The sequence below is a fragment of the Tursiops truncatus genome, chromosome 16 (assembly GCF_011762595.2).
Source record: "Tursiops truncatus isolate mTurTru1 chromosome 16, mTurTru1.mat.Y, whole genome shotgun sequence".
NCBI classification, from domain to species: domain Eukaryota; kingdom Metazoa; phylum Chordata; class Mammalia; order Artiodactyla; family Delphinidae; genus Tursiops; species Tursiops truncatus.
The window spans coordinates 47,286,835-47,401,861 of record NC_047049.1 but is presented as its reverse complement, the minus strand read 5'-3'; the positions used below and the strand labels follow the sequence as shown (position 1 = coordinate 47,401,861).

Sequence of the window (115,027 nt, the reverse complement as noted above, 5' to 3'; positions counted from 1 at the left end):
TCTCCCTGACCTGGGAACATTGGCCTGTCCCCAGGAAGCCATGGAGGCCCATCTGCTCTCATTCCCTAGGTGGGTTCATCCAGGCTCCTGGCTTTCTTTTTTTTTTTTTTTGCGGTACGCGGGCCTCTCACTGCTGTGGCCTCTCCCGTTGCAGAGCACAAGCTCTGGATGCGCAGGCTCAGCGGCCATGGCTCACGGGCCCAGCCACTCCGTGGCATGTGGGATCTTCCCGGACCGGGGCACGAACCCGTATCCCCTGCATCGGCAGGCGGACTCTCAACCACTGTGCCACCAGGCAAGCCCTCCTGGCTTTCAATACCACCAAATGTTTCAATGTCCAATGCTCCCAAATGGGAATCTCTAGTCTGGACTTCCCCCTGCTCTCCAGATTTGTTTATCCAGCCATTACTTTGTGTTTACTGGACATCCAATCAGCGTGTTCAAAAGCAGGCTCCTGATTTGCCTCCTCACCTCTTCTTCCTTAATCTTCCCCTTTCAGTAAATGGCAACTCCCTCGTTTCATTTCGTTGCATCCCAGAATTCATTTCGTTGCATACCTCAGAATGTGACTTTATTTGGAAATAGGGGCATTGAAGATGTTCTCAGTTAAGATGAGCTCATAGTGGAGTACGGAGGGTCCCTAATCCAATATGACCGTGTCTTTACAAAAAGAGGAAATTTGGACACAGAGACACTCAAACACAGGAAGAATGCCATGTGAGGTTGAAGGCAGAGATCTGGGTGATGCTTCTACAAGCCAAGAAGGGCCAAAGATTGCTGGAAACCACCAGAAGTTACTAGAAAGGCATGGACAGATTCTCCCTCGCAGCCCTCAAAAGGAACCAAACCTGCTGGCCCTTTGATTTTGAACTTCCAGCCTCCAGAACTGTGAGACAATACATCTCCGTTGCTTAAGCCACCCAGTTTGTAATACTTTGTTATGGGAGCCCTAGCAGACTAATACAGGAGGTGAGATTGAAGGGAGGGAGACCCGTCCATGTGAGCTACTGGGTCAGCAGGTGTTCAGTAGTTGGAGACAGACCACAATTCAAACTTGTTATGATGAAATAGGGAATTTATAGACTCATGTCATGGGGCTGTCCAAAGGAAGTTCTTTGACTGTAGGCTGGATTCAGGGGTTAAAACAATGACATCAGAGCTCTCCTTTCCTTGCCCCCTGGTCTCTATCACTCTCTCTCATCCCTTGATTCTGCTGGTCTCTTCATGGCTTTGCACTCTACATGTGATAGTAAGAGGCCCCACAGCTCCTGTCTTACCTTGGTCCTTGTGAGCCCAAGGAGAAAGGGCATAGCTTTCTCGCCATGCCCAGTAAGAACTCCAGGGAGGATTCTGATAGTTCAGCCCTTAACTGATGACTGTGGCCGAGTGGCTGGAACACTTTCTGTATCCAGGCCTGGATCCCTTGACCACACCTAGATCAAGATGGTGGGGTCAGCCCCACTTGAATCACATGGATGTGCAGGGTTATCATACCAGGGCACAGAGGTAGTCCCCAAAGAAAGTAATGCCAGGCAAGCAACAAAAGCAGAAGTGGACTTAGAGAGGATAAATGGATTAGAAAGATACTTGGGTGTCAAGCGGACAGGATGACTTGGGTGTGGGAGAGAGAAAGAAGATTCCCAGGTTCCAGACTTGGGAAAGTAGGTATATGTCTGGTCCATTTAGTGAGATCGAGAGGGTTTTAATTTTTTTGGTTTATCTTTGGACATGCTGTGTTTGGGGCCCTCTTGGGTGTGCAGATGGATGGCCAGATGCTTGAGTCTGGAGCTCTTGAGAGCTTTGGCCAAGGCCTGACCAAGTCATGCTGAGGGGTGGGGCTGGGTTATGGCTAGACTGGGGTGTGAGCTGATCTGGAGCTGGATGTGGGCCAAAGGAATTCCAGTTTCCCAGAGCTGAATCTGCTGATAGGACACTGAGGTCAGCAAACCAGGTGGGGTCCTGGGATACGGGGTGGGGTAGTGCTCAGCAGGATGCCCCGGTAGACAGGGTGGAGTAAGCCGGCACAGGAACTATTTTCCCAGAGATGCCACCAGGTAAGTTGCCCTTCATCTGTGACCTGTGGCCTCAGTTCTTCTGAGAATCAAGGACTGTTTCAATCAAGGTCAAGCTTCTCGGCTAGAAGTTGGGAGTTGCTGTGACTTACTGCTTTGTAGGGACACAATGATGCCTGAGAAAATCCTGAAAAGACCTGGAAGTTCTTCAGAGAAGAAATCTGTGATTCCTACACCCTGTTGAGAGATGGTCTGGTGATGGAGGAGTGAGCACAGCTGTCATCTCTGTCTTAAAGCGTGTCATGCTCACTTGGACCGACATCTTTAGTGACAAGGCCCTTGGCCTGACCTGGTCTGGTGGTGGGGCTTCTCCCCAGAGTACCTCTTCAAGGCTCTGATACATCTCACAACGGCTGCAAATATACAGACAGACAAGACTGGGGCTTCTGGGTCCTGAGAAGACACTGGGAAAGGATTTGCAGAGCATATTCAGATGCCTCCTTAACCGACAGCAGCCAGGCACTTCCTACCTCGGGCAGCTGGGAAGGCATCTGCAGGGGGAACTTGCCAATGAACCATCGAGCAGGAGGGTGCTTGTGAATGGGGCTGTGTAATCATGGCCCTTGAGGTTTCTAGTTGTTTAAATGTCACCCTTTATTTGAAACTGATTCTTGTCAGACTTTGAAAAGAGTTTGTCGGTGCAATTGGGTACCAGCACGAAGCTCTCTCAAAATACATTTCCTTTCATTCATGAAGCTGTTAATGGGCATTCGATTAGTCATTCAGTCACTGCCAAGGGAACCATACTGAAAATGGGGCATGCATTCAGAACAAAGAACTTCCACTCCCTGAGATAACCATATCTCCCTTAAAGATAGTGCGCTTTGTGATGGCCAGCAGCCTGTTGCCACCTTGTAAATGTCATTTGCAGCCCCTTCTGGGTTTGATAACTTTAAGGTGTGGGGGTGGATCTACAAAGGATTTCTTAAAGAGAGACACCTCCTTTTCCTACCTTTACTTTTACAGACCCACGTACCTGGAGCTCGTGGGAGACCTGTGCCGTACCTGGGCAGGTGTGAGCACCAGCCTTTTCCCCAGACCCCTGGGCACTGTCAGGGTGTGCTGTCAGTTGACAGTGGGGCCTCAGTCACATCCTGGCGGAGGGAATACTGAGGTTCTCATTGGTATATTTAACTATTCACAGGAAACGGCGAGCACCACATTCTGTCCAGTGTATAGCTTTAAAATAGTTAAAGATAACATGACTTATATAAGAGGGTGGGTGTTTCAGCATCTGTGAGATCTGGGATCTATGGCTATTGGTAGGGCAGAGGGGCTTGGAGCCTGAGCTCTGGGGAGGGGTATATGCAGCTGATGCCCTTCATCCTTATTCATTGGCGCCTTCCCTGCCGATGGCATGACTGAGCCACCTCCAGACAGGCAGGTATGAAAACAACTACGCAGTGCCATGACAAGGGTAATTATAGAGTCCGGGTGTGGAGAAGGAGCCAGACGTTCTCCGTGAGGGCATTTGGGGTAACGCGTCTGCAGGTTCACGGGGCCGGCAGGGTGGGAAAAGGCTCACTTTGCTGTGAGCAATGGTGGGAGGTAGCAGATCCAGTGCATTTGGGGATGGGGCTGCTGAGGGTAAGCCTGGACGGAGAGGTGAGATCCGGTGGAGGAGGCCTCGCATCCCAGGCTAAGCAGTTTGACTATATCATGCTGGTGAGGGAAGACACTAACAGGCCTTAGCAGAGGGTTCCACGGTTAAGTTTGAGGTTAGGAAAGCTGCCTTTGACTGCAGTGAGAAGAAGCGGTTAGGGTAGTGAGAACTAATGTTTTCAGCTGATTCCTGGTTTAGCTATTCTCTGCAGGCTGGCCTCACAGAGAGGCTGGTCTCTTGCAGAGCTCCAAGGAAGCTGGCTCCAGCTGAATCCTGAAGACGACCAATCTTGGTAGATCACAGGCGTGTCATAGGCTGGAACCCCAAACCCTGGCCATGCCAGAGTGGGGCTACGGCTCCCCAACTCTGAATGCTGAGCTGGAAGAGCAGGGCAGATGACCAGAGTTCTGCCAAACCACACTGTGATCAAATCCCAAGTCCTGATCCAATCAGGAGAGGGGCTGCTGCTTCTCTAATCATAAAAGCCCAAGGCCTGGGGTCCCTCTGCTGGAGTCTGACACTAGTCCAGCTAGATCCCCATGCAAGGCCTGGGAACGGGTCCGTGCGCTGTTCCGGAGCTTACCTCTGTGGATTTCCCCATTGAACCCTGCTGCTGCAGGCAGCGTGTGGGCCTCCAGGTAGGAGGCCCTTGTTTGCTCAAGGAGTTTGTGGCCCTGAGGCCATTTCCTCAGCCTTTTGGTTCAGCTTGCCGGAGGGAGGCTGCTCTCATTCACAAGCACAGAGTCCTGACGAATGCGGGGACTTGGAGGGTGATGGGGGTGTGCAGGGCACCTTGATGATGGGGCATGTACTGCTGTGCCCACCCACCTCCTCCTCGGCCTCCCCTCCGCTGTCCAAGTCTCTTTCCCACAGCGCGTTACCCAGGTTTGCCCCCCAGCCTAGAAATTATGAGGGCTCTGTGTCTAGTTCTGAGCCCCACAGGGTGTCGTTTGTTGTCCAGAAGGGGTGACTGGACCTCATAGAAGCCTTGTCATCTCATGGTAGCCGTCTTCTCACTGTTCAGTGGATTCCGTGTCACCTGCTCATTGAGAAAGGGCTGGAAAGTTGTTAACTCTGAGTCTCATTTCCATATTAGTGAAACAAGGGGTGGAGGTTGGACTAGAATATATTCAGGATTCTGTGGTCTTTTAGGAGAGTCCATGATTTCTTTATCTTTGTAGGAAAGAGAGTAATTCTGTAGCCCTCCCATCTTTCCATAGAATGAAGCAGAGGTGCAGCCACTGTGGAGAAGAGTGTGGAGGCTCCTTAAAAAACTGAAAATAGAGTTAACATATGATCCAGCAATCCCACTCCTGGGCATATATCTGGAAAAGATGAAAACTCTAATTCAAAAAGATACATGCACCTTAATGTTCATAGCAGCACTGTTTACAATAGCCAAGACATGGAAGCAACCAAAGTGTCCATTGACAGATGAATGGGTAAAGAAGATGTGGTACATATATACAATGGAATACTACTCAGCCATAAAAAGAATGAAATAATGCCATTTGCAGCAACATGGATGGACCTATCATACTAAGTGAAGTAAGCCAGACAAATATCATATGACATTGCTTATATGTGTAATCCAAAATATAGTACAGGGCTTCCCTGGTGGCGCAGTGGTTGAGAGTCCGCCTGCCGATGCAGGGGACACGGGTTCGTGCCCCGGTCCAGGAAGATCCCACATGCCGCGGAGCGGCTGGGCCCGTGAGCCATGGCCGCTGAGCCTGCGCGTCCGGAGCCTGTGCTCCGCAACGGGAGAGGCCACAACAGTGAGAGGCCCGTGTACCGCAAATAAATAAATAAATAAAATTAAATTAAATTTAAAAAAAATATATATATAGTACAAATGAACTTATTTACAAAACAGAAATAGACTCACAGGCATAGAAAACAAACTTACGTTTACCGAAGGGGAAGTGAGGGAGAGATAAATTAGGAGTTTTGGATTAACAGATACACACTAATATATATAAAATAGATAAATGACAAAGACCTACTCTATAGCACAGGGAACTATATTCAGTATCTTGTTTTTGTTTTTGTTTTTCGGTATGTGGGCCTCTCACTGTTGTGGCCTCTCCCATTGCAGAGCACAGGCTCCGGACGCGCAGGCTCAGCGGCCATGGCTCACGGGCCCAGCCGCTCCGCGGCATGTGGGATCCTCCCGGACCGGGGCACGAACCTGTGTCCCCTGCATCGGTAGGCGGACTCTCAACCACTGCGCCACCAGGGAAGCCCTCAGTATCTTGTAATAACCTATAATGGAAAAGAATCTGAAAAAGAATATATATATAAATATATATATAATATATATAAATTTTTATATATATATATATATATATATATAAAATCTTACTTTGCTATATACCTGAGACTAACACAACATTGTACATCAACTATACTTCAATTAAAAAAAAAAAAGAGAGAATGAAGCAGAGGCCCTTACTGGCAGAGCCAGTATCAGGACCCGTGAGTAGAATTCCCACTCCATGGCGGGTGTTGCCTGACTTGTTAAATTCATACCTCATTTTCATGAGGGCTGTGCTGATTTTTCTGGCCTGGCCTACTCAGGCCAGAGCTTGATTCTATGACTGGGTTAGTTAATTTAGTCATTTTGTAAACCTTAGCCGCGTCAGAGCTGTGCAATTGGCTATTAAAAGCCAGACAATAGCCTCATCCGTCTGAATTATAACTGTGCACCGACAAGACACGTGGTGCGAGATAATGCGCCATAAATGTCCAAAACGCTGAGAAAAAATGTGGGACGAGCGGGGTCAGAGGCCCACGTCACACTGTCGCCAGCTTGCCATGTGGCTCCAAAACTCGGGCCTGTGTCCAGCGCTGAGTTCCCGACACTCCGCTGACTCAGGATGTCAGCCTTTGAGCCTTGCCAGGCAGCTTCTCCACAAGGCCCTGATTCTCCTCCTTCCTCCCACCTCGCCTGAACTGGCCTGCAGCTCAGCGCTAGGGAATGTCAAAATATCTGAGCCTGTGGAGGGTGACAAATCCAAAGCCTGTGAGGGGGACTTCTTTTGGGAAAGTGTATCCTGCAATTAATGACATCACAATTCTCTAGTCTCCCAGCTTGGCATTGTCAAAGCCATCCTCGTAGCCTCTACCTCTACAGGCTGTGGCATCACAACCTACGAACTAGGTGAAGCCCCACATAGGAAAAACCCTTCCCGTGACTCTGCCAACCTCCTTTTTGGATCTTTTTCCCTCTCAAAGCCAAGCTCTTCTGAGAATATTCTACACTCATGGCCACCGCTTTCTCACCTTCTCTTTGCTTCTCAGTTGTGGGTGTCTTGATACCCACTGCTGCTGAAACTGCTGTCCATAAATTCACAGCAATGGGATGGCGCACTCATCACCATATGGCTTGGGTCCACACCCCACCTGAACTTTGTAGCACTTTGTTTTGACATTGTGTCCCAGAATTTCCCTCTTCTGTTGGCTTCCGTGACATGAACTCCAGCCTCGTTCTCTCAACACTGGCACCTCCTTCTCAGCTCCTCTCTCCCTCACATGCCGGGCTTTTCCTAGTTCTGCTTTGGTGCTTGTGTCCCACCTGACACACTTCCCATGAGCAATTGCATTCTGTTCCTGTGGCTTCAGCTGCCACTTGCAAGTTGACAGTTCCCAAGTGGACATCTCCTTCAGACTTTATCTACTCGCCACTGGACATTGTCTCCTGGGTGTTCCACACGCACCTGAAGTGCAAGTGCAAAGCAAAATGGGGGCCCTTCTCTTGGATTCCCACTGGATTTTCCATCACAGTTACTCCCATCAGCAACCACCTGATAGCCTAATTCACAGCATCTGATTCATCCCTGTCCCTTTGGACTGTTGCATTGGTATCTCTGCTCATTGGTATCTCTGCTTCCAGTCTTGCTCTCTTGTGGTCCCTTCTCTACTCCGGTCATAGATTTGACCTTGACGGGTCTATTTGGCAGGTCTATTTTGGCAGTTCCTACCATCTACAAGGTACAGTCCCACTGCTTTTACATGGCCCTTGGGCCATTCATGGTCCACCACTAGCTGGCCCTCCCATCCTCTGTTCTAAATCCATCTGCATCCCCCATCCTGTTGCAGTCACCAGACTCCTTATTTTCTGTTCCTCAAACATGCCATACTTTGCCCAGATTGATGCCTATTGGATTCCTGTGCACTTTCCAAGTTCACCTTCTCTGAAAACTTTTTCTGGCTCCCTTGTCTCCTTGTCTGCATGCCCAGAGCACTTTGTAATGTCTCTCTTGGACACTTAGGGAGTCTTAGAACTGGAAAAAAGAAAGGGTGTCTCTCCGTTTCCTCATGTCTGTAGCCCCTCAAGCAAAGGAATTGGGCCTTTATCTTCTGAGCTGCCAGCACAGCACCTGGCCTTGAGTAAGTGCCCCGTGAAAAGACAGTATGCTGGTGTCCACCAAGAAGAAAAGACAAATCAACTTGGAAGCTTAGAGGTGAGCTGGGCTTCAGGGAGGAGACCAGGAAGAGTTGGGTCGGCAACCTCTCCTCTCTGCAGCGCAGCTAATAGAGGCTACAACATCTCTAGCAACAGTGCATGCAGAGTGATTCTCCATATGGAACATTTAAACTTTGGGGTCTGAGGGAATGTAGGCTGTCCATTTTTTGTATTTGAGAAAGCAGGGCAGTATAATATAAATTAAGAGAGAGACCAAGGCAGAGTACTGTCCTCTGTAAATTCTTTGGGCCTGATGGAGGCAAGCTTTCTATCTTGGGCTCAGTACTTTATTACCTAGTCATACTTCCTCCTCTTTTCCCCAGGCAGAACTATTGACACAGGAAACTACATTTGTATATATTAACACAGAAACCAATGAACAAATGCTGTGTCCCTGTGCAAATAGGCAAACTTCCTTATGCAGACAGGGATCAGCGACATTTGGCTCAGAAACTTCTGATCCAAATATTTTTAGAAATATTTAACAGACGCAGGTCCAGATGATGTGCCGGCTGCCGCACCCTCCTCTGGCGCCAGCCCCGTGCCTGGACACCCCTGCTTTCCTCAGTCTCCCTGCTGTGCTCCAAGCATGTCTGTGGTCCCTGTCCTTAGCTTCCTGGAAGCTAACATGTTCTTTAGGGAGTGTGTGTCAGACCCGTGCACTCTCACTTAACAATGAGAGGGGATGGGTTATGCGTGAGTCGTCGATGAATGAGGGTCATTCAGTCAACATCATCAGCCACCTAGGCACGTGCCAGGCTCTGGGGCCACGGAAGGCGGGGCTACAGATGTGCATGAGGCAGCCTGGAGGAGCTCAGCGCTTATAAGGGAGACCTGTATTTGATGGTAAGATTATGTACGAAAAGGCCTTTCTCTGTGCTGTGTCATGTAGTGAAATATAGGGAACAAGCAAATGTCCTACAATCAGAGAAAGCTAAATAACGTGCTATGACAGGCTCCTGGGCTGCTAGTTTAATAGTATCGGGATTGCTCGTGATCTGCCAAATACTGTGACATCGGGATGTTGCACCAGAGTGTGTGCTCCACTATTTGTAAGTGCGCTTACCCAATCGTGGAAAAACAATAAGCCAATATCCCTGGAAGGAAATACACCACTGATTATGGGAGTATAGGGATTGTTTTTTGTTCTTTTTCTATTTTTCACATTTCCCAAGTTTTCTGTAATAAGCAGACATGGCATTTATAATCAGAAAAGGCTATTTTAAAAATCTCTTCAGGCCTAGGTGGAAAAGACTGTCCACGGAGGTCCTTAGGGGTCCCCTGGGTTCTGCTCTCCTGTCAGGGAAACCTGGTTCTAAGAATTCCTGTAGAAGAGCTCCCTAAAAGCAAAATGAAGGGGAAGCAGAATGTGCACATTTCTAAGCTTCTGATACATCTTGCAAAACCACTTTCCAGCAAGGCTGTGCTGACTGACCTCCTCCTCCAAAATCGTGTGAGAGGTGCAAAGGGTTGGAGCAGACACCTCGGTCCTGAGGGGATGGGTGTTCTGACTGGTGACATTTAGTGGCAAGGCTACTTCTCTCCCACAGGACACTTGCTGATCTAGTCACCAGGGCTCCTGCTCAAATCCCATCTTATCTCCAAACACCCAGGCCTAGTTCAGAGATCAGAAATACATGCATTTTGACAGAAGACCTCCAAGTACTGTCTTCCAGAGCAAATAAGTCCTACCATTGCTATGGGCTTTCCTGTGTCTCGGTCGGGAATGTTGGAGTCTGTCTGAACAGGCTGTTATCTCCAGAGTGATGATGTGACGTTTGTAGGAGGCTGGCTCTGTTGGCTGTCTGTCACTAGGACAGTGCTAAGAACTGAGGATGCAGGAAGCAAAGGGGTGCAGCAAAGAGAGCCCAGAGTGGGGAACTGAGTGGCCTGGTGACCCTGGGCAGGTGACTGCCCCTTCCTGGGCCGCAGGTTCCTCACCTATGACATGTATTCTGAGGTCCTTCCTGCCTGAACGTCCAGCCATTTTGCATGCTCTGGTACAAAGAGATGCTGTGTGAATTCTCAGGGTACCCCCAGTGCCCAGATAAACTCCTCTGTGGGTTTGCTTGGTGTCATTCAAGTGTTCCAAGTTTTCATTGGCTTTAGACTTCACATCATAGATTGTTTGAGCTCACAGTATTAGGGTTGGGATCTGACTACGTCAAGGCTCTCAAATTACAGATGAGGTAACTGGGACCCAGAAGGATGGAGAGACTTGTGTGAAGTCCCAGGGCATTTGCAGGCCCGCTGAGAGGATGCCTGAGGCCCTCTCATCTGTGTGTGGAGCTCCTCACATCACCCTGCTTCCCCTCAACGTTGTATCTGAGCACTCCTCCTTGGGAGGAGCAGAGCCAGCTGGGACTAGAGCCCTGGGTTCCAAGTGTGATTTCCTTACACACGCGATGACCAGGATGCTGTCCCTATGAGGCCGAGGCATGCGCAGCGGGGCAAAGTGCTTCCTAACACCAAGCACCTGTGCGGAGGTTGTGCAATCAAAAGCCACAGAGGAGAAACCCCAGGACTTTGTCAGAAAGGAGAGAAGGGGACTCTCCCCTCCCAGTCCCTGCCAGACTCTTAGCAGAAGGTGGAGGGTGGGAAGAGGGGGAGGGGCACGGATGGTCTGCCCCAGCCTTCCCGTGTCGGTCGTGAGCCTGGGCACTGAGGCCTTTGGCCCTGCCACCACGAAGCTCCCAGGATGTCATGGTACAGGGGCGTGGGGCTAAGAGTGGGCTTTTGGCGGTGGATTTCTCTCCATCATTTCTAGCAAGTTGAGCTGCCTGAGTTAGAAGGCAGCTCCCCCAGCCTTGCTGTCTGTTCTTGAGAATGTGAATTCCACCTTGAATCACACAATGGGCCATGGGATGCATCTTGGTGTGTTACACAAATTTCTCAAACAAATTACCGAAGCCCATTCAAGAAAAAATAGACAACTGAATAGCTCTATTACTGTTAATGACATTAAAATTTAAAAACTTCTCACAAAGAAGCTCCCAGGTCTGAATGACTTCACTGGTGAATTCAATCAAATATTTAAGGAAGTAATAACATCAATCCTACAGTTCATTTTTGTATATGGTATGAGGTAGATTCCAACTTTAGTCTTTTTGCATGTGGATATCGAGTTTCCCAGCACCATTTGTTGAAGAGATTGTTCTTTCCCTTTTGAATGGACTTGGCAGCCTTATCAAAAATTAGTTCATCATAGATATATAGGCATATTTCTGGATTCTCAATTCTATTGTCTTGGTCTATATGTCTTTCTTTATGCTAGTACCACACTCTTTGGGTTACTGTAGCTTTGTAGTGAGTTTTGAAATCAGGAAGTATGACTCAGACACATATTCTTTTATTCCTGCCCATATCATGTGCTGGTGACCTGCTAGCCTCCAGGGCCCCCCTTGAACTTCTGGTCCTGAGCCTAGGATAGGCACAAGCCTAGGAGGCCTGCTTCTTCTTTCTTCCCTCAGACTCCTCTCTGGGGTGTGTGTGTGGGTGGGTGGGAGAGGGGGGAGAATATATTATGAAACTTGGATACTTTTGAAAGTGAAAGGGGATTTGTATCCATTTTACAGGGCTTATATGACAAATTACCACAAACTTTGTGGCTTGAAACAATAGATATTTATTCTCTCATAGTTCTGGAGGCCAGACGTCTGGAAACAAAGTATTGGCAGAACTGTGTTTTCTCAGAAGGCTCTTGGGGAGGCTCCTTCCTTTACTTCTCTAGCTTCTGGTGGCTGCAGGCATTCTTGGCTTGTGGCCGCATGACTCCAATCTCTGCTGCCGTCTTCCTATGGTCTTCTCATCTGTGTGTCTTCTCTTCTGTCTCGTATAAGGGCACTTATCATTGGATTTAGGGCTCAGTGGATAATCCAGGATGATCTCATCTTGAGATCCTTAATTACGTCTCCAAAGACCCTTTTTTTTCCAAACAAACTTATGGTTACCAAAGGAGAGAGCAGAAGGGGGTGGGTAATAAATTGGGAATTTGGGATTAACAGATACACACTACTATATATAAAATAAACAACAAGGACCTACTGTATAGCACAGGGAACTATATTCAATATCTTGTAATAACATATAATGGAAAAGAATCTGAAAAAAATATATATGAAAAACTGAATCACTTTGCTCTATACCTAAAACATTGTAAATCAACTATACTTCAATAAAAAACAAAAAACAAAAACTCTTTTTCCAAATAAGTTCACATTTGCAGGTTACAGGGCTTAGGATGTGAGCACATTTTTTTGGGGGGGGGGGGGTGTTGCATAATTCAACCCACTCTAGGATTTTACTAATAATTATCCCAGGACAAAAGATATAATACCAGGACTCTCCCCAGCAAAGTAGGGCATATGGTCACCTGGACTGAAGACCCTGGAGTTTACCTTATATGAAGGGACTGCTCTTTTCTTCCATAGCATAGGGCAGAAGCACCCTCCCTCTCACGCCACCCTACCATGCTTCCGTGTGCTAGGCCAGAGTCTGGCCCAATGAGGCCTTCCAAACCTGAGGATTCCTCTTACAGAGGTGGCATCACAGAGGTGGCATCTCAATCTCTGTCTCTCCATATCACTGAGAGGCAGGGGTGAAAGGAGCTCTGATCCCTTTTACGCCTCCATCTAAAGCTTCCCGTGCTCCTATAATAGACACACCAGGTGTCAGAGAATCCATGTGGTTCCTGACCTGTGCCAGATGTGTTCCCTTGTCTTTCCCTAGAAGTCAGGGACGGATCCAGCCCTCCTCATGTTTGCTTCTCCTCTCAGAACTCAAGGGAGGGGTGAGAGTGGGGGAGGGCTGGGAGATAAATCCATCTGGAGGCAGAGCAGGGGACACAGGTTTCAGAGGGAGAGCAGAGAGAGGTTCTAGGTTTGGTCTTCTGCAGAAGGAGACAAGGGAGGCCGAGAGGGTAGATGGCCCGGGAGGTCTGGGAGGACGGGGAGAAACGAGAGGGGTGGGGTGCAATCTGGGCACCTGGGGGTAGGGGCTGAAAAAAGGGACCTAGGCAATTCCAGAGGCACATTTCTCTTTGTCACCTAGATGCTGGTTGTGTGGTCCCTTACATGGCATGGCAGGGACCTCTGGTACAGTTTTACCTCTATGATGTCCTGCTTTAAGAAAAAGATTCCTTCTTACCAACATTCTGTGATTCTGTGGGGGTAATAATAGAGGAACTCCCCCTCTCAACCACAGGTGGTCAGATGACACATGCTGGACAATTAGAGCGTCTCATAACATTAGACGTGTCACAGGGTCAGCATGTGTCACAGCAGGGCCAACCAGAGCCCGCTTTTGAGGAACTGAGGATGGATGTTGGGGAAGGAGTACTCTGTCTATGTGTACTGTGCGGGCTGTGTGAGCGGGCGCTTCTGTACAACCTTCTGCTGTCTCACGGAGAGCATGTGTCTGAAGCCGAAGCCAAGTGGAGGCCTGAAGAGCCTAGAGGTGACTAGGGAGTGTCGAGGACCCTATTTGAACTCCTGGGCCCAGCCACACCTCAAAGTCCTGGTCGTGGGCTTTGAGGGCGGCAAGCCCATAAGATTGCTTTGAGTAGTGTGTCTTTTGATGGCCACAGAATCTTTTTTTTTTTTTTTGTGGTACGCGGGCCTCTCACTGTTGTGGCCTCTCCCATTGCGGAGCACAGGCTCCGGACGCACAGGCTCAGCGGCCATGGCTCACGGGCCCAGCCGCTCCGCGGCATGCGGGATCCTCCCGGACCAGGGCACGAACCCATGTCCCCTGCATCGGCAGGCGGACTCTCAACCACTGCGCCACCAGGGAAACCCGCCACAGAATCTTTGACAGGGCTCCCCTGGAGAGGTAGGGTGGACCCCAGGTGGTTGGCTAAGCCAGAGGCCTGTGGGCAAGAACTGGGTACCAAGGAGCACCATCAGTGGGGCTGTGGGGTGTGGTGGAGCAGAGAGCAGAAGTGGCCTCTGAGGAACTGGAGGAGGAGATGCTTATTACCGCATGATCTCATTTCATACTCACTCAGCCTTAGAGGTGGACACTGTTCCTATCCCAGTGAGAAGACCAAGGCTGCAGAAGGTGAAGGCCAAGCCACCCTGTAAGCAAGCAGCAGGACTGGAATCCAAGCTCACTCCTCCCCGAGTCAATTTTCCTGATAACGAGGCAGTGATCGCCGTGCCCTCACAGCCTCCTCCACCCAGCTGCCTCCTGAATTATCCTGCTGCACAGACCTCATTACCACCAGAGCAGGGAGCATGGCTCCAGCCTCAATGCACACCTCGGCTGCTAACGAGCATCCTAATTTGATTGGCTCCAAATGAACGTGATGCAAAATTACAAGATGCCAGAAGACACTGCCATAAATCGAATGAGTTGGCTTCAATTTATTATGTTTTGAATTCAATTAGATTTCTCCTCCAATCTGCTCTGAATATTAATCCAGCTTCTGGCTAGAGAGTGATACCTGGAAGGGGCTGTTATCGTCAAATTCCAGCCTCAGCCATTCAGCTTGGGCTCGGGCGGGCGACAGCACTGTACGAACACCTCAGCCTGGGCGTGGGAAAGTCAAGGAAGTTCAAGGCCATCTGCCAAGCGTCCCGCCAGCGAGTCTGCATATTTCCTGTTGGGGAAGGGATTTAAAGCAATGCACCCGATTAAAATGGTTTTCAATTATTTTTAGTGCATAAACACTTCAAAAGGCTACATAGAAGGGAGTGTTGGAGTCATGGACTTTGTCATGTGACAGGCAGCAAGGGACATGGTGACCTGAGGTCTGGGCTCAGCCTGGCCACAAACTCTCTATGTGACCAGGGTAAATCTCCAACCTCTCCCAGCCTTGGTTTCCCCATTTGCCAATTGAGGGAGTTGGACTCCAAGAACGATTTCGATAGCCTTAGATTCCGTGCCACACACCCACCCACCCTGTCCCCCTCCCGCTGTCATTCTCTGGCCCATTTGCCCGGGGAAACTGACCTCTTCAGTCTGCCTCAGTGGCTCCCACATCTTGGTCCTAGTGCTGCCCCTTGGCTCATAGGGAAGCTGGGCAATGATTATTTACTTTCCTGGGGAAGGAGCAGCCACTAGGGAGGGATGGGGTCCCTGTCACTTCAGGTGGTTAAGACGGTCTGGAAAGCCTGGGACTGATAACAAAGGGATGCCGATGACCTCAGGGACCTTCCCAAACTTGGACACCTAGCGGCTGTGACCTCTAAGTCAATAGAAAATTCGGGTATGAAGAAGCCAGGCTTGGATTCTGGGCAACTGGAGATGGGGATCTAGGCCAAGAGTCAGAGCACCAAGTCGGGCCTCAGGAAAGCAAAGGTGAATGGGATCCCGGCCAGCTGCTCTCAGGTGGCTTCCATTCATCTCCCAGGGCCAGAGCTGGCAGGAGCAGAGAGATGAGCGTGGTGCGGTCAGTGTTCTGGACAGAAGCCGGAGACAGATGAGCCATATGTCTGCAAAACAGATAAATGCGGGAGGGGCAGGTCTTCTTGTGAGAACTTGCTGTCTCCTGTAGAAAGGGGGTGGACAAGAGGTCCATCCATTCATTCCTTCATCTATTTGTTATTACTTTTTTTTTTTGGCTGCATCAGGTCTTTGTAGCTGTATACAGGCTTTCTCTAGTTGCGTTGAGTGGGGGCTACTCTTTGTTGTGGTGCGTGGGCTTCTCATTGCGGTGGCTTCTCTTGTTGAGGAGCATGACTCTAGTTGTGTGGGCTTCAGTAGTTGTGGCTCGTGGGCCTAGTTGCTCCGTGGCATGTGGGATCTTCCTGGACCACGGCTCGAAGCCATGTCCCCTGCATTAGCAGGTGGATTCTTAACCACTGTGCCACCAGGGAAGCCCGGTTTGTTTTTAAAGCCTTGGGACATCTATCTTTTATAGAAACTTGTGACATAGCAGGTCAAACTCCTAGAGGTTCAGCCCAGCAGATAAGAAACAAGGTAGTTTGCTTCTTAAAAAGCATAAGTTAAATGCTAATAAAGATGATTTCAAATCATCTTCATTGTATTTGACCCTAAAATTTCATCCCAAATGGAGTCACAATACGAGCTTAGGCCGTTCATCCAAATATCAATATTTAATGATCTTTCACTATCATGGTATATCTTGTCATCGACGTAATGCATACAAACAGGAACAAGTCAAATAGGACAGAAGAGTTTATGATGAAAGGAAACAGTTGCCAAGGGGCTTCTCTGGTGGCGCAGTGGTTGAGAATCTGCCTGCCAATGCAGGGGACACGGGTTCGAGCCCTCGTCTGGGAAGATCCCACATGCCATGGAGCAACTGGGCCCGTGAGCCACAACTACTGAGCCTGCACATCTGGAGCCTGTGCTCCGCAACAAGAGAGGCCGCGATAGTGAGAGGCCCGCGCACCGTGATGAAGAGTGGCCCCGCTCGCCGCAACTAGAGAAAGCCCTCGCACAGAACGAAGACCCAACACAGCCAAAAATAAATAAATAAATAATAATAATAATAAAAGAAAACAGTTGCCAACCTCACATCTCCCCAGTTCTGGTCTCAGTCTCCAGAAGCAAACTTCTTTTAAACATTTCCATTTTTAGTCCTTCTGGTGGATCCCTCCATAACTCTAAAGAGCATGCGTGTGTGGTCTTATTTCTTGATCCATTATCTGTAGAAAATGTATTGAGCCCTACAGTGGAAAAAAGAAATTGCTTCATAGCTATGCCTCTCCTTCCTCCCTTCATTTCCCCAAGTTTAATGGTTTCCCATAAGTTTTTTTAGTTCTTCTGTTATTTACTTTTATAACTACACTGTGTAATTATACCTTGGTCCCGCAGTTCATTAACCTCAGTCAGGGTAATGGACCGTGGCTGCCAGTTTTGGTCTGTTCCCATACTCCCCACCCCTCTTTCTTTTGGGAGGGTATCTTCCTTTCTCTCCTGGGGCTAGGCTGGAGCGTGCTCCTGGCCGTCCAGTCAGTGCACTCCATCTCTTTAGCCATGGCAACTGCCTCAATACTGGGCATGTTCCCTAACCCAGGCCATTAAGCATCTTCCCCCGGCCTTTTACTACTAAGACGTCTTTCTTTTTCTCTGGGACTACCTCTAGCAGGTAAATGGAACATTTACTCTCGTAGGGTCCTTCTGGGCCACGATGTGGAGAGATCCTGCCTGAGAAACACAACCCAGAGGCCAACAGTTGTGAGAGGGGGAGCTAACGAGAGAGAGAGAGAGACTGAGTTCTGATGATGGGGAAGACTGCTGGATCCATCTCACCTGAAGCCTAGTTTGCCTCTTGACCTTCACGGCTACATGAGCCTAAACATTTCATCATTAGCTCTAACCCAGTGTATTAGCTTTCTGACTAATACAGGGCTAATCACAGCATACTGAACACCCCATCGCATATAAGATGAGTATTAGCAACTATATTTCCTGTATTATTTGCCTACCACTGCTGTAACAAATTACCACAAATTTAGTGGCTTAAAATTTCACAAGTTCTACAGTTCTAGAGGTCAGAAGTCTGAAATGGGTCTCACTGGGCTAAAGTGTTCACAGGGCTGTGTTCCTCCTTCTGGAGGCTCTAGTGGAGAATCTGTTTTCTTGCCTTCTCCAGCTTCTTATGACTGCCTGCCTTGCTTGGCTTGGTACCTCTCCATCCGTCTCCATCACTAGCAATGGTGGGTCCAGTCCTTCTCACATGACGTCACTCTGACCTCCTCTGCTGCCTCCATCTTCCCCATTTAAAGATTGCTGGGATTCCACTGGATAATCCGGGATGCTCTTCTTCTACCTGAATTTCCCTTTGCCACTGTGATGTTCTTTCTGACACTGCTTCTGACACCCAACATGTGGTATCTTTTCCAACACCAATCAGTCCTCCAGTTCTCCAAGATCAACACCAAATCTCTGATTCTGTGACACAACTCAGTGCCCTACGATTCAATTCAATTCTGACACTAACTACCCAAAGTAAGCACCGACCCCACAGTTTTAAGTGTTCCGTCCCTCAGGCTGACCTCAGTTCAGTTGCCAGTCACAAATACTGCGTCTCCAGGTTACCCACACTTGTGTCCCGATGCTACAAATTTGAAGTTGTTTGAAGTTACCAACTATAATTTTGGATTTCCGTGCTTCTCCTTTCAGCCCCATCAGTTTTTTCTTCACCTATTTTGAGGCTCTGTTGTTCGGTGTGTACACATATAGTATTGTTATGTCTTCCTCCTGAATTGATCCTTTTATCATTTTATAACGTCCCTCTTTGTTTCTAGTAATTTTCCTTTTTCTGAAGTTCCCTTTATCAGATATTGATATCTATACACACCTAATTTTTATTTTTTTCCTTTTTTTAAAAAATTATTTATTCATTTATTTATTTATTGGCTGCATCAGGTCTTAGTTGTGGTGTAGGGGCTTCTCTCTAGTTGTGGTGAGTGGGCTCAGCAGTTGCAGTGCATGGGCTTAGTTGCCCCGTGGAATGTGGGATCTTAATTCCCTGACCAGGAATCGAACCAGTGTCCCCTGCATTGCAAGATGGATTCTTAATCACTAGACCACCAGGGAAGTCCCCCCTAATTTTTTTTTTTTAAAGAAGATGTTGGGGGTAGGAGTTTATTAATTAATTAATTAATTTTTTTGCTGTGTTGGGTCTTCGTTTCTGTGCGAGGGCTTTCTCTAGTTGTGGCAAGCGGGGGCCACTCTTCATCACGGTGTGCGGGCCTCTCACTATTGCGGCCTCTCTTGTTGCAGAGCACAGGCTCCAGACGCACAGGCTCAGTAGTTGTGGCTCACGGGCCTAGTTGTTCCTCAGCATGTGGGATCCTCCCAGACGAGGGCTCGAACCCGTGTCCCCTGCATTAGCAGGCAGATTCTCAACCACTGTGCCACCAGGGAAGCCCCCCCCCCAATTTTTAAATTCATGTTTGTATTGTTTTTTCCCATCATTTTATGTTCTATCTACCTTTGTCATTGAATTTGAAGTGAGATTTTTGTAAATAGCATATAGTTAGGTCTTTTTTTTTTTCATTTAACATGCATTTTGCTAATTTCTGTCATGCTTGGTGCATTTAGACCATTTAATTTAAGGCAATTATTGAGATGTTAGGGATTAAATCTGCCGTTTTATTATTTGTTTTATGTTTGTTTTCTGTGGTTCTTATGTTTCTCTTTTCTTGCCTTCTTATGGGTTACTTGAACAATTTTTAGGATTCTATATTGATTTGTTTATTTGGGTTCTTGCTTTCTTATGGGTTACTTGAACAATTTTTAGGATTCTATATTGATTTGTTTATTAGGTTTAAGAGTGTATCTCTTTGTATAGTGGTTTCTCTGGATATTACAATACGTATATGTCTTATCAAATTCTACTAGTATCAATATTTTACCATTCTGAATGAAGCGTTGAAACGTTACCTGTTTGCAGCCTCTGTCATGCCTGCTAAGTGTGTGAAGAGAACCCCTCCCACCTCCTCTGGAATCCTCACATACACTTGGCACTGCAGAAATGTGTTGGACTCCTTCATTCACTCATGGCCCTCCCTTCTCTTTGCTTCTGCCCTATGGGCTTTATTCATTTTAAATTTACAAGATTAAATTTCAGGCTATCTTCAGAAGAATAGGAGGTGAAGGAATAAAAGAATGAAAAGCTCAAAGGGCTCTTTAAGAGGCAAGCAGTGGGAGGATCCTGGACTTTGGTTCTGGGCAGATCCGGTGCCTCGTGAGTTGGCACTGCTCACTCACTCATCGCGTGGGTAAGTGCGTGATCACACCAAGCTCCAGTGTTGTCTCGGCAGCTCACACTGTTGCTGGGAGGATGAGTGAGAGGGAGTGTGTGAAGAGTCTGATTCGGTGCCTGGCACAGAGAGATGCCCTGTTCCTGGCTCACTATCCTTACACCTGCACCATGGTCAAAAGCTGAGTGCTGGGAAGATGCAGCACATCCCTGTGGGGTGACCACAGGCCTCTTTCACTGGTGATTCCTGAAACCGTCTGACTAAACCACCTTTGGTGCCAAGGAATGTCCCAGGAAAGGAGGTGTGTGGCCCTTGGAGGGGACTGCTTCCTGATGGCTGAGCCGAGTAAGGGAGGGGGTCGGGGCCATTTTAAGAAAGTCACTGCCGGACTTCCCTGGTGGCGCAGCAGTTAAGAATCCGCCTGCCAATGCAGGGGACATGGGTTTGATCCCTGGTCTGAGAAGATCCCGCATGCTGCGGAGCAACCAAGCCCATGCACCACAACTACTGAGCCTGCGCTCTAGAGCCCACTAACCACAATTACTGAAGCCTGTGCGCCTAGAGCCCATGCTCCACAACAAGAGAAGCCACCACAATGAGAAGCCCGCGCACCGCAACAAAGAGTAGCCCCCGTTCGCCGAAACTAGAGAAAGCCCGCGTGCAGCAATGAAGACCCAATGCAGCCAAAAATAAATAAATAAATTAATTAATTAAAAAAAAAAGTCACTGCCCACTCCACTCTATCCCTTGGGGACTCCACCCACCCCATTTCAAACAGTAAAACCACCACATCCACCCTCATTACATGCAGTTTATATGCAACTACTATAAAACAACAAGTTCCCTAGTCGACATAATGTTACATATTGTAGGCCTGGGATTAAAATACCTACATATTTCGTCAAAAGATGTTTTTCGTAGCATTTGAGAAGTTTGGAGCTCCTAATGGTTTCTCATGTCGCAAACATTTTTACAGGCCCTGGAAAAACTCAGAGGACCTGCATTCTGGGCTTGCAACAGATGAAACAGCCCTGCCAGTGTTCTCAGGAGGATGGTGGGGACCAGGCTTGCTGGGGGAGGGTCAGCCGATGCCCACCACACAGGAGGCAGGGCATCATGCCACAAGGATCGGTTTGTTGAGCACACCAACATCAGGACTGAGCCACAAGCCCACGGCGAGTGGCCAGTGAGCAGGGCACAGCAGGCTACAGCATCTGGGGTATCAGCGGGGTGAAATCCTGGCTTTGTTGCCTTCTGGCTGTGTGACCTTGGTCGTGTTACTTGCCCATCCTGATCCTCAAATGCTCTAAGGTCTTTTTACCTTTAGAACCTTTAGGACCAGAACAGCCAAGAGGCTCTTGTTTGTTGGTTGCTGCCCCTTATTGAACTCCTTTTCTCAAATATGGGCGATTGGGTTGGCTTAAAATGGGACATTTCTGGGCACTCTCCTCACCCTGACTTGGAGGCTGTGAGGAAACCCACCGTGCGGAAGGAATGGGGGGAAAATTGAGGCTGGAACTGTGTTTTATTGGCAAAGGGAAGGGGAGATCAGGTGCTTGAGTTACAGAGAATGAGGATCACACACCTTTTCTTAGATTGAAGGCATTCCTGAGCTCTTTGTCTGCCTTGTTGCAACTCCTAAATTGCTAAAGCCTTATGCCTCCAGGTTGGCCTGATGTGTGGTCTCCATGCTAGCGGGGGTGAGTGAGCCTGAAATGTTCCTCGGCTGAATGGAAAAGCGAGTCCACCTGGGACCTGCCCAGCATCTCACTGTGGGGACTGACAAGCGTGGGCATCGTCAGTGAGCACTTCTTGAGACCCAGCAGGGCAGCAGGGGAGGCAAGGGAGCTTCTGCCTGCTTGGTACTGGGCTGGCCCAGTCGGGACTTGGGAGGGCCATGCCCAAGAGGGCTGCACCCTGGCCGGGAACATGCCCAGCCTGCCAGCACTCGGCCCAGGGGAGAGGCCAGGCTGGCACAGAAGGGCAAGATCATGGGGCAGTCATGGCCTGGAGGCCCTTCCTAGCAGGTGAGTCCAAGCCGGGGGTTATTTCTCTCCTGAAAGTGAGGTCCAAATATGGGTTTACGATTGTTATTGCTGTTTTATTACTGCTAGTGTTGGAAATACACATTGAACAATGTTGTGAGCATTGGAGATTAAACATGAATGAGGCAAATTCCTCTCTTATGAGGCTCACATTCCAGAGAGGGGGACAGATACCCTTCCCCCTAATAAACAGACGATGGCTACAAAATGTAGTAATTTCCCTGAAGAGAAAAACCAAGGGACAGAGAGAAAATAATGGTGATGGTGTGGGTTAGACTTTAGGAAGGGAAATGAGGAGTGGTCCCCACACAGGAGTGAGGGGGAGGAAGCTGAGGCTCAGAGAAGTAAAGTTACTTACCCCAAGGTCACTTCCTGGTAATGGCAGGGCTAGTGGGCTGTCCCTCTCCACTTTGTCCTGCTCATCATATCAACCTGTTGGGACCAGGGTCTGAGCTGGGGCAGAAACAATGGCACTGCGGGTGTGTGGCCCCAGTGGAGAAGGTTAAGGGGGCCCATGCAGGCCAGAGCCTGAGACTTCTGTGCTCAGCCTTCAAAGGAATAACTCAGAATCCTGCATCCTGTCTCTCTCCCAACTCTCCAGGCTTTTCCTGGCTCTACTCTGGTAGGCTCAGGAGTTAAGACCTACGCTTCACAAAATAATGACTGAGAAGTGAGATTTTAAAGGAGAACTTGGAGAACACCACCCTTATTTTATAAAGGAGAAACACGTCCAGAGATGGTGGGTGATTTGCCTAAGGTAACACAGCTGACCTGGAGTCGTCTCCCAAGAGGTCCCTCAGTGCTCTTTCCCCTTGTGTAGTTATATTCCCTTCTAGGAAACTTACAAGGACCCAAAGGAATGCATCACTAATGGTGTGATTTTGTGGAAGGTGGGAGTGAGCTATAGGAGGCATGGACACAGCCTACTAATGGCATAATATGAAATTAGCACACACTTGGCACATGGTAAGCCCTCCATGAGTGGTTGCTCTCTTCCTCTTCCGTCACTTGGTTAAGATGTGATGTCTGAGTTCTGGGTCTTGCACATTGTTGGCACTCTACCAAAGTTTGCTGATTGACTGCATGAATGCTGAGGTGTGGGGATGTCTTCCTACTTTCTCATCCTCAAAGGACACTCTTTATATGCTCAGGGTGGGGGAGGTGTAGGGGGAGTCAACTTTCACCTATTCATGCTGATTATATGCTCCTGCACACGTGCGCACACACACACACACACACACACACACACACACACACACACACACCCCGGACTTCTCAAGCTTTTGGAGCCAGCAAGGAACATAGCCAGGCCTAAGATAATAGTTGTTGGCCTCTTTTTTCTTGTGCTTTAACAGAAAAAAACTATCCTCCAAGCCCACAGCTGTGGAGGTCTTCCTGAGCAGTGCCCAGTCTTTAATCACGTTCTGGAGGACAGGATGATCCGTGGCTCAGGAATCTGCTTGGTCGATAACTCAATTCTTCCACCGGGCCACATTTATAAGCAGTGATAGCGCACCCCACGGAAACCCAGAATCCAATTAGGGCTAAGGGCTGCATCATTTCTCATCCCTCACTCTGCCTTCCACAGCCCCTGACCATCCATCTTCCTTGGCTGAAGGCGCCCTGTGGTCTGCAGGGCAAACTTCTGACCCTCCCACTGGCCGCTCATCAGGCTACTCTCCTGATGCTCACAGCAGCCACAGGTATTGGAGTCAAATCTTGAGGGGACAGGCTTATTTTGGTCTCTGGGACTGGGGCACACAGGACAATTCTGAGCTTTCAGTGAGTGGAGGCGTTTCATTACCTCTATCCATTCTAGTCTTGGAGGTCCTGGGTATTTTCAAAGAGAAGATTCCACAGAGAGGTCCTGTTCTGAATTGCACGTGGTGCACGGCAACCTTCAGCAGAAGAAGACAGAGGCCACTCAGCACAGAGGAGGACATTCTGCCCCCTTGGTTAGGGAAATCTGAACTAGGGGTTAGAAAAAGAGTTAGGGTCAACATTCAGAACAACTTTCCTGAAATAAAGGAAGACTTGAGTGTACTGACTGAAAGGGAAATTGATACAGAGTGGTCAACACTGAGACAGATCCTAATAAATGAATATTTGACTTTAAAGAAAAAAAATTCTAAGGGTGTCCAGTGAAAAATCATCCCTTTAAAAGCCAAGTTTAAAAAATCCCCAAAACAAACAAATGAAAAATGACATAAAAATTCAAACCAAGAGAAGGACTTCCAGAATGGCAAAATAAGACCTCTGAAAATATGCTCCTCCATTAAAGCAATGAGGATGCTGGCAAAAGTTGTTGAAATCAACTTCTTCAGAGCTCTTGGGAAAAACCAAAGGTTTTCAACAATCTGAGTGTCATTTATTGAAGTGAAATGGCTGAATCATGATAAGAATAGCAAATTTTATGGTGTTTTAACTTGCCTTATTCCCATCCTCCTCTCAAGCTCCACTGTAGAGTTGAAAACCAAAGGCCTCACACCCCTGGTAGCTGTGGAAACCAGCAGCCTGGCAGCCCCGGAAGAGGACAGAATGGTTTGGAACTTTCCAAAAAACCCCATCCCCAAAGAATTGTCAGTATTTGATCTGACAGCTCCCTGGAAAATATCCCTTCTTAGGGATTACTTTTATTTGACATGGCTCAGAGCTTACTCTGTGCAAACAGCCCTATTCTGAGGACGTTTGTCAAAAACAATCAGCGGCCTGGGGTGGCAGTACCAGCTGGGGATAACAAGAAACTGATCAAAACGCTTAAAAGGAAAAACTGGGGAATGAGGTATTCATAGGGGCTTGGAAAAGCTGTGGCATATTCCTGGAATTCTAGAAGGCCGCATGCATGTGCTGTGTTGTACGCATGCCCAAGACCTGCGTAGGGTTTAACCTCCAACTGACCTTGAGGCACAGAGAAAGCAGGAAGTAAAGACGGAGGCAGAGTTGTAAGTGCAAGACTTGTATACTGAAAACCATAAAACACCATTAAAAGAAATTAAAGAAGACATAAATAAATAGAAAGGCTGCCTATGTTCATGGATTTGGATGGGTTAATATTGTTAAGACGGCAATACTTCCCAGCTGGTCTACAGATTCAATGCAATCCCAATAAAAATCTCACCTGCCTTTTTCTCAGAAATTTGCAAGCTAATGCTAAAATTCATATGGGAATGCAAGGGACCCAGAATAGCCAATATAATGTTGAAAAAGGAAAACAATGTTGCACACCTGCTTTTGCTAATTTCAAAATTTACTACAAAGCTATAATAATCAAGACAGTGTGGTACTGGAAATGGAATAGAATGAGGATCCAGAAACAAAACCCTCACATATATGGTTAATTGATTTTTGCCAAGACAATTCAATGGGGAAACAAAGTCTTCAATAAATAATGCTGGGACAACTGGATGTCCATATGCAAAAGAATTAAATTGGACCATTACCTCACACTATATACAAAAATTAACTCAAAATGGATCAAAATTCTAAATGTAAGAGCTATTAGAAGAAATTATAGGAGTAAATTTTCATGGCCTTGAACTTGGCAAAGGATTCTTACATATGACACCCAATGCAAGAGCAAGAAAACAAAAGCTAAGTAGACTGGATATCATCGAAATTAAAAACTTTTGCTTTTCAAAGGACCTTATCAAGAAAGTCAAAAGATAATCCACAGAATAGGAGACAATATTTGCAAATCATAAATATGATAAGGGACTTGCATATAGAATATATAAACAATTTTACAACTCAACAGGAAATGACAAATAACCTAATGAAAACATGGGCAGAGGATTTGAATAAACATTTATCTAAAGAAGATATACACATGGCCAAAAAGCACATGAAAAAATGTTCAACATCATTAGTCAGTAGGTAAATGCAAATCAAAACCACAATAAGATACCACCATACACTCGCTAGGATGGCTTTAATAAAAGAGATAATAATAAGTGTCTATGATGAAGTGGAGAAACTGGAAAACTTATACATTGTTGGTGGGAATATAAAATGGTTCAGTCATTTTGGAAAATCGTTTGGCAGTTCCTCAAAAAGTGAAATGAAGAATTACCATATGACCAAGTAATTCCACTCCTAGGTATATATTCAAGAATTTGAAAATATATGCCCTCACAAAATCTCTTATCGGTATATTCATGACAGTATTACCCATAATAGCCAGAAAGTAGAAACAATCCAAATGTCCATCAACTGATGAAGGGATAAACAAATGTGGTATTGCATTCTGGTAGTGGGAGAGAGAATTAACCAGGGAAACATGGCTAATTCACTAAACTCACTAAAAGGAAGAAAGGACATGGGCTGACAATTCATAGGAAAACAAGTACAAAGGGCTTTTTACATGCAAAAAGCATCACGTGTTCAAAACCACTTGCTGTAGGAAGACAAATTAAAATGTCAATTTATTACTTTACTCACCAGATTAGCAATGATCAAATTTTGAAAATTTACTGTATTAGTGCGAGGGTTAGGAAACTGGTACTTTGCTTCTTTATTGATGAGAATGTCAGTTTGGGAGCAATTTGGCAAAATTTATCTCAGTTACCATTCCACATGCCCTTTGATCCATGCACTATATTTTAGGAGTCTATCCTATGACTGTACTGTATGAAGTCATACGAGGACGGTTATTGCAGCATATTTTCAATAACAAACAACCCCAAACATCCTAAATGTCCATTGAGCAGTGACTTGCATTTATCATATTACCCAACAACTGCATTCCTGGAAATTTATTAGAGAAATTAAAATTTAAGTCCACACACAAACTGCATTCAAATGTTCATAGCAGCTTTATTTATAATATTTCTATTGATGACTAATTCACGTACAATGAAATGGACAAATCATAAGTTTTACAATTCATTATGTTTGGCAAATGCATGCACTCCTATAATCCACTCTTTATAAGATTTAGAACATTGCTAACATCCCAGAAAGTTCCTTTGTTCCCCTTCCAGTTAATCTCTGCTACATCACAGCATCCCCAAATCCCAGGGCAATTAGTAGTCTGATTTCTTTCATCGTATATTAGTTTTCAACCATAATTCAAAAAGAATTATGTGCTAAAATGTTCATTGCAGCTCTATTTACAATAACCAGGACATGGAAGCAACCTAAGTGCCCATCAACAGATGAACAGATAAAGAAGATGTGGCACCTAGATACACTGGAATATTACTCAGCCATAAAAAGAAACGAAATTGAGTTATTTGCGGTGAGGTGGATGGACCTAGAGTCTGTCATACAAAATGAAGTAAGTCAGAAAGAGAAAAACAAATACCGTATGCTAACACATACATATGGAATCTAAAAAAAAAAAAAGGTTCTGAAGAACATAGGAGCAGGACAGGAATAAAGATGCAGATGTAGAGAATGGACTTGAGGACCTGGGGAGGGGGAAGGGGAAGCTGGGATGAAGTGAGAGAGTGGCATGGACTAATATATACTACCAAATGTAAAATAGCTAGCTAGTGGGAAGTAGCCGCATAGCATAGGGAGATCCGCTCAGTGCTTTGTGACCACCTAGAGGGGTGGGATAGGGAGAGTGGGAGGCAGACGCAAGAGGGAGGAGAAATGGGGATATATGTATACGTATAGCTGATTCACTTTGTTGTACAGCAGAATCTAACACACCATGGTAAAGCAATTATGCTTCAATAAAGATGTTAAAAAAAAGTATATTAGTTTTCATATACATGGAATCACACACCGTATATTCCTTTATGTCTGGCTTCTTTTGGTCAGGAACATGTTTCTGAGATTCTTCTGTGTTGTAATGTACATCAGTAGTTCATTTCCTTTTTATTGCCTGTTAGTGTTCCATTGTACGGATACACCACAATTTGTTTATTTATTCCTCTGTGGATAGATGTTTGGATTGTTTCTCATTTTCTTCTTTTATGAATAAGGCTTCTGTGAACATTGTCTCTAAGTCTTTTTGTTAGAGATGAGTGTTCACTCCTTTTGGATAGAAACCTAAAAATGGAATTGCTGGATCATACAATAGGGAATATATTTGAATTTATAAGAAACAACCAACTATTTGCAAAAGTCTTTGCATCGTTTACTTTCTCACTGGCAAAATAGATGAGCCTATTTGAAATTTTTGATGATTATGCAGTTTTTATGTGAGTATTGGCTATATTCCTTTGTGAAGTGTTTTCTCAAGACTTTTGCCCATTTTTAAATTGGGCTTTTTATTATTGAATTGTAGAAATTCTTTTTCTCCAGCTTTATCAAGATATAATTGACCTATAACATTGTGTAAGTTGGAAGTATACAATTATGTGTTGTAAAATGCTTATCATCATAGCATTAGTTAACACCTGTATCACATCACATAATTACCGTTTGTTTTGTTTTGAGAACATTTAAGATCTACTCTCTTATCAGCTTTCAAGTATATAATACAGCATTAAAACCACAATCACTCTGCTGTACATTAGATCTCCAGAGCTCATTCATCTTATAACTGGAAGTTTGTACTCTTTGACTAAGAGTTGTACGAATTCTTAACTATTCTGGCATCAAGTGCCTTGTTTGGTATGTTTTGTGAATACTTTCTCCCAGTCTAACTGGGAGATGGATCATTTTTTTTAAAAAATTATTTATTTTATTTATTTATTTTTGGCTGTGTTGGGTCTTCGTTGCTGTGCGCGGGCTTTCTCTAGTTGCCGTGAGCGGGGGCTACTCTTCGTTGCGGTGCGCAGGCTTCTCCTTGTGGTGGCTTCTCTTGCTGCGGAGCACGGGCTCTAGGCGCGCTGGCTTCAGTAGTTGTGGCTTGCGGGCCCTAGAGCGCAGGCGCACGGGCTTAGTTTCTCCGCAGCATGTGGAATCTTCCTGGACTAGGGATCAAACCCGTGTCTCCTGCATTGACAGGTGGATTCTTAACCACTGAGCCACCAGGGAAGTCCTCTATTCATTTTTCTACTGGCAAAGTTTAAAATTTTGGTAAGGTTCAATTTATCAATGTTTTTCCATTGTAGTTACTGCTTTCTCTGTCTTGTCTAAGAAATATTTTCTTATCCTAAGATGGTGAAGATATTCTGTCTATTCGAGAAGCTTTTAAGTTTATTTCTATGATTTATCTCTAATTTTCTTTTTTACCAGATGCACATTACATTTAATATTTAAAAAGTAACTAATTAAAGAAAAACATGTAGGAGTCAGTAGCGTTGAAGTCCAAGGTGTATCTTTATTGTGTCCAGCCAGGTGGCCTTGGGCATTTGCCTCCCCAGGGAACAAAGTGGGCTAAGGAAGTGAGTGCAACAGTGACCCACTGAGGGTCAGTGCAGGTAAGTTTTTTTTTTTTTTTAACATCTTTATTGGAGTATAATTGCTTTACAATGGTGTGTTAGTTTCTGCTGTATAACAAAGTGAATCAGCTATACGTATACATATATCCCCATATCCCCTCCCTCTTGCGTCTCCCTCCCACCCTCCCTATCCCACCCCTCTAGGTGGTCACAAAGCACCGAGCTGATCTCCCAGTGCTATGTGGCTGCTTCCCACTAGCTATCTATTTTACGTTTGGTAGTGTATATATGTCCATGCCACTCTCACTTCGTCCCAGCTTACCCTTCGCCCTCCCTGTGTCCTCAAGTCCATTCTCTACGTCTGCGTCTTTATTCCTGTCCTGCTCCTAGGATCTTCATAACCAAGTGTTTTTGAAATCTAATTGGAGAAGCTTACTGCTCTGCAGTGGGGACGCTCCAGAAAGCTGATATAAGAAAACGTGGAACTCCCCGTACCCAGTGCTGACGAGGGCCAGGGATCCCCCTCCACAGCGCCTCAGCCCTCTCTTCCTGGGCAGTGGGTGTCCACCCCTTTCTGCTAATTCGAGTCTAGGCCAGCTTGGGGCTTCCTGCCGCACCCATGCAAGGCTGGGCTCTGCCTGCTTGTGCGAGGGTGCTATTTGCTCTCTGGGGGGCAGAGGAGGCTTTACAATTCACATACGGTCACACAGGGAGCTGGGGAGGAGCGCAGAGCAGTGACTTCACCTAAGGTGTGGAAATGTCTGCCCCTGCTGGTGTGTTCCTTCAGAACACAGATCTAGGAATGGGAACAGAGGAATAAAGGCAGCCTAGGAAGGGGAGGAGGGGCTGAAACGAAGGGCAACATGGGGCAATGGGCCCCGGTCAGACTGGCACAGGGAGACCCAGGGAACACGGCAGAGTCTGGTGTTTGTGGTGAGTCGGTTCACCCTAGGTTAATCAGTGAGGGCCTATATCGCAACAGGCCAGGGGCAGAGCTTAGATGACTGACTTCTGTCTCAATTAGGATCAATTTATGACAGGGTGGGATGGAGGTGAGGGAGGGGAAACTTATCTGTGAGGAGCTGCAAACAGCAGACACAGGGGATGTGGGACAGGGCAGTCATGACTCACCCATGGCTAACCTGGTCACTCTGGCAGCAAGGCATTCTGGGAGTAAGAGAAATACTGAGTTCTGGAGAGGAAGGCTTGGCTGTAAAGCTGTGGTCCTGTGTCGGAGCTGACTGGCCCAGACAGAGTGAGGCAAGCGTGTCCAGTCAAAACTGAGTGTCAGGCACCCCCAGGTTTTGGGTCTGGGAGACGCTGATGGGAGTCTAGCTCCAGAGCACATCGCAGAGGTGGTGTAAGCCCTAATCTCCAAGCTGGTAGCCCCAGAATTCCATCACAGCACAGCCCCAGGGCCAGGCCCAGAGCCAGGAGCAGGCTGGCAGGGGAACAAAGGTATCCCAGGCCACCGGGGTGTCAGACAGGTCCACTTCAGCCCAATCCCATGAGAGAACTTGGACACCTACTCAGGTGTCCTTGGACACCTACCCCAGAACCTCACACTCAGGCTCAGGGCTCACAGAGCTATTTCAGAATTTATGGGCTGATGGTGAGAGCTATGGAAATCAACACCCACTCCTCACTACGGGGACAGGGATGCAGTGGCCTGGGGCTACATCACAACCCCATAGAAAGATTTCACTTCCCAGGATCAGGACAGAGAGTGTCGAAGCTCAGCTTCCCCCTTGGGAATTATCTCCAGGACCACAAAGCACTAGGCAGGAAGGGTGGTGGGAGTTGCTGTCGGTAGCTGCAACAGCTTCAGCTCTGGGCTCCCCTCCTCCAGACTCACGCAGGCACACTCACCTTGGTAGCGCTGCCGGAAATCTTACTAAGTTCCATCCCAGATGCCCCTTGCCTGAGCCCTGAAAGGCTCCGGTTGCCCTGGAAGCAGTTTGAGCTTCTCAGCCTGATACCTCCCTGGCTCGGCTGCTGACTTTCCCAGCATTCCTGCAGTCTGATAGAGACCAGACTGCTTGGATGTTTGCCTTACTCCCTCTGCCTGGAATGTTCTTCCCTGTCCTGTCTAACTGATAAGCACTGAGTCATCCTCTGAGACCCTGCTCAAGCATCGCCTTCTTTATGAAGACGTACCTGGCCAGCTCCAACCTGGTTGCAGTTAGAATGCTTGGCCGCAGTAACAGACAACGTAAGGTGTTGACCACAAATCTATTCCTCCTTTTGCTTCTTACCAAAGTATGCTGATTTTGTCCAAGTAGTCAACCCTCAGCAAAATGACCCCTTGCTCAAGGAGGAAGTAGAAAGAGGCCAGGCCCAGCATGCTAGCCCTGTCCCCCTGGTGGCAAGAAGCCAACACTGGTGGGCGTGTGCTCGATTCTGGCCACTGCCCGAGTGCCCCACGGGATGGTGGTCAGGTGTGACGAGCTCTTACAAAGGGCCTCCATCAGGGATTGATTCGCTGGGCTTGTTTGTCACTGCAGTGTCAGAAACTGAAACAGGGCCCAGTGCCAAGTAGGGGCCAAAAGAGTTGCAAGAAGCTGCTTCCCTGTTAGATCCTTTTCGGGATTGTTTTCATCGGGTTGGCTGAGCAGGCATCCCTCCTCGGGGGAGTTCACAAGGCCCAGAGCGTCTTCTCAGAATCAGAGACGGTGAAGGACTGGCTCAGGCTCCATGGCTATTGGGTCTTCTGTCCTCCCAAAGTCCATGCTCTTGTTTGTTGTTGTTTGTTCAAAAATATTCACGGAATGCTGGCTATGTACCAGCCACTGCATGTTCACAAATGAACAAAACCAAGCTCCTGCCCTCAAGGGGCTTTTTGGAAGGAGACACATAAACAGATAATTATCCTCTGATGTCATAAGGGCAGTGATTCTGTGCAATAGAGAGACTTCTTGGTTGCTAACAAGAACATTCTCTCTGGATAGTATAAGCAGAAAAGGAATTTATGAAAGGTCATTTGATAGCTCACAGAATCCAGTACCCAATGAAAACGATGTCTCAATCACGTAGTAGGACAAACTCTGAACTCAGTTGACTAGAGCAGCTTCTGCCCTTCCCCGCCAGGCATTGCAATGGAAGAAAATGAATCCAGTTTCAGAGAATGGGAAATCTTGGATCTGAGGATATCGAGGAAGTCCATGAATATATAATGTATCATAGAGAGTTAGAAAATAAAACAACATTTTTCGTTCTAGAACCACGAGCAGGGCACACATACTCTCTCATTTTCCTTCTTTGCTGAAATCAAACTGACCAGACCTCCAATTGCAGAAGTATTGTACTTTAGGAAAGGGACTGTTTTCATCAGAAGTACCCCAATGCTTATTCCAGCAAAAACGATTTGGAGGTAGAGGACACTATCAGTGTCCTGGCCAGGTTCCTTTGCCAGTCGGTGCCCCTTTCCCCCACCAGTGGCCACAAGAGTCAGCTAATAACACCTAGCTGGCCCCTTCTCTGGAGAATGCCCTCAGCTAGAGAGGAGCCGTCTCACAGGGCGGGCACACGACCCCCCAAGCTGCTCTAGCTGTGACGCTGGGAGGAGAGAGCATCTTTCCAATCTGAGGAGACCTGCTGCTTCCACCCTGTGGGGATGGGGGGAGATCCACTGGGAGTGACAATGAACTGCACGGTTCTGCTAAACAGATTTCCTTGCTGGGCACATAGTTGGACATCACCACGTTTCCTAGGCCGTCTCCTTGGCTGTAGCTTTCTTGAGGTTCCTGTTTGGACATGTCAAGCCAGTTTTGGGGTGGGTCACAAGGGAATCTTTTGCCCAGAGAACCAGCATTCCAAAGGACTGCAGGGCGGAGGGATCTTCTAAGTCCTTTCTGAAGGGCTTTGGCTGAAAGTGACTCAGTGACTCAGCACTGGAAGAAAGTCCAGGGGGGCACTTGAACAAAAAAAGAAAAAAGAATCATTACCACCCGAGAGCCTCACCCGAGGCCTGACAGACAGCCCCGAAACCCAGGAGTAAGGATGAGGCCTGGCCCTGCAGGGGTCCCTTAGACCCTGCTCCAGCCCTACAGACAGCAGCCATGCACGTGGGGCAGTTGTGCTGCATGAGTTGTGCAATATTTTAAACTACTTGTTCAGAGTTTAAGAGAATGGCCACCAAATTCTTTGACATTTGTCCCATTGACAGATGGGGACTGTGTTTCCTTCCCTTGAAGCTGGGCTGGATTGTGATGACTTTGACCAATAGGGCATGACGGAAGTGATCTGTGTGAGGTTTTGTCACAGAAGCAAATGCATCCCTGAGCCGCCACATAAGGGCTTCCACTACCCTGGGCCCCAACTCTGGTGAGGTCACATGTAGGAGTGTTAGGGGACAGTCCCAGCTGAGCCCAGCCTTCCAGCCGTCTCACCAGCACCCAGCATGTGAGTGAAGAAGCCTCCAGATGATTCCAGCCTCTGCCCTAGAGTTCTCTTGACATTTGGGTCTTCCTGACAGAGTCTCCAGACTTGCTGGAGCAGAGACAAGTTATCCGCACTGGGCAACAGGTCTGAATTCCTGACCTACAGAACCCAGGAGCATCATAAAATGATGGTTTTCTACCACTACCTTTGAGGTGGTTTGAAAGCAGCAATTGCAGCAGGGTTTCCACCCCTGCAGGTAAAGGTAAGGAATCTGAGGCTCAGACACACACACACACGAAGTGATTAGGTCAGAGTCACAAGAGCCAGCGCAGCGCAGAGCCAGAATCTACCTCTCCTCTGTGTGAGCTCAAAGCCCCACTGATCTGCCTCGCTCTTTGCTCCCAGGTATTTCCTCCCCAAAGCTGCGTATTAATCTGCCCTTTAATAAAGCATCATTGTTATGTGATGACCTGCATGGGGAAAGCCTGGTCCTGCCCTACAGACCCCTGGCAGGAGCTGTGATGAGATGCTTGTCAATGAATTGAAGTCCCGCCGATGTGGCGTGACATCTGGACCTGACATGGACATGTATAAACATATTGTCTAGCCCTGAAAACAAACAAACGATTCTCAGGGTTGCACTCTATAAAAGTTTCTAGTTTGCAAACTGGAAAATGTGTGGAGGAGTTGGCCCCACACCGGGCTTTAAGAGGGACAGTTGAAGGGACTGGGGACATTTAGCTTTGACAGAAGAAGCCTTGGCAGAATATGTGGGCTGTCTTCAGAGATCAGAAATGTTGTTAGTGGGAAAGGATAAGCTTTGTAGCCCTAGATGGCCTAGTCTGGAGAGTAGACTCTATGGGGTAGAATTTGGCTAATCAAAGGGGTCCTACTTTGGTCACCTCTAAAAATCCAAAGACACTTACGTTCCAATGTACAAATCTTTATTGTTCTGAAAAGCACAACACAGGTATCTCAGCTTCTCCTGCCACCAGTTCCTATTGCCACTTGGTGAGGATTAGAGATTCTCCAGGCTTGCATCATGGGAGGAAGGAGCACTAATTTGGTCAAGGACTAGAGAAGCCCAAGCCTCTTAGAACACAGTGTCCTTGTGTCAGGCCATTAATTTTCAGCTTTCTCTGTTGGTAGGATGATGAGAGAATTTTTCTTCTACTTATAGCCTAGTATTTTAAAATGAAGCTGGTGAATGAATGTTGGTGATAGCCCACTTGGTCTGGATATATGTGTTCCTTTCTCAGCTGCCCACAAGCATGTGTTCAGAAAGAAACAGGCTCTCACGGCCTTCTCTGGTTGCCTGAAAGACAGGCATATCAGCTGAGACACTTATTAAAATTCCATATTGTCTGGTCTATTCTCTGCAGATCTCAGATTAGTAGATGGGAGTGGGCTGAGAGCCTAGGGGACTCTGTGATCAGTCAGGCTTGGGAAGCTCCTGGGTAGGGAGAAAGAAATCATCACGAGCCCCTGTCGACCCCTTCATGCTGAGGTATTTGTCAGATCAGATATATGCTAAGGTTGGCGATGTGCTCACACCTGAAAATGACTTGGGAAGACAGTGGAAGTAGGAGCCCCAGGCTGATCCTTACTTCTGGGTCAGGGAAACTGGCTGGAAAGCATTGGAAGCTGGGAGATAGAGGATTGAAAGCTGTGCTGTGGTCCCCCAACCCCCATCCCCACCCATGGCCAAGGTTGAGCAAGCAGGACCCAGTGGCTCCACCTTCCTGGCCTTTGCTCTTGTCCTTCTGAGCCTTCAGGGGTCACTGCCCACCAGGTTCAGCAGGGCATTCTTGTAGTCGCTGCTTGTGTCTTCCTGAGGACAGGAGGGACGTGAGAATTAGAAGGGGGGTTGGTTTGTGACATTGGCTTGACTTGGAGTCACCTCCATCAGGAGCAGCTGCTCTTATTACTAGGAGTTGTGCTTCTCTGGGGGAGACCCGGCACATCCCTCTACAGGTTCCTATGCCACAGGCCCCTCACCGTCACCCGTCTTTCTTTGTTTTCCATTTCAGGCTGTTTCTATTGCCACCCCCAATCCCCTACCACCTACCGCCCCATTCTGAAACATCTTAAAGCAGAAGTGTCTTTTTAGCATATCGTAAGCTATGTGTGTCTTGGAAAGTGTAGTGAACAACGGACACTTGTAGAGTAACCAGAGGCTTGACTTAATAGCCAGTGAAGACCTAGGGATATATTTCTCATGACTTGACTTCTGTTATTGAAGCCGTCAAGGCCTCATTTGGTGTTAATGGCCAGAAGAGCTATTTCTCTTGAAGTCATAGCAGTGTGATAATCACTGTGTTTTCTCAGCTCTAGAACGTTCACTAATTGGAATCAGGTTAGGCAGCCCACTGGAGCTCATATGATTTATGTCCTTCAATTTTTGCTGTCAGGACTACCTGTATCTGTATTTGAATGCTACACCTCGACTCCTACTAAACTATTTACTCTCACTGACTCTTCCGATATCCTTCTGCAAGGATTCGGTGTGTCATTTTCAAAGGGGCAACCGTAACTCAAATGCAAAGCTAACTTTCTGGATGAAACGTACAGGGGCCTCCACTAGCGACACCGACCTCCTTGCTGACCCCTGTACCTAGCACACAGCAATGAATGCAAGCGTGTGATACCCACTGAGGAGGGACGGACACGTGTGACTCGTGACATTGGTCACAGCACTCAGGTTCCCCGGTAAGGTCTCTGTTTAAAACTGCTGTTAGACATGGGAACTCATGGCTCACCACGATCATGCTGCTGAGGGTCTTGCCGTACATCTCCTTGAACCGACACTTGATGAGATTTAAGTCGATCTCACTCCTCGAAACGATGATTCTTATCAGGGTCCCATCGTGAGTTCCAGCTCCCTGGATAAGACACAGCAGTCAACCATCACTTCTTGCCTTCCCGGTCCATCTCTGTGATAACGGACAGATCTATGCTGGGTTCAGGGGGCTTTCGTAGGGGATGGAGGTACAGGAATGAGCCTCCGCTCTAGCAATGAAGCACTGAGAGGGATGCGCTGAGGGATGCGCTGAGGGATCCCTTGATCTCTTCTCACTCACTGCTCGTTTGTCTCTTATTAGACGCCAAACGCCCCAGATGGCAGTGTGTGTTTGATTTGCTACATCAGATTCTAGACTGCTCCAGGAATAAGGCCTCTTCCTAGGGTAGCCACATCATGAAATCAGCTTCACTGGCCAATTCACGTGCAGGACCCTCCTACTCACTTTCATCCTTGATCACTCTCATGTCAGAGGGAGCCACGTGACCAAGCGAATCCCATGCCCTCTCTCATTTCCTGGCCAGATGTAGCCAGAGAGCTTGGGGTTCTTGCTTCAGGTGATGTTAGCAACCATCAATCAGAGAAGGTGGGCTGACTTTAATCTCCAGGAATTATTTTCACTATCTATCTTCCACTGTGGTTCCAGATACCAGAGCCTCCCCTGATAGGAATGTCTTGAACATCTGAGTGGCCAGTGCCGCCTTTTGGACAACAGGCAACCCCAGATGGGCACCCTGGCACACGCAGGGTTGTTGAACTGCTGTGTGTGGCAATCTCCCTCTTAAACATGCCCGTTCAAAGGATGCCTTGACCTCCTGGCAATCCTGACCTGTGCTTTGTCAAGGAGGCCACGTGGGCAATGATGCATAAATAAAATCATGAATAAAAAAGACAATTGCACTGGCTTGGACTCAAATCAACACTTTGCCACCTACTAGCTGTGTGACCTTGACCACAAGCCTTGGTTTCACGCCCTCTGGGAGGGCAGGTTACTACATAAGTTTCACAGGATTGTGGTGAGAGTTCAGTACCATGAACACCTGTTGAATGCGCCTACTCAAATTCAGCCTTCAGGAGCTGTGGCTTCCCTTCCCTAGCTTGGTTTGCCCTTTGAGAACTAAAACCATTCTGGTCCACAAGGAGGCTGGGATGAGAGGAGACCCAAGTGTCGAAGACTTGGGTGGTGGCTCTGAGCTCCTTGGCTTTGCAGTTGTGGCGTGTAGGACTGAAGGTCAGGCGCACAGAAGACAGAACAGTTACCTTCATGGCATAGTAGAGGCGCTCTGCAAAGTAGCTGTGGAGGTTCCGGGTGCATTTCACTGGCAAACAGGAAAGTTCTGTTAGCAACCAGAGGTTGTAGGCGACATTGTATACATGTTTATTTAGTTATGTCTTGCTTTGGGTCTTAAGGGTTAGTGTTGTGCAAGTCTTGGCCTATTTATCTGTGCTCTGCCTAGTCCTAAAATGAGAGGCTCTGTGTCAGGAGGGGTGGGGCAGGGAAGGAAGCCCAGGGCACTGGGCACAGGTGCAAAGGCCGAGAGTAGGCAGACAAAAGGGCGAGGTGTGAAACGCACTGGGACCCACAGGGCTGGTCTGGCTCATCAGAGCACAGCTCCACCAAGGGAGTCCCTGGGCTCTTACATTCCAGACACAGCTTCACCAAGAACCTAGCCACACAGCTCCATGGAGGAGCCACCGTTGTGGTGACCACTGGCCTCTGAGTGCCTGCTTTACATGTCACCTCTCAGAGGGCCCCTGCAGATTGAATTCTCCTGTGACAGATGGGTTTTGGACCCAGAGCGAGAAAGCACCCGGGGCATCTGGCCCTATCCTCGCTTTCAGGGATGCTGTTTCAGAGACTTGGTGTCTGGGTGGGGAGGTTGGTGTTTTAATCCAAGGTGGCAGAAAGAGCGAGGGCTTTGAGGGAGGTAGGCATGAGTTTGAACCCTGCTTGATGGTACCAGGTGCCTAGTGACTTGATCTCCCTGCCTTGCACCATCCTCACGTGTGAAGTGTGATGAGTCTTCAAGGATAAACAAACAGGAAGTGCCCAGCACACCAGGGCCCGGCATAGCCTTGCTTTTCCCTGCCTGTAGATTTTATTCAGGAGTTGTTTAAATCGGATCCAGGGGCTGCCTTTGGAAGCTGAGACTGGAGCAGGAGGCATGCATAGATGCTCCGACATAGATTGGATTTATCACAGCAGTCAAAGACAGCTGGGAGAGTCAGATGCCCCAGTTTACCCCCGTGGACCAGGACACACTGTGCAGCTCCCCTGGCTGCTCGGCACACAATGGGCACAGCCTGGTGTGGAGGTGACCTTGGCTCCATCATGGGAGGGAGGAGGGAAGTCCCTCTGCCCTGGGCCTCAGTTCTTCACTCTGCAATGACTCCGCTCCCTGTCAACTTTGGCTCTGGACCCCAGGATGTGCTCTGCAACCTGTCCTCCTACATGAATCTGACCTCATGCTTCGTGGAAGGTTCTCAGTGTTCCCCTAGTGTCAGACCACCGATCACTCAGTTTGGATTCCAAATACACATCATCATTTCTTCAATCAGCAACTGCGGCAGGGACCAAACCCCCGGCTAAAGTCCAGCTGGGTGACTTCAGGGCTTCAGTCAGAGCCGGAATGTTCCTTGTGCGGCTGCTGTGGGTGAGCACAGGCCCTGGGCCCTGCACAATCCTGCACGTGTGCACGCACACACACGCACACACACTCACACGCACAACTCTCGCACACACACTCATGTGCACACTCTCGCGCGCACACACATGTGCACACACGCGTGCACACACTCTCGCACACACTCACACACTTAGACGTGCACATGCATGCACACTCACGCACGCACACACTCACACACACCCACTCGCGCCCGCACACACGCATACAGTCTCACTCGCACACATATGCAAGCACACACACTCATGCAACACGTGCACACACTCACATGCACACACTCACGCGCACACACTCACGCACACGCACATACGTGATGACACACTCATACGGCACTGGGCACTCTGTGGGCAGCACAGAGAACAATCTCTGGCACACTGAGGACACGAGGGCCTCCCCTAGTAGCTCCAGTGTCCTGGGTGAAGGGCACATGCTGAGAGTGGCGGCTGGTGTGGAGGTTGGCTTTGAAGGTGAACATAGGGACCCAGCACTTGCTGTTGCACCCTGGGCCCTTCGCCCTTTGGTGCTGCCCCACTTCTGAGCCCCAGGGCCAGCGGACACACGTGAGCCCGAGCGCGGAGCTCCGTCTCTCACCCACTGTGAGCATGGCCTCCTCCAGTGAGCCGTGGGTCTCACTCTTGATGCTGTCCTCAATGCTCTTGCTGGCCATTTTCTCATAGTCCTCAAACACTGTGGAGAGACGCCTTCTCTCAGGGGACACGCACATCTCAGCGCGACGCCCCCCAGCATCTCAAATAGGAGACTGCACGTCAGTGCACCACCCCGACCTCCACTTGGCTGCTGGGGAAAGGGTCCAGGGCTCCTTGGCTCTTTCCCCAGCTCCATGATTTGACAAGGCCACGCACTGGGTATTCAGTGTGAAGGGAGAGGACCTAGAGCCAGGGTGCCTCCCTGTCCCCCAGGACCTCCCTACCTCCCCGGTACCTCTCATCAGGTGTGTGGCACTGCGCGTGCACAGGATGGTGATGAATTTCATCTCATCAGTCCCACAAATCTTCTCACCCGCTGCGTAGAGATCCTGGCATTGGGACACCCACGACAACCAGTGAAGGCGAGCAAGGGGGGTGAAGAACAGCCCCCCATCCACCCTGCCAGGTTGGCATTCTCCTCTGCTCGATCATCTTTTTGACTGGGAGCCTGCTATCCCCGTGGTTAAATTCTCTTCTCGATACCGGGCTGCTCTAGGAACTGCCCCGCCTCCCCTCCGGGGCTTTGCTCTGCCTCTGGGCGCCTTCAAGAGCTCTGCCAGCAGGCAGACCTATAGAGAGCTCAATGCACACATCTGGGCCTCAGAGGCCCAGCATCCCTGGGTTCATAGGCTGTTCCTGCCCGGGCAGAGCTTCAGTGAACCCCACCCAAATCAATCTCCTTCCTCCCCTCCACCCTCACTTCCCTTTGCAGACACCAGAGGGTAAAGGCCTGCAGAGAGCTGAGCCAGGGCCCAGCCTAGCATCAGAGAAAACCCCTGTGGACAGAGGGGCTGGGTGAGGTTTTTAGGCTTCAGCACCCTGGAGTCTAGATGGCAGAGGGTGGGGTTCAGGGTGGCCCGCAGGGCAGAGCTGCTGAGGGGTAGCCTTACCTGTGCATCTTGCAGGGCCAGTCCTGGGTCCACGAAGCCACACAAGTCATCTCTGCTGCCCTAGGAACAGAAGAGGCGACTCTGTAAGGCAGGCTGGCTGAGCAGAGCAGCCGGGACAGAGGGGACAGCCCGGTAGGAAGACAGGCAGTTATTCTCTCCAGGCCTTGGCCTCTCATCCATAAAGGGAGAGTCATAAGGAATGTCCCGTAAGGAGCTGCGGGACTCAGTGAGCAAAAGTGAGCCACGTGCCTGCCATGGGGCCTGGTGGGAGGGACCTGCTCAGTGACGGGCCCTCTCCTACTTTCTGGAGAGGTGCCGGGGCTCTGCCATGAGGACACTCCGAGCCCGCTGGGATGTACCCAGTGAGCCCAGGCCCCAGTGGCTGTACCACACCCTTGCCCCCCACCCCACCCCAGCAGCTTTGCCCAAGAGCCACTCTCTGAGGGGGGATTGGTGGGGATCCCCCAGACAAGGGGCTCCCAGGAGCCTGGGCTGTGATACCTGCAGGAGGCACACCAGGATCCTCTCCAGGTAGCCGCTGGTGTCTGCTTGGATGTCTTCCTCCAGGCTGGACCAATAGTCTGCAGGGGATCAGGACCATGAGGCTCAGACCTGCTTCCCTCCTCCTCGCCCCATTTCTCACCCTTTTCCTGACTAAAGCCTTCCAGGAGAGATGAGTCCTTGGCACAGGGAGAGTTTGCTCTGTCCAGGTGTCTGAGTGGCAGAGGCTCCCTGCTGGTGGTTGTTCAGACCTAGGAAGCAACATGGGTTGCCAGCCAAGCTCGAAGCACAAAGATGGGCCAGGCCAGAGAGCCAGGGGCTGCTGATTGAGCCTTATTTCATCACGTGGTTCGGCAAATCCAGGAACTTCCGGTGGACTCCCCACCAGGCAGACATTGTGGAGGATGGGCTTTGCCTCGCAGCCCACGAGAGCTGGCTAGGGCTCCACACCCGCCACTGCAACGGGGCCCTGCATGGTCCCCAGGGTCAGCCTGTGCCTGGCCAGGAAGGTGTCAGCCCCGCCCACAGCTGACACAGCCAGCGGCCCGCAGTGCTGCCACACTGTCAAGGGGCAGAGAACTTAATGGGTGCATGCCCTCCCCCGCAGCAGCCCATGCGCTTAGGGAGCTCAGAGACGGATCCCGACTCATATCCAATCTCACTGTCAGGCACGGGATTTGGCACACAGAAGGTGCTCAGCGTCTGTGTGTGGAAAAGCCCAGAAAGAATCCTTTCCAATGTGGCCCAGTACACGGCTTGTCTCTTATTTGCCGCTAGGCTGCCAAAGCTCATGGTCATTCCCAAGCTAGCCTTTAACTCAGGGCCACATCCTCCCTCTTAGCAGGCCCCTTACCCTCCTCATATGCCTTCATTATCTCCTGCAGCTCGTTCTTGGTCCGAGAAGCCAGGATTTCAATGATGACGCCCTCTCTGGTTCCTAAGCCCTGTGGATAAAAACCTCTGCCTGCTGGAGAGCTCTGTCCACACCCTCCTGCTCTGTCCGCACTCTCTTTTGTCAAGAGGCAAAAGGAAGAGTCCTAGGACGAACCAGTTAGCGCTCTGCTGGGGGACCTCTGCTGGAGGATGTTACTGGGGGAGATCACGTGCATTTGTCTCCAGTGGTGGATACTTGTGGGCAAGTGATGTGATGGGAGAGCTGTGTCTCAGCTCAGCCCTCTATAGCTGGGTCGTCCCAAACAGGTCACTCCACCTCCCTGAGCCTGAGGGTCCTCATCAGGATACAGGGATAAGCCACCCCCACCCCGAAGGTGGAGATAATAGATGTAAAATGCCTGGCATGTCCACACAGTAAGTGCCCTTTCAATTTTTCTTTTCTTTCCTGCACTGTGCAGCATGTGGGATCTTAGTTCCCCAACCAGGGATCGAACCCGTGCCCCCTGAATTGGGAGCATGGAGTCTTAACCACTGGACCACCAAGGAAGTCCCTTTTCAATTTTTTTTTTTTTTTGGAGTAAGTACCCTTTCCTTCTTTCTTTTTTTAAATTAAATTAAATTATTTTTTTTTATACAGCAGGTTGGTATTAGTTATAAGTGCCCTTTTTTTTTTTTTTTTTTTTTTGCGGTATGCGGGCCTCTCACTGTTGTGGCCTCTCCTGTTGCAGAGCACAGGCTCCAGACGCGCAGGCTCAGAGGCCATGGCTCACAGGCCTAGCTGCTCCGCGGCATGTGGGATCCTCCCGGACCGGGGCATGAACCCGTGTCCCCTGCATCGGCAGGTGGACTCTCAACCACTGCGCCACCAGGGAAGCCCTATAAGTGCCCTTTCAATGGAGATGATTATTATTACTTGGTCCTGACTTCTTCTTAATCATCTTCGAATGCAAAAGGAGCAGTGGGAAGTAACGGGAAATTGGGGGACCAGGCACGAGACAGCAGAGGCTGGCTCCTAATTCCTGCACACCTGGTCTAGCAATGTCCTAAGAAGGACGAATTTTGGCTCCATCAAGGCCAGATGATGGCGGGGGCCAGTCTGTGTTTGGTGGCAGTCTGAGTGATAGGGACAGAGTAAAGGGACAAAGAAGGTGATTAAATAGTTAATCCCACTAGGGCATTGTCAGTAGAGAAAAAAAGTATGGGAAACCCCTGTAAGTTAATGATCACTCAAGAAACCAGGTTTGCTTAGCCACAAAACCAAGCAGGCTTGCTTAGCAACAAAACCGTGCAACAGAAGCATGGCCCCCAAACAATAAAACAATGGTGGAACGAGACCCACATCCTGCCCAGTGAACTCAGTAAGTTAATGATTCCTAGAACATGCTCCTCTGTGCACACTAAAAACAAAAATATAAGGAAGAGGTGACATTACACTGAAACCTGAGATGATTTACCATATTTTAGTATACGTCACATCCTTTTTGCTCATTTCCATTGCACCACGACAGTCCCGGTTTGACCATGAAACAAGAAACAAGGGACAAGAAAACTCCCCTGCCCGACATGGAGGAGGGAACTGATGATAGAAGCGTGAAGTCTACTCAAGAACGAGGAAGAAGGTGGTCTTCTCCCGCTCCCCACTCTTCCTTTCAGTAGGGCTTCCCTGGTGGCGCAGTGGGTTAAGAGTCTGCCTGCCAGTGCAGGGGACGTGGGTTCGAGCCCTGGTCCGGGAAGATCCCACACGCTGCGGAGCAACTAAGCCCGTGAGCCACACCTACTGAGCCTGCGTGCCACAACTAATGAAGCCCACGTGCCTGGAGCCCGTGCTCCGCAGCAAGAGAAGCCACCGCAATGAGAAGCCTGTGCACCACAACGAAGAGTAGCCCCCGCTCGCCGCAACTAGAGAAAGCCCATGTGCAGCAACGAAGACCCAATGCAGCCAAAAATAAATAAAAACAAAAAAACAAACAAAAAACAAACAAAAAAACTTGTAGCCCACTAAGTTCTTGGGGTGGCACCTTCTTGCCCACCTACTTGTAAGCCCCACAAGCGTCCTATTCTAATAAATCACTTCTTATCTATCACTTTGCCACTCACTGAATTCTTTCCGTGCTGAGAAGGAAGAACCTACGCTCTACCAAGTCCCGAAACATGTTGTATGATTTCACGAGCAGCAGGCTGCAAGCTTGCTGGGCTCGTTCCAAACAGTGGCTCAAGGGGAGCTCAGAGCTCCCTGTGCCAGGCTTTCTGGGGAAGGCAGTCCCGGGCATCGTTCCCCCACCCAGTCCTTGTAAGTGTTTCTGCCCCCGCCCCCCACTTGCTTGGTTACCTTCATGGCGTCGTACAGCTCCTTGGCTTCGTATCTGTATGGAGGGTACATGAGGGCTATGATGAGCCTCTCGAACTCGGCGCTCAGCTCCGACTTCAGCGTCTCGATGAGATCCTAAGGCAGGAGCAGGGAAGGGTGGTGCTCTGTGCGCTGTGTCCCCTGGAGTGCAGGCAGCGGGTGCTGGCTGGGCCCAGGGGCTCTGGCTGGATTTCCACGTGGGCTCTGCCACACGCTGGTGCTGGCTGGGGCTTCTTGGGCCAGCAACTCAGCCTCTCTAAGCATCCTTACCCTTTTCTGTGAAATAGAGACCTTGGTGCTCCTGCTTCATACCATTGCTTAGGCGATTGGTGGAGAGATGTCGAAATCCCTCTCAGCGCAGCGCCAGGCACACCATGAGCCCGAAATACAAGTCTGTCATTAAGCTCATCAAGTCCCTGTCACTTAGCCCATAGACACTCAATGAATGAGTGAAATGAATTAAGGACTCTATCTCACGTGTGTCTCCGTCTAAGGGCACTTATATTCGCAAGAAACCACAAGGCCACACCCAGCTGATCTCCCCTCACAGCACAGCGAAGGACCAAGGGCCTTGTCAGACCTGGATTTAAATCCCAACCTTGTTGCTTATAGGCTCTGGGATCCTGGACAACATCCTCCACCTCTCAGAACATGAGTTTCCTCTGACGTCGAATGCAGAGAATAATGCATCGTTGTGAAGGTTAAGAGAGAGAAATTATTTTTTACGAGAGCACATTGGGTTCTCCTATGGAGTGTTTGGGCTTCATCATTCATCTTCCTGGGTCACGTGTCCACATTGCCAATGTGTGCTAATGGAGGCTTCCGGCCACCACGGCTCTGTGTGCATTTATTCCTGTGTTTAGCTAGGATGCCGATGCCTCGCTCTGTCCTGGGGGCGGCGGGAGGAGGGACAAAGGGTCCAGGCAGCGTGCTCCCTGCCCTTGGATTTCGCCTGTGGCAGGAGGGAAGGGGCACGGGAAGAGCAGCTCCAACACGAGGAGACAGTCCTGCGGCACAGCACAGAGCAGAGTCCGGCCTGCATCTCTGGCGTGTGGGAAAGAGAAGGGCCTTCCAGTCTTGGGGAATAGGACAAGGAAAGCATAGAGGCAGGGAAACAGCTCAGGGATGGGGCCGTGGAGCAATTGTAAAGGAGCAAGTGAGAAGTTGGGAAAGGAGGTTGGGGCCAGACATCAGAAGGCTGGACCAAGCAGGGCTGTGGGGAGCCATCAGTAAGTTTTCAGAGTTAAATCTGATTTTCAGAGAAACAATGCATCATGTTTTTAGCATATGTCCCAAATGCCCCATGTTGCCAGTGGGCTGGGCTCTAGACCAGCTGGACCTCATCCAGCAAGGCCCTGCCTGCAAGGCTGTCTCTGGCAGCAGTGGTCCCTACAGCCCCCCGACCACAAGAGCCCCCCTTTACCTTGCCAAACTGAGCCATGAAGGACTTGGCGATCTGCTGCCTCTGTGCGTTGCTTCTCTGTGTGAGCACATCGATGATGGCCTGCTCGTTGGTCCCTGCAGGGGGCACAGTATGAGCACCCTCATTGCCCCTGGGGGACTGATGAGGGCTGGGGAGGAGGGAAGGCAGCTGCTTGGTGGCCAACCAGTGGGGACGCACCACCTGGAAACTCCCAAACCTGATGATTTTCGTGGTGTAGACAAGACAGAAAATCCATCTGTCCCCCCCGCCCACACAAGGTTGGGGTGCAGCCAGGCCCAGCCTCACAGCGATAGAATCTGAGGCCCCTCTGGTTATCTGATCTGCTCTGGACATCAGCTGGAAACTCCGGAGCTCAGGCAGTGGGACCTCCTGCCCTGACCTCCCTTGTGCTGGTGGCCATGGGGGAGGATGGGGACAGAGGGTCCAGAAAGCTGGATCTGAGTCCTGGCCCAGCAGCTGGGTGAGTAGAAGCCTCACCTCCCCAAGCGTCCACATTTTTCTTTGGGAAGTGGAGATAATAATAAAGATTCCACAGGGAGCAGAAGACGGAACATGATTTCTCAGCTTGTTTGGGAACGGCAGTTTTTGTTAATGCCCCAATTCACCAGTCAGAGCCGGTTAGAGGGTAAATCCTGCCTGCGTGACAGCACGAGGGCTGTCTGGGCCGGGTTATCCAAACCCCAGCCGGCCTCCGGCCAGCCCTTTCCTGCTCACAGGAAAGCAGGCGCTGGAGACAGGACGGTCAGCTCTGCACAGCTCCCAACATAGTCCCATCCGAAATTCAGTGACACGCAGGGTTCAGAGCTCTCGGGGCCGTTTTATGAGGGAGAAAGCGCAGACTGAATGGGGGGAGGTCTCTTGCACAAGGACTCGCAGGAACACACAGCAGATGGCCTCCCCCTCCCCACCCCCATTACTCACAACTGCCCTCCCCCCTCTCCAGTCTTGGGAGTCTGTGTAGACCTGTTCTGGAGAAGGTGGGCCCTGTGTGATTCTCTGGGTGCCAGAGGATTATGGGGAGACGCTCATTCCCAGGGCTGTGAGCAGAGGGGTCTTGAGCAGGGTGGGCAGAGCCCCAGAGAGTCACGGGGTTCTGGGTCAAGGCCACTCACCGATCCCCTTCATAGCTTTGTAGAGGGTCTCTGCGTCGGGGTCTGGGTTGAAGTGGCGACTGCTCTTCACCGAGACACCCTTCTGTTCAATCTGCAAGAGAAGCCACGCCTGCTCAAAGCAGGAATGTGGGGAAGGCAGCGCCCCTTGCAGCCAGCCCAGCAGGGTGAGCACCAGCTCGACCCCTGCAGACCAGCGGCTGAGCCTCCATCCGTCCTGGCCCTGCCCATCCATCCAGGGTGAGGGGAGGCCCAGGAGAGGCCGCAGCTTCTGGACATGCTAGTTTCCATCAGGTCGTGCTGAGGAAGGGGCACCTTTGTCCACTTTGCACTAGGTTGCCATATGGTCCTCTCAGGTCAGGGCTGCAGAAGACCCACGTGCCTATTAGCCCCTCGGCCAAGGGGAGGCCTGTCCTGCCAGCTCGGCCCTCAGGCTGGAAGGAGGGGCCTCCTGAGGAGGACTGGGTCGGCGCCACCCGGCCACCCTAAGAGGTGTAATCCCAGCTCTCAGCCCCAGTGCCAGCCCTGGGGAGTTGGGGCTGGAAGGCTCAGACGGTGTAGGGAAAGACCTCAAAGGTGGATGGCACTGTGGCCACTGCCAGAGCCTCTGTGCTGACTGTGGGGCAGCAAGAAGAGGCTCTAGAGACTGGACTCCAGCCTTCGGTGTTGGGAGCCTCATCTGTCTCCTGAGACTCCCACGGCCAGCTTCCCCGTGGGGACCACACCCCCACCCGCTCCTACACACCCAGCAGCCCCGTGCCACGTCTCCTCTGTAGCTCTGGGTCCTTAGATCCTCAGTTGGACATTTGTTTTCTCCTTACTTGCACTTCCTGGGTTTTTGTGACGATCAATGGACTTTAAGGAAAAAAATAAAAACAACCAAAAAATTTGGAGAGAGAGAGTTGGGGTAGGGGGCCTGGCCTGAGAAAAGATCAGCAGGGGTTTGGGGGGCCGCTGAAGAGGGAGAATCCTTCAGAGTCCAGTGATGGTTTTATTGCGGTGACAGGGCACAACAATGGAATCTCCTAGGAGATCTGTGAGGCCAGATGACCCAGGGGCTATTCACTCAGAGGCGTTAGCTGTGTAGGGAAGGGTACCCCCAGAGACAGTGGCCTGACTGTGAGGGATTGCTGGTTCCCCTTGGGGCTCTGTGGGACTGCCTTGTCTCCTGTGCAGAATGGCTGCAGAACGGCCCCTTGTTTTAACAGGCTGGCGCCAGCCAGAGCCACAAAACCTCTCCCATCCCCGCCCCATCCTGGGGCGTGGGCTCTGAATCAGGCTGCATCTCTCCCAGGCAGTGCCATCTGAGGGCAGGCAGCAGGAAGGGACAACCCTGCTCAAAGCTACAAGGACAGCGATCAAGCAAGGAAAGGCTTAGTGGAGCTGAACACGCTGCCTCCCTACTCCTTCTATCCACCCCTCATCCACTCATCTACTCTTCCACCTACCCACCTACCAATCCACTCATCCATGCATCCATCCAGCCATCCAGTCAGCCAGCCAGCCATCCACCTATCCAATCACCACATCCATCATTTTTTCCTCCCTTTCTTCCTTCCTTCCTGGCCCTGGTCAGATCCTGAAAATACAGAGCAGCTTCCCATCCATGGTATATCTGTAAGGATATTTCTTTTGAGTAAAAAGTCTTTCCATATCCTTTGCTTGAATTTCAAATATCTGGTGACAGATTTTCCTACTTTATTTCTTAGCACCATGTTTCACAGAAGAAATGACGAGAAGTAATCCCCTGTGCAAACTTCATCCAGAGAGCCTTTGTGCTCCCAGATGCTGCCAGCTGCATGCATGCATCTATTGCATCCCTTTTTTGTGGAGTCATGGGCAGCTGTGACTACTGTTAGTGATTTGAGCACCTCCTACGTGCCCGGCCTTGTGTGTTAGAGGCTTTAGGTGCTTTAGATGCAATGCTCTTCTTGCTGTCTCGGCCAGTCACACTAGGGAGCTACGAATGCCCCATTTTACAGCCTGGGCTTCGAGCGCCTGGTTACGCAAGGTGCGCAAGGTTACGCACCTAGTAAATGGTGGTGCAGGATTTAACCCACAGCCTGACTCAGAAACTAAGCTCTGTCTGCCGTCCCCATGCTCTCAATGACTCAACCTTTCCCAGACATGGAGTTTTCCCGGTACCCTTCGCTGAAGGAAACCTTGCCCACAGGAATGCAGGTCGTTTGTGAGCATGGGGTCATGTCAGATCTCAGTGCTAAGCTCTGGAGGCTGCCCAGGAGGGGCTCTCCCCCATCCCTTACCCCAGGCTGGCACTCAGGGGGCTGTGCAGCAGTGACTGACCAGGCCACGTGTGCCAGTCACCATGGAGTGGCCTACTCAGCGGGTCTGGGGTTGGGCTCCAGTGGCAATGTTTGTAACTAACGCCCTGGGGGTTGTGATTTCATTGCATTGGGGAGCCCCAGCCTTACCTCCCACGCTAAGGTGTTAGGGGGAAAAAAGACAAATCAGACCCCTCCCTGGTGGGTGGTTCTATCTACCCACTCCCCACTCCATGCTGGAGGAGGGGTCTGCCTAGGCCCTTGCCGGGTCTTGCACAGGGCAGGCTAGTCCACACAGGAACATTTTCACTGAAAAGGTGACTCAGCCTGGCTTGTGACTCTGTTACGTGTCTGTGAAGGTCTCAGGGGAGCTGCCACACCTTTGCCTTCCCCCATCACAGGGCTGCCCCGGAGAACTTGGGAGGCAGAACTTCATCTCCACAAGAGAGGCACAGACGGGCCCCCCTCAAGCTGATCTTTCACGCCCCTTGGCTGCCCTTGGCTTGTGGGTGGCCGAACCCCATAGAGTTTGAGCTCTGGCGTCAGGTTGCTCAGAGTCTAACCCAGACTCCAACACTTCGTAGTGTGGCAACCTTGGGCACCGTCTTAGTCTCCTTGTGGCTCCGTTTCTTCATCTGTGGGTAAGGATATTGGCATCTATATTGTACTGCAGAGGTGTACAGGCTCAAGTGAGATATTGACAGAGGAAGGTCCAGGGCACAGTAGGTGCTCAAGGAATGTCATTGTTATCCTGCCAGGTTGTCATCCAGCCTCCCTGCAAGGAGGCTTCTGCCTGCCTGTCTGGGTGGGCCCAAGGATGGGCCTTTGCCCCGTCCCACTGGGAGCAAGGCCCAAAGTCAGGCCACCTTGGGCAGCAGCTGACTTTGGAAAGTGCCCAGCACTGGACTCTCCCTGCCATGTCTGCCTCCTCAAAGCCTCGTTCCCCATCAGCCAGGATGAAGCTGGAGGCCTCCCTGGCCCTTGCCCTCTCCTGGCTGTTTCGCTGGGGCCAGATGGCTGCCACACCTTGCCCCTGCTCTCCTCTCTGTCCCACCTGTCCAGGCCCAGCATGTCTGAATCTGGGTTGTGATGTTTGTGACAAAGAGATTTCCTGAATTAGGATAAGCCCGGGTCACCCACTAAGACTCACAGAGAGCCTGGGGGCAGGGACAGAGAGAGACCCCAGTTCACACTAGACCCCCACCTGCTAGCTGTGGGACTGTGCAAGTTACTAGATATAGCTGAGGCTTGGTTACCTCATCTGTGAAGTGGAAATAGCAGCCCTGATATCCCAGGGCTGCCTGGGGATGAAATGAAGGGAGGTGTGCGGAGCACACAGCACTGTCTGCCCGGGAGACATCACCTGCTCCTCATCTTCGTCCCCCTTTTGTGTTTTCAACTCCTTAGCATGAGACAGCGTCGGACTCAAACCCAGATGAAACACTCCTGAGAATCTGTTCATTCACTGGACATGGGAGACTTGGGGGCAGGATGTGCTGTCCCCTTCACTCAGCCATCTGTCACTCTGTAAATTTCACTCATGGATTTCAAATGTGGAAGGCCCCTGTGGCCCAGGTCGTCCTCCCATCCCCTGAGGAGAAGACGTTGATGAGTCCTCTAACATCAGCCTAGTCAATCAGGTGACTCTCCAGCTCAAGGTCCTTCAATGGCTCCACATTGCTCTCAAGGTGGAGCCCAAGCTCCTTAGCCTGCCACGCACAGCTCTGCAGCACCCGGCCCTGCCTGCTTCTTTAGGTGCGTTTCCCCCGACTCTCTACCCTCCCATCCAGGACCCTCAGGCTTACTTCTCTTTAAAGCCAAGCTTCCCAGTCTTCTGAACCTTTGCACATACTGTTCCCTCTTTAAGGAAACATCTGCCTGATTCTCCCTAAACACACGCATGTGCATACACCGCACACACACACACACACACACACACACACACACACACACACACGCACATGCACACACATGGACATATGACTCAACAATGACTGCCCCTTGTTTCCAGCAGCCTGACCCCTCCCTTTGGGCTCCCCCAGCTCCTCAGCTTCCCCAGGTGCATTTCAAGGTTTCTTTATCTGCCCATCTCCCCTGTTCCCATCCTGGCCACCATGAATGCCTCTGGGACCGGGGCAGTATCTCCTTGTCTTCCTCCCCAGGGGGCAGCCCAGTCCTGTGCCTGCCCTGGCAGGAAACAGAGGGTTGCCCGAGCTGACCTCTCTCTAGGCCAACACCACGAGGGAACCCTCCACCTCCGCTTGCTCTGCACTTACCCAGGCTTTCCACCAGGCCATCTGGTTTACCTCAGCGTGCCTTTCGTCAGGGAGATGAAGATGTACCGGTCAGCCCTCCCTCCACTCTGAGACTCTGCACACTTGGCCCTGCTGCACTCAGAAGAGCAGGCGGCTTGGGGGTGGGTGTGGTGGCACCAGCATGCAGGCCCCAGGCCCCACCCCGTACCACACCTGCACACACCCCGCGCTGCCCCCGGGCTCTGGGCTCCTCCTGTGGCTCTCAGGCCCCACCCTGGCACCGGCCCAAATGCCCTGTGGAAACACACCGCTCGCCGCCAAATGTCTGAGCTGTGGCTGTTACACAGACTGGGAATGCTGAGCTCCAACCTGTGAAAACCCCACTTAGCAAACACGGGTCTTCATTCGGTCTTTGCTAGACCTGATCTATAAAAAGGAGTCTGTTTATTGCACGGCTTCTCCCCAGTGAACAATGTAATGGGGAGCTCTGCAAAGGACATAAAATAATGGCAGCCTCCGCTGGTTGGGGCGTCTCTATGCCTAGATCCCTCTTTAATCACTCTGTGCACTCTATCCTCTTTAATCTTTGCCACAAAAGTTAAATGGAAACTCCAAGGTTTAGATAATTGGAATAAATCACACTTCTGGTGGGAAAAAGCCACGTGATCCACCAGGCCTCTTGGACTTGCCGGCTCTGCCACGGGCCCTGCAGGACACGCTGGCTGCCAAGGGAGACAGGAACCTCTTGGAAAGAGGTTAATTCTTTCCTTTCTGGAGTTTGCCCTCCTTGGGGCCCCTGCCTAGAACATTCCTTAGCACCACTCTCCCCATGCCACCCCTTAACCTGCCCTTCAGGGTAAAGACCTTGTCTCAGCGACTACCCGGTAACCCCTCCATCCTGGGGTTACTTCCTCAGGGCTTCCAGAACCCCATTGCTCCTAGGGCCCCAGAGAAAAACAGTCCTACGCTGGTGTGACTTGCATTCAGTGAAACCTCTCAGGGTGTTGATGAAAAATTAATTGGTTGATCTAAGAAAGCAATGGAAAATTTTATTCGAGCCAAATTTGAGGATTATAACCAGGGAAGAGCATCTCAGAAGGCTCTGAGAACTGTTCCGCCTGTTAGAAGTCAAGACACAGCTATATAAGTCTTTTGAGACAGAGGGCTGTACATTAAATGACGTGTTATTAATAGTTTACGCAATCCAGATCTAAGCGCCATGTGACCCCTTACAAGATCAAGAAGGAATGTTATCTTTTAAGGAATTGTCCAGCCTGTGCTAGGAGAATGTTGCTCTTTATGACCGAGCAAGTGTTTCTGCCCACGGGAGGTCTGGTGCCGGATGCACAGTGCGGGAGAGGGGAGGCCAAAGGGCAGAGAAAATTGTTTATGTTTAAATTATTCTTGTCTTGCCATAAAATATGAATTTTATTTCATATTTTATAATTTTATTTCATATTTTATTTCATATTTTATAATCCGGAGGGGACAGTAAGAACTGTCCCCTCCGGATTCCTGATCCTGGTTCCAGTGCTCCTTTCTCTACACAGTCCCCAGGCTGTTCCTTCTGGAAGTGAGGGCTGGGCAGGTGGGGAGGGAGCCGTGCCCGCATGCGGAGGGGAGGGGAGGCAGCTGGGGCTGGGCGCGCAGCCGCTGCCCAGGGCTGCCGTGGGAACTGGACGGTCATCACACAGAGCTGTGGGAAGCCACCATAAGAGGAAGACTGCAGCCTGCTTCAGGTCACATGGACTGAGACAGGGCCTGCTTGGGGCCCCAAACTCCCCACCCTCCTTGGGAGCCCTTGGGGCCAGAACCAAGGCGTCCTCACTGGTGAGTCTTTCTCGGGACCTCAGCTGCTCACGGGGGCCGTGCCCACGTCATGCCATGAGGATCAGGGTCTGGGGAGTGGGTATCCTCCAGGGGGTCTGTCCAAAGTCAGTTATGAGGATGACCCTAGCTAGGTCACCGCAGTGTGGTGGCCCTGGGCCGAGCCCAGAGAGAAACTCTGGACTGTGAGACCAAGACAGGCCACAGAGCTCGGTGCAGAGAGAATGTCAGACAGGATCCTGCCCTCTGAGGGTCCACAGTGCACAGCGACCCAGTGAGGTCGCAGGAGAAATCCTGCCCTCGGTGACCTGCTCCCTCCAGCACTTGTGCCCTCTTCTCAGGCCCCGCCCTGACCAGCTCCTGCAGGCGGAACCTCACCTTCGTTTTGAAACTCTGGGCTTAGCTTCTAGGATGGCCAGCACTCCTGGCCATTCTTTTTCATCTCTTTTCTGCAACCAAACTGTCCCCTAGGACTCCTCTCTGGGCTTCCATTCTTCCCCCTTTTTGTTGGTGGTTCTGAGGCTAGGCTGTCCTTTGGGCTCACCTGGGTACCTCCTACCCCAGAGACGAGAGCCCCAAGGTCTGCACCTGCTCTTTTGGGGTGCCCTTGGCTCAACGTCCCCATCCCAGAATCACCCGCTGACATCATGTCACTATGGGTCTCTGACGTCCTGCGTCATCCCCACGTCCATTCTGGAACCTCTCACCCACCCACTTGTGTCCATAGCCTGCCCTTGTGCCTACTTCCTCCTCTTGAATGGCCTTTCCTCACTCCTGGCTGGGCGTGGGCATCTCGCCAGCCCCAAAGAGTGATCCTCTTCCCCCACGTTACCTGGCTGGGATAGCCATGTGATGTCACAGAGTCAGGCAGGAAGAAGGTGCCCGAAACCATGGGGCTTGCTCAGCCCTGCTGAGTGAACACTGGCCTGGCGTCTGGCAGGGCTGGGTCTGGCTAGCCACACCCTGGGGTGACTGAGCACTCTGTGTGGGGTCCTCATGGGTGAAATCTTTGTGGTCTGCCCTTCCCACCGCTCAGACGGGGACTGAGGACCACACACAACAATGAGGCTGGCAGAAGCTGGCCTGGGAGGTGCTCAGTACCTAGCCAGGCCAAGCTAGAGTTCTTGTGAGGAATGTTAGGCTCTTCTGATCGGGGAGGAGGTCTCAAGATCTCCAGCCTCACATTTCACTCATGGCACAAACAGCAATGGCGCTGCTGTGTTCCCAGCGCTCAGCTGAGAGCGGGCCGTGCTGAGCCTGCAACCCTGGCCCGGGGGAGCAAAGCCAGTCCACAAAGCCCTGTAAGCTGCAGGTGAGTGGCAGAGAGGAAGGCAGAGGATGCTGTCGGAACAGACAGCAGGGCAGGGGGTTGGGTCTCATCTGGATCCCCGTGTTGGGAGGCTGCTCTGAGGAAGGGATGTTTCTCTGGGCCCTGAGGAATGGTTGCAGTTAGCCCAGGAACAGGGCTGCAGGTGGGGTAGCAGACAGGCAAAATGGAGGTAAGGGATGCCCATGGTGGGGTGCTCGTGTCCAGGTCGGGTGTGTGTGCCTGGGGCTAACTACCTATTAGAACGAGGGAGGGACACGTGGGAGGGTGTGGCCTGTTCAGGATGAGAACAGCTGCGGTCACCAGGGAAAGTAACGGGGACTACACAGGAGCCTTGCAGGCCGTGGAAAGGGTTTCTGCTTCGCCAGAGCACACTGAGGCAGTGTGGACGGTGCACAAAGGAGAATGGCATGATCTGGTCCAGGGTCTGGAAGCCTGCAGCTGTGTGGAGCCAGTTGGGGGGCCGGAGACCAGGCAAGTGAGGAGGAGGGGACATGGGGTTGCAGACAGACAGGGCAGAGATGGAAATGGCGGCAGGATGCGGGTGTGAGCGACAGAGATGTCTCGCAGTGCAGGGAGTTGGAGGCCAAGGGGTCCTGCGTCATCCTGTGGATGTTGAAGTTGCCGGGGATAACAGTGGGCTTTGGGCTGTGGGGCAGTGTCAGCCAGGTGCCCGAGTCTGCAGTGAATGAGGAGTAGAGGATGCCCATGGGGAGAAGGGTGGAGGATGGCAGAGCGGAGTGGCCGGCCTCTTCCACGGGGCCCCAACAGCATGCGGGGCCCTTACACTTGGGCACGCTGGGCTCTGGCAGAAGGGCTGGGGCCGGCCCGCTGGCACAGACCCAGCTGCCCCAGCCATGAGTCTGCTGTTCATCACAGGAAGCTGCACATTTGGTGGGAAGCCTGTGGGTGGGACATGCTGAGGGCTTAGGGCAGGGTCCCCCCAACGCCCCTAGTACTCTGCCATCTCTCTAGGTTTTCAAGCAATATCTCCAGTCTCCAGAGAGGGGAAAAATAGCTCTCACCATTGACAATGTGATAGAAGGGGCCGCATAATGGGCATGTAATCAACTAAGAAGTGAAACAAAAGTCTCCATCATGCTTGCTCCATGACTCTGCTAACACTGTTTTAAAACTGATTTTTAAACTGGGCTAGTAGGCAAACGTAAGTTCTGAACATGAAGTTTACCACATCACACCAGCTTCCTGCCATCCTGTCCTCAACAAGGCACCTGGGCACCCAGTGCCTGAAGCTATAGGACAGGAAGGCCCCTGGGGGGCGAGGGTGGGACCGTAGGCAACGCCCATTAGCCCCCTGTGCCTTCTGCCCCCTGGGCCCCCAGGGTTAGACTCCTGCTGACTTAGGCCCAGCCCATCTCTGAGACAGGGCAGGACCCCCGTCCCTGGCCTCCTTCCCCTTTACGTCCTTCTGCTTGCATGGTGAGCACCTCCTGTGGCGGCCATCTGCTCTTTGAGCCAGAGTTTGCTTCCTTGGGATACCTACCACCCATGGGTAGCAGAGAAATAAGGAATGAAAATTCCGGATTTCCAGTTACAAGGAATTGTGTCTTTGGGTTGAAAACCCCTTGTCATCTTTGGGCTCATGAGCTGCAGTGCCGGGCATCCTGATGTCCCCTGGAGCCCCAGAATCTCCACAAGGATCATAAGCGTGGGGTTGCAACACACACTTCCTCAGCTCTTCACCTGTCAAAGGTGAGGATGAGTGGCCAAGGCCCTTCCTGATCTTGCAGCAAGTGGGTCCCGACCCAGCATTGCCTCAAACTGCCAGGAACTCGGTGCAGGAGCTGCCTCTGAGGGGCCCCCACTGTGTGTGCGTGCAGGGAGCTACGTACACAGTCATGTTCTGTCCTCACACAGCTGGGGGCACTACGGAGGTGAGGGTGACCTGCCTGGGGTCATCCAACTTGTCCATCACAATGGAGTTGAGCAGGACCTGTGGCCTTTTTGTCTCCAAAGCTTGTAGGAGTCTTTTCCCAGGACCCCCCTCTTCCCTAGAACCCACTACTTGAAAAGAGGTGCTCCTGATACATGGCTATTATGGGCCGAGTTGTGCCCTCCCCAAATTCACCTGTTGAAGCCCTAACCCCCAGGACCTCCAGAATGTGACTGGAGATATGGTCTTTACAGAGGTAGTTAAGTGAGGTCATATGGGTGGGCCTAATCCAACATGACTAGTGTCCTTATAAGAAGAGGAGATTAAGACACAGACACAGACAGAAGAAAGACAATGTGAAGACAGGGAGAAGACAACCGTCTACAGGCCAAGGAGAGAGGACTCAGAAGAACCCTGCAGACACCTTAATCTCAGACTTCTAGCCTCTAGAATTGTAATAGATTTCTGTTGTTTAAGCCACTCAGTCTGTGGTACTTAGCTTGGGTACAGCCCAAGCAAATGAATAGTGTGGCTTTGCTGTTAACTGAACCCACACTGCACCACTCTGTTTCCTGTACCTAAGGGTCTCCCCTCTCTACCTCCACTGGCAAGCCAAGCCCTGTTCTCCCAGCTGTCACAAGCCCAGTCTGTAGACTGGAGGCGGCAGGCAGGTGTGGGACCTTCACAGAAGGGGCAGGGGTTGGGGGCAGGGAAGAGCGGACATGAGGGGCTCTGCTTGTCTACATGGCCCAGCTTCCTAGGGTGTCAGGAGGACAAAGTAGGTGGGAGAAATGAGTAGGGATGAAGGATGTAGGGTGACAAGGGCAACTCCTGGAGAGACAGATGGGTCAGGCTCCTTAACATGCTGAAAATACGTTGGAGGTGCCTGCTCAGCCCACTGTCAAGACTCTCAAAACCGCCCCCAGGCACCGTGCTGGGCCTGACAGCAGCCGTGTTTGTACGTGACCCTGCTGGCTGGACCAGGCATGGACATCTCTCCCCCAGGGCTGGAGCGTTGGGGAGCAGCCAGACAACCTGAGCGGAGGACCCGCAACCAGGAACTGTGCACAGGAAGGCAGAGATGCGGGAGAAAGAGCAGACGCACAGAGAGGGGGAGGGACAGAGGCCAGTGATGACACGGTGCAGAGAGCAGGAGATCCTGCAAGAGAAGGCCAAGCATGGACCCCATGGAGTTGGCAACATCTGGCCCCATCGGGGCCTGGCTGCCTATCCACCCACGCGTGGGTCAGGACCCACAGCCACTCCAGCCCTGTCCTGCTGGCATCGGCTGTGGACTCTGCCTCTGCCCAGCTTGGAAGCAGGTCAGGCTGGGCTCTCCTGTGTGGAGACTTCAAAGGGCAGGATTTCTTAAACTTTTCCATGAAAATCCCCGGTTGATGGAGAACATGAGTCAACTGGGCCCCGTTTTGACATGGTCTAGGAAATGTGTGCAAATTGTGTGGTTCCCCTGAAAGATTCATGGTTTAAAAACGGGCTCGCTCAGGGCTTCCCTGGTGGCGCAGTGGTTGAGAGTCCGCCTGCTGATGCAGGGGACACGGGTTCGTGCCCCGGTCCGGGAGGATCCCACATGCCACGGAGCGGCTGGGCCTGTGAGCCATGGCCGCTGAGTGTCCGGAACCTGTGCTCCGCAACAGGAGAGGCCACAACAGCGAGAGGCCCACGTACCGCAAAAAAAAAAAAAAAAAAAATGGGCTCGTTCATATTTACGAACGTAGTTTCCGTACGGTCCGAGAGCTCCTCCTTCTCCAGGGCTGGGCAAGAGTCCCACACGCAGAAGACCCCCGATCAGTAGTCCTTGTGGCTGCCCCTGAGTCACCCAGGGCCCGGCCTGCATGGGCCCTGCAGTCCTGGTGGCTCTGGTGAGGCTGGGTCCCCAGTCCTGCTCACCACCCAGCCACCTCTCTGGAGTCTGGTGATGGGCAGCGCCCGTCTGACCCCAGACCTCTGTCTCCTGCCCTCTCCACTCTACTCCCTCACTCAGAGACACAAAGCATTGCCCCTCAGGAGCTTCAGTCTTGACACAAGATGGAAAAGAGGTTGACTTCGGGGCACTCATTTCCCACTGAAAACAGTCAGGCAATACCAAGGGCCCGGCTCCCTGCTAGGAATGTGGAAAGGAAAGCAGAATGAGAGCATGACACAGAGTGGACACGTGTGCAGACTGCCCAGCACAGCGCAACTAGGAGCCCCGGGCAGTGCTTGAGAAACGGAGTTCCCTTCTGCCACCCTGACCTCCTCTGCATCCTGGGCCCATGCCGGGTTCTGATGCACAGACAAGAGGGTGGGAGGACTGCTGTTAAGGCCACAGCTTTGCCAGGTACCCAAGTTCCCTCGCGGGGGTACGTGTGCGTGGCTTCTACTTGTGTGCTTGTGGAGGAGGCCTGTGGCTGACCCTGCGGGGGTCTGAGGGAGGTTCCTGGCTTCCAGAAGCTCAAGCTTTGGCCCAGGCTTGGAGGTCCATCTGAGTCTACAGAGGCTGCTTTACACGACACCAAGAGGCACTCAGAAAATGAACGTTTTTGTTGCCCTAGTCTAAAATAAGGAAGAAGCACTGCCCAGTATATTCCTCTGTGTACAGGTCTCAGCTTGGGGCAGCTCAGATGTGAGACCTGTTACCTAAAGCTATCCTGCTCCATGGCAGGACTCAGACAGAAGGGGGATCTGGGACAAAAGGCCGCCCTACAAGTCAGGTATCAGCTGAGGGCTGTGCCCCCTTTCCTCTTTACTAGGGTGAGGAGCCCCTGGTTAATGCCAAACCAGAGGGATTGGATGAGCTAGAAGGAAGGAAGGCAGGGGGACAGAGGGGCCCAGGGAGAGACTGCCAAGGAAACTCCCTTTTCCTGCTGTCTCCTGTTACAGTCCACGGCAGAAAGGGAGGCCGGGGTCAGAGGGTGTGGGTGCCGAGCTGTGGGCTTGTGTCCCTCCCAGATCTCCCCTCACCTGATGAAAGTGATGACTGCCTCCCTCCTCAGTTCAGGGGTCAGGAAGGAGTGATGGGCTAAACATGAGAAGGCTCTCAACATCCATTAATAAACAGACATGTGGATTTCAGCCAGGGCCACGTTAGGCTCGTTACTGAATCACAGATACATTTCTCCATTTAGGGTCTCAGAGTCTCAGAGATGGGTATGTACTATTTTACAGGTATACACAGACACATAGATATAATGTAGGAGCACAGAACCAGGTTCAGAAAAGTGTCCCTGACACTCTCAGGCCTGGACAATGCTTTCACCAGTTACAAACGATCTAAAATATTCCACTTCTAAGGAAGAGAGAAAATCTCTCTATAGGATTTCACTTTATTTAAACCCCCTTTCTGCCTAAAAAAAAAGTTTCACACACTTTCCTTGGTATCGTGAGTACATTTTCTTTTTTTGAACGTAGGGAAAGTTACGGTCATCACTCTTCATCCACTTCAATCAGTACAGATGAAAAACCCAAACCTGACATATTTTTACCTCTAGTTGTCTCATAGAAATTCAACTGAAAGGCATAAATATAACATTCAAGGAGATGGGAGTGAGGGTGGAGAGTAGTTCAACTCACTATCAATGCAGATTAGGGACAACTGGTTATTGCCCCCAGGCCCCCCACCCCGGGGGACCCCTCCTTGAGTGCTCCCGTGGGCTGTATGCATGGCGCTGGAGTATCATACAGACGCCCTGGGTGGTGGGGAGGACACGGCATGCTAAAACATCTCTGTCGGAAGCACGGTTTCTTCTATGGTGGCAGATGGCAAATAGGGGAGGTGGAACTTTATGGAAATGGAGAGACTCCTCTAAAATTCCCCTGGGCCTAGGGACCGGTTGGTTTACCTGGAAAGAGAAGATGCATTTCTGGAAGATGCACTTCCGGCTGGTGAACTGTAGAGGGCCTCGTCTCTTTCTGAGACACGTTCGCAACGGAGGTAGCCAAAAAATGGAAACCAGGAGCACGGAGTGAAGGAGGTGAGAAATTCAAGTACTTCTCTCTGCGTCAGATTAGGGAAGGAGACACAGGATACTATTCATGTTTCAAAGACGTTTTGGGCTTTGTTCAAAGAGCAGAATTTGACTAAAACTCCACGCGTCCCAGCCCTTGGTGACCAGGGCTTTGGGGAGTGGGACTCATCATGTCTACACCCGCAGGATGCCGGGGTGCTTTGTCCTGGCAGGAGCAGTATACATACGTCTCACCAGGTAACAAACTCTGATCAGCAACAAATTCCAACGCCTTTCGACTGTAAACCAAGTCTCAGTATACATGTCTAATTCAGCAAACAAAGGGCTCTTAACAATCTTGGGTTCTTGGTGCTTTAGAGGTTGGGCTACGGGGGCTGGAGTGACAACGTGGCTCCGCAGCATGGCCGGGCAGGGGGAGAGATGAGCGGCTGCATCCTGGAGGGAAGCCTGGAGCACACGGGCGGGGGGTATTGGCACCGTGAGCAGCAGCTGTTGACGGAGAAGCACTCCTGGCTGGGCTGAAGGCAGACCTTAGGGCTGCAGTGCAATTGCCCACAGTGGGGCTTCATGAGGGCGAAGTTGAGGCACTTCCCCTGCAGGGGACAGAAGAGACAGAAGGTCACTAGGAGCCTCTGGAACTGGGAGCAGAAGGTTGCGGTTTCCCTGGCCTCTGGGGCCTGCCGAGCTCCTTCCCTGTCTCAAGCCCACCCTTCTCCTGCTGCCCAGAGTTCCCTGATCCCCCTGCTGGGTCTGTCTTGGCCTGTTGGTCCCTATAGGTGCGCCACGTGGTGTGCAGACTTCAGGCTTCCGTGAGCCTGCCATTCACGCATGAAGTGTTACCCTGAGTGCCTGTGAGTGACAAAGGCCACTGAGTGCTGCCTGCTCCTCCTGGGGCTGTCATTTTCATCACCCTAGCTTTTAAAATCCTTAGTAACCTTTTAGAATGATCGTGGTTTTCCCTGGTAATGTAGCCACATTAGGAAAAGAGAACACCTAACCCCCCTTGAATTTGAAAGAATGTTCTTAACAAATCTTCGACACCTTGAGCCTGACCTTGTCCTCTTCCATACCCACAGGGATGTCTGATCTGATGAAACTTTCAGGAAATACACCCTGCTTTGGGACCCGCACCTCTGGGCGCAGAGCAGAACCAGACCCAGAGATGGGAAGGGATTTCTCACTCTGACTTTCCCCGGCATGACAAGCCTGAGATAGTTTGGTAAATGTCACTTTCTAGCAACTTTCTATGTAAAACCACCTTAGACTTCAATAAGTTAATATTTTCTCTTTTACAGATAAACATTTTTACTTTTCCTGATCATAAAAGTAGTACCTGCCCATTATAGAGAACCTAAGCAACACAGGAAAATATTCACGAGGAAATGCATGCTTCTTTTCCAACCACCCACAATAACCGCTATGAAGGGGATCCTGAACTCTCGGCAGACAGCAACTTCTTTGATCATTTATCAGCAATTCCCCTTTTCTGATCTCCACCCCCAGCTGGCCGTTCTCCCTTCCAGACGCACGGCCCAGGCTTGCCCTCTCCTGCCACCTTCCTGCGGGTCCTGTGTCATCCAAGTTCACATCCCCTGCCTCCTACTCTGCAGGCCTCTTCAGCCTCTAGGTCCCCAGGCCCAGCCTCGGGGCTCAGTCTGCCCGAACCCTGTCCTGAGCCACGAGTGTCTCCAGCTGCCCATCCGTGCTCTGCACCCACTGCCTGTCCAGGCCCTCAGCTCCCTTCCTAGGCCGACTCAAGTGTCTCCTCTCCCCTGGTCACCTGGCCCTTCCCCTCCTCCCCTCCCCCCCCAATCCAGGCCTCATGGAATCAACTTCCTCTGGCTTCTTCTTCCTCAACTCACACCTTCAGCTGTGCTTCCTCACTGTCTGGGAATCCAGCCCCAGTGCCCAGCCTGGCCCACCAGGCCACCCAACCGCCGGCTCCTGGCCCATTGCCAACACTGCCCGCACGCACCCAAAGTGTCCCTGTGTCTCAGCTGCACCCTCTGTGCTCCTCTGCTCCAGGGTTGTCCTCCCTGCCTCTCCATTTCCCATATCCAGACTACTTATCCTCTGAGGCCGCCTCTGCCCTCCCGCAAGTCAGTCTGGGAGCGCCTGGGCCACACAGCCCCCAGGGCACTGGAGCTGGTTCCCTCTTCTCTCAAGCCCACCAGCAGGGTCTCCCTCACTGGCAGGACCTTCACCCTTCCTGCCCTAGGACTGCACCCCAAATTCCTTAACTACTCTTAACAGTTCATTTACTTAGGTGAATTTTAGAATCATTTTGATCAAATTCCTTAAAAATATTCATTGCAATTTTCACTAGAGCAGCATTAAGCCCATGAATTCTTTTGGGAAAAGCTGACATTGTGGTCTAGGTTTTTGTATTTTCAAGTCTTCTCTTCTAGCGAAGAGTAAAGTTTTGTGGTTTCTTTTTATTACAGGTCAGCACACGTTGTCACACCTGCGCGTGGGTAAGTTCTTTTATTGCTACCGTGAATAGACTGGGATTTTCTATTTTTATTTCTAAGCTCCTTTATTCCTGCTTATTTATCCAGACGGTGAAAAGACTGTTCTAGACCTAGTGTCTACCATCTGCTGTAGGACCCCTTTGATTTCCTCAAAGCACGACTGCAGGGCACCTGTGCTGAGGCCTGGCTCCTCTCCCTCAGCTGCAGCCCGTCACTGGGAGCTGTAGCGGGACGTGTACGTGGGCTGAGGGAGAGAAGCAAGTGGCTCCAGGTGGTGGTGGAGGCCCCTGGGTAGTGGCAGAGCCCCTGAGTCTGTTGTGTGATCATAAGGGGGTGAGGGAGGTGACTAGGGGCTGAGGGGGGGTCTCCCTCCCCTCTGGTTTTCTATTGACGAAGAGATCTAAGCCAGTGACCAATTACTTCTTACATCAACTCAGCGACTCCACAGTGAAGGGATGTTTAAGAGATTGGCAAATGGTTGATTGAACCTTGATCTCCAGTGCTTTGGAGCTTTGGTTCCATTTCTGGATTTCCTGCTTATTACAGAGGGAAGTGTGTGCGCACGTGCACATGTGAGCGTGTTTGTATGTGTGAATGTGTGAGAGTCTGTGTGTGTGTGAGGAGCAGGGCGTGAGGGCTGTCGAGCATGGAGGAGCAGGCTGCTATCACTGTCCCGAAGTTATGATCTGGGACTTTCACAAAGGTCACTGTCTTGAAGGACATCTGTCAACTTGGGACTTTCTGGAGGGTTCAAGTCCTGCCCCAACTTGACCACACATGCCTTGGTGCTCCCTCTGTGGGTGGGGTCAAAAGATAGGAACTCAGGAGCTCCTTGGCCATGAATGCATCATACGGCCTCTCTGCAGCTCTTATCGTTACCCAGGACGATTGTTTCCAATAAATATTTGTGTGTTCATATTTAGAGGAGGTCTGCAAGCAACACAGTGTGAAAATAAGAAATTAACATTCATAATTGTTTGCACATCTAACACACTGCACAGAGGAAGGAATTACTTTCCAGTTGTTTCCCTATCACCGTGATAGCAGGTTACAGGAGCTGTAGCCTGGACTTGGAAGTGAGTCTCCCTGGGCTCTGTTCACAGCCCTGCTGTACCCCTCCAGAACTCTGTCACATTGAGCCCATCATGAAACATCAGAACCTCGGTTTCTTCAGCTTCAAAATGCAGAGGAGTGATCATCTGGCAGGACAGAGAGGCAGCCAAGCACAGGGTGAGGTCTGGGCCCTGGACTGTTGGTACTGGCCTTACTGCTTCATGCTATGCGGCTGGGCAGGTGACTCAACTGCTCAGGGGTCAGCTTCCTCCCCCGCAGAGTTTTGGGAGGATGAAAAGAGTGAGCCTGTGTAAAGTACTCAGTGTCTGGCGACCCCTACTCTGTATAAACGGCCGCTGTTGGGAGAATGAATGAGATCCTTGTGTAAAGGGCCTTGCATGGTGGTGGCACCCAGGTCACACTCTCTTGGAGACAGTTGTACCACTTTCAGCATCACATTCAGTGAGAAGTGGAAGGTTTCCCATTTTTACCCGATTTTTCTGACGGATCTAGAACTGATTTCCATGAACTGAATGGGCTGCCCTGGAAAAGGCAGGGAAGGAAGAGAATCAGGACCTTGGATTGGGGGCAGGGTTTGGCTCAAGACTAAGAAACTAAACTGAGTCTTGCTGTGTCATTTTGTATATGTGTGTACACTTATACAAAAGGGACACTTTTTAGAAGGGACACTTATTAGAAAACTTCCTCTGGGGATGAGATGGCGGTGGGGCAGAGAGACACGGTCATTTCACAGAAGGTTACAGTAAACAAGAATGACTGCTTCTGCTACAAAAACACTGAGATTTTTGGTAAACTGAGCCTTTGAGAATTTTCTGCATTGTATTGTGCTGAAGTGCAGAAACATCTGGATTGACTGAAACAAGCAGCTGACTGAGGTTTTAGAAGGCAGTATCTCCTACAAGTTCAACCCCAGACTCCACAGTTCACATTCTGAGCACGTTCACATCCGCAGGCCTGACTGCAATTCCAGTCCAGGCTGAGGAGTTTGGAAACAACCTCCCTGTGGATCGGGAACTGGAAGGAGGAGAGAGAGGCTGTGCACCTGTGCTGCTGGGAACCTCCTCTCCTGCGGCTTCTGTTTTCCAGCACAGCCTGGTGAAGAGGGTCTGGGCAAGATTCTGTCTGAGCAGAACACAGGGTGGTCTGCAGTGAGCAGACGGAAGACTTACGTCTGCACGTTCAGGGCTGGGTTTGGGGGCCGACTGTGGTCTGCAGAGACTGTAGGTCCCAGCTGACACCCCGTCACTTAGACCAAGATTAACTTTAAGCCTGGGACCAGAGCACTGAGGCCTTCAAGAAGGGAATCAGGACTCACTCCTGCACCTACTGGAATCCTGGGGTATCCACAGAAATCCTACAACACTAGGTCTCCAGGACTAAGGTTGGGAGGGACAAGGTCAAATGTTTTGGGGGCAGAGGAGTGGGAGGGGTCACATCCACCAGGCTCAGTTACGGGCTCCCAGCCCCTCTCAGGATGAGCAGGGTTGATTTCAGGCAGCTCTGGCTGCTGCCACTTACTCTCTGGGTGGTCCTGGCAACTCCCCTGATGTGTCAGGCCTCAGTTTTGCCTCCAGCGAGCACACAGGTCACTGTGAGCCACAGACTGCTGTGCGGACTCGAGAGCTGGCATTGCAGGGGCCTGGCAGAGCCCTGGGCAGCTATAAGGCCCCCTAATCCATCACTCTGCCATTACCCCAACCTGAGCTTCGAAGAGTGGCCCTGGGAATGGGACCATTTCAGAGAGGTGCTCAGTGCCCCTGCCCTTACCTCGCTGGGCAGGAAGGCCATACCTGGCATCTTCCCTTTGTCCACCCTCTTTTCTCTTGCCTCCCTCTGCTTCAGCCCTCTGTCTTGCTCTGTCCCTCCTGATCCTGAGTGAGCATCTCTGGGTGGGTGTCTCCACTGTTCAGGGCATAAGGCTGGGGTGGGGCTCTTATGACTATAAAGGGGCTGGTTCTGGGAGAGGCTCCAGGAGAATGAGGTGGAAAATGGGGCTTCTGTGCAATCAAAGCTGGGACTCAGAGCTCGATTCAGACCCAGAACTGGGAGCCCAGCTGCCAAAGGAGCCCTGACACCACTGTCACCACACAGTGTCTCTGCTGGGTGTGAGCATGACTCAGGTATGTCACCAGCAGTGTCCAGAGGCTTTCAGGCCTGCCTAGAGTTTCCAAACGCCCACCTGCCCAGCCACCAATGAGCCAATGTTTGTCTGATTCAGTGAAGGTGGTGAGTGCAGCCCTCACTATAGGGTTGGCCCGGTCTATGCAAAGGGTCTGCGTTTGGAATGGCCAGGCAGATGATTTTCAGGCAAACCACTGCCCTCCTTGGGCCCCAGGGGCCTGAGTAGGGCAGCGCCTGGTAGTTTGGGGGTAACCATCATGAGACCATGAGTGCTGACCCAAAAGCAGGGCAGAGCAGTGAGAAAGGTGGGCCCAGACTCAGAACTCAAGTCTAGCTCTGCCCCTCCCAGCTGTTGTGACCTGGGACAAGTCACTCAGCCGCTCTGTGGGTCAGTACCCCCTTGGTAAAGTTGCGATAATAGTCGTATCTACCTGTACAGTTACTAGGAGGATTAAAGCAGTGAAAACATGTAAAGTTCTTGAGCAACTGACCCACGGAAAGGACGCAATAAAATTATCTATCATTATTATTATTAAATAACAAGGATGACAAGTGGAGAAATTGGGCTTCTCCCCACTGTCACAGGCACTGACACAAGGAGGGCATCTTTACTAGCTGGTAAAACCAGTCAGTGTTGAGCAGACAACATTGGGGAGGGGGTGTCACCATGTCCTCCGCCACTGCTGCAGCTGAGTGAGCAGCCCAGGAGGGTCTCATGGATGGGGTGCAGCCAGCAGTCCCACAGGGTCAGGTAGGCAGTGGGGAGGGACGATGGACGGGAGTCCAACAGGCCTCTCCAGCCCTTTTCGCTTAAGATTGGAATTGCTGGGCATTGCTCTGGAGAAGAAAGGTCCTGACATCCTTGAGACGAGGACGCAGGGGAAATGCACGGGCACCATGTTGAGAATCGTCTGGAGGCTCATGAGCTCCAGGTCTCCACGCCTTGGGCGTTCCTCTTGGCAGATGCCCGGACAGGGCTCTCTGACCCACAGTCCCGGAGGCAACTGTCAAGGGCAAAAGCAAGACCGCAGCCCACGGGGAGCATCTTACCTGTGCCCTGCTTACCATGTCCCTGGGCGGACACCACATCAATGACATCTGGTTGCAGTGCTGGACAAAGTCACACAAGGTATCCAGTTTTCCCTGAAAAGCAGAAGTGGTTGTGAGGAAGCTACAGGCATAGATGCTGCCTCTAGAGGGGTGGTGTCCCCTCTGACTTGAGATGGCCTGTCAGGGCTCTGTCCCCACCAATTCCCTGAGATAGCACTACAGCCACACTTTGGGGCCACCCACCAACATCCAGAAACTTGGGCCCATCCCAAGGGGGATACCCTGGTGGTGATGGGAACATGAGCCCTCATACTTTTTGGCCTGCCCTGGGCCACTAGGGTCGGGAGGGCTTTGGCTTTTCTCTGGCACCAAGTGACTGTAGTCCAGTACCCATAGCTCATTTCCACGCCTTATGGGTCCAGACCTGTGCACGAACCGGCTACCCTCACCTCCTGCTCCCCAGCCTTGGGGTCACCAATCCTTCCCAAGGGCCTTTCTCACCTCCATTCGTTTCATCCTGCCTCCTTGGCACCCACAAGGGACAATCACTGTGGGGCATGACATTTGACATGTCTCCTCTGGCTCCGAGGAAGAGAAAACACTGTCTGCATCCTTGTCTGGCAGCTTCTGGGTGCAGACAAATGACATCTGTTGCCTGGGCTCCTGTCAAGTACTGGCCTCTCAGCAAATGTTTGCTGGAGAATCAAGGACAAATGAGCAGCGCCCGGCACGTAGGAGAGTGGCCTCCATGTGAAAAACACACCAACTCCTTTTGGTTTACAAAGATGGCTCTTCTCCAAACATCAACAAACTCTATCCTGTCCCCTTGGTTCCTGGCAGCCACCCTTGCAGGAGAAGCTGGGCGTGAGGCTGTGCCATGTGACGGAGGCTGGCAGGGGTGTGGGCATTAGCAGGTGACAGGGCTGTATTCACCCGACTCTGGCAGATCCAGCCTCCCCAGGCCACACTGCAGCCAGTGTAGACGTCAGCCCAGGCAGTGACCCTGTTTCCCACCAGATCTCAGGCCCAGGTCCCCCTGCCTCGACACGGCACCCCTGCTCTAACTACTTCTAATGGGCCCTGGGTTGGGCCCCTACCCCGGGTCAGCCCCAGCCTCCTCACCTGGCCCTTGGTCCCTGTGCTCACCTGGGCTGTGCTTCCTTCAAAGCTCAATGCCCAGTAAGAGTCCCTCCACCCTCCTCAGCTCCCCAGTCCCTAAAGGCCAACCCTGCCAAGACCCTCATCCTGACATGAGCCAGGGATGAAGACCAAGGAAATGGAGCCCAGCATACATCAGAGCCCAGGGAGGGCGACCAGGTCCCTGAAACCTGGGGATCCTTTCTCAAAAACTCACCTGAGTCCTGGGAAGGACCATCCTACTAACAGTCCTTTGGGAATTGACAAAAAGCCCATTTCTATCAGGAGGGATCACAGCTGTGATAAAGGTCCTCGATCAGGCCATGCTAGGAGTTCAGGAATGATATTGTCTGGGTGACATTTTCTGAGCCCACTTCTTCATCTGCATCCCTTCCTGCCCTCTGTCACTCTCTTCTTTCTGCCAGCTTTTCTGCCCAGGTAGGTGGGAGCTGGAGGGGCGGGGGAAGTCATATCCCCATACACAGTAGGGGGCCTCTCTGTTCAGGTGAGTGTGTACATCAGGCATGCTGACATCATCAGGACCAAACACACCTCTTACCCTTTCTGGTTTCTGCACTGGTGGTGGCTCCTTGATGGTCTAGAATGGAAATGGTCAAAACTGAAGTGGTCAAAGTTTAGTGCCCATAAAACTCATCTCTACTGAAGTGATACCTTCTGCTACCAGGTCTTTGCAGCATGAACTGGCTTCCCTCAACTCTTACACCCTAGCCTGGGGGTCACAGCTCCCTCCCTAATGGCTTTCTTCACCTCCATCCATCTTTTCCTTCTTACTTGGTACCCACAACAAGGGACGATCACTGTGGGGCATGGTGATAATCAAAGGTTAGAATAGAAGGCATGTGGAGGGCTCCAGCTCAGACACAGACAGGAGGGGACCGTGCTCAGCAGCAGTAGGGGGACAGACCATGGCCTTTTGGGGTGTCAACCTTGGGGCCCACTGTCTGTGGGTCTGCAAACAACAGGCTCCACCTCCCTGAGCCTCAGGCTCCTCAGTCATCAAAGGGGAATCGGTACCTCCGTGGAGGGTCAAGGGGGAGACAGGCAGACTAAGGCCCCTGGTCCCTGGTAGAGTTTTCAGCCGCAGCCCTGACATCATATGAAGACAAGAGAACACTCCCCACACCCCTCCTCCTCTCCCCTTCCCTCCCTCCCCCTGCAGCCCTCCCTGCCTCCCAGCCCTCAGGGATGACAGTCCACCTCCCTCTCCCCAACCGGCTTTCTCTCCTCACTTCTCGCCCTTTGCAGAAATCTGACCTGCTGGCTTCTATGCTGCCTTGCTTGTCCTTTCTCAGCTCTGCTTGTTCCTCTTCTTCACCCACCTCTGGCCTGTGTCCTTGCAAACCCAGCCGGCCAGCGCCTCTGTCTTCTCTCCCACCCAGGGCCAGTCTCTGTCCTTTATCATTATCACCACACCTGCCACACCCTCTGAAGGTGACATTTACCCTCAATGCCCCCCAGCTACCAATACCAGACCAGACATCAGATGGTGAGCGCCTGTGGGCAAGGGTAGTGGCTGCTTCATTTCTGCCCCTTTGTGTGCAGCACAGGGCCCTGCACATCCTGGTGACTTAGTGATGACTGATGAAGGAATGACGGAAGGCACCAGAGATGGGCAGGGATCCATGCTGTTTTCAAAGGCACAGCTGCCCCCAGGGTTAGCATCCTCCTGGCCAGCATCCTTCTCCCTCTGGGCCATCATTGCCCTTGCAGATCCCTCTTCGTCCCTCAACAGCAGAGACTCCTGGGGTCTTGGTCTACCTGAGTCCTTCAGAAGCCTGACTGCTGTGGGGCAGCCCTGGTCTCAGGAGGTCTGGGGTCCCTTTTCCCCAGGGGCTGGGACAGTCCATAGGCCACCTCCCTGTGGAGCTGAAAGCACGAAGCAGGTGGCCCCCTAGAAGCCCAGGCTGTGTCTATGCCTGGGATGGGAGGACAGGGTCTGTGCCTTGTTTGCTTGTGTGTTGGCCCTGGAGCTGATGGGAACCCGCCCACAGGCAGGATCGTGGGGCAGGTATGGGCGTGGTCCCTTAGGGGTTGGCGAGGGCTGGACGCAAGCTGTGCGGGCAGGGGTCACTCACCTTCCTGCGGCACAGCCACCAGATGCACCAGAGCATCAGGAGGAACAGGAGCAGGGCTGGGATGAGGGCACAGAAGTAGAGAGGGTTGACATAGGGGGTGAACTGTGGGGGTGGTGATGAGCGAGGCCCCTCGGGAGGCTGTTGGGCAGCTGGTGGGGCATTCCTGTCATCTAGTCTCGCTTCCTACAGAAAAAACACACAGCAGAGTCCCGGCATGGACCAGGCACCTGATACTTGGATCCCATACCAGCCCACCCTGTCCTCCCAGTCCCCCTTCTACTTGGTTGCCCCACCTGAGGACACAGATTCTAGGAGGTCGGGGCTGGTACCCAGAGAGCCACTGTGGAGCCCTGGGCCACAGACCCCACCGCTGGCCCTGCTCAGAGGCTCTCCCCAGAGCCCTGTCAAGGAAGCCCAGTCCTCCATGCAGTGACAACCCAGCCCTCACTGCCTGCCTAGTATGACATACAGGGGTTTTATGAGGACCACAAAATGCTACGACACACAGATGGGTGAGGGAGGGGCTTCGGGGCCTCAGAGAGGTGTGGATGCAAGAGCAGAGGCAGGACACCCTGCTCACCTCCCCGTAGCCTCCCTCCCCTACTTCCCCGCTCTGCAACCTCGGGCCAAGCTGACTAAGCATGGTCACAGCTGCTCCCACCCTCCTGACCCTGATGCCGGGGACCCCGACTTGGAGGGCCCAGGTGTCCTAGAGGCTCTGGACCCTGTCTCCTAGCACACAGTGCCCCAGCCTCTCCTGCTCACCCCGGCTGGAATCCAGGATGGAGCCTTGAGCTCCCCACCACAAGGCCAGGGCCAGGGGAGATGGCAAGGTGGGTCCAGGGTGGGCAGAGCCTCAGCACTGTTTCTGGACTCTGCTTAGGGCTCTAATTGGTCTCTTCCATGTGCCTTCAGTGACACTTGGTTCACAGAGACAGCAAAGGTTTGCAAGACCTGGACAGTAAGGTGTCCCCCAGGTGCTCTTTTTAGTAGCACTCTCAAGGCACTACCCAAGCCTCATGGGGGTTCAGCTCCTGGAGGTAGGGCTAAGGGCTCTGAGCTACCTGTGAGATGCTGCTCAGGGGCCTGTCTGCACAGGCTACCTGCTGGGCCTGCCTGGGGTGTTGTTCCCTTCACTTGCCTCCCCAGGGTTCAGGGTGTCAGGACAGCCTTAGATGCTAGAGCCTTACCCTGGTACTCGCACAGTTCTTGCTGGTGATGCTAACATTGTTGTTGATGAAGCTGACACCATTGTTCAGGCTAACTTCAACAAAGACCTCCCTAAAGCATAAAAGGGGCAGACAGTGACTACCAGGCCAGACAGACATAGTTCTTACACTTAACTCAAATTGTAGCTTATAATATCTCCTCACTGTAATGACTTTGAGCATCAGGCATTCAGGGCTACCAGAGAGCAGACAGCAGGGGTAAGGGGAGCTCATCCCAAAGTACTACGAGGTCAGCTTCTGCAGTGAAGGCTGACCAGGCAGTGAGGATCCCTGCATGGGGTGAGATGTCCTCGTGGCCATGAGTGAAGTGACCAGGGATGGCGGTATGATGTCACCATCCCGACTCCTCTGTATGTACAGAGTATGTGAATTTAGCTCCAAAAGGCTGCCTGGAGCAAAGGTACCATGCCTGGGGCACATCATCTCCTGCATCCTATGCTCCTCAGCAGAGCCTGGGCCACAGCAGATCGCTGAGCACCTCCAGGGACCACCAACCAGGGCAGGTGTGAAGGATGCCCTCAGTCCTCCTGGAGACAGACATGTGCTGCCCCAGTAGAGGTGGCTTCCTAAATTTTTTACACTTCGTGGTGGCAAAAACTGCCCACTCGGCCCCTGAGCTGGGCACTTACTGATCTGGCTCCTCTATCTTTACTCCTGGGCATGTTATACTGGTATCTTTCACAGACTCGGCTTTTATATCTGAAAGACAATCACATGAGAAGAATGTCAGTGGACTTGTCCACCCATCCGCCCCTCCCCTTCTGCCTGCCCTTGGAAGCAGAGCTACCACTTTGGCAGAAGCAGCTTCTCTTCTCTGCCTTCTTCTGACACCTACTGTGCACCAGACACTGTCAGGGCTCTGGCGTCTAGTGGGAACAAGGCAGGCAGAGGCCCTGCCCTCAAGGACCTGACATTTGTGGGACTGGAGAGGGAGACAGACAATAAAGTAACAATGAACAAAATAAGTGCCGGAGTGAAAAGTGCAGTGACATCAATAAGTAAGGGACAGATTAGAGAAGGGAGGGGAAGGGACAGCTGCTTAGGAGCAGGTGACCTGCCCTGTCTTTTAGAGACTCAATTTCTCTTTAAGAGAAAGTGAAATATTTATACAGGACATGATGGGATGTCTGGGATTTGCTTCACAATAATCAATGGTGAGAGTATCATCAAAACCAGATTGGCCAGGATTGGTAATTACTGAAAGAAGGGGAAGGCTGCTTCAAGGGCATTAACAAGTTTTGCTACTTCTGTATGTTATTGAAAATTCCCATTAAAGATAAGGTCTCACTGCGGCGGTGTTCCTGGAGCTGAAACCGGATGAGGGGAAAGGACTGGGGAAGAGGTTCCGGGCTGTGGGAGCCTGTTCCAAGGCCTGAGGCATAACTAGCTGAACTTGTTGTGGGAAAGAGGTGAGTGAGGAGAGGGGGCGGGGCCTCGTGGGCCCTGAGAAGGGGTTTGGGCTTTATTCTAAGTTCAGTGAGCCTGTCGCGTGGCTGGCCAGGTTCGGGTAAGTTTGGACACAGACGTAGCAGGGCCTGCAGGTGGACTGGATGTGGGATGAGAGCAAAGAGGAGTCAAGGACGACGTGCAGGTTAGTGAGCAGAGCGCCTGGGTGGGTGGTGGTGACATTTATGGACACAGGGAAGCCTGAGGGGAACAGGGCTTCTGTGTTCGTGCTTGTTCTGTAACTTTGTGGGAGCTGGGAGGTGGCACGCCGGAGGCTCTGACAGTCTGTAGCTAGTAGCTGTGGAACCTTCTTCTCTCCTGAACCCTAACTCTTTACATCCTTGTAAAAAAAGATGTAAAGAAAGATAGGAAGGCCCAGCTGCTTTGACTGCTGGCTTTCCTACCAGCTTTCTCCCCACCCTGCTCAAACTTCCCCAGGTCCCAGACTTCCCCTCTGAAAGTTAGAATCAATGGTCCCAGAGGGCTGCAGCGGTTCTGACATCGGTGATTCGGGAGAAGAGTCCTTTCACTGGCCTTTTTCATGACACAGGCTTCCCAAGGCCCTAGGATCTAGGTCACCACTTCCTGGGGCCTGGAACCACAGCTCTGCACCTGCTGCCCTGTGTGGACAGGTGCTGGCCTGCACATTTTTGCTGTGTAGGATGAAAGCAGGTTCTCTCCTAGACTTGCACCCACAGGGCTGTGATCAGAGGTTAGGGATGAAGTTCTACAGGAGGGGCCATGCCCAGGGCCACGCCTCTAGGGACACGTTCCGGAGTATCTCCCTAAAAGTGGAGATAGTTTTAAATGTTCTTCTTTTAAATTTATTCAAAAATAGGCTTGTCGTCTGTTCAGAAATATTCTCTAATTTTTAAAAGACTGGAGTCTAGGTGTCACTACCTGGACACTTAAACTTCAAAAGATCGTAATCAAACTAAAGATTTTCCTCTTACATTCCTAGCCTGTTAGTGTTTTTAGAGCCTCCTTTTAACTTAGGGGCATTTTTTTGGGAACTAATATGTCTCATGAAGAAGGCTCTGCGTGACGCTCAATACTTTCCTCAATTCCACTTCAGTTTTTCTTCTATCGTTCAGGAAAACTGGGGTTTACCAGCTGTATTTGAGATGTTACCGGCACTTATCTGTGGATTTGGAATCAGGGGTAACGTTTTATTCTTTACTTTTCTGTACTTCCTGCTTTCTACTGTGTAGCATTGTTATAATTAACAATCTCTAATAATTTGTATTGTTTTTCTCTTTTTTGCTGCAGGTCAGGGCTATTCCCTACAGGATGGTTCATTTCCATGTGGAAATGTTTTTGGATCTAACTCAACTGTCAGATTAGCTGTGAACTGTGTTAGTCCTTTGTTGGGACTGAAAATGAAAACTAATCGGCGAGTATGGTTAGGAGAAAGGATCTGCATCTGAAGGATAGGATGGTTGGGATTAGTGTGAAAAAAATTCCAAAGGGGAGCAACGTACTTTCCATAGGCTGTTCACAATCCAGAACAGGGAGAGGGAGGTGACGGCAGGCACCCCACATACCAAGGGCCCAGAAAAGCATGGTTGACTGGGAAGCAGTTTCCAATATTAACGGATTAACTAAATATTTCACTTGCCACATTTAAAAAGCTTTGTCTTAAAATATGAAAACTTTACATACTAGCGACAGACAAAACATATAGAAACCTTGATTAAAATATTTCTTCTTTATGCTTCTCTATATTTTCTAAACTGTTTTGCCATATGTTTTAATCAGAGGAAAATGTAATTTAAAAGAACCAAATCAATCCTCATCAGTGCATCAGGGCTCCTGGCGATAAACAGCCCTGTACGGCCACTTCTGGTCAGCCTTGACTACATGCAGTGAGGTGGTCAGCAGAGGAGCCCAGGACTGTGGGATGGGCCCTCCTGTGTGAGATCCTGGTGCTGGTCCAACTCAGAGAGAAACACTGGTGATATCTAGAGTGGGAAAGCAATGTAGCCATGGACCACAGGGGAACATCTGAACACATTTCCTGGAGGATAGGTTGAGTCCCACCTTCCTCAAGAACTGTCATCTCAGTGAGGTCAAAGGCCCAGACTGGGCAATCACATCACCTATGCCTACTTTCCAGCTCTTCCTGAACCAGCTTGTGACCTTGGGCAAGCTCTTGAATTGACTCTGACTCTGGTTTCAGATCTACACAAAGGAATAACAATAGGTTTCTTTTGAGAATTAACTGGGATAGTGCGTGTAAGGCACTTAGCACATTAGCAGATGTAGTAGGTGCTCAATAAACATTAGCTCTCCACATAAACGTGTTACTGAGTCCTAATCACTCCTGCGAAATTACAGTCCAAGGGAAATCTAGCTCCCTGAGGCCATCTACACACTATGTGGTGAGAGAGTGTGGCAATGGCAGAGCCCTGCGCATTCTATGCACCCGTGGAAGAAGGAGAGATACTCGCTCTGGGTTTACCAGATGGCCCTGGAATGAGGAGTGTCACTGAACATAATATAATCATATTAAATCAATGCATCAGGGGAGGGTTGAGAAGGAAGAGGAAGTTCAACTGTCCCCAGGCGCTCTGTGGGGGAGATCAGGCCCACCTCAGCACTGAGGACACATCTGCTTCCCCAACTGTGTGCTTCCTCAGGCCTCTCACCCATCCTGGAGGGATACCTGGTGCCTGAGTATTTCCAAACAGTAGCTTTACATATGTGATAGGGCTTAGTTAGTGCACCTACCATACTGGCCCCATTTCATAGCACAGATAATAGAGGCTGGGAGCAGAACACTCATTAGGTCAAGATCACACATATAATGTGGGCCAGCGCCAGGATTCCGGGGCCCAGGCCTGGCAGTTGGCATCCGCTCTCAATCCCAGGTGACCACACGGTCCTGGGAGAGCTCAGTGCACCTGGCCCAGACTCAGGGCCCTGGGGCCACCTCCACTTCCCACCAGCAGACTCGTGAGATTCAAGTCCTTGTCTCTCAAGGGAAGTGAGGGCCAAGGAAAGTGTGGGGGGAGTGTAGCAGTGAGGATAGACCCAGCACCCCCAACCCAGCCTTGAAAGGTGTACGTCCTGACCCAAGAAGCTCTTGATGTGCTGGGGATTGATCACTTCCTGGCCTGAGATGAAGGGAGCAGTGGCCAGGCTTCCCAGCCAGGTCCCTCCTTCCATTGTCCATGCTGCCTCTATACTCACAGTGTCCACAGTGAGTGGTGAGCAAGGGTTTCGACGGCCTGGCTGGCTCAGGGAACGCAGTGTGGTGCGGGAAGCGTGTCACTTGGCAGCACCAAGGGGGTTACTTACCAAACAACTGCTTGTCACTGAACTTAAATCTACAAATAACTTCATCCTTCTTCTTTGCATTATTAAATCCTTTTCCAGAAATCATCAATTCATTTTCATCTGCAAGGGCAACACCCAAAGGTCTGTATTAGGAGGGGCTGAGTGCTGTCTTCCCCCTGATCTTGCAGTTACGACAGGCCACTCCATAACTGAATTGCCAGGGACTCTGATGAGGAAGCATATGTGTCTGAACCAGTATCTGTGTGCACACTGGGCCTCACCTGGTATCACAAAGGGTACAACTGAGATGGATGGGCCTTGAGCACTCACGGGCTTCTCACCACTGCCCCTGACCCATCCAACTCATTAAAGGCATCCAGTCTCATACCCTCCACAGGGGCAAACCCAGCCATAGGTTTCTCACTCTGAAGCCAAGGTATTCCCTAAAACGCACAGGCAGTGCTCTCCACCAGGCCCTCTCTTACACAAATGGCAGGAACCCAGACAACACAGGCAGAAGACAGTCCTGACCCTTGTCTGAGCTGAGCACACAAGCCTGGGTGTCTGTGGGGCTTTTTGACACTTGGTAGTCTGCTCCTCCTCCGTGTCTCTCTCTCTCTGCCTATGGCAGGCTAGAGACCCCAGGAGCAAGGCCAGGACCTGGGTGAGGCAAGGAGGTGAGGACCCTGCACAGGAGAATCCCCCATGGAAGGTGAAATCCTGTCTCAGCTGTGGTTCTGAAGTCGGCAATGAGTGCTCTGCCCCTCGCTCTTCCTGCCCCTTCATGTGCCTCACACAACCCCCCACGCCCACCACAGTGATTCACCAAGCATCTCCTTCTTTCAGGGTGGGAGACACTGATTTGCTAAGATGCAGTTCTGGGCCATAGCCCCTCTGCAGGCTGCTGGGTCCCCACTGGTGCTTCCTGACAACTGAAACAAATACTAGGGGATCCAGAGAAGGCAGCTAGGGTGCCTGACTTCTGGGGAGCTGGCCAGGATAAATGCAGGTCTTCCTGCTGATAGCCTGAGGTCATTAGCCTCCAACTCTGTCTCCTGGTCAAGGTCAATTAAATACTTGAGGTCAGTTAACTCTGAGGGACATGCCTCAGAAATGCCAGCACAGCCTTGGACCTGGCAGTGCTGATTCGTCCTGCTTCAGATCTTCCTGTGGTCACCTCAGATCAAGGTGGAGTTTACAAATTCTCTTTTGAAGTAAACAGATTCTTGGGCTGTGGGCTGAAGCTGGCCTGCTAACATGTTTTGATAGGCTTTTGGAAGCAGAAAGCCCCCACAGAGGACCTGGCAGTCCCGGCCTCATGGTGAAGGTTGGACGCAGCCTCCTCTTCCACGTAGCTGACAGGAGGGAGGGCGGCAGCTGAGGGCAGGGCCGTCTGATAGCCCAGCGCACAGCCCGTGCCGCATCCTCAGGAGTAGCGCACGCTGCCCTCCGCCTGGACACCCTCCTTCCTCCTTGTGTCTCCTGCTGCCCTCAGCCCCGCTCGGGTGCTGCTTCACCTCTGCAGCAGAGCCCCCTGTGCCCCAGGCACTGCCGCTCCCTAAGGGGGGCTTCTGAACTCCGGCAAGTCTCCAAAGTAGAAGGCAGGGTGATGGTTTCAATATTTCAGCAAAAGAGACTTGCAGGTAACGGATTTTTGCTTTGTCCAGAAAGCTGCTCCTTTTGCTTCCCAACCCCTCCCCCTGCACCCCAATTCCTCCAACATAACAACCACAGGAAGGAAATGAAGTCACAGGAAGGTCTAAAATCGGCTTGCAGGGCTGCATGTCCCACGTACAGTCCACTGCCCACCAGCTCTCAGGCAGCAGAAGGACGAACAGTCCGGGTAAGGGAGATGGATCCTTTCTGGAACAGAGAGCTTTCTCTCTGGAAGAAAAGTTGTACACCAGGCCAGCTGGGGGCTCCAGAGAGAGGAGCTGGGAAGGCAGGCGTCTCCCTGAGAAGGCTGGTGGAGCTGAGCATGAAAAGGGCATCTAGCCTGCCTGAGACTGACACAGGTGCACAGGTGGACGTGACCTGCCCTGGGGCGGGCGGGTCTGGGAGCACCACATGCTGCTTGGGACAGTCACTTTGAGAGAAACTGGACACTGACCAGCTGTGATCTGGGTGTCCCCTTAAGGCAGCAGGCCTACGTCTGGTCTTGACTCCAGGGAATTCCTTTCCCAAGCTCGCAGAGGTAAGCATCAGGATGGTCCTACAGTGTGACTTCTAGTATCGACTTATTAGAAACAATCTGACTATTGATCAAGGGAGGCCCATGAAATAAATTGTTCCATCCATGCAATGGGATACTATGTAGACGGCTGGAAAGTACTATGTACTGCATGATCCCATTAATGTAAAAATATCCTTGTAAAGTATACTTAGGTAGGTCTTTACATATAAAAGCTGAACTCCTTGTGGTTGTTATCTCTGGAGAGAGTAGGATGGGACAAGGGGGGACCTTATCATGGTGGGGGACAGCCTGGACCCAGGCTGGTTACAGGAGTGTCCCCGTCTGCGCAGTGTGTCCTGCCTTCATCCCGCAGGTCCTCCTGCCCCGCACAGCCTGCCCACCCCCACCCCCTCCACCCCCCACCCCCCCAGAAGGTCTCTGGCCATGACGCAGAGCTGGATGCTGGACCTCAGAGGGAAGCCCTGCTCTGCACTGTGTCCTCCTATGGCCACACTGCTGGGCCCCACCTGCTGGGCTTCCTGCAGACACTCACTCTGGCCCAGTCACATACAGGAAAAGGAGTGACCAGGTGCCGCCTCCAGCCTGCCTCTGGGGTCCAAGCCCCGGGCCAACCCAGCAACACACAGGAGGGATGAATCCCCAAACCACGGTGCCGAGTGCCCCAGGCCAGGCCCTGCGCTCATCCCCTGTGAGTCCCTGAGGAGAGGTTCTAAAGCAGCAAACTAGCTTGTGGAGGAAGAAATCAGGGAGTAGTTGCCTCCAGGGGGTGGGGCAGGGATTGCCTGGGAAGGGAGCTGAGGGAACTTTCTGGGGGCAAATGTAATGTTCTGAGTCTTCATAGGGCTGGGGATTACACAGGTGTGTGCATTTGTCATATCATTTGTCACTCGTCAAATGATACACTTGTTTGTTGCATTTCAAGAAGAAATGCAAGAAACAAGAAATCTTTTTCTTCATTTCAAGAAGAAAAATCTTAACAAAAATTGTTTCCCAGCTAAAGAAATGTGGTGCAGTAGCCTGATGACTGTAAGCTAGTTTGAAATGCATCAAGATATAAGATGGGGGCTTCCCTGATGGTGCAGTGGTTAGGAATCCACCTGCCAATGCAGGAGACAAGGGTTCGGGCCCTACTCCAAGAAGATCCCATATGCCGTGGAGCAACTAAGCCTGTGCACCACAACACTGAGCCTGAGCTCTAGAGCCCGCAAGCCACAACTACTGAGCCCACGTGCCACAACTACTGAGCTTGAGAGCCTAAAGCCCATGCTCCGCAACGAGAGAAGCCATGGCAATGAGAAGCCCATGCACCGCAACGAGGAGTGGTCCCTGCTCGCCACAACTAGAGGAAGCCTGCAGCAATGGAGACCCAATGCAGTCAAAAAAAAAAAAAAAAAAAAAAAGAAATAAGATGAATTGATGAAAACAGAGAGTCAAGAAAGAGAGAGGAGTTAGATAAATAAATGATAAAGGAAATACGGTCAGGTATTAACTGCAGATCCAGGTAGTGGAGAGAGGAGTATCCATTGTACGTTCATTTCCACTTTGCCATAGGTTTGAAATCTTCCGTAATAAAAAGCTGGAATAAAAACAATGAATTAGGGCTTCCCTGGTGGCACAGTGGTTGAGAGTCCGCCTGCCGAAGCAGGGGACACGGGTTCATGCCCCGGTCCTGGAAGATCCCACATGCCGCGGAGCGGCTGGGCCCATGAGCCATGGCCGCTAAGCCTGCACGTCTGGAGTCTGTGATCCGCAACGGGAGAGGCCACAACAGTGAGAGGCCCACATACCGCAAAAAACAAAACAAAACAAAAAAACCAATGAATTGAATGATAAAAATAAAAAAACAAAGCTGTGGACACAGCCAAGCAGAAGTCATGGTTCATACTGGGTGACAAGTGCCTGACAAGAGGCAGGAATAGAGCAAGGGCTGTGAGAAGCCAGAGGGACCAGTTGATTAGGAAAGGCTTTGGCATTGAGATGCCCTGAGAATAAGGCCTAAAAGGATGGTGGGCTGGACCCTGTAAAGCTAAGGAAGGTTTTGCAGGGAGCCCAGTACTCCCAGCCCCCAGCCTCTGCAGCAGATGGGCTTAGAGCAGAGGTTGGACCTTGGAGGGTCTGGTTGTCTGGCTCAGGGGCCTCAGCTTCCATGGTCAGGCTGGGGTAGGGAAGTGGTCTTCTCTGCCCCTCAGGCCCTGTGCAGAGGATGGCTGGAGCACAGGTCTGGAGGCAGGGAGGCCAGCAGAGGCCTCTGCCTAGTCCTGGAGGGAGGCCGAGAGGCTGAAGAGGCCACGTGCCTCATGCTCCCCACTCCTGGCTTCCCCACACCCGGCCCACTGACTTATTCAGAACAACAGCCTGATGAACAGCTTCTTCTACTTTATTTGGGGCCCAGGTTCCTGCCTTGAGCTTTCCCTCCAAGTGACAGTCATGCTGTGTGGCAGCTTTTGACAAGATGACAGCAGCTGTAAAGGTCAGAGCAGCAGTGCTGGGCCACGCCTGCAGAGGGTGTGCGGTGGGCACCTGTCACCTCAGCTGGGCCACCACAGGGCGTGAATGACAATGGGCATCTTCCTCTATGGTTTGACAGGCCTGTGTATGTCCCAGGGACATAATCAGAGAAATGAAGCTGTCAGGCTACTGCATGGCTGGCACATGACACCAGAGAAGCCCTGGTTTCGTGTCTGGGGGCAGCAGAGCTCAGATATGAACACTGCTGTGTCTGACCCCATGGCCTACCGTGCTGTAGCCTTGCAGTTCAGAGCACCGCGGCCAGGCCCAGCTTCCTGGGTCTGTGTCCAGCTGCATCCAGCTGTGTGCTGTTACCAGTGGGAGCGTGTGCTTATCCACCCACCTCAGCTCCACAAATCCCAGTGATGTGGACTCACAAGCCAGCACACACAGAGCTCACTGAGAGAGAGGGCTTCTTCCAGAAAAGCAACTGCACAGGATCCTCCCCACACTGATGCAGGGACCCTCCCAGAGGAGAGAAGGCAATCTTCTCAAGTTCCAGATCTCAGGGAGAGGTCGACCCCATTGAACCACTGGGTGTAGTGATAGCTGTGAGTATTTGTTGGATGCCTTTGTCAGTCTGTGTTGCTAGTATGACGCTGACCATGAACTATGTCCAATTCTTTTCTTCATCCACTGAAATAATCATATTTTTCTTCCCCATTGTGCTCATGAGGAAAATCACATTGATACTTCACATACTGAATCAGGCTTGCATTTCAGAGGTGAGCCCTAATTATTCTTGATGTATTGTGTTTTTTTTATGTTGTTGGATTCTATTTGCTAGTGTTTTGTTGAGGGTTTTTAAAATAAGGTTTTTCTTATTTCTTAATTAAACTTCTGGTTTTGAGTTTAAAAAGTATGTACACTCATCATTTTGCAATATCTTTGTGTCAAGTCATTTTGTGGCATACATCAAACTTAAACAGAGCTGTATGTCAATTACACATCAGTAACACTGGAAGAAAGGAGTAATTATACAAATACACCCCCCCAACACTTGGCATACACACCTCACATAAACATTCCCTTATATGCCCAATGTAGTCCTATGCCCACAATTTCCATACAATCATCCCACACACTCAGACATCAACACACACCACACACACTATACGCACACCCCACACATAGTGAAACCATGTGCTCACAGCACACCCACAACGCACACTGGGCACATTCACAACTCACACAAACACACACGCCTGTGTTTAAAACAGCACTCCAGCTCTTACCTCCTGTACAGACACTGGAAGGCTCCACAGCTGTAATTTCAATACAGGACTTAGTTCCGAGCTAGAATAGGGAGATGAGGGGCAGGGGCTTGAACACGGGGGCTTGGCGAGAAGCTACCCCTTCCCACTTCTCACGTCCAGCCCTCACTCACTGGCTCAATGATGTATTTAAGAGCCTTGAATCCTTGGTCCACTGCAAAGACGTGATGCGGGCTGTCTGCAATTTCCAATAACTACAGCAGAGAGGAGATGGTTGGCACACAGTCAGGGGTTGAGGACGCAGCAGGCCCCAGCCCAGGAGACAGGCTCTCGCCTCCTGCCATGCTGGGTTCCAAGGCCACACGCTGGCATCTGCTAGCAGTCCACCCTTAGGGAGTGGAAAGCTCCCCCATCCGCGCCTCTGGTGTGCAGGTTTACACAGCACTGGCTGTTCATCTGCAGTGGCTACCTGTTGTCCAGACACTTGGGGTGGGTAGAGGGCCATCCTCTCGGAGACCCTGGGACAGCTGCCTTTGAAAGATTTCCCCAACTGGGCTCGAGAGTGGCACCTGGTTACCTGTTCTGAATTACCTGGTCTTCCTCAAAGTCTTTTACACCCACACAGTATACTGTTGCTCCCATGTTCCGGGCCTTGTCAGCCTAAGAGGGAAAAAGTGTTGAGTACAATTCACAAAACAGGTGGAGCACAAAGCTGGGAAGAATGGTCTGGACTTACTTCTTCCTTAGTCATTTCAAATGGCGCTTCCTCCAGGGTTCCATCGGTCAAGGAGATAATCATAGAGGGAACCTTGCTTTCTGCAGAAGAAGCAGGGAGTGGCCTGGTCAGCAAGGCACCTGGAGTGACCTGCCTCAGGCTGCCAGGCCCACAGCACTGCTCTCACACCTCCTCCTCCTGGGGAGAGGCCACCCTGACCCGAGTACCCAACACCCAGAGCGCCTAGAGGGAGAAGGGGCCTCAGCCCAGGACCCACTTGACAGACGAGGAGCCTGAGACCGGGTCAGAGCCCTTCCTAGTGGACCTTCACTATGGGCAGGTGGCACGGCCTTTGCCCTGAAAGGCAACTGCAGCTACTTCACTGGACGGGGACAAGCCTCTCAGGTGAGCGCAGGGAGAAGCAGCCGACCGACTGCACAAGACACCCCCTGGGTCAGGGGGCAGTGGGCCCTGTCCTGGGCGGCGCCGGCAGGCACTGCTGCTGGCTCTGTGGGTCCTGCTATTCAGAACTCGAGGTCAAGGTGCTTGGGCAGCAGCCCCCGCCCAGCTCCCCGCCTTTCCCCAGCAGCCCATGCATCCTTCCTGACAAGGGCTGCAACCCTACAGTCTCGATGCAGGTGGTCTGGGCCAAGTACAGCCATTTCCACTGGCGGAGGCACAGTCACAGGATGAGAGTCAACCGGAGGGAAGAGGCTCAAGGGAAAGGAGGCAGAGCCAGAGCTGTGGTGGACAAAGTGTGGGCAGCCAGGGGGACACCAAGGTCTCTGTTCCCTAAACTGAACCCCGTCTGCTCGCCATCCCTGGAAGTTCTCTTTTCTTTTTCATGCAGCCCAACCATAGGTCAAGCACTTGATACCTAGTAAGAACCCGGAATGTAATGCATGAAGCCATGTGGTTCTTGGAAGCATCCCTAGGGGTGGTTTTAATCCTCACTGCGCAGAGGAGGAACCTGCAGCACAGAGAGGACAAGGGACTCGCTCCAAGGTCAGCGCTAGGATTGGCCAAGGTGGGTCTGCACCAGCCCTCGCTGAGGCCCGCACCTGGTTCTGTCCCACCTGAGCACAGTGACGCCAGCAGGCAGCTTACCTCCTGAGTTAGCTTGTTGAATCTGCTCATTTGCCTGCAACAAAATGAAGGAAATTGGTGGAGGGCAGTGAGATGACCCAATAATACTCGAAGAACTGGGTAAAGCAGAATAAATTCTCAGAGCTGTAGGATCTGTACCTTTTTAAATCCTTCCTGCATGTGTGTGGCTCCACTAGGTACTATATTCTGAAGTCTGCTAAGACCATCACGAATTTCATTTCTGAAAAAAACAGTAAAGGGGGTTGAGGAGGAACGAGGGTTGACGGTTGCAAAACAGATCAGCTGTCCTGGTGCCATTCTGCCCTGTGGAGACCTGCCTGGACCACAGAGGACACAAGTGGCCCTGTGGTGACCTCTCTGCCTGTGTTTTTGACACTGACTGGCCTTGGTCAACGCTTCTCTGTCCCCCATTCAGCGGGTGTGGAGGATGCTGCTTTGCTGGTCCCATGGGTAGGGCCTGGCTTTCAATGTGCTCATCTCTGTCTCAGGCATGCAGACCTCGGCGGACTCAGCAAGGGCCCTGCCTTGACCGTCCGTGGTGAGGCGGGAGCACCCATGGCTGCGCACCTGTGAATCCAGCACCACCAATGTGACTGGCGGTACTGCTGGCACCTAAGGGGTCCCTGGTGAGGGCGCATCACCTTCCAACAGGCAAGGCTGAGTTTGGAAAGGTCACTCTGCTGATACCCCTGCCCTGTCCCCTCCTCCCCTGCCACAGACTCCTGAGGTGGACTTGGTCCCTCCAAGCCACTTCCCCCTCTGGATCGGCACTAAAGGAAGCAGTCAGGATGCTCCGTTAGAGTCTAGAGCTCCTGGGCTTCATGTGCTCCTGAAGAAAGAGACCATAAGCTGGAAAAGAGGCCTGAGGCCCGTCCATGTGGGAGGAAGAGCAGGGACCCCAGGCTGCCATGGGGATGGGCTGTCGGCCTCTGTTAAAGCAGATGCAGGGGATGGGACTGGGACACACCAGGGCTGGGGCTTAGGTTCAGGCTAGTGCAGTGTGATGGGCTGAGCTGTCACAGCAAGTCTAAGGAGAACATGGTCCCTGAAGGCTGGCTCTTGCCTTGCGCAGAAGGGATTCTGCCGTGAGGTGTGATCTGAGAGCCCCAGGTCCTGCCCTGCCTGACCAAGCCCAGGAGCTGAGGAGGCTGTGACCCAGGGCCAGTGGAGGCCAAACCAGGCCCTGCCCACCCCAGCACAAACACCCTCCCCTCTTCCTGACACTTTGGGGGAGATTTCCTTTTTGTTGGCAGCACCCCCAAATATGCTGGAGCTCTCATCGCTCCCCAGCCTTTGGCCCGGGCCTGAGCTTGGCCCGGCTTCACTCCTGCCTGAGCAGGCCTTCTTCTTGGGCTGCCCCCGCCCCATCCCTACTCCCAGCTCTGTGCACTAGGCTGCTTACGCCCTCATCAGGCCCTTCACTTCTTAAGATTCCACCCCGTTTTTCACTCCCCTGAGCCCACTCCCACTTCTGACACCTTCCCTTGAGGAAGGCATCGTCACCTCTACTTTCCAGAGAGGACCCCGGAGACCCTCAAGAGCCTCCCCACAGCTCCCTTGGTTCAGGCTCTGAACCCCTGCCTTGGAGGATGCAGCGGTCCTCCGGTCCCCCACGGGCAGCTCCTCCCCCAGAGGCCCCCGCCCAGCCCCCGCCTCTCTTTCTGCCACCTGCCTGACAGCCCCCCACTGACTTGCTATCTTCCACCTCAACCTCACTCAGGTCTCTCTCCCTCTGAAATGCAGAAGACAGGGACACACAAAACCATGTCTTCCCCTGGCTCACCTAACAGGAAGCACAGCCCGTTCTTCTCCTGGGAGTCAGGCATGGGGAGTGCTGTGTCCACGCACTGGCACCAATACACTCCCTGGGTTCCGATCATTTGCATCATGAGCGTCGGAACCTCCCGGCTACTTGGGAGCTCCGTAGCTTCCCACCTCCAGGGCTTTGGGCACCTCGCTGGGCCCTCCCAGAGGCCCGCCTAGGATGCTGGCATGTGATGCTTCCCTCCTGCACCCCAGCCCACACTCATGGGCTCCCTTGTCTCAGACCCACCAAGGGACCAAGCTCCCCTCCACTGAAGCTCCAGCACTTCAGCACTGCCCACCCCTGCCTCCTGGTTCTGACTGTGCCTCCCCTCTTCCCCCACTGGCCCAGAGCAGAGAGTGACACACAGAGCAGGTGCCCAACACAGGCCAGTGTTCACAAAGGGCCCACACATCTGCTCCACCAGATCCCAGGCGTCCTTGCAGTGAGCCAGTTCTCAGGAAAGGGAAGAGCGCTGAGAGGACACAGGACAGGTGGAGGGCAGGGCTTAGAGGGGGCGGAGATGGTCTAGCAGCACGGGGTCTGCCAGGGCCAGCGCAGCCAGGGGTCAGTGGGAGCCATGGAGCCGGGGCTGGGGGTCAGAGTGGACGCTGAGGGGAGCCCAGGATGGCCCAGCCTGCTCCCAGTGGGAACTGTCAGCTCCCTGTGTCTCTCAACGGACCCCATCCACCAGGCCTGCCTGGGGGATTAAAGCAGTACTTACCTGTCTGAGGTGAGCTTCATGACGGTGTGGCCCAGAGTGGAGTAGGTGATGAAGGATATTCGCAGGTTAGGGCTGGGGAGGAAGCACGTGCTCATGAGAAGGTGTACGTGACACAGGCTCAAAATTAAGCCAATGAGCAGCCAGAAAGAAGGTACATTCCAATTTCTCTGTTCCTCACCCCAACTCTTCCCCTTTGGGGTCCATTTCCCAAACCCTGGAAGCTCCTATATCTTATTGAAGGATTTTAGGAATCTTGGTGAACGAGGCCTGTGGAGATGTGGTGCCTTCCTGGAAGAAAGTGCCAGGATGGCATCCTGCCCCAGCCCTATGCTCCCAACACGCCCCCCGCCCCAAACACACACACACACACGCACACACCAGGAGACAGACACCTATGCCCGTGGCATGAGGGCCTCCCAGCTGGCTTCTCCTCTTCTATAAGATTCTTTGTACCTTCACTCCTCTTCCTCCCTTCATAGCCCTCCCTGCCTTGTCTCTTTATACCTTCACTCCTCTTCCTCCCTTCACAGCCCTCCCTGCCTTGTCTTTTCTCATCTAGAAAAATCATTCTCTTTCTTGGTAGCTATTCATATACATCCCTCCCTTTCTTCTCTCTGGCCACTGCCTTTTGGTCTTTTGACCCTCATTATCTTTTAGCTAAATGCTACAATAGGTTCATGGATAAGCTCCCTACTGCTCCTCGTTATTGTTACAAAACATTTTACCCACAATATCAGACTTTCCTTCCTGGGACACAACCTTGATCATGTCAGACCCCTGACCAAGAATCATCTATAGCTCCCTATTGTTCATAGCAGGAAATACAAGTCCCTTGGCCTGGCATTATAAGCCCTGATGACCTTGGTCCAAATCTGTCCTGTCCAGCCTCATCTCCTAGCCTTCTCCTGAGTTAACCCTACTCTCCAGCTGAACAGATCACTCACTGCACAAGAAGTCTCCTTGATGGTCCCGTTACCCTGTCTTTCCCCATTCTTCAAGACCCAGTTCAAAATTACACATCCTCTGAGAAACCATCCTTGACTTTTTTCCTAAGAATTCTTGCTTTTTCCTTTTAATTTGCCTTATAAGTCCTTCGCCCTTTTCTTTTGGCCCTTGGCACCATTTAACCTGGTGTTTAGTTTTCGTGTTACTGGTTTGCCTGTTTCCTCATCTATGAGGTCCTCAAGGGCAGACTGTGTCCCCTACAATATGGCCCGACTTCCAGGTAGGAGCCAGGAAAGCTGCTGAGACCTGATGGAACCAGTGTTATCTCTTCTGCTTCAGAACACCCCCCTGGGCTCTGTGCTCCTGACCCGAGGGGCTCCCATGGCCACTGAGTCTAAACAGCTGTGTACTCTGCCTGGGAGGGGTAAATACCCTGAAACTTGGAGAAGTCGTACTTGTCATACTTCTTGACCAAATCTTCCACAAAGGCGTAAACGTCCATCCAGTTGTTGTTCACACTGCCTGACCTGAAAATGAAGAAGACCTGAGTCAGACAGATGAGGTGCATCTATTGTGTGGGCAGAATTTCTGTCTCCTCAGTTTCCAGCAGACCCTTTAGCAACTCCCCCCGCCCCCACCCCCATGCCCACCAATGTAGCTGAAGGCTGCCACACTCCCTCAGAGACCTCAGTGGGTCACCGTGGTGGTGATGACTTCATCAGTGTGAGTGTGGGAAGGGTGACCAACCAGACCTGTGTGCTTGGGACTCAGGAACTTTTAGGGATGAGGGACTTCTGGTGGCAAACTAGGATGGCTGGGCAGGCTTGGTGGAGCTGTTCCACAGGAAATGATGTAGAATGCATTGGTTGGAAAAGCCTCCAGTGATTCTGATATGACTCTTTTGGTCCCTCAATTCCCCTTGGCAATAAACCACTCCTAGCTCTCTACTCCTCTCCTGCCCCTTGAAAAGGTGTGGGGGTGGGCAGGGGTCAGGGCTCTCTGGCACACCATTCCCACAAAAGGCTCTTAGTTGGTCCTAGCATTCATTCTGCATCCTCTAGGCTGCATCTAAATCTCTCAACAAATAGTGATGAAACTAAGAATAGATTCTTTTAACATTATCAAGATTATCATTCATTGAGATGTATGTACCAGGCACTTTACATACATGATTTCCAATTCCAGAACAACCCCATAATATCAGCATTATTTTCATTTTCATTATTTTCATTTTCATAAGAAAGTTGAGGCTCTCACAAGTCATGGAATTTTCCACAATTTCCATAGCTAACATGGATCTGAATCCAGATCTCGCCTCAAAACCCATGCTCTACCCATTGCACTGGGCAGATGTGTGTGACACGGTTATGTCCAACATTTGCTGGGTAGCAAACACTAGACTCTGACAACTCCCACAATATAAACTTTCTATCAGAAGCTTCCATGCTAAAGTGCAAGACAACTTTTTAAACTAATGGTAACACCTGAAACTAATAAAATATTTTAAGTCAACTATACTTCAGTTAAAAAATAGAACTATGTACTCAACTCAAAAAAAGAGAACACATCAAAATAATTATACACCATGTCCTAATGAGATTTATCCTTGGAATGTGAGTATGGTTCAACACATGCAAATTAAAAAGTGGGACACACTACATTAATAGAATGAAAGATAACAGTCCAGATGATCATCTCAACAGATGCATAAAAAGCATTTGACAAATTACAACAACACTTCATGCTAAAAACTTCAAACAGATTGGGTATAGAAGGAACAGACCGCAACACAATTAAGGCCATATACAACAAACCCACAGTTACCATTACACTCGATGGTGGAAAGTTGAAAGCTCTGCTTCTAAGATCAGGAACAAGACAAGGATGTCCACTCTTGCCACTACTATTCAACATAGTCTTGAAAGTCCTAGCCATGGCAATCAGAGAATAAAAAGAAATAAAAGGGATACAAACTGGAAAAGAAATAAAACTGTCACTGCAGATGACATGATACTATACATAGAAAATCCTAAAGATGCCACCACAAAACCACTAGAACTAATCAATGAATTTGGTAAGGTTGCAGGATACAAAATTAATGCACAGAAATCTCTTGCATTCCTGTACACTAACAACAAAAGATCAGAAAGAGAAATTAAAGAAACAATCTCATTTGCCGTCGCAGCTCAATATCACAAAAACAAACAACCCAATCCAAACATGGGCAGAAGACCTAAATAGACATTTCTCCAAGGAAGACATACAGATGGCTAACAGATACATGAAAAGATGCTCAACATCGCTAATCAATAGGGAAATGTGAATCAAAACCACAGTGAGGTATCACCTCACGCGGGTCAGAATGGCCATCATCAAAAAATAAATGCTGGAGAAGGTGTGGAGAAAAGGGAACCCTCTTGCACTGGTGGGAATGTAAATTGATACAGTATGGACGTTCCTTAAAAAACTAAAAATAGAACTACTATATGACCCAGCAATCCCACTACTGGGCACATACCCTGAGAAAACAATAATTCAAAAAGATACATGTACCACAATGTTCATTGCAGCACTATTTACAATAGCCAGGACATGGAAGCAACCTAAATGTCCATCAACAGATGAATGGATAAAGAAAATGTGGTACATATATACAATGGAGTATTACTCAGCCATAAAAAGGAACGAAATTGAGTTATTTGTAGTGAGGCAGATGGATCTAGAATCTGTCGTACAGAGTGAAGTAAGTGAGAAACAGAAAAACAAATACTGTATGCTAACGCATATATATGGGATTTAAAAAAGCGGTACTGATGAACCTAATGGACATCAGTACATTTAATAAATGTACTGGACAGGAATAAAGATGCAGATGTAGAGAACGGACTTGAGGGCACGGGGGTGGGAAGGGGAAGCAGGGATGAAGTGAGAGAGTAGCATTGACATATATACACTACTAAATGTAAAATGGATGGCTAGTGGGAAGCTTCTGCATAGCACAGGGAGATCAGCTCGGTGTTTTGTGACGACCTAGAGGGATGGGGTAGGGAGGGTGGGAGGGAAGCTCAGGAGGGAGGGGATATGGGGATATATGTATACATATAGCTGATTCACTTTGTTGTACAGTAGAAACTAACAAAACATTGTAAAGCATTTGTACTCCAATAAAGATGTGAAAAAAACAACACAATGAGATACATCTCACACCTGTTAGAATGGCTATAATTAAGAAGACAAGAGATAACAAGCATTGGTGAGGACACACAGAAAAAGGAAACTTTTACACTGTTGATGGGAATGTAAATTGCTTTAGCCACTATGGAAAACAGTATGGAGGTTCTTGAGAAAATTAAATATAGAATTTCCACATGACCCAGCAATCCCACTTCTGGGTATATATCTAAAGGGAATGAAAACAGGATATTGAAGAGATATAGGCACTTCCGTGTTTATTGCAGCATTATTCACAATAGCCAAGATATAGACACAACCTAAGTGCTCATCAACAGATGAGTAGATAAAGAAGATGTTGTATGTATATACAATGGAATATAATTCAGCCATAAGAAAGGCCATCCTGCCATTTGTGGCAACATTGATGGACTTTTCACTAAGTAAGATAAGTCAGACAGAGAAAGACAAATACTCGATGGTATCACTTATATGTGAATCTAAAAAACCCAACTCGTCACAACAGAGTAAAATGGTGGTTACCAGGGGCTTGGGGGAATAAGAAGTGTTGTTTAAGGGTACAAACTTGCAAATAGTTGACAAATAAATCTTGGATATCTAATGCACAGTTTAGTGAACACAGACAACAGTATTTTATTTTAATCATCAAATTTTCTAAGAGACTAGATCTTAATTATTCCAACCACAAAAAAAGAAATAATAGTTATGTGATGTGATAGAGGTGCTATCTAAATTTATTTGACATATGTCAAATATATTTGAATACAAATAATGATTTTTAAAAAGAAAGAAAATCAGGAAAATTACATATATATATATATAATATATATATCATACATGAGAATATTAACTTGTAACCATGAATACCCAGGTAACTGTAAAGAAAATATCTATAATAGATATTGAAAATAGCTTCACACAAAGGAAGTGAAAAGGTAACCAAAACCTGTCGCTACAAAAAAAAAAAAATCAACTAAATTCAAAGGAAGGTAGAAATGGAGAAAATTAGGGAGAAAAAAGCTAGAAGACATGTAGAAAACAAATAGCAAAGTGTCCGATGTAAGTCCTTCCCTATCAGTAATTACTTTAAATGTACATGGATTAAACTCTCCAATCAAAAGGTACAGATTGCCAGAATGGATCAAAAAAGATGCAACCATATGATGTCTACAAGAGACTCACTTTCAATGCTAAGACACCAGGAGGCTGAAAATGAAAGGATGAAAAGAGATATTCCAAGTAAAGAGAAACCTAAAGAGAGCTGGGATGACTATAATTAACAAACTAGACTTTACATATAAAACTGTTATAAAAGACAAAGAAAGACATTATATAATTACAGGAGGGTCATTTCACTGAGAAGACAAAACAATTATAAACAGATAAGAACCAAGTATCAGAGAAGCAAAATTTAGGAAGCAAACATTGACAGACTTAAGGGAGAAACAGACAGTTCTACAGTAATAGTTAGAAACTTCAAAATCCCACTTTCAGTAATAGAACAATCAGACAGAATATAAGAAAATAGAGAAATAAGGGAATAGAGGATGTGAACATCATCATAAGCCAACTGTACCTAACAGATATGTACAGAACACTCTTCTCCCAAACAGTAGAATACACATTTTTCTCAAGTGCATGTGAAATGTTCTCCAGGATAGAGTACCTGTTAGACCACAAAGCATTTCTTTAAAATTTTTAAATGATGGAAATCACCCCAAAACTTAAAATCATTTCCAACTGCAATGAAATAAAGCTATAAGTCAATAGCAGAAAATAATCTGGAAATTCACAAATATGTGGAAATTAAACAATACCCTTTTAATCAGCAAATTGGTCAAAGAGGAAATCACAGAGAAATTAGAAAATACCAGGAGACAACTGAAAATGAAAACACAACATACCAAAATATACAGTGAAAGTAGAATTGAGAGGGAACTTTGTAGCTGTAGACAAATACATTAAAAAGGAAGAAAAATCTCAAATCTGTACACTAACTTTACAGCTTATGAAACTGGAAAAAGAAATGAAAACTAACCCAAAGTAGCAGAAGGGAAGAAATAATAAAGATTATAACAGAGATAAATAAAATATAGAACAGACAGAGAAATACCAGTGAAATTAAAAATTGGTATGTTGAAAAGATCAACAAAATTGACAAACCTTTATATCCATTGATTTAAATAAAAGAGAGATGACTCAAATTAATGAAATCAGAAAATGAAGTGGGGGCCTCCCTGGTGGCACAGTGGTTGATAGTCCGCCTGCCGATGCAGGGGACACGGGTTCGTGCCCCGGTCTGGGAAGATCCCACATGCCGTGGAGCAGCTGGGCCCGTGAGCCATGGCCGCTGAGCCTGTGCGTCCAGAGCCTGTGCTCCGCAACGGGAGAGGCCACAACAGTGAGAGGCCCACGTACCGCAAAAAAAAAAAAAAAAAAAAGAGAATGAAGTGGGACACTACTACTGATTTTATACAAATAAAAAGGATTATAAGAGAACACTGGAACTTGTAAGCCAGCAAAATAGATAACCTAGATGAAATTAGCAAATTCCAAGAAACACTCTTACCTGCCCAAACTGTATCATGAGGAAACAAAAGCTGAATAGACCTATAACTAGTAAAGAGATTGAATCAGTAATCAATAATCTCCCAACAGAGAAAAGTCCAGGACCAGATGGTTTCACAGATTAATTCTACTAATCATTTAAAGAGGAATTAACACTAATCCTTCTCTAAATCTTCCAAAAAACTGAAGTGGAGGGAACACTTTCAAACGTATTTTATGAGGCTGGCATTACCCTGACACCAAAGCCAGACAAACACTTCAAGAAGAGTACAGACTAATATTTCATATGGATATAAATTCAAAAATCCTCAACAAAAAAAATCTAGCAGCATCTGAAAAGGTAGGATTTATTTCCACAATACAAAGATGGTTCAACATGTAAAAATCAAACAATGTAATTAATAAAATTAATATATCAGAGAAACCAAACTATGTGATCATTTCAACTGATGTAGAATCACTTGATAAAATCTAAAATCCCTTCTTCATAAAAACACTCATATTGGGAATAGAGAAAAATTCTATGAAAAACATGATAAAGGCTAAACAGCTAACATACCAATGGTGAACACTAAAAGCTTTTCCCCAAAGATGAAGAGTAGTACAAGGATGCCCGCTTTCATCACTTCTATTCAACATAGCATTGGAAGTTATAGCTAGAGCAACTAGGCAAGAAAGAGAAATAAAGGCATCCAAATTGAAAAATAAGGAAAAAAGATGTTAACATCTCTGTTCTTGGATAATATAATCTTACATGTAAAAACCCCCAAAGATTTCACAAAAAATGTTTGAGTTAATAAGGAAATTCAGCAAAGTTATAGGATACAAAATCAATGTATAAAAATCAGTTATATTTCTATATACTAATAATGAACATTCCAAGAAGGAAATTAAGAAAACAATTCCATTTACAATATCATCAAACAGAATAAAATACTCAAGAATTAATTTAATCAATGAGGCAAAAGACCAGTACATTGAAAACTAGAATACATTGCTGAAAGAAAAATTAAAATATGTGAATCATTGTTAAAACATAAGGAAAATCATAAAGTTTTCTATGGCAAGACAATCAGACTAAGTCAGAATTGAAACATGCACGACATGCCCCCATTTGTGATGGACCTCTCCCAAATATTCATTGTGCTTCTGCATTATGCATTAACCAGACCTCCTCAAGGCACCCTAAAATTCATATGGAATCTCAGGGGATTCAAATGGCTATAAGCAAAATCTTGAATAAGAACAAAGTTGGCAGATTCATATTTTCTGGTTTCAAAATTTAATACAAAGCTATTGTATTAATAGCTTGACCAAAACAGTGTGGTACTGGCATAAGGACAGACATATAGAACAATGGAATAAAATGGAGAGCCCAGAAATAAACCCTCGTATATGTATTCAATTGGTTTTTGACAAGGGTACCACCAAGACTATCCAGTGTGGGAAATGACAGTATTTTCAACAAATGATTCTAGGAAAACTAGATGTCTACACGCAAAAGAATGCAGTTAGATTCTTATCTTACACCCACATAGTATATACAAAAATTAACTCAAAATGGATCAAAGACCTAAATGTAAAGGCTAAAACTAATAAACTTATAAAAAAACATAGGGGAAAAGCTTTATCATATTGGATTTTGTAATGGTTTTTAGATATGACACCAAAAGCACAGACAATAAAGAAAAAAGAGATAAACCAAACTTCATCAAAAGTAAAAACTTTTGTACAAAGGATACCATGAAAAAAAATGAAAAGAGAGGGGCTTCCCTGGTGGTCCAATGGTTAAGAATCCGCCTTCCAAAGCAGGGGACACGGGTTTGATCCCTGGTTGGGGAACTAAGATCCCACATGCTGTGGGGCAGCTAAGACCGTGAGCCACAACTACTGAGCCCGTGCACTCTAGAGCCTGAGTGCCACAACTAGAGAGTCCATGTGCCACAACTACTGAGCCTGCACACTCTGGAGCCCACGAGCCATAACTAGAGAGAAGCCTGCGTGCTGCAACTAGAGAAGCCTGCACACCTCAACGAAGAGCCCGCATGCTGCAACTAAGACCAGATGCAGCCAAATAAATATTAAAAAAGAAAAGATAACCTACAGAACGAAAGAACAATTGCAAATCATATATCTGATAAGAAATTGATATCCAGAATACATAAGAACTCCTACAACTCAACAACCAAAACCAAACAACCCAATTCAAAGATGTTAACATCTTTTTTACGGCTACACCAGCTATGTCAGAGGGATCAGTGCTGCCTCCCAGCACTTAAGAAGCCAAAGGAGGCAGGAGGTGGGGGAGGGGGGTGGGTGAGAGGGGTGGGAAGTGGGGACAACCTGGCTCAGGAAGCCATTTCTCTGGTGCCTTTCTAGTCCCCCTACCTCACACCCTTCTTGGAGGAGAGGAAAGGGGAGCATCCTTCCACTATTTAATGTTTTGCAGCAAACTAACTTTGATTGACATTGAGCAAATCATTTAGTACTCCCAGCCTCAGTTTCATCTCCTTAAAGTAGGGATATAGAACCTACTTCCTCAAGCTCTTGGTTGTTCTTAGTGTTCAGCACATCCCTGAAACATAATAAGTGATCCACCTGTCCCCAGAGCCCTTCCCCATCCATCCTGGGGCTGTGCTGTGCCCACACTGGGCTTGACTGCAGACAGCAGGGGTGTGGGCAGTGGCACTGTAACAGGATGGCAGCTGACAGGACCCTTTGGACTCACTGCCACTCTCTGGAAAGACTGACCCAAAGAGGCTGTCATCCCCCTACAATGCCCATACATCCCCAACCCCAATGCCCAAGAGGGGAATCACTACCACCCTGGGCAACAAGATGTGCCCAGGGCATCTCAGAATTCCTGCCACTGAACCGTGAGGAGGGAATTTCTCTTCTAGCAAGCAGGGTGCTCCCACCTCTACTGCCTCTGCTTAGAAGCTAGTGGGCTGGGGCACACATCCCCCCCAGTCATCAGTCTCCACAGAGAATAAGAGGAATCAGAGGAAGTACAAACTGGGATGCTGGAATTAGGGAAACACAGGAAGCCTCGGTTCTGTCACCCCCACCAGCCTCTGGGCTACTTCACCCAAACTCTGGGAGCCTGCTCCCCTTTCCAGGAGATTGCATATGCAAATATTTTCCCTGCTTTATATCCCAGTATTGTTTTGAGGATGGCAGATGTGCAGTAACGGGCTTTGGGGACCATGAAGTGCTTCAGTGATATTGGGAGTCAAACCACTGTTATTACCGAATAAGTAAAATTTATCCTCAGTTCCATAGAGGAGTTGAAAATGGAACCAAGGCAATCTCTCCAGTCTGAAGACCAGCCCATCCCTTTCCTTCCTTGAGGGCCAGAAGGTACCTAATGCACAGCCCAGGTTTCCCAAAGCCACGTGCAGAAAGACCAAAGCGTTCAGAAAGTGCACACAAACTGTAATGTGGATCTCTAAGTAGTCAAAGAAAGAAGCAAAACATTTAGAACCAGCAAAGCAAAGGACTTTCTAAGCAGTGACACCAGGAGAATGCCTAACAGATGACACGGCAATCTCTCTGGGGCCCAGGAAAAATAGAGGTCATTTGGTGAAAAACAAAACAAAACAAAAAACACAACCCCAAACCCAAAGTGAGCTTCTCCCAAGGGCTGAGAAGATAGCGCCTAGCAATCACCTGCCCCTCCAGCTGTTTAAGGGGCGTGCAGGCCACAGGTCCTAGACAAGCTGATGGAGAGACTGACAACCATCCAGAAACCTATGGTGGCCTTTTTTCCTTTCCCAAAGAAAAAGTCCCAGGAAACGAATGTCCGGGTCACTCCCTCTGCCTCAGGACAAGGAGGGAGGCCACAGAGGTCTCACCAAGACTACTCCACCCTCTCCCCTCACAGAAGCTGGCGTCTGTTTAAGCCACGTCTTGCCCACACTGACATCAGAGACAGCAGTACTACCACCAATGGCGCCGTCAGGGGCAGGAGGGCCACTCACATGTCCAAGATGAAGTAGAGGTCAAAAGAGCTCTGGCAGGAGTTCTCGTCTTTTGCCCGTCTCTTCCGGGTCCAGGTGCTGGGGCCGCGGAGGTGGTGGAAGGTTCCCGCGTCCTGGATGAGGTGGCGGTAGAGGTTCCCCCAGTCCAGACTGAGGTGATGGAGGTCCTTCCAGCCTGGACCGTCGTGCTGGAAGCTCCCCGCGCTCAGCAGCGGCGGCGGCAGCACCAGCAGCAGGAAGAGCGTGGGCCCCGGCATGCCAGACCCGCTGCTTCCCATTTTTTTTGGCTACCCCTGTGGCCCCCCCTGGACGCCGGCCACTCAGGCCACCTGAGGCGCCGGCCTCTGCTGTGTCTGCGCGTTCCCAGGGTCCTCGGCCCCTCTAGCCCTTTCCCCAAAGCTGTGAGCCTCCCCCGGTACCTGCCCTGAGGGCAGAAGACACAAAGATGGCTGGTCTTGGGGGCTGGCCTTGGGGGCTGGCCCTTACCCCACCCCAAGGGGGCAGAATTCCCTGTGATGTCCCTTATGATGGACAGGAAGGTTGGCATGGTGACTTTGTGACCTGCAGCTCTGCTCAGTGTCCTGCCTGTTGACAATCCGAGGGGGGAGTCAGGGGCTCTTTGGAGGGGCAGTAAGATGAGGCCGTTTGTTCCTCATCCCAGACCCTCTCAGGTGGCCATTAAAATCCTGGAGAAATCCTGCCTTTTTGTCAGCAGAAACAGGGCAGCTGAGGTGGCTTAGATGAGGACATCGCTGTGGGGGAGGAGGTCCAGGAACTCGGAGTGTAGAGTGTTGCAGTGGTCATTCATGTGACCCAGTGGATGGAAGGATCTAGAAGGGGAAGAAGGTCCTGCAAGGATGTCAAAGTCCCTTGTGACTGAAGGGCATGCCAGTTATCTACTTTTTGTAAAAGCCATCACAAGCTGAGTGACAAAACAAAACTATTTCGTTATGCTCACAGGGTCTGTGGACCAGAAATTCGGAGAGGGCTGAGTGATGATGGCTTGTCTCTGCTCCATGGAGAAACATGCAAAAACTTAATGGGGGGGGGGGGGGGCGGGGCGTGGTGGGCTCGCAGCTGTTAACTTGCGACCATTAGCTCGAGACCGTTAGAACGTGACCTTTAGTCATCCTCCCAGCGGCCCTCGCGGCAGGGAGTGCGGTGAGGGGTGGATTGCGGCCTTCTTCCCGGGGCCCTCCAGGCCTTCCGGCCTCAGGCTGCCAGGTGAGCTGGGGGTCCGGGGACAGGCTGAGGGCTGTGGAGCCCTGGCCATGGCCGCCCACGGACTGGGCCCAGGCCTTGAAGCAGTGGCCGAACCTCTCCCCAAAACCCGCCTCCGGGACCTAATGGCGGCGGCGGTGGTCTCCATGGGTCACAGTCCGTGGGACCCGGCCCCCATTTAGGCGGCCTGAGGAGCCTGAGGGCTGGTCCTGGGCGCCTGGCTCCCTCAGGCTGGGCAGGGTCTGGAGACCTGGCCCTGAGGGCGCCGCCAGCTGAGCTCTGCCTCTTCAGCTGGACCTGGGCACTGGCGGGAGGACCCAGACTGGGTGCTGGACGAACGCTCCCGGGCAGAGTGATCGGCCTGCGCAGGGACCCCCTCGCTTAGCCGGCGCCTGCACCTCGGCGGACGAAAGTCCGGCCTTGGGACCTTGAACAAGTAAAACGAGGGGTAATGATGTCTCTTTGCTTATGGGATTGGTTAAGTGTTGAAAGTCGAAAGGAGGCGCGGAGACAATTAAATGCCTCCCCTTCCCTTTCTTGTCAGAACAGAGAATAACATTTGTTACTAACAAATGTTAATAACATCGTGACCTGACTGTGACCTGACCTCAAGAACGAAGGATCAGACACCAAGATGTCTGCAACAACTAATCACGCCCCTCCCTCACCTTTCCTATAAAAGGGTTTTGCTGAAAGCTTTCGGGCGTTTGGGGTTTTTAAGGCATGAGCCATTGTCTCCTTGCATGGCCCTGAAATAAACCTTTCTCTGCTCCAAACTCAGACGTTCTGGTATTTGGCCTCATAGTGCGTCGGGCACACGGACTTGAGTTTGGGTAGCAAATCCATTCGCTCTTTCATGTAAATTTTAGAAGTAGCACACTGTTTTCACTCCTCTCCCCAGCCAAACCTTCTAATATTCGACTACAATAACTGTAAATATTTGGAGGGATTTGAATCTGTGATCTGGACTCCTCCTATCAGTGAACACGGCAATGTCTTCATTTATTTGAGTTGTTTTCAATGCCTTTCCTATAAATTTCCCTATGAATATCTTGACTTCTTTTGTCAAGTGCCTTCCCTATATACTCTGTATTTTTGATGCTATTGGAATGGCACTTTTTTTTTTTTTTTTTTTTTGCCCGGTACGCGGCCTCTCACCGTTGCGGCCCCTCCCGTTGCGGAGCACAGGCTCCGGACGCGCAGGCCCAGCGGCCATGGCTCACAGGCCCAGCCGCTCCGCGGCATGTGGGATCCCCCCGGACCGGGGCACGAACCCGTGTCCCCTGCATCGGCAGACGGACCCTCAACCACTGCGCCACCAGGGAAGCCCTGGAATGGCACTTTTAATACAGAGTTTTTAAATGATTGCTATCCTGAAGAAATTTATGTATTTATTGATACACTCACCCCACTTGCTAAACTCTGTTATTATAAAAATTTATCTGTAGAATTGTTTGTGTTTCTATAAAAAATGAACAAAACCCAAAAACATTATGCTGACTAGTTCTGCAATGAAATGTTGACTCGAAGTTGTGATGGAGGCATTCTTGATTTTAAAGAGAATAATTCTAACACATCACGTTTAAGAATGGTATTTATTGAAGGCTTCTGTTGGATATCTTTTGTCAGATTAGGGAGTTTCCTTGTTATTCTCGGTTTGATACAAATCATGAAGGAGTGTTGAATTTTATCTAAATTCTCTTTCTGTATATTCTTTTGAAGAATATGTGCATTTCACGAATAATCTGTTAGTGTGATTAATTACATTTTAATATTTTATAACTAAACCCAAATTGATCATGATAATTTTTTAGAACACTGCTGGATTGCGTTTACCATTAGTTTAGAATTTTTTAACTTGTGATCACGAGAGAGGCTGCCCTTTAATTCCTGTTTTTGTGCTATTCTTATCTGATTTTGATATTAGGTATACTAGCCTCATAAAATGTGTTTGGGAATGTTTTCACCTTTTTTTGGAAAGACTTTGAACATGATCACAATAATCTCCTCTTTGAATATTTGATATGATATAATCTATGCCTGGTGTTTTCCTTGTGGGAACTTTTTAAACTGATAAAATTTACTCAATATTTACTGAATGTTATGGACTGAATTGTGCACCCACCAATTTAGATTTTGAACCCTAACCTCTAATGTGACTGTATTTGGAGATTAGGGCCTTTAGGGAGGTGACTGAGGTTAATTGAGGTTATAAAGTGGAGTCCTAATCCCAGAAGACAGATATCCTCATAAGAAGAGAAAGAGACACCAGAACTCTCTTACTACACAGGCACAGAGGAAAGGCCATGTGAGGACACAGCGAGAAGGTGGTCATTTGAAATCCAGGAAGAGAAACCACATCAGAAACCAACCCTGTTGGCACTTTGATCTTGGACTTCCTGCCTCCAGACGGTGAGAAAATAAATTTCTGTTTTTAAGCCACCCAGCCTGTGGTACTTTGTTAAGGCAGCCTGAGCAGGCTACCACACTGGATTGTTTAGTGCGTCTATTCTTTTATCAGTCATTTCAGATATATTTTTCTAGGAATTGGAACATCTTTTCCCCTATATTGGTATAAAGTTGTTCAGAATATGTTTGATTTTTATATTTCTACTCTATCTTCTTTTTAATTCCTATTATTACTTGTAAGACTCTTTTCTTATTTTATGGATTCACAACAAGGAGGGTATTGCCTCCAAGAGGTTGAAAATTAGTTAAGAATCTTTTAAAGTAGGAAGCACAGTCATAAAGAGATATATAGTTTCTCTGTGATGTTACATTAAACAATTTTTTTGGTATCATAAATTTCTATAAGCTAGTGGTTAGAGCTAGAAACTTGGTAAGATTCAAGGTTAATTGTTTTTGTTGTTGTTGTTGATTTTATTCTTCTTGTATTACATCAGGAGACACATGATACTTGGTAGTTGTATTTTTACTGATGATAAGATTGGTAAATGGGATCAAGTTTGTCAGTCTGTTCCCACCATTAAATTTCTCCAGCAATGTTTTGACTCATGGTTAAATCCCAGCAACATTCCAACTAATGGCTTAAGCATCTATTAATGATAAATGTCTATGTTATTTCATTAAGCATTGCAAAATGGTGACTTTAAAAAAATTTTTTTATTGGAGTATAGTTGATTCACAGTGTTGTGTTAGTTTCAGGTGTACAGCAAAGTGAATGAGCTATACATATACATATAGCCACTCTTTTTAAAATTTTTTTTGGATTCTTTTCCCATATAGGCCATTACAGAGTATTGAGTAGAGTTCCCTGTGCTATACAGCAGCTAAAATGGTGACTTCTAATTTTATTATTTCTTCTGTATTTATTAGCTGAGGTTCTTTTTTCCCCCTTTTGATTGAGATATAATTAACATAGCATTATATAAGTTTAATGTAAGCAGCATAATAATTTGACTTACATATACTGTGAAATGGTTACCACAGTAAGGTTAGTTAACTTATATCATCTCATCTAGATACAAAAAAAAAAAGAAAAAGAGTTTTTTCCTATGAAGAGATTTCTTAAGATCTATCGTCTTAACAAATTTCAAATATATCACATAGCAGTGTTAACTGTAGTTATCATGTTGTAAATTACATCCCAAGTACTGTTTGCACCTTTTGAACAGCTTTATTCAATTTCTTCTCCCCCAACTCCCCACCTCTGGTAATCACAAATATGGTCTCTTTTTCTATGAGGTTTTATTTTTTTTTTAAGGTTCCACATATAAGTGAGATCACACAGTATTTATCTTTCTCTGACTTATTTCACTTAGCAAAATGCTATCAAGTTCTATCCATGTTGTCACAATGGCAGGATTTCCTGTCTTTTTATGGCCAAATAAAATTTCATTGTGTGTATATATATATATATACATATACATATATATATACACCACAACTTTTAAATTCAAAAAAATTTTAGTGAGATATACCTTATTTACAATATTATGTTAGTTTTAGATGTACAAAAATTTTAGAGATTATACTCCATTTATAGTTATTATAAAATATTTGTTATATTGCCTGTGCTGCAGAATATTTCCTTGTAGCTTATTATTTCATACATAGTAGTTTGTACCTCTTAATTCCCTACCCTTATCTTGCCCCTCCCCGCTTCCATCTCCTCGCTGGTAACCACTAGTTTGTTCTCTATATCTGTGAATCTGTTTCTTTTTTGTTATATTCACTAGTTTGTTTCATTTTCTAGATTCCACATATAAGTGATAACATACAGTATTTGTCTTTCTCTGACTTATTTTACTGAGCATGGTACTCTCCAGGTCGATCCATGTTGTGGCAAATTGCACAATTTCATTCTTTTTTAGGGCTGAGTAGTATTCCATTGTGTGTGTGTGTGTGTGTGTGTGTGTGTGTGTGTGTGTGTGTTGACATGCGAGCAACAGCTATTGAGGGGGAGGCACTCCTGGCTGGGTCAAAGGCAGATCTTTGGTCTGCAGAGCATTTGTGCATAGTGGAGATACATTAAGACGAAGTTGACACACCTCCCCTGTAAGGAAGAGAAGTCACTGAGAAGCCACCAGAATTGGGAGCAGAAGGCTGTGGTTCCCTTGGTTCAAGGGGAGCAGGCTCAGGACCTGTTAGGATCCCCAGGGTGAGCCCTCGTTGATGCCCTTCCTCTCCCTGGGTGCTGGCCTCCAGCCTGTGCTCCTATCTCTAGACTCAATTCAGGCACTGGACAACTGCCTTCCCTTCCCCAGGGAACCCTGTTGTTCTGACTCTGGCCTGCCTTTGCTCTGGTGTTGAACTTGCCTGCTTCCTTCTGGACTGGGAGCCTATGGAGCAAAGACAAGGGCTGATTGCCACTGTAGCCCCAGCATTGCCCAGGCTCTCTTGGTGACTGTGTGCCGAAGGGATGAGTCCCCACCACAACCCTCAGGCTGGGCTCTGGGCCCACAGGGCAAGGGCAGGTGGGGGCACCCTCAGATGGGTGATGGGCTATGGAGGCACATGGGCCCCTAGGTTTGGGTAAAGATTGATGCAGATCCTTTGGGACAGTGTAATCCGTCTGTAGCAAAAACTGCCCCTGGCTTTTCTGTCATTTCCTCCTTGTCCCCAGCTCCTGCTCAGCTGAAGAGCCCAGATTGCCAGACGGTGCCCTAAGCACTCTGGAAGCTGGCAACAACTCTGAGCACTCAGCTCCAAGAGATGCAGACAGTGAGTAAGAAAGGGTCTCCATGCTCTGAGGCAGCATAAGGGAGAAGAGGGAGAACACCTTGGTCTTTCCCAGACTCCCAGCTCACTTCCAGTGGGCAGGTCCTCAAGGACCACAGGATCTCCCTTTACCCCCCAAAATCTCATTGGCAACCAAGGCAGTCAGAACGTAGGAGCACAGTTTGAGCCATGGCCCCTGAGTGTGGACCCTTCTTAGCCTGATCTGTGCATCCCCACACCATGTACACTCACACCTTCGCGCCTTTGTGTCCCTCTGTTCCTTACATGAAGCATAGTATGCAAGGTGCCCAATAGAACAGTCCCTGCTCTCAAGGAAGCTTCTAGTTCAGTGGTTTGCTATGGTCGCTTGAATAATGGCCCCGAATATGTCCTGGTCCTAATCCTTGTCACCTGTGGATGTTGTAGGTCATATTGCAAAAGGGCCTTTGCAGGTGTGATTAAGGATCTTGAGATGGGGAGACTATTCTAGGTTACCTGGGGGGGGCTCCTACACTTGATCAAAGGGTCCTGTGACAGGGAAGCAGAGGGAGATTTGTCCAAAAAACAAGGCAACGTGACTGTGCAAGCAGAGCAGATTTAGGTGCTGCCCTGCTGCCTTGTAGATGGAGAAGGGCCAGGAGCCAAGGAACACAGGGAATATACCTCTAGAAGCTGAAAAGACAGGAAAAGCATTCTCTCCTGGAACCTCAGGAAGGAGTGTGTTCTGGAAGGGCCAATATTAGAAAAATTCCTCTGGGGATTAGAAGGTGGTGGAGCAGAGAGACACTGTCATTTCACAGAAGGTAACAGTAAACAAGATGGACTGCCATAGTGTGTGGACTGTCATAAGGACACTCCTGGGTACTGTGTCCCCATAGCCTGTCTCGGTATCTCCTGTTCCACATTCAGGGCTGGGGCTGGGGGCCGACTGTGGTCTGCAGAGACTGTAGCTCCCAGCTGACACCCCGTCACTTAGACCAAGATTAACTTTAAGCCTGGGACCAGAGCACTGAGGCCTTCAAGAAGGGAATCAGGACTCACTCCTGCACCTACTGGAATCCTGGGGTATCCACAGAAATCCTACAACACTAGGTCTCCAGGACTAAGGTTGGGAGGGACAAGGTCAAATGTTTTGGGGGCAGAGGAGTGGGAGGGGTCACATCCACCAGGCTCAGTTACGGGCTCCCAGCCCCTCTCAGGATGAGCAGGGTTGATTTCAGGCAGCTCTGGCTGCTGCCACTTACTCTCTGGGTGGTCCTGGCAACTCCCCTGATGTGTCAGGCCTCAGTTTTGCCTCCAGCGAGCACACAGGTCACTGTGAGCCACAGACTGCTGTGCGGACTCGAGAGCTGGCATTGCAGGGGCCTGGCAGAGCCCTGGGCAGCTATAAGGCCCCCTAATCCATCACTCTGCCATTACCCCAACCTGAGCTTCGAAGAGTGGCCCTGGGAATGGGACCATTTCAGAGAGGTGCTCAGTGCCCCTGCCCTTACCTCGCTGGGCAGGAAGGCCATACCTGGCATCTTCCCTTTGTCCACCCTCTTTTCTCTTGCCTCCCTCTGCTTCAGCCCTCTGTCTTGCTCTGTCCCTCCTGATCCTGAGTGAGCATCTCTGGGTGGGTGTCTCCACTGTTCAGGGCATAAGGCTGGGGTGGGGCTCTTATGACTATAAAGGGGCTGGTTCTGGGAGAGGCTCCAGGAGAATGAGGTGGAAAATGGGGCTTCTGTGCAATCAAAGCTGGGACTCAGAGCTCGATTCAGACCCAGAACTGGGAGCCCAGCTGCCAAAGGAGCCCTGACACCACTGTCACCACACAGTGTCTCTGCTGGGTGTGAGCATGACTCAGGTATGTCACCAGCAGTGTCCAGAGGTTTTCAGGCCTGCCTAGAGTTTCCAAACGCCCACCTGCTCAGCCACCAAGAGCTAGTGTTTTCCTGATTCAGTGAATGTGGTCAATGCAGCCCTCACTACAGACCCTGAGACCACAACATCCTCTAAGTCCCTGGCCCACTCTGTACAAAATGTCTGAGCATGGGGGCACCCAGGAATGTGATGCCCAGGCAGATGATTATAAGGGAAATCAGGAGCACCATTCTCTATGGGCTTGGGGCCTGAGTAGGGCCAACTCTGGTGGTTTCGGGGTAACCATCGTGAGACCATGAGTGCTGAACTGAAAGGGGGGCAGAGCAGTGAGAAGGGTGGAGCCAGCCTCAGAATTCAAGTCCAGCTCTGCCCCTCCTGGCCTTTGTGAGCTGGGACAAGTCACTCAGCGTTTGTGTGGGTCAGAAACCTCTTGGTAAAGATGGGATAATAAGAGCACCTAAAAATACAGTTAATGGGAGGATTAAAACAGTGAAAACATGTAAAGGTCTTAGTCTAGCAACTGACCCACAGAAAGGACACAATAAAATTATCTATCATTATTATTATTAAATAACAAGGATGACAAGTGGAGAAATTGGGCTTCTCCCCACTGTCACAGGCACTGACACAAGGAGGGCATCTTTACTAGCTGGTAAAACCAGTCAGTGTTGACCAGACAACATTGGGGAGGGGGTGCCACCATGTCCTCCGCCACTGCTGCAGCTGAGTGAGCAGCCCAGGAGGGTCTCATGGATGGGGTGCAGCCAGCAGTCCCACAGGGTCAGGTAGGCAGTGGGGAGGGACGATGGACGGGAGTCCAACAGGCCTCTCCAGCCCTTTTCGCTTAAGATTGGAATTGCTGGGCATTGCTCTGGAGAAGAAAGGTCCTGACATCCTTGAGACGAGGACGCAGGGGAAATGCACGGGCACCATGTTGAGAATCGTCTGGAGGCTCATGAGCTCCAGGTCTCCACGCCTTGGGCGTTCCTCTCGGCAGATGCCCGGACAGGGCTCTCTGACCCACAGTCCCAGGGGCAACTGTCAAGGGCAAAAGCAAGACCCCAGCCCACGGGGAGCATCCCTGTGCCCTGCTTACCATGTCCCTGGGCGGACACCACATCAATGGCAGCTGGCTGCAGCGCTGGACAAAGTCATAAAAAGTATCCAGTTTTCCCTGAAAAGCAGATGTGGTTGTGAGGAAGCTACAGGCACAGACGCTGCGTCCAGATGGGTGGTGTCCCCTCTGTCTCCCATGGCTTCCCAGGGCTGTGTCCCCACAAACTGACTGAGACAGCACTGCAGCCATCACCTGGGGCAGGGGGCTTAAAAGTCTTCTGTGTTTGTTGGGAGCTCGTCACTGTGGGTCACAGATTGTTTTGGGTTCTGGAACAAATCGGTACTTTTGGTGTAGGAGGAGAGGTCGGGGCTACTTTTGAAAAAAGTGTCAAAGTTTGGAGGAGACATGCAGTAGCCAAGGAGAGGTCCTCAAGGAGCAAGGTGAGGGGGGCATGGGGACTGGGCAGGAGCCTGAAGAAGAGGGAAGAGGGCCTGCTTTTGGGGGGCTCAGAGGGAGAAGGCAGGGAAGAGTCCCAGTCCCTGCTCAGGGGGAAGGGTCCTGAAACGGGGGAAAGAGAGAGATGAGGAAACCAAAGAACCGGTGAAAACGTGGACGTGGTGTGGGCGGAAGGTGGGGCCGGGCCTGAGGCAGGAACGAGCCCCTGGCAGGTGCTTCCTCCCTCTCTGGAAGGTGAGCTCTGTCTTCTCCGTGCCCTCACACTGACTCTCAGGGGAGATGCGAGGCCCGCCCTCCGGCTGCCATTTGAAGCTCCCAGGAGGACCAATGGATCCCACAGCGACAGAGGCAGGACCAGGGGGAGGAGGGCAAAGCTGAACCCAGAGATGGTGGGGTCTTCCTTCCTCAGACCCACCACCTGGGACCCTCTTCATCCCTGTCATCTCTCAGCCCCCTGCCAGCTGGGGTCTCAGTCACCTGGGGGAGGGAAGTGACTCCCCCTCCTCCATATAGCCCTTGTCACCCCATCTCAGGGGCCTCAAGGACAATGCAGTGAGCTGTCTCCCTCCCTCACTGAGCAGACAGGAGCCATAGGCACTCCCGGGTAGTTTAATGCTGGTAAGATCTTGGCTCAGAAATATTTGTTACTGACCTGCATGAGGTTATTTGTAATTTGGTTTGTTTTCACTCATCCAGTCACTGGCCAGTGAAATCCAGGCCACTACTGAAGCTAATGACAACCTCTGTGAGAACTAGCGACTGGCCGGCTGTGAGCCAGCCCCCAATATCAAGAATCCTGGGCCCGTTCCAAGGGGGAGACCCTGGTGCTGGGACCCACATGGTCAAAGTCTAGCACCCATAAACTCATCTCCACCCAGCCAGGACTTTGAAGTCCAGGTCTCTGCTGCAGGAGGCCTGCAGGCTTCCTCCCACCCCGCGGCTTGGAGGGCATTCTGCCTCCCTTCCTAAGGGCACTTCTCTTCTCCAGCAGTCTTATCCTGTCTTCTTGGCACCCACAGAAAAGGATAATCACTGCGGTATATCCCTGCACGGGGCATGGCTTCTAGAGAGAAAATAATTGTCTGAGTCCTTGTCTGGCAGCTCCTGGGTGCAGACAAATGACATCTGTTGCCTGGGCTCCTGTCAAGTACTGGCCTCTCAGCAAATGTTTGCTGGAGAATCAAGGACAAATGAGCAGCGCCCGGCACGTAGGAGAGTGGCCTCCATGTGAAAAACACACCAACTCCTTTTGGTTTACAAAGATGGCTCTTCTCCAAACATCAACAAACTCTATCCTGTCCCCTTGGTTCCTGGCAGCCACCCTTGCAGGAGAAGCTGGGCGTGAGGCTGTGCCATGTGACGGAGGCTGGCAGGGGTGTGGGCATTAGCAGGTGACAGGGCTGTATTCACCCGACTCTGGCAGATCCAGCCTCCCCAGGCCACACTGCAGCCAGTGTAGACGTCAGCCCAGGCAGTGACCCTGTTTCCCACCAGATCTCAGGCCCAGGTCCCCCTGCCTGTGGACACGGCACCCCTGCTCTAACTACTTCTAATGGGCCCTGGGTTGGGCCCCTACCCCGGGTCAGCCCCAGCCTCCTCACCTGGCCCTTGGTCCCTGTGCTCACCTGGGCTGTGCTTCCTTCAAAGCTCAATGCCCAGTAAGAGTCCCTCCACCCTCCTCAGCTCCCCAGTCCCTAAAGGCCAACCCTGCCAAGACCCTCATCCTGACATGAGCCAGGGATGAAGACCAAGGAAATGGAGCCCAGCATACATCAGAGCCCAGGGAGGGCGACCAGGTCCCTGAAACCTGGTGGTCTGTGGGCAACAGGTTCCACCTCCCTGGACCTCAGGGTTCCTCAGTTTTCAAAGGGTAATCGATACCTCAATGTAGGGTCAACAGGGAGACAGGCAGACTAAGGCCCCTGGTCCCTGGTAGAGGTCCCACCTGGGAGTTTTCAGCAGCAGCCCTGACATCATATGAAGATAAGAGAACACTCCCCACACCCCTCCTCCCCTCCCACCCAGGGCCAGTCTCTGTCCTTTTCATTATAAGGACACCTGCCACACCCTCTGAAGGTGACATTTACCCTTCATGCTCCCCAGGAACCAATACCAGACCAGACATCAGATGGTGAGCTCCTGTGGGCAAGGGTGGTAGCTGCTTCATTTCTGCCCCTCTGTGCCCAGCATGGGGCCCTGCACATCCTGGTGACTTAGTGATGACTGATGAAGGAATGACGGAAGGCACCAGAGATGGGCAGGGATCTATGCTGTTTTCAAAGGCACAGCTGCTCCCGAGGTTAGCATCCTCCCGGCCAGCATCCCTTTGGACCATCAATGCCCTTGCAGACCCCTCTTCGTCCTCCAACAGAGGAGACTCCAGGGGCCTTGGTCCACCTGAGTCCTTTGGAAGCCTGACTGCTGTGAGGCAGCTCTGGTCTCAGGAGGTCTGGGGTCCCTTTTCCCCAGGGGCTAGGACAGCCCATAGGCCACCTCCCTGTGAAGGTGAAAGCATGAAGCAGGCGGCCCCCTAGAAGCCCAGGCTGTGTCTTTGCTCAGGATGGGAGGACAGAGTCTGTGCCTTGTTTGCTGGTGAGAGGTCCTTGGAGCTGATGGAACATGAGCACAGGCAGGATCATGGGGCAGGTGTGTGCCCAGTAACTCGGGGTTGGTGAGGGCTGGACCAGGCTGTGCAGGCTGTGCTGGACACTCACCCTCTTGTAGCAGCAGATGCAGACAGGCAGCAACAGGAACAGGAACAGGAACAAGGCCGAGATAAGCACAGGACACCAGAGAGATAAGCACAGGGAACCAGAGAGGATTACTGGGAACCGGGCTCTGGATGACAACCGTGGGCACTGTGGTCTCCTCCTCTGAGAGCTCCTCAGGCTCTGTGGTCTCCTTCTCTGGGATAACTGTAATCTCTTGGTGACCCAAGAGACAGGATAGACACAGTTCCTGCACTTGGCTCAATCTGTAGCCCTAGCTCTCCTCACGGTAATGGCTTTGCACTTTAGGCATTTGGGGCTCCTCAAATGCAGGCAGCAGGAGTAAGGGGAGCCCATCCCCAGGCACCATGAGATTGACCTCTGCAATGAGGGCTGACCAGGCAGTGAGGAGCCCTGCGTGGGGTCAGATGCCCTCAAGACCAGGAGCGAAGTGACCAGGGATGGCTGTATGGTGGCACCATCCCGACTCCTCTGTATGTACACGGTATGTTGGCTTCACTCGGGAAAGCTGCCTGGAGCAAAGGTACCAGCCCTGGGGCACACCATCTCCCACATCCTGCCCTCCTCAGCGGAGCCTGGGCCACCGCGGACCCCTGAGCACCTCGGGGGATTGTCAACCAGGGCAGGTGCGGAGGATGCCCTGAGCCCTCCCAGAGACAGACATGTGCTGCCCCAGCAGAGGTGGCTTCTGATATTCTTGGCTCAAATGGCCCCCAAGCGTAATACTTACTGTCCAGCCTTAAGAAAAATATGTCCTGGGCAAATTATTTTTTCTCCAGTCACTGAGTCAGGTGGTTTAGCTGAAAGACAATCACATGAGAAGAATGTCAGTGGACTTGTCCACCCATCCGCCCCTCCCCTTCTGCCTGCCCTTGGAAGCAGAGCTACCACTTTGGCAGAAGCAGCTTCTCTTCTCTGCCTTCTTCTGACACCTACTGTGCACCAGACACTGTCACGGCTCTGGCGTCTAGTGGGAACAAGGCAGGCAGAGGCCCTGCTCTCAAGGACCTGACATTTGTGGGACTGGAGAGGGAGACAGACAATAAAGTAACAAGCAATGAACAAAATAAGCGCCGGAGTGAAACCAGATGAGGGGAAAGGCAGGGAAAGGTCTGGGGAAGAGGGTCCGGGCTGCAGGCACCTGTTCTGAGGCCTGAGGGCATAACTAGCTGAGCTTGTTGTGGGAAAGAGGTGAGTGAGGAGAGGGGGCGGGGCCTCGTGGGCCCTGAGAAGGGGTTTGGGCTTTATTCTAAGTTCAGTGAGCCTGTCGCGTGGCTGGCCAGGTTCGGGTAAGTTTGGACACAGAGGTAGCAGGGCCTGCAGGTGGACTGGATGTGGGATGAGAGCAAAGAGGAGTCAGGGGCGATGTGCTGGTTAGTGAGCAGAGCGCCTGGGTGGGTGGTGGTGACATTTATGGACACAGGGAAGCCTGAGGGGAACAGGGCTTCTGTGTTCGTGCTTGTTCTGTAACTTTATGGGAGCTGGGAGGTGGCACTCCGGAGGCTCCGTCTATAATTAGTAGCTGTGGAACCTTCTCCTCTCCTGAGCCCTAAATCATTTCACACCCTGACAGTGGCCACAGGTCAGGCCTGTTCCGCACAGATGGTCCCCTTCCACGTGACCAGCTTTCGGCCATAACTGAGTTGTCAGATTAGCTAAGAACTTCTGAACTGTGCTCCCCTCATTGGTGCTGATATTTAAAGTAATCACCAACTTTATTTCAGGGGAAGGATTTGTGCCTGAGGGGTAGGGTGATTGGGATTAGTGTGAAAAAATCACAAGGAAGTGTGGTGTAATCTCCACAGTGTTCACAGAGCAGGGAGAGTGAGGTGATGCAGGCACCTCATGTACTGAGGGCCAAGGAAGGCATGGTTGGCTGCACAGGAGTTTTTTTTTTTTTGTTATTGAAGTATAGTTTTTTTTAACAATATTATACTAGTTTCAGGGGTATAATATAGTGATTCAAAAATTTTAATAGATTGTACTGCACTTGAAGTTATTACAAAATATTGGCTCTATTCCTTGTGCTGTGCAATATAACCTGTAGCTTATTTATTTTATACATAGCAATTTGTACCTCTCAATCCCCTACCCCTGGATCTTGCTCCTCCCTGCTTCCCTCTTCCCGCTGGCAAATACTAGTTTGTTCTCTACATCTGTGAGTCTGTTTCTGTTTTGTTATATTCAATCATTTGTTTTATTCTTCAGATTCCACGTGTAAGCGATAACGCACAGTATTTTTCTTTCTTTGTCTGACTTATTTCACTTAGCATAATATCCTCTAGGTCCATCCTTGTTGCAAATTGTAGGATTTCATTTTCTTTATGATTGAGTAATATTTGCTTGTATATATAGATATATACCACATCTTTTTTATCTATTCATCTGTTGATGGACACAGGTTGCTTCCATATCTTGTCTACTATAAATAATGCTGCTGTGAACATTGGGGTATGTGTATCTTTTCAGATTAGCGTTTTTATTTTCTTCAGTTATATATCCAATAGTGAAATTGCTGCATCATATGGTAATTCTATTTTTACATTTTTGAGGAATCTTCATACTGTTTTCCCTAGTGGCTGCACCAATTTACATTTTCACCAAGAGTGTACTAGGGTTCCCTTTTCTCCACATCCTGGCCAACATCTGATAATAGTTTGACAGGTGTGATGTGATATCTCACTGTGCTTTTGACTTGCAGGATTAGTGAAGTTGAGCATCGTTTTATGTGCCTGTTGGCTGTCTTCTGCGGAAAAATGTCTATTTAGGTCTTCTGCCCATTTTCTAACTGTTTTTTTTTTTTTAAACATCTTTATAGGGGTATAATTGCTTTACAATTATGTGTTAGTTTCTGCTGTATAACAAAGTGAATCAGCTATATGTATACATATATCCCCATATCCCCTCCCTCTTGCGTCTCCCTCCCACCCTCCCTATCCCACCCCTCAAGGTGGTCACAAAGCACCGAGCTGATCTCCCAGTGCTATGTGGCTGCTTCCCACTAGCTATCTATTTTACATTTGGTAGTGTATATATGTCCATGCCACTCTCTCACTTTGTCCTAGCCTACCCTTTCCCCTCCCTGGGTCCTCAAGTGCATTCTCTACATCTGCATCTTTATTCCTGTCCTGCCCCTAGGTACATCAGAACCATTTTTTTTTTTAGGTTCCATATATATGTGTTAGCATATGGTATTTGTTTTTCTCTTTCTGATTTACTTCAATCTGTATGACAGTCTCTAGGTCCATCCACCTCACTACAAATAACTCAATTGCGTTTCTTTTTATGGCTGAGTAATATTCCATTGTATATATGTGCTACATCTTCTTTATCCATTCATCTGTCGATGGACACTTAGGTTGCTTCCATGTCTTGGCTATTGTAAATAGTGCTGCAATGAACATTGTGGTACATGACTCTTTTTGAATTATGGTTTTCTCATATGCCCAGTAGTGGGATTGCTGGGTCATATGGTAGCTCTATTTTTAGTTTTTTAAGGAACCTCCATACTGTTCTCCATAGTGGCTGTATCAATTTACATTCCTACCAGCAGTGCAAGAGGGTTCCCTTTGCTCCACACCCTCTCTAGCATTTATTATTTGTAGATTTTTTGATGATGGCCATTCTGACTGGTGTGAGATGATATCTCATTGTGGTTTTGATTTGCATTTCTCTAATGATTAGTGATGTTGAGCATCTTTTCATGTGTTTGTTTGCTGGTGATCTGTATATCTTCTTTGGAGAAATGTCTATGTAGCTCTTCTGCCCATTTTTGGATTGAGTTTTTTTTTTGATACTGAGCTGCATGAGCTACTTGTAAATTTTGGAGATTAATCCTTTGTCAGTTGCTTCATTTGCAAATATTTTCTTCCATTCTGAGGGTTGTCTTTTGGTCTTGTTTATGGTTTCCTTTGCTGTGCAAAAGCTTTGAGGTTTCATTAGGTCCCATTTGTTTATTTTTGTTTTTATTTCCATTTCTCTAGGAGGTGGGTCAAAAAGGATCTTGCTGTGATTTATGTTACAGAGTGTTCTACCTATGTTTTCGTCTAAGAGTTTGATAGTTTCTGGCCTTACATTTAGGTCTTTAATCTATTTTGAGCTTATTTTTGTGTATGGTGTTAGGGAGTGTTCTAATCTCATACTTTTACATGTACCTGTCCAGTTTTCCAGGCACCACTTATTGAAGAGGCTGTCTTTTCTCCACTGTATATTCCTGCCTCCTTTATCAAAGATAAGTTGACCATATGTGCGTGGGTTTATCTCTGGGCTTTCTATCCTTTTCCATTGATCTATCTTTCTGTTTTTGTGCCAGTACCATGTTGTCTTAATTACTGTAGCTTTGTAGTATAGTCTGAAGTCAGGGAGCCTGATTCCTCCAGCTCCGTTTTTTGTTCTCAAGATTGCTTTGGCTATTCGGGGTCTTTTGTGTTTCCATACAAATTGTGAAATTTTTTGTTCTAGTTCTGTGAAAAATGCCAGTGGTAGTTTGATAGGGATTGCATTAAATCTGTAGATTGCTTTGGGTAGTAGAGTCATTTTCACAATGTTGATTCTTCCAACCAAGAACATGGTATATCTCTCCATCTATTTGTATCATGCTTAATTTCTTTCATCAGTGTCTTATAATTTTCTGCATATAGGTCTTTTGTCTCCTTAGGTAGGTTTATTCCTAGATATTTTATTCTTTTTGTTGCAATGGTAAATGGGAGTGATTTCTTCATTTCACTTTCAGATTTTTCATCATTAGTGTGTAGGAACGCCAGAGATTTCTGTGCATTAATTTTGTATCCTGCTACTTTACCAAATTCATTGATTAGCTCTAGTAGTTTTCTGGTAGCATCTTTGGGATTCTCTATGTATAGTATCATGTCATCTGCAAACAGTGACAGCTTTACTTCTTCTTTTCCGATTTGGATTCTTTTTATTTCTTTTTCTTTTCTCATTGCTGTGGCTAAAACTTCCGAAACTATGTTGAATAAGAGTGATGAGAGTCGACAACCTTGTCTTGTTCCGGATCTTAGTGGAAATGGTTTCAGGTTTTCACCATTGAGGACGATGTTGGCTGTGGGTTTGTCATATATGGCCTTTATTATGTTGAGGAAAGTTCCCTCTATGCCTACTTTCTGCAGGGTTTTTATCATAACTGGGTGTTGAATTTTATCAAAAGCTTTCTCTGCATCTATTGAGATGATCATATGGTTTTTCTCCTTCAATTTG

General features: G+C 49.9%; 2 protein-coding genes and 2 long non-coding RNA genes across 5 annotated transcripts; 1 reads left to right on the top strand and 3 right to left on the bottom strand.

The window, feature by feature from the left end:
* Window positions 1–34,450: 34,450 nt before the first annotated feature.
* On the bottom strand, window positions 34,451–51,606 carry LOC101319215 (annexin A8). 2 transcript variants are annotated; one of them, XM_033842495.2, is made up of 12 exons: window positions 51,458–51,606; window positions 46,903–46,993; window positions 45,770–45,864; window positions 44,329–44,442; window positions 41,959–42,049; window positions 41,106–41,185; window positions 40,605–40,664; window positions 39,950–40,043; window positions 39,599–39,694; window positions 37,584–37,642; window positions 36,283–36,405; window positions 34,451–35,354 (listed from the first exon to the last, which is right to left on the bottom strand). In XM_033842495.2, the coding sequence occupies exons 1-12, from the start codon at window positions 51,476–51,478 to the stop codon at window positions 35,295–35,297; spliced, it is 984 nt and encodes a 327-aa protein (XP_033698386.1). In that variant the 5' UTR covers window positions 51,479–51,606; the 3' UTR covers window positions 34,451–35,294. The 2 variants fall into 2 exon arrangements, with proteins under 2 accessions (XP_033698386.1, XP_033698385.1); XM_033842494.2 differs by having other exon boundaries at window positions 46,903–47,011; window positions 51,458–51,563.
* Window positions 51,607–53,138: 1,532 nt separating this feature from the next.
* LOC109548426 (uncharacterized) lies at window positions 53,139–66,808 on the top strand. Its single transcript, XR_002174511.3, has 4 exons — window positions 53,139–53,266; window positions 61,526–61,668; window positions 62,894–62,923; window positions 63,844–66,808. It is a non-coding gene; the product is annotated as an uncharacterized lncRNA (long non-coding RNA).
* Window positions 66,809–66,828: 20 nt separating this feature from the next.
* Window positions 66,829–76,765, bottom strand: LOC141276713 (anthrax toxin receptor-like). Its single transcript, XM_073793687.1, has 9 exons — window positions 76,741–76,765; window positions 76,374–76,472; window positions 72,257–72,326; window positions 71,589–71,679; window positions 70,399–70,581; window positions 68,862–68,900; window positions 67,667–67,792; window positions 67,181–67,258; window positions 66,829–67,119 (listed from the first exon to the last, which is right to left on the bottom strand). The coding sequence occupies exons 1-9, from the start codon at window positions 76,763–76,765 to the stop codon at window positions 66,829–66,831; spliced, it is 1,002 nt and encodes a 333-aa protein (XP_073649788.1).
* Window positions 76,766–80,083: 3,318 nt separating this feature from the next.
* Window positions 80,084–82,850, bottom strand: LOC141276748 (uncharacterized). The gene is made up of 3 exons (XR_012326737.1): window positions 82,442–82,850; window positions 82,290–82,350; window positions 80,084–80,122 (listed from the first exon to the last, which is right to left on the bottom strand). It is a non-coding gene; the product is annotated as an uncharacterized lncRNA (long non-coding RNA).
* Between the last annotated feature and the right edge of the window lie 32,177 nt (window positions 82,851–115,027).

What these genes read in the sequence shown, in the direction of transcription:
- LOC101319215 (XM_033842494.2), bottom strand. Translation starts at nt 51,478, where the DNA reads ATGGCCTGGTGGAAAGCCTGG. An exon ending in TGCCACACACCTGATGAGAG is followed by an intron (nt 39,695 to 39,949) that starts GTACCGGGGAGG and finishes GTCTCTCCACAG; the next exon opens with TGTTTGAGGACTATGAGAAA. An exon ending in GCCTCTACTATGCCATGAAG is followed by an intron (nt 36,406 to 37,583) that starts GTAACTGTTCTG and finishes TGTCTTATCCAG; the next exon opens with GGAGCTGGAACTCACGATGG.
- LOC141276713 (XM_073793687.1), bottom strand. Translation starts at nt 76,765, where the DNA reads ATGGCTGGGTTTGCCCCTGTGGAGG. An exon ending in AAGATAGAGGAGCCAGATCA is followed by an intron (nt 71,680 to 72,256) that starts GTAAGTGCCCAG and finishes TTTATGCTTTAG; the next exon opens with GGAGGTCTTTGTTGAAGTTA. An exon ending in GCAGGATGAAACGAATGGAG is followed by an intron (nt 67,259 to 67,666) that starts GTGAGAAAGGCC and finishes TCTGCTTTTCAG; the next exon opens with GGAAAACTGGATACCTTGTG.